General features: G+C 45.9%; 3 protein-coding genes and 1 long non-coding RNA gene across 5 annotated transcripts; 2 read left to right on the forward strand and 2 right to left on the reverse strand.

Moving 5' to 3' along the window:
• The first annotated feature begins 3,854 nt into the window (after window positions 1-3,854).
• morn4 (MORN repeat containing 4) lies at window positions 3,855-37,015 on the forward strand. 2 transcript variants are annotated; one of them, XM_071409216.1, is made up of 5 exons: window positions 3,855-4,027; window positions 5,048-5,160; window positions 16,601-16,708; window positions 16,780-16,889; window positions 17,022-23,429. In XM_071409216.1, the coding sequence occupies exons 2-5, from the start codon at window positions 5,060-5,062 to the stop codon at window positions 17,168-17,170; spliced, it is 468 nt and encodes a 155-aa protein (XP_071265317.1). In that variant the 5' UTR covers window positions 3,855-4,027; window positions 5,048-5,059; the 3' UTR covers window positions 17,171-23,429. The 2 variants fall into 2 exon arrangements, 1 of the variants encoding a protein (XP_071265317.1); XR_011676048.1 differs by lacking the exons at window positions 3,855-4,027; window positions 5,048-5,160 and adding an exon at window positions 33,565-37,015 and having other exon boundaries at window positions 16,135-16,708; window positions 17,022-17,284.
• Window positions 25,976-37,345, reverse strand: LOC139580295 (ankyrin repeat domain-containing protein 2-like). Its single transcript, XM_071408837.1, has 9 exons — window positions 37,231-37,345; window positions 34,021-34,028; window positions 33,560-33,700; window positions 33,288-33,393; window positions 32,746-32,846; window positions 32,355-32,453; window positions 30,977-31,075; window positions 29,187-29,285; window positions 25,976-29,069 (listed from the first exon to the last, which is right to left on the reverse strand). Exons 1-9 carry the CDS (start codon window positions 37,343-37,345, stop codon window positions 28,953-28,955), a joined length of 885 nt encoding a protein of 294 aa, XP_071264938.1. The 3' UTR covers window positions 25,976-28,952.
• A 483-nt stretch (window positions 37,346-37,828) lies between these two features.
• On the reverse strand, window positions 37,829-43,974 carry LOC139580480 (uncharacterized). The gene is made up of 3 exons (XR_011676049.1): window positions 43,904-43,974; window positions 43,689-43,752; window positions 37,829-38,266 (listed from the first exon to the last, which is right to left on the reverse strand). It is a non-coding gene; the product is annotated as an uncharacterized lncRNA (long non-coding RNA).
• Window positions 43,975-48,331: 4,357 nt separating this feature from the next.
• Window positions 48,332-62,781, forward strand: st3gal7 (ST3 beta-galactoside alpha-2,3-sialyltransferase 7). The gene is made up of 8 exons (XM_071409217.1): window positions 48,332-48,457; window positions 49,036-49,163; window positions 49,369-49,489; window positions 54,578-54,936; window positions 55,261-55,447; window positions 58,821-58,961; window positions 62,112-62,261; window positions 62,446-62,781. The coding sequence occupies exons 2-8, from the start codon at window positions 49,042-49,044 to the stop codon at window positions 62,530-62,532; spliced, it is 1,167 nt and encodes a 388-aa protein (XP_071265318.1). The 5' UTR covers window positions 48,332-48,457; window positions 49,036-49,041; the 3' UTR covers window positions 62,533-62,781.
• Window positions 62,782-144,179: the final 81,398 nt, after the last annotated feature.

Genomic DNA, 144,179 nt, shown 5'->3' on the forward strand with positions numbered 1-144,179 from the left:
TGGTGATGTGGACACCAAGGAACTTGAAGCTCTCAACCTGCTCCACTGCAGCCCCATCGATGAGAATAGGGGCGAGCTCAGTACTCTTTTTCCTGTCGTCCACAAATATCTCCAATGTCCAAAAGTACATTTGAATGAAACTAGTGGCAGTGTTTTTACAACTAATGCCGGTTTGCCTGAGGCTGATGCCGTGCAGGTGTTTGTACACATGCATATACACACACTCTCATTCAAATAAACACATACAAGAACACACACATACATGTAATAGTGCCAGACATGCACACAAACATATACAGTAGGTATTGCTGTTATGATTTCAGTTGTCCTTGATGTCCTTTGTTTAAAATGTATTATTTTTTAATATGTTTTTTTGCGTTGTTGTTTGCTGTTTTCTTCTGTCTTTTCCTTTTTTTCTCTTTAGTTAATTCTCTTGGTTGTTGGTGCATTGGGGGGTTCTTGGGGATTTTTATTATTTTTCTTCCGGGGGGGGGTGGGGGGTCTGTGGGAGGGGTCTCGAATGGTTGAGGGACAGCTATTGGGGAACTGTGGGTGGGATCTTGGAGGGTTCGGGTTTCACAAGATTGTGATCACCAAAAAGGAAACTATGACATATTTTATATCACTATCATGCACACGCACCCTCACACATAAGGACGGCTCTGTTGCGGAAAGACTGATACATGTTTGATAGTGTCTTGATGCTGTATTGTTTGTCCTTCATGTTGTAACATTTTAATGTTACCCCTTCCTTGTGTTTTTTGTAATAAATAATAATTATTTAAAAAATGAAAAAACATCTCCAAAGTCTTGATCATGTTGAGGGGGAGGTTGTTGTCCTGGCACCACACGGCCAGGTCTCTGACCTCCTCCCTATAGGCTGTCTCGTCGTTGAGGGGGAGGTTGTTGTCCTGGCACCACACGGCCAGGTCTCTGACCTCCTCCCTATAGGCTGTCTCGTCGTTGAGGGGGAGGTTGTTGTCCTGGCACCACACGGCCAGGTCTCTGACCTCCTCCCTATAGGCTGTCTCGTCGTTGAGGGGGAGGTTGTTGTCCTGGCACCACACGGCCAGGTCTCTGACCTCCTCCCTATAGGCTGTCTCGTCGTTGAGGGGGAGGTTGTTGTCCTGGCACCACACGGCCAGGTCTCTGACCTCCTCCCTATAGGCTGTCTCGTCGTTGTCGGTGATCAGGCCTATCACTGTTGTGTCATCTGCAAACTTAACGATGGTGTTGGAGTCGTGCCCGGCTGTGCAGTCATGAGTAAACAGGGAGTACAGCAGGGGACTCGACCCCTGTGTTGAGGATCAGAGTGACGGATGTGTTGTTACCTACTCTTACCACCTGGGGGGGGACTGTCAGGAATTCCAGGATCCAGTTGCAGAGGGTGGTGTTTAGTCCCAGGGTCCTTAGCTTATTGATGAGCTTTGAGGGCACTATGGTGTTGAACGCTGAGCTGAAGTCAATGAATAGCATTCTCACATAGGTGTTCCTTTTGTCCAGGTGGGAAAGGGCAGTGTGGAGTGCAATAGAGATTGTGTCATCTGTGGATCTGTTGGGGTGGTATGCAAATTGGTTTCTGTGATAATGGTGTTGATGTGAGCCAATACCAGCCTTTTAAAGCACTTCATGGCTACAGACGTGAGTGCTACGGGTCGGTAGTCATTTAAGCAGGTTACCTTTTAATGTTCTTGGGCACAGGCACTATGGTGGTCTGCTTAAAACATGTTGGTATTACAGACTAGGACAGGGAGAGGTTGAAAATGTCAGTGAAGACACTTGCCAGTTGGTCAGCGCATGCTCGCAGTACACGTCCTGGTTGACCGTCTGGCCCTGCGGGCCTTGTGAATGTTGACCTGTTTAAAGGTCTTACTCACATCAGCTGTGGAGAGCGTGATCACACAGTCTTCCGTAACAGCTGGTGCTCTCATGCATGTTTCAGTGTTATTTGCCTCGAAGCGAGCATAGAAGTAGTTTAGCTCATCTAGTAGGCTCGTGTCACTGGGCAGCTCTCGGCTGTGCTTCCCTTTGTAGTCTGTAATGGTTTGCAAGCCCTGCCACATCCGACGAGTGTCAGAGCCGGTGTAGTATGAATGATCTTAGTCCTGTATTGATGCTCTGCCTGTTTGATGGTTCGTCGGAGGGCATAGTGGGATTTCTTGTAGTCTTCCGGGTTAGAGTCCAGCTCCTTGAAAGCTCTAAACTAGCTCAGTGCAGATGTTGCCTGTAATCCATGGCTTCTGGTTTGGGTATGTACGTACGGTCACTGTGGGGACGACGTCATCGATGCACTTATTGATAAAGCCAATGACTGATGGGGTGTACTCCTCAATGCCATCGGAGGAATCCTGTAACATATTCCAGTTTGTGCTTTCAAAACAGTCCTATAGTTTAGCATCTGCTTCATCTGACCACTTTTTTATTGACCGAGTCACTGGTGCTTCCTGCCTTAATTTTTTCTTGTAAGCAGGAATCAGGAGGATAGAATTATGGTCAGATTTTCCAAATGGAGGGCGAGGGAGAGCTTTGTATGCATCTCTGTGTGTGGAGTTAAGGTGGTCCAGAGTTTTTTCCCCTTTGGTTGCACATGCTGATATAAATTTGGTAAAACGGATTTAAGTTTCCCTGCATTAAAGTCCCCGGCCACTAGGAGCGCTGCCTCTTGCACGTTTGTACGTTTGCTAGCAGAATAGAAGGTGGGGTTTATTCGAATGCCTATGAATTCTCAGAAGACAGCCCGCCCTCTGGCCCCATTTTCTCCACCTCCTCATCACACAAATCACAGGGATCTGGGCCTGTCCCCGAGAAAGCAGTATATCATTCGCGTCAGGCTCGTCAGACTCGTTAAATGAAAAATAGGATTCTGGCTGTTACGGCTGTCGTCGGAATGAGACCAAGCGTGGTAGGTGAGCATGAGCGTCGTAGGCGTACATTTTCTTTAATATAAATGTTCCATCAAAAACAATAAACAACTCAACGAACGTAAAGCTAGGAGTGCAAACACATGCAACAAACAAGACAAGATCCCACAGCAGAAGGTGGGAAAAAGGGCTGCCTAAGTATGATCCCCAATCAGAGACAACGATAGACAGCTGCCTCTGATTGGGAACCATACTCGGCCAACAAAGAACATAGATTTCCCACCCTAGTCACACCCTGACCTACCAAATAGAGAATTTAAAGGATCTCTAAGGTCAGGGCGTGACACTGGCAGTCCATGGTGAGTAATCGCAGTCCTGATGTCCAAAAGTTATTTTTGGTCATAAGAGACGGTAGCGGCAACATTATGTACAAAATAATTTAAAAAAACAAGTTGCAAACAACGCAAATAAACAAACAAAAAAACAATCGGTTTGGGACACGTAAAACGGCAGCCTTCTACTCCGGAACACGTGTTAATTGAAATGCATTCCAGGTGACTACCTTATGCTTGGTTGAGAGATTGCCAAGAGTGTGCAAAGCTGTCATCAAGGCTAAGGGTGGCTATTTGAAAAATCTCAAATATATATAGATTTTGATTTGTTTAACACCTTTTTGGTTACTACATGGTTCCATATGTGTTATTTCATAGTTTTGATGTCTTCACTATTATTCTACAATGTAGAAAATAGTAAAAATAAAGAAAAACCCTTGAATGAGTGGGTGTTCTTAAACTTTTGACCTGTAGTGTATATATTTTTGCCAACCCCTCGCGCCCCCCCGCTGACACATCACCCCCCCCCCCCCCCCTCTCTGCCCCCCACCCCAGGGGGCGTGCCCCAGAGTCTGGGAACCACTGCTGTATCACATCAAACCAATCAGAACAGGGTTTAAATGAGCGGCAGCCTAAGCCCTGCAATGAAACAGCACGGCTATGTGAGCGCGTAGTGATGCCATACGGTCCGCGTCAGGAACACTGAAGCTTATAGCGGCAGGTTTATAATGTCCACTAGTCGATATGTGCTTCTGCTCTCTAATCGTCAAATCAACTCGCTAATGTCGTAAAGGTGGATTCCAATGCTCCAGAGACAGAGAAGGTAGCGCACAGGTAAGCCGTTTGGTTATTTGATTGTAGACTATGTACACTGTCATTAGAATGCAGTTCAGGATTTGTCCAAATTAGCTCAGTTACTGTAGCTACAGTAGCTACTGTAATATACAGACATGATAGACGATACGCCGGCGAAATAATAATAATAATAATGTTGACAACATGTATGAAGGCAGACGTGTGATCACCTAGGATTACTCAGTAATTACTCAGTAATCCTAGGTGTTTTACAGGTGAGAATATAGCTGCATTGGGAGAGCGGTGTCACTGTAGACTAATTTACATATAGACGAGCCATTGAATAATTTATTACTCATCCAGTGTCAACGGGTTCATACTTGAATTACATCATTGGCAGCATTTGTCTCACGTGCCAATGGCAATGTGGCAGTGAATAGCCTACCTTATCAAGTTCTCTGACTGATTAGGTTATATTCCTGCTGCAAATTGATTAAGAAATTATTGAAAATTAAGGGAAGCTTTGCCAATCCTCTTTCTCACACATATTCCCCTTTTCCTTTGTCTGTGTGTGTAAAAACCCATCCAGAGTCCAGTAGAGGCCCATGCTTTAGATTCTTGTGATGCAATGTCAATAGGCTAGCTAGCCCACCTCAAGTGTGCACACTTCACTTGATAGTACAGTCTCTGGAAAGCTATTTATCTTTTGTCTTTCCTGCTGTGCCTTTGGACTTCAGCACCTGTCCTCTGCCCCCACGCCTACCTCGTCCCTTCTCTCTCTCTCCCCATCCTTGTCTTCTGCCCATCCTCTCCTCTCCCTCGACCTCAGCCTATCTGTTTGTCTCACATCTCTCCATTCGTCTTTCCCCAGCCTCCTTTGTCCATCCTTCAATCTCTCCCCATCCCTTAATCTCACTGTCCCTCCCTCCCTCCCCTCCTCTCACCATCCCTCTCCCCAGCCCTCTCTCCCCTTGACTTTAACATACTGTACCTCTGAGGTCACACTAATGTCAGGGTTACGTTAAGAATGCGTGTGTGTGTGTGTGTGTGCGTGTGCAGAGCGGAGGAGCCATGACACTGACGAGAGGGTCGTTCACCTACACCACGGGGGAGGAGTACCACGGGGAGTGGAAAGAAGGCAAGACATCTCCTCTATTAACCTTCTTTATCAAGTTCACTTCATTTGACATCGTTATACTGTACAGTAGGCAAATATAGTGGCTGATCAATATGGCGCCAACGCATCAGTGCATCATGCTTTATACTGGTATGTAGGCCTTCATGTATATATGAGAGTCTGGTGATTCTCTAATCCTCATTGTGTTCTAATATTACGACGAAGCCTTCACACTGAAGTCCAGAGGTTACTCAATTCATAGGCTCAATAATCTGAGAAGCCTTCACACTGAAGTCCAGAGGTTACTCAATTCATAGGCTCAATAATCTGAGAAGCCTTCACACTGAAGTCCAGAGGTTACTCAATTCATAGGCTCAATAATCTGAGCGTAATATCTTCAGGGGGTAGCAGCAGCCAGATAATTCATCCACAGAGCTGTCGGATATAACATCCTTACAGCCTCATTACCAGCAGCTAGCCTATCTAGGCAGTCCCCTGGAGTCTCTGACTCCATAAGATGTTAGCTAACAGTCTCCCGTGGCTCTGTTTCTCTGTGTCTTAACTAACAGTCTCCCGTGTCTGTTTCTCAATGTGTCTTAACTGTACGTATTTATTTAGTTAGTCAGTAGTTGGTGCTGTCAGTAATTAGGGGTAATCTGGGCAGGATATATACCAGTGAGAGGATGGGGGTTGGGGGAATACTGTGAATTTAACAACCCTTTGTCGTCCTCCTGTCCTTTGTTCTTTCTGTAAGGCACCAGACTAGGTTTTTAAACATAGAAACATATGTGACAAACATGTCTCCCCATTTCTAAAAGTGTTTGATCTTATTATTCTGACAACACACACAGTCGTAGTCTATTAAGCCAAATCCTAACTAACCTTTAACCCATGACGTCAAGGCTGACCTCACGTAGCTTTTTTTAAAACCTTTATTTAACTAGTCAGTTAAGAACAAATTCTTATTTTCAATGACAGCCTAGGAACAGTGGGTTAACTGCCTTGTTCAGGGGCAGAGCAACAGATTTTTACCTTGTCAGCTTGGGGATTCAATCTTGCAACCTTCCGGTTACTAGTCCAGCACTCTAACCACTAGGTTACCTGCCGCCCCGTCAGGAATAGACCTTCGACTGCTTTTGGAAACGCACTAGAAAGCTCAGACTCAACCCCTGTTGAGGAGACAAAGTTCAAGCAGCAGAACAGCCAAACACATCTGCCAGGAGGAACTATAATATTCATGAGAATATTTCAAAACTTGAGATCGTTAACATACTCTTTGTTTAAAATGTCAGCTCCCTCAAACACAGCCATGTTATGAACAGTTCCCACGGTTTTAATGAGCATAGAAGTCCAATCAAAGGTCAAAGAAGGTCAAGAGAGCAGGATTGCAGTTTATATACCGTAACGTTTACTGTAAAATGTAGAATAAATATCCTAAACTTTCTTGTATCCGACCTGTTGATGATTGGCTAAGTACACATTCTTAGGGTTATATGCCAAGTAAAATAAAATAAAAAATGGAGAGAACAGCCACATACATATTGTATTGGATCATACAGGCAGCAGACACACATTAATTGTTGTGTGTGTGGTGTAGCTCATTCACAGACAGATTCTGAAGTAGGAATCCCTGTTAGAAACTTGCTGGATTAGATCACTTTAAGGAGGCAATAGGCAGATGGTATCCTAATATACTCAACCTGCTGGATTAGATCACTTTAAGGAGGCAATAGGGAGATGGTATCCTAATATACTCAACCTGCTGGATTAGATCACTTTAAGGAGGCTGTAGGCAGATGGTATCCTAATATACTCAACCTGCTGGATTAGATCACTTTAAGGAGGCAATAGGCAGATGGTATCCTAATATACTCAACCTGCTGGATTAGACCACTTTAAGGAGGCTGTAGGCAGATGGTATCCTAATATACTCAACCTGCTGGATTAGACCACTTTAAGGAGGCTGTAGGCAGATGGTATCCTAATATACTAAACCTGCTGGATTAGACCACTTTAAGGAGGCTGTAGGCAGATGGTATCCTAATATACTCAACCTGCTGGATTAGACCACTTTAAGGAGGCTGTAGGCAGATGGTATCCTAATATACTCAACCTGCTGGATTAGACCACTTTAAGGAGGCAATAGGCAGATGGTATCCTAATATACTCAACCTGCTGGATTAGATCACTTTAAGGAGGCAATAGGCAGATGGTATCCTAATATACTAAACCTGCTGGATTAGACCACTTTAAGGAGGCAATAGGCAGATGGTATCCTAATATACTCAACCTGCTGGATTAGATCACTTTAAGGAGGCAATAGGCAGATGGTATCCTAATATACTCAACCTGCTGGATTAGATCACTTTAAGGAGGCAATAGGCAGATGGTATCCTAATATACTAAACCTGCTGGATTAGACCACTTTAAGGAGGCTGTAGGCAGATGGTATCCTAATATACTCAACCTGCTGGATTAGACCACTTTAAGGAGGCTGTAGGCAGATGGTATCCTAATATACTCAACCTGCTGGATTAGACCACTTTAAGGAGGCAATAGGCAGATGGTATCCTAATATACTCAACCTGCTGGATTAGACCACTTTAAGGAGGCTGTAGGCAGATGGTATCCTAATATACTAAACCTGCTGGATTAGACCACTTTAAGGAGGCAATAGGCAGATGGTATCCTAATATACTAAACATGCTGGATTAGACCACTTTAAGGACCTGTAGGCAGATGGTATCCTAATATACTCAACCTGCTGGATTAGACCACTTTAAGGAGGCTGTAGGCAGATGGTATCCTAATATACTCAACCTGCTGGATTAGACCACTTTAAGGAGGCAATAGGCAGATGGTATCCTAATATACTCAACCTGCTGGATTAGATCACTTTAAGGAGGCAATAGGCAGATGGTATCCTAATATACTAAACCTGCTGGATTAGACCACTTTAAGGAGGCAATAGGCAGATGGTATCCTAATATACTCAACCTGCTGGATTAGATCACTTTAAGGAGGCAATAGGCAGATGGTATCCTAATATACTCAACCTGCTGGATTAGATCACTTTAAGGAGGCAATAGGCAGATGGTATCCTAATATACTAAACCTGCTGGATTAGACCACTTTAAGGAGGCTGTAGGCAGATGGTATCCTAATATACTCAACCTGCTGGATTAGACCACTTTAAGGAGGCTGTAGGCAGATGGTATCCTAATATACTCAACCTGCTGGATTAGACCACTTTAAGGAGGCAATAGGCAGATGGTATCCTAATATACTCAACCTGCTGGATTAGACCACTTTAAGGAGGCTGTAGGCAGATGGTATCCTAATATACTAAACCTGCTGGATTAGACCACTTTAAGGAGGCAATAGGCAGATGGTATCCTAATATACTAAACATGCTGGATTAGACCACTTTAAGGACCTGTAGGCAGATGGTATCCTAATATACTCAACCTGCTGGATTAGACCACTTTAATGACCTGTAGGCAGATGGTATCCTAATATACTCAACCTGCTGGATTAGACCACTTTAAGGAGGCAATAGGCAGATGGTATCCTAATTTACTCAACCTGCTGGATTATACCACTTTAATGACCTGTAGGCAGATGGTATCCTAATATACTCAACCTGCTGGATTAGACCACTTTAAGGAGGCAATAGGCAGATGGTATCCTAATTTACTCAACCTGCTGGATTAGACCACTTTAAGGAGGCTGTAGGCAGATGGTATCCTAATATACTCAACCTGCTGGATTAGACCACTTTAAGGAGGCAATAGGCAGATGGTATCCTAATATACTAAACCTGCTGGATTAGACCACTTTAAGGACCTGTAGGCAGATGGTATTCTAATATACTAAACCTGCTGGATTAGACCACTTTAAGGACCTGTAGGCAGATGGTATCCTAATATACTAAACCTGCTGGATTAGACCACTTTAAGGAGGCAATAGGCAGATGGTATCCTAATATACTCAACCTGCTGGATTAGACCACTTTAAGGAGGCTGTAGGCAGATGGTATCCTAATATACTAAACCTGCTGGATTAGACCACTTTAAGGAGGCTGTAGGCAGATGGTATCCTAATATACTCAACCTGCTGGATTAGACCACTTTAAGGAGGCAATAGGCAGATGGTATCCTAATAAACTCAACCTGCTGGATTAGACCACTTTAAGGAGGCAATAGGCAGATGGTATCCTAATATACTCAACCTGCTGGATTAGACCACTTTAAGGAGGCTGTAGGCAGATGGTATCCTAATATACTCAACCTGCTGGATTAGACCACTTTAAGGAGGCTGTAGGCAGATGGTATCCTAATATACTAAACCTGCTGGATTAGACCACTTTAAGGAGGCTGTAGGCAGATGGTATCCTAATATACTCAACCTGCTGGATTAGACCACTTTAAGGAGGCTGTAGGCAGATGGTATCCTAATATACTCAACCTGCTGGATTAGACCACTTTAAGGAGGCAATAGGCAGATGGTATCCTAATATACTCAACCTGCTGGATTAGATCATTTTAAGGAGGCAATAGGCAGATGGTATCCTAATATACTAAACCTGCTGGATTAGACCACTTTAAGGAGGCAATAGGCAGATGGTATCCTAATATACTCAACCTGCTGGATTAGATCACTTTAAGGAGGCAATAGGCAGATGGTATCCTAATATACTCAACCTGCTGGATTAGATCACTTTAAGGAGGCAATAGGCAGATGGTATCCTAATATACTAAACCTGCTGGATTAGACCACTTTAAGGAGGCTGTAGGCAGATGGTATCCTAATATACTCAACCTGCTGGATTAGACCACTTTAAGGAGGCTGTAGGCAGATGGTATCCTAATATACTCAACCTGCTGGATTAGACCACTTTAAGGAGGCAATAGGCAGATGGTATCCTAATATACTCAACCTGCTGGATTAGACCACTTTAAGGAGGCTGTAGGCAGATGGTATCCTAATATACTAAACCTGCTGGATTAGACCACTTTAAGGAGGCAATAGGCAGATGGTATCCTAATATACTAAACATGCTGGATTAGACCACTTTAAGGACCTGTAGGCAGATGGTATCCTAATATACTCAACCTGCTGGATTAGACCACTTTAAGGAGGCTGTAGGCAGATGGTATCCTAATATACTCAACCTGCTGGATTAGACCACTTTAAGGAGGCAATAGGCAGATGGTATCCTAATATACTCAACCTGCTGGATTAGATCACTTTAAGGAGGCAATAGGCAGATGGTATCCTAATATACTAAACCTGCTGGATTAGACCACTTTAAGGAGGCAATAGGCAGATGGTATCCTAATATACTCAACCTGCTGGATTAGATCACTTTAAGGAGGCAATAGGCAGATGGTATCCTAATATACTCAACCTGCTGGATTAGATCACTTTAAGGAGGCAATAGGCAGATGGTATCCTAATATACTAAACCTGCTGGATTAGACCACTTTAAGGAGGCTGTAGGCAGATGGTATCCTAATATACTCAACCTGCTGGATTAGACCACTTTAAGGAGGCTGTAGGCAGATGGTATCCTAATATACTCAACCTGCTGGATTAGACCACTTTAAGGAGGCAATAGGCAGATGGTATCCTAATATACTCAACCTGCTGGATTAGACCACTTTAAGGAGGCTGTAGGCAGATGGTATCCTAATATACTAAACCTGCTGGATTAGACCACTTTAAGGAGGCAATAGGCAGATGGTATCCTAATATACTAAACATGCTGGATTAGACCACTTTAAGGACCTGTAGGCAGATGGTATCCTAATATACTCAACCTGCTGGATTAGACCACTTTAATGACCTGTAGGCAGATGGTATCCTAATATACTCAACCTGCTGGATTAGACCACTTTAAGGAGGCAATAGGCAGATGGTATCCTAATTTACTCAACCTGCTGGATTAGACCACTTTAATGACCTGTAGGCAGATGGTATCCTAATATACTCAACCTGCTGGTTTAGACCACTTTAAGGAGGCAATAGGCAGATGGTATCCTAATTTACTCAACCTGCTGGATTAGACCACTTTAAGGAGGCTGTAGGCAGATGGTATCCTAATATACTCAACCTGCTGGATTAGACCACTTTAAGGAGGCAATAGGCAGATGGTATCCTAATATACTAAACCTGCTGGATTAGACCACTTTAAGGACCTGTAGGCAGATGGTATTCTAATATACTAAACCTGCTGGATTAGACCACTTTAAGGACCTGTAGGCAGATGGTATCCTAATATACTAAACCTGCTGGATTAGACCACTTTAAGGAGGCAATAGGCAGATGGTATCCTAATATACTCAACCTGCTGGATTAGACCACTTTAAGGAGGCTGTAGGCAGATGGTATCCTAATATACTAAACCTGCTGGATTAGACCACTTTAAGGAGGCTGTAGGCAGATGGTATCCTAATATACTCAACCTGCTGGATTAGACCACTTTAAGGAGGCAATAGGCAGATGGTATCCTAATAAACTCAACCTGCTGGATTAGACCACTTTAAGGAGGCAATAGGCAGATGGTATCCTAATATACTAAACCTGCTGGATTAGACCACTTTAAGGAGGCTGTAGGCAGATGGTATCCTAATATACTCAACCTGCTGGATTAGACCACTTTAAGGAGACTGAAGGCAGAAGGTATCCTAATATACTCAACCTGCTGGATTAGACCACTTTAAGGAGGCAATAGACAGATGGTATCCTAATATACTAAACCTGCTGGATTAGATCACTTTAAGGAGACTGAAGGCAGATGGTATCCTAATATACTCAACCTGCTGGATTAGACCACTTTAAGGAGGCAATAGGGAGATGGTATCCTAATATACTAAACCTGCTGGATTAGACCACTTTAAGGAGGCTGTAGGCAGATGGTATCCTAATATACTCAACCTGCTGGATTAGACCACTTTAAGGAGGCAATAGGCAGATGGTATCCTAATATACTCAACCTGCTGGATTAGATCACTTTAAGGAGGCAATAGGCAGATGGTATCCTAATATACTAAACCTGCTGGATTAGACCACTTTAAGGAGGCAATAGGCAGATGGTATCCTAATATACTCAACCTGCTGGATTAGATCACTTTAAGGAGGCAATAGGCAGATGGTATCCTAATATACTCAACCTGCTGGATTAGATCACTTTAAGGAGGCAATAGGCAGATGGTATCCTAATATACTAAACCTGCTGGATTAGACCACTTTAAGGAGGCTGTAGGCAGATGGTATCCTAATATACTCAACCTGCTGGATTAGACCACTTTAAGGAGGCTGTAGGCAGATGGTATCCTAATATACTAAACCTGCTGGATTAGACCACTTTAAGGAGGCTGTAGGCAGATGGTATCCTAATATACTCAACCTGCTGGATTAGACCACTTTAAGGAGGCAATAGGCAGATGGTATCCTAATATACTCAACCTGCTGGATTAGACCACTTTAAGGAGGCTGTAGGCAGATGGTATCCTAATATACTAAACCTGCTGGATTAGACCACTTTAAGGAGGCAATAGGCAGATGGTATCCTAATATACTAAACATGCTGGATTAGACCACTTTAAGGACCTGTAGGCAGATGGTATCCTAATATACTCAACCTGCTGGATTAGACCACTTTAAGGAGGCAATAGGCAGATGGTATCCTAATATACTCAACCTGCTGGATTAGACCACTTTAAGGAGGCTGTAGGCAGATGGTATCCTAATATACTCAACCTGCTGGATTAGACCACTTTAATGACCTGTAGGCAGATGGTATCCTAATATACTCAACCTGCTGGATTAGACCACTTTAAGGAGGCAATAGGCAGATGGTATCCTAATTTACTCAACCTGCTGGATTAGACCACTTTAAGGAGGCTGTAGGCAGATGGTATCCTAATATACTCAACCTGCTGGATTAGACCACTTTAAGGAGGCAATAGGCAGATGGTATCCTAATATACTCAACCTGCTGGATTAGACCACTTTAAGGACCTGTAGGCAGATGGTATTCTAATATACTAAACCTGCTGGATTAGACCACTTTAAGGACCTGTAGGCAGATGGTATCCTAATATACTAAACCTGCTGGATTAGACCACTTTAAGGAGGCAATAGGCAGATGGTATCCTAATATACTCAACCTGCTGGATTAGACCACTTTAAGGAGGCTGTAGGCAGATGGTATCCTAATATACTAAACCTGCTGGATTAGACCACTTTAAGGAGGCTGTAGGCAGATGGTATCCTAATATACTCAACCTGCTGGATTAGACCACTTTAAGGAGGCAATAGGCAGATGGTATCCTAATATACTCAACCTGCTGGATTAGACCACTTTTTAAGGAGGCTGTAGGCAGATGGTATCCTAATATACTCAACCTGCTGGATTAGATCACTTTAAGGAGACTGAAGGCAGATGGTATCCTAATATACTCAACCTGCTGGATTAGATCACTTTAAGGAGACTGAAGGCAGATGGTATCCTAATATACTCAACCTGCTGGATTAGACCACTTTTTAAGGAGGCTGTAGGCAGATGGTATCCTAATATACTCAACCTGCTGGATTAGACCACTTTAAGGAGGCTGTAGGCAGATGGTATCCTAATATACTCAACCTGCTGGATTAGATCACTTTAAGGAGACTGAAGGCAGATGGTATCCTAATATACTCAACCTGCTGGATTAGATCACTTTAAGGAGGCTGTAGGCAGATGGTATCCTAATATACTCAACCTGCTGGATTAGACCACTTTAAGGAGGCAATAGACAGATGGTATCCTAATATACTCAACCTGCTGGATTAGACCACTTTAAGGAGGCAATAGGGAGATGGTATCCTAATATACTCAACCTGCTGGATTAGACCACTTTAAGGAGGCAATAGGCAGATGGTATCCTAATATACTCAACCTGCTGGATTAGACCACTTTAAGGAGGCAATAGGCAGATGGTATCCTAATATACTCAACCTGCTGGATTAGATCACTTTAAGGAGGCAATAGGCAGATGGTATCCTAATATACTAAACCTGCTGGATTAGACCACTTTAAGGAGGCAATAGGCAGATGGTATCCTAATATACTCAACCTGCTGGATTAGATCACTTTAAGGAGGCAATAGGCAGATGGTATCCTAATATACTCAACCTGCTGGATTAGACCACTTTAAGGAGGCTGTAGGCAGATGGTATCCTAATATACTCAACCTGCTGGATTAGACCACTTTAAGGAGGCTGTAGGCAGATGGTATCCTAATATACTCAACCTGCTGGATTAGACCACTTTAAGGAGGCAATAGGCAGATGGTATCCTAATATACTCAACCTGCTGGATTAGACCACTTTAAGGAGGCTGTAGGCAGATGGTATCCTAATATACTAAACCTGCTGGATTAGACCACTTTAAGGAGGCAATAGGCAGATGGTATCCTAATATACTAAACATGCTGGATTAGACCACTTTAAGGACCTGTAGGCAGATGGTATCCTAATATACTCAACCTGCTGGATTAGACCACTTTAAGGAGGCAATAGGCAGATGGTATCCTAATATACTCAACCTGCTGGATTAGACCACTTTAATGACCTGTAGGCAGATGGTATCCTAATATACTCAACCTGCTGGATTAGACCACTTTAAGGAGGCAATAGGCAGATGGTATCCTAATTTACTCAACCTGCTGGATTAGACCACTTTAAGGAGGCTGTAGGCAGATGGTATCCTAATATACTCAACCTGCTGGATTAGACCACTTTAATGACCTGTAGGCAGATGGTATCCTAATATACTAAACCTGCTGGATTAGACCACTTTAAGGACCTGTAGGCAGATGGTATCCTAATATACTAAACCTGCTGGATTAGACCACTTTAAGGAGGCAATAGGCAGATGGTATCCTAATATACTCAACCTGCTGGATTAGACCACTTTAAGGAGGCTGTAGGCAGATGGTATCCTAATATACTAAACCTGCTGGATTAGACCACTTTAAGGAGGCAATAGGCAGATGGTATCCTAATATACTCAACCTGCTGGATTAGACCACTTTTTAAGGAGGCTGTAGGCAGATGGTATCCTAATATACTCAACCTGCTGGATTAGATCACTTTAAGGAGACTGAAGGCAGATGGTATCCTAATATACTCAACCTGCTGGATTAGATCACTTTAAGGAGACTGAAGGCAGATGGTATCCTAATATACTCAACCTGCTGGATTAGACCACTTTTTAAGGAGGCTGTAGGCAGATGGTATCCTAATATACTCAACCTGCTGGATTAGATCACTTTAAGGAGACTGAAGGCAGATGGTATCCTAATATACTCAACCTGCTGGATTAGATCACTTTAAGGAGGCTGTAGGCAGATGGTATCCTAATATACTCAACCTGCTGGATTAGACCACTTTAAGGAGGCAATAGACAGATGGTATCCTAATATACTCAACCTGCTGGATTAGACCACTTTAAGGAGGCAATAGGGAGATGGTATCCTAATATACTCAACCTGCTGGATTAGACCACTTTAAGGAGGCAATAGGCAGATGGTATCCTAATATACTCAACCTGCTGGATTAGATCACTTTAAGGAGGCTGTAGGGAGATGGTATCCTATTATACTCAACCTGCTGGATTAGACCACTTTAAGGAGGCAATAGGCAGATGGTATCCTAATATACTCAACCTGCTGGATTAGATCACTTTAAGGAGGCTGTAGGCAGATGGTATCCTAATATACTCAACCTGCTGGATTAGATCACTTTAAGGAGGCTGTAGGCAGATGGTATCCTAATATACTCAACCTGCTGGATTAGACCACTTTAAGGAGGCAATAGGGAGATAGTATCCTAATATTCTAAACCTGCTGCATTAGACCACTTTAAGGAGGCTGTAGGCAGATGGTATCCTAATATACTCAACCTGCTGGATTATATCACTTTAAGGAGGCTGTAGGGAGATGGTATCCTATTATACTCAACCTGCTGGATTAGACCACTTTAAGGAGGCAATAGGCAGATGGTATCCTAATATACTCAACCTGCTGGATTAGACCACTTTAAGGACCTGTAGGCAGATGGTATCCTAATATACTCAACCTGCTGGATTAGACCACTTTAAGGACCTGTAGGCAGATGGTATCCTAATATACTCAACCTGCTGGATTAGATCACTTTAAGGAGGCAATAGGCAGATGGTATCCTAATATACTAAACCTCCAGTTGATAGAGGGAAGGAAGATTACAGTTCAAAATGGTGTGTATTCAGGACTCGTACCAAGAAGCACAGATTATTAAACGATCGTAGCCTATTACAAGAGCATTGGGCCATGCAGTAGGTTTCATTATTTGATGATAAGGAAGAAATGCTGCATTTCTAAATGAATGTAACAGCTCAGATTGTTGTATTTTTTGTTTCTGTGTTTAATAACTTAAATGTTGTTTCCTGTGCCCCCCCCCGGTCGGAGACATGGAATGGGCCAGCTGAAGTTCTCAGATGGAACGTGCTACGCGGGACAGTTTGAGAATGGACTGTTCCAAGGCTCGGGGGTGCTCCTCTTCCCAGACGGATCCAGGTGTGTGTCTGTGTGTGTGTGTGTGCTTGTACATCTTCTTTATTTCATGATTTGTTCTTCTTCATCCCGAGGTATGAGGGTCAGTTTACCCAGGGGAAGTTCCAGGGAGCCGGGGTCTTCAGTCGCTTTGATGGGATGAAGTTTGAAGGAGAGTTCAAGAGTGGTCGTGTGGAGGGATATGGTACGTTCATCAAACCACAAGGCTCTAATAGGAGAAACAGTTGCAAAACAAACACAACACCGACCCAATCTTGCTGTTCTTATTTTTTGTGTTTCAATCAGCAGCTCATCCTCCATCTTGTCTGTTGTCCAGGGTTACTGACGTTTCCAGATGGGAACCATGGTGTGCCGCGTAACGAGGGCCTGTTTGAGAACCACAAGCTGCAGAAGAGGGAGAAGTGCCAAGGGGTGGTACTGCAGGCACAGGGAGCCGCCTCCACCGCCCGCAGTCTGGCTCTATGACCCTGCAGACACCCGAGACCCCACCAGGACACTATGAGGAGTGGCTAGCTGTTCAGCAACTGGACTCATCTTAGATCCAAAATGGTGGAACAATGGGTCTCAACCATGGCCAGGGTACAACGTCCTCATACAGGCACTCAGGGATGGACAACAGGGTTATGCACCAGGGTTGTGGTCAATTGTTAATTGAGTTGCGAATTGGTCTTTAAATTATTGAATTTGAATTAGCCACACCCCACAGAAAGAAGAATTGAATTTGAATTAAAGGAAGTATCATTTAATTCAATGTATTTTATTTAAATTCAATTGTCAAATTTTTCTACATATCACTTGGCCTATGCACAATGTACAGTTACTAATACTATGTATAACATACTGTAGGTTAAACCTAACATTACCTCTGAGTTATAATCAAGTTAATATTTTAAATGCGGTTTTCTTTGTAGTAATAAGTTGCATATGCTTTTGGTAAATTATATGTCAAAGGATTGAAACTTTCATGTCTAAGTTACATTTCTTTGAATTGGTTTGAATTAAATGTCTACTTCCTTCAATTCAAAGTCTGCTTCCCGTGGGGTGTGGGCAATTGAAATAGAATTTGGCATTTCATGGGTTGAATTAAATTCAGAATTGACCCCAACCCTGTCATGCTCTCGCTGTCTCTGTCTCTCTCTCTGCCCTGCCTTTCTGTGTCCTCCTGCTACACCAGTGCTGTTCTGCCTTCAAATTTTATTTGTCACATGCGCCGACTACAAAAAGTGTAGACCTTACCGTGAAATGCTTACTTACAAGCCCTTAACTAACAATGCAGTTCAATAAATAGTTAAGAAAATATTTACTAAATAAACTAAAGTAACTCAAGAAAATGTCATAACAAGGCTATATACAAGTGGTGCCGGTACCGATTCAATGTGCGACGGTACAGGTAAGGCGAGGTAATTTGTACAAGTAGGTAAGGGTAAACTGACTCTGCATAGATAATAAACAGTGAGTAGCAGTATGTAAGGGTAACTGACTCTGCATAGATAATAAACAGTGAGTAGCAGTAGGTAAGGGTAAACTGACTCTGCATAGATAATAAACAGTGAGTAGCAGCAGTGTAAAAACTGTAAATAGTCTGGGTGACCATTTGATTAATTGTACAGCAGTATTATGGCTAGGGGGTAGAAGCTGTTAAGGCGCCTTCTGGTCCTAGACTTGACGCTCCGGGTACCGCATGCTGTGCGGTAGCAGAGAGAACAGTTAGACTTGGGTGACTGGACTCTTTGACCTTTTTGGGGGGGCTCTTCCTCTGACACCGCCTAGTATATAGGTCCTGGATGTCAGGAAGCTTGGCCCTAGTGATGTACTGGGCCGTACGCACTACCCTCTGTAGCGCTTTACGGTCAGATGCTGAGCAGTTGCCATACCAGGCGGTGATGCAACCGGTCAGGATGCTATTGATGGGGCAGTTGTAGAACTCCTTGAGGATCTGGGGACCCATGCCAAATCCAAGTCTCCTGAGAGGGAAAAAGTGTTGTCGTGCCCTCTTAACTGTCTTGGTGTGTTTGGACCATAATTGTTTGTTGGTGATGTGGACACCAAGGAACTTCAAACTCTCGACCCACTCCACCCCGTCGATGTTAATGGGGGCCTGTTCGGCCCTCATTTTCCTATAGTCCAGGATCATCTCCTTTGTCTTGCTCACATTGAGGGAGAGGTTGATGTCCTGGCACCACACTGCCAGGTCTCTGACCTCCTCCCTATAGGCTGTCTCATCATTGTCGGTGATCAGGCCTACCACTGTTGTGTTATCAGAAAACTTAAGGATGGCGTTGGAGTCGTGCTTGGTCAGGCAGTCATGGGTGAACAGGGAGTTCAGGAGGGGACTAAGTATGCACCCCTGAGGGGCCCCATTGTTGAGGATCAGCGTGGCAGATGTGTTGTTGCCTACCCTTACCACCTGGGGGCGTCCCATTAGGAAGTCCAGGATGCAGTTGCAGAGGGACATGTTTAGTCCCAGGGTCCTTAGCTTAGTGATGAGCTTTGTGGGCATCATGGTGTTGAACACAGCTGTAATCAATTAACAGCATTCTCACATACTGTAGGTGTTCCTTTTGTCCTGGTGGGAATGGGCAGTGTGGAGTGCGATTGAGATTGCGTCATCTGTTGGGGCGGTATGTGAATTGGAGTGGGTCTAGGGTTTCCGGCATGATGGTGTTGATGTGACCCATGACCAGCCATTCAAAGTACTTCATGGCTACTGATGTGAGTGCTACGGGGCGGTAATCGTTTAGTCAGGTTACCTTCGTTTTCTTGGGCACAAGGACTTTGGTGGTCTGCTTAAAACATTTAGTTATTACAGACTTGGTCAGGGAGAGATTGAAAATGTCAGTGAAGACACTTGCCAGTTGGTTCGCACATGCTTTGAGTACACGTCCTGGTAATCCATCTGGCCCGCGGCTTTGTGAATGTTGACCAGTTTTTAAAGTTCTTGCTCACATCGGCTAAGGAGAGCGTGATCACAGTCTTCCAGAACAGCTGGTGCTCTCATGCATGGTTCGCTGTTGCTTGCCTCGACGCGAGCATAAAATACATTTAGCTTGTCTGGTAGGCTTGTGTCACTGGGCAGCTTGCAGCTGGGTTTCCCTTTTGTAGTCCGTAATATCTTTTGAGCCCTGCCACATCCGACGAGCGTCAGAGCCGGTGTAGTACGATTCAGTCCTAGTCCTGTATTTACGCTTTGCCTGTTTGATGGTTCGTCTGAGGGTATAGCGGGATTTCTTCTAAGCGTCCGGATTAGTGTCCCGCTCCTTGAAAGCAGCAGCTCTAGCCTTTTAGCTCGGTGTGGATGCTGCCTGTAATCCATGGCTTCTGGTTGGGAAATGTACGTGCGGTCACTATGTGGACGTCATCGATGCATTTATTGATGAAGCTGGTGACTGAGGTGGTATACTCCTCAATGCCTCACATTGGTGCCCACACCAGGTTTATGGCTCTATACCACACACCATTTTTGTGTTTTTCTGTACACCGTTATGGCTCTTCTGTACATAGCAGAAGTCTATCACCTCAACAAGCGACGTAAAGGGAAACTGGGATGCCTTTCATTGTGTGGAACTGTGGTTGTGTGAATTCACCCAGAACTTACCTTGGATGGACATAGGGCAAACTGAATGCCTGTCTGCGCTGCTAGGAGGGGCTACTGACTCTACACAGCCTTGGGATTGGTCTCTATGTCTGTCAGTCAGGACTGTAGCAAATTTCAGCAACAAAAATTGTCACCATAAGCCTACAGTGTCTGAAATGTAAACGACTAGAACTACAACAAGGACAATGTTTCTGCAATGAAACACACAACACAGTCACAGCATCTCACTTTAGAACAGGAAAACACTGCTTGCTGGCAATCTGAATTCCATACTCCATCTGACGCCTGTTCAGGTCAGGAGGGTGCTTACTGAACATGATGATAGAATAACGACAGGTATGATTGTTATTCAAGTAGAATGAAAAGTATGCAGTTAAATGAGCTGTTACTTGTACTTTAATCTATGTCTTAATGCATGTGTGGGAACCTGTCAGGCCACAATGTTCTCTTTTGTCTTGAAATATCTTTATGTCAGGGCTGTTTAATATCGGTCCTGGAGGGCCGAAACACATACAAATGTTTTTCTTCTACCTGGTAGTTAATTGCACTCACCTGGTGTCCCAGGTCTGAATGAGTCCCTTTATAAGAAGGAGAGGATGAAAACCAGACGTGTTTCGGCCTGGACCGACATTGAACAGCGCTGCTTCATGATAACACTGGCAGGCTGCTTCTCAGGTTAGCACTCGCCCCCCAGTCTTGGTCTTGAATCGGTCTCACTTTAGGTCTCGAACAAAACATTGCCCGCAGATGTATTGTTTTGAAAACGTGGAAGTGTCCCAAAACATGATTCATTTATTATTCACTAAATAGTGGTTCTCACCTACAACATTAAGCTCGATTTTCATAATGGAATTGCACTATTTAAAGAATCAAGCATTTCATTTTTCAGCTATTGATCAAATAGGCATCACTCTGGTGAACTAGTCCTATACTGAGACGTATCTACAATATGTGAATAATGACCTATTGATATGTTTGTATTGTAGGTAAAACACACATTTCACATTTGCCTTAACAGGGTGTGTTGGAATAATTGTCTAAATAAGGGAACTGTTCATTTGAGGAGGATCAAAATGAACTTCTTCCTCCCCTCTGCCATCCTCTTCTTCCTTTCCCTCCTCTCCTATCTCCACCTCTTCTACCCTCATCCGTTCTCTCGTCCTCCCTCTGTAACCCCTCCCATCCTCTTCCTTAATTCCTCCTCCTCTTCCTCTCCTACCTCTCCATTTGTTCTGAGGGTGTATCCAGAAGCATGACATCCTAATGAGGCGAACACACACACACATACTATCCTCTGAGGCACATGCTGTGGTGCTGACGGGATTCAACTCAAATGACTCCAGTAGTTTTCCACTCTAACAGCCTCTCCAAGGATGTCATTTGTAAGGAGAGAGTAGGTTCAACACTATGATTTTGACAGGCATGAGTCCTTAGTTGCTACATCATTGATTATTGAAGAATATAACTTGTAAATTACTCATGTGCTTAGTTTAACTTGCATAACCATCAGAACCCAATATACACTTGTTTTAGTCTGTTTAACCTCTACAGGATCAGTGTACCCCCGTGGGACGGTTGAGCTAACGTAGGCTAATGTGATTAGCATTAAGTAACAAGAACTTGTCAGTTCTTGTAAGTAACAAGAACATTTCCCAGGACATAGACATATCTGATATTGTCAGAAAGCTTACATTCTTGTTAATCAAACTGCACTGTCCAATTTACAGTAGCTATTACAGTGAAAGAATACCATGCTATTGTTTGAGGAGAGTGCACAGTTATGAACTGTAAAAATGTAACTGAAATGAACTGTAAAAATGTATTAATTCATAAAAATGTATTAATAAACCAGTTAGGCACATTTGGGCAGTCTTGATACAACATTTTGAACAGAAATGCAATGGTTCATTGGATCAGTCTAAAACTGTGCTCATAAACTGCTGCCATCTAGTGGCCAAAATCGAAATTGTGCCTGGGATGGAATAATACATTATGGCCTTTCTCTTCCATTTCAAAGATGATGGTACAATTTTTTTATTTTTTTTATTTGAATGATCTTTTACCAGATCTAATGTGTTATTCTCCTCCATTCATTTCACCTTTCCACAAACATCAAAGTGTTTGCTTTCAAATGGTATCAAGAATATGCATATCCTTGCTTCAGGTCCTGAGCTACAGGCAGTTAGATTTGGGTATGTCATTTTAGGCGAAAATTTAAAAAAAGGGGCGGATCCTTAAGAGGTTCGTACATTTAAACAAACACTGTATAGTCTCAAAACATGGCTAAAATTATACATTTGATGTTCAGTCCTTGAATCCATAGCTCTGTCTTTGAATTTGAGAGTGGTTACATTTCTCCAGACCCTCCCTTAGCTTTGTAGCGAAACGGGTGGGGAGTATGCTTTGTTATTGCTCCAATGAAAGATTCTAGCTTTAACGGAACGAATAGAGGGAAATGGTCAAAGTGAACTCTTGTATACTTCTAAAAACCAACATATAACAAATGCAACATTTCTGTCACATATCCTTCCCTTTGTCAAGACATGAGGGAAGGATATGGTTGATCTGATAGCTGGCTGTTTATTCTCTATGGTGTGAATAGCATTACATGTGTGTCTTACAGTATATCTCTGTTAGGGGACAAGTGACACTTTATAGGCTAGGGACACTTTATTAACCATTAATTACACACCTATGTTACTTGTCATTATTAGTCATAGGACGGTTGGTATCTGTATTCTGTGGGGTTGAATTGTATTCTACTAGAATTGATCATGGCTATAGTGTGATGAAACCCGAATGAATCCATTGTACATTAACAGTTTACTATGAATGAGTAAATATATGGTTTTGTCGGTGGATAACTAGAGCCTTTACTAAAGACAATGGAATGATTAGATACACAGAGGCTTTGGGAAGCAGACGTGTCTGTAATGAGACCATTATTATCAAGATATACTCCGTTATTCCCCAGAGGGTAGAATGACATGGAGATCAATGCTATATGGTAAAGACTTATCCCAAAGGGATTCATGCTAATAACAAAGACAAAGAGATTGACAGGAGACGTCTTACTGCTGACATTCTGGCTGCTAATTTGACAATAAAAAGTACCTTCTAATAAATCTGTACCTTTGTTGAGATCTCTTTGTTCGATAGGCAACACAGACTAGAGAAAATAGTTATGTTAAAAATAATCATTTAATAAATTTTACATTTTGATTTGATAGAAAGATTGTTTCTTACAACGATAAAGGTTTATCCACATATCTATTCTTCCAAATCAAAATAAAGGAGAGTTCTCTTTCACTGGGTATCCTGAATATTTCCCTGTAGAGAGACAAAGAGCTGCCTATACCACAAAGTGAATGTCAACAGAAATAAATACAAATTCTGCCAATAATGTGAATTCTGCTGTCGTTGGAACCCATTTGATCCTGCAGTTTGCTGTCTTTAACACGGTCCTCTCAAAGCTAAGGGGATGAACAGATGTGGGCGCAATTTTCCGCCACATACAGAACTAACGCTCTTTTGAGTAATTTTTGGGGTCCCCCAAAAAATCTGATTGTCAAAAGGTTGTGAGGTGGGGGCCCCAACCCAAGAGCTGCTGCTGTTGAGAAGCTCAAACACTGTAAATGATCCACCCACAAGCCACCATAATAAGACCAGACTGATTTAGACAGATAGAAATACGATGTATTGTCTGCAAAGGTTTGTCTCTTGCAGATAATTTTGCAAAGAAAATCTTTGGAAATTTGTACCACAACTGAGATTTTCTAACAGAGAAGTCCTTGAATAAATGAAGTCAATCGATGCGAGGCATTTGGAACATCATGTACGTATAAGTCTGCCATGTCTGGTACGTCGGACTCATTTTAGCTTGTGTTATACATGCAGAGCCTAGTATGGAGGCCTACAGGCAGATATGTTTTGTTTGTATGGCATTTTAGGTGCATTAGTTAAACCTTCATATATATCTCCCTGTTGTTGTGTCTTTAAAGCATACCCTTCATTAGGGTTTCCGTCCTATATTATCTCTCCAGACATCCTCATTCATGGTGAGACAGTAATGAGTCAGCCTTGGTTGTCATGACATTCATCTGAAGTTTCTGAATGGATTCTTTTCACTACACCAGGCAGTAAGATACTTAAGTATTTGAGAGTGTCAATGGGACTCTATGGCAACAAGAAATAAATCAAAATGGAAGATAAACGGCTCATATATTTTGCCCACTGTGGTGTACTTGAGGTTTCCTGTCAGATAGTCTATAAAAATAACCATAAACAAAATAATCATACTCATCATGACAAACAACATTTTTCACAACAGAGAATTCTACAGGTTCTGTAGACTAAAGAGATTGACATAAACCCGGTGGCAGTTGAAGACAGCCCTGTTGTTATAACCGTTTAATAGTAAGCTAACAGGTCTGTCTTGTGGACTGCTGCAGGTTGGATCTCCTTTCCTTCCCCTCCCCCTCTTCATACTACTCTACTCCAGGACTGTATCTCAATAGTCAATATTGGTCTCCTCTCCTTCATTTCAATAGTCTATAGTGGTCTCCTCTCCTTGTCTCCTCTCCTGCATCTCAATAGTTTATAGTGGCCTCCTCTCCTCATCTCCTCTCCTTCATTTCAATAGTCTATAGTGGTTTCCTCTCCTCATCTCCTCTCCTTCATTTTAATAGTCTATAGTGGTCTCCTCTCCTCATCTCCTCTCCTTCATTTCAATAGTCTATAGTGGTCTCCTCTCCTCATCTCCTCTCCTTCATTTCAATAGTCTATAGTGGTCTCCTCTCCTCATCTCCTCTCCTTCATTTTAATAGTCTATAGTGGTCTCCTCTCCTCATCTCCTCTCCTTCATTTCAATAGTCTATAGTGGTCTCCTCTCCTCATCTCCTCTCCTTCATTTCAATAGTCTATAGTGGTCTCCTCTCCTCATCTCCTCTCCTTCATTTCAATAGTCTATAGTGGTCTCCTCTCCTCATCTCCTCTCCTTCATTTCAATAGTCTATAGTGGTCTCCTCTCCTCATCTCCTCTCCTTCATTTCAATAGTCTATAGTGGTCTCCTCGTCTCCTCTCCAATTTCACTAACACTGTAAATACAGTGTAGAAGAGAGCAATATGGTGGAGACCTAATTGGAAATAGTTTTGATCTGTGCCAGTGCTGTTCTTTCATGTCAGAGCAGATGTGCAGAGCAGATGTGGTTCAGGAGAATAGAAGACGACATATAAGACTGTTGATAGTATCAAGTATCATAGTTTTAGTGTGCGTTTTGTAAAGTTGATGTTTACTAATTGAGAACTATACAGGTCGAAAAATCCCTGTAAGCGGTATCATTACATGCAAGACTAAGGGAAAATCTATCTCATCACCTGTTCATGTGAGAAAGCCTACGTAGGACAAACAAAAATACAATTAAAACAGAGCATAGTTGGACACCGCAGCTCAATCAGGTGTGAGAACATTGACTATCCAGTAGCAGCTCACTTTGTTGAAGCTAACCATCCAATCTCCTCCCTCAAATACACAGGCATTGAGCATGTTGCTCTACCAAGGAGAGGAGGTAACATTACTATGACAAAGGGAGGCTTACTGGATATCCTACTGAAATCTGCTGTTTATTTTATTTGGAATAAGCTTAATGTGTGGATGTCAGCAGTACACTACATGGCAAATTATATACAGAAATATGCAGTTGATTATAGGTTTTCTAAGCTAATATAAATAACATTGGCATACACATACATTATCTGTTATTTAAAACCAACACGCTTGGATGCACTTTTTCTGTACATAATCCATACACAACATACTGTCACTATGGCAACAATGTCCCCCGATGGCTCAGAAGTCAAAGTTTAACCAGTTTAATTTCTTTTTTATTTCTTTTTTTTACCTTTATTTAACTTGGCAGGAACATATTCTGTAAAGTGAGGATTACTACTAATATTAATAGCTTTATCTTTCAGGTGCTTTTCAGACATTGCACTCAAATCAATACCGTTGTAGTGATTTAGGGAGAACCTATGGAGTGGGGCTTGAACCAGCAACCCTACAGTTATCCAGACCTCTTGGCAAAGGTACAGTGAACTCACATTCACAGGGCTTATACTATTGTTACTACTGCTTTAAGTCCTTCCACTATTCAGAGATACACGTCAATGTAACCAAACCAACAGACATTCTGACAGGTCTATCCTATCCCTGAGCTAGAGATCGTTTTCCCTCAGCCAGGACTGTACCTATGATGACAACAGGAAAATATTTCCACTGGACCCACGGAAGTATGTCCACACATTTGTAACCCAATCCTGGGGTTTAACTAAGGAAAAACAGCCCCCCCAACCATCCCATCCACCCCTGGGGTACCACAGAGACAATAGAGCCAGTGTTAACTAAACATTGTCTGTGACTCTAGCCTCTGTAAAATTAACCGTTTTTCAGTGACCTTTAAACGTGGAACAACTGCTGCTGACAGTTGATGTTTTAATTACTGTAATAATGGAGGATAAACCAGACACAGTTTCAAATGAAAACCCAGTGCTGATATAAAGCTATGATGATGCAATCAACACATGGGCCTACTGCATGGGTAGCATTTTACATCTGCTCAGAAAATACTGCTCAGAAAGACTTTTAACAACAAGAACAAAAATGCACTTTGACATACATTTGTACATCATTTGTTGATTTAATATCCCCATGGATGGTGTAATGTTGGAGAGCAAAGCCAGCAGTGAATGTACTGTGAATCTTGGATTCTCATATGGATTATCTGCAATTTACATTGACTCTATGGTGACTAGCCTATATGGCAAGATAGTGTCCCCACTAGGCACAGACTTCAATTCAACGTCGATTCTAATGCAAGAACACAGCTTTTCAGGGGTTTTAAAGCTCTTCAGAAGAGAATCGCCAATGAGCTGCTTTTTTAAAGTCCTGTCACCAGCACCACACTGCTCAGCTGAAAGGAGTTTTCTAAAAATGTATTTTCAGCAAAAGCAGATGACATGAAAGCAGCAGTCTCATCCTCGCTGGTATAACGGCACACACACCTAATCTCTGACCTTCAGCCTGTTGTGTCCTAGAAAGACACACTGCAGATAACACATGAATCAAATACCATGTACATAAGGGGCATGAGTATACAGGAAATATATAACAAATACAGGAAAAGTGCTTGGTTTATGTTCCTGAGAGCCATGCAGACACACACTAGGAGAGTAGAGAATATATTATCAGGCCACTACTGTAACGGTACGATCCTGTTATATCAAATATACCCAGAAAACAAGATGATGAGAGTTTGCCATGACTGTAGGTCTGCGTTGAAATGACTTGATCAAATATGCGGTAGCCCACTGGGCACAAACATCACTTCATCGTCTAGTTTTGATTTACATTTGAGAGATACACTCGTAGAAAAAAGGCTTACAAAAGGGTTCTTCGGCTGTCCCCATTGGAGAACCCTTTTTGGTTCCAGATTGAACTCTTTTGGGTTCCATATACAGCCCTCTGTGGAAAGGGTTCTACCTGGAACCAAATAGGGTATGTGGACAGCCAAAGAACCATTTTAGGTTCTAGATAGCACTATTTTTTCTAAGAGGACTCAAAAGCCTGCACACACTGTGCCTGTCCAGGATAGGAGTTGAAGTTAAGCCCTGTGCACCCAGTCAGGGGCTGAAATGGTGGTGTCTGGTTAGGTAGGTAACAGTGGGATGTGGAGGTTTAGGGCTGAAGGCTGATTTGGTGGTCTGGTTAGGTAGGTAACAGTGGGGTGTGGAGGTTTAGGGCTGAAGGCTGATTTGGTGGTCTGGTTAGGTAGGTAACAGTGGGATGTGGAGGTTTAGGGCTGAAGGCTGATTTGGTGGTCTGGTTAGGTAGGTAACAATAGGATGTGGAGGTTTAGGGCTGAAGGCTGATTTGGTGGTCTGGTTAGGTAGGTAACAGTGAGGTGTGGAGGTTTAGGGCTGAAGGCTGATTTGGTGGTCTGGTTAGGTAGGTAACAGTGGGATGTGGAGGTTTAGGGCTGAAGGCTGATTTGGTGGTCTGGTTAGGTAGGTAACAATAGGATGTGGAGGTTTAGGGCTGAAGGCTGATTTGGTGGTCTGGTTAGGTAGGTAACAGTGGGATGTGGAGGTTTAGGGCTGAAGGCTGATTTGGTGGTCTGGTTAGGTAGGTAACAGTGGGGTGTGGAGGTTTAGGGCTGAAGGCTGATTTGGTGGTCTCTGGTTAGGTAGGTAACAGTGGGATGTGGAGGTTTAGGGCTGAAGGCTGATTTGGTGGTCTCTGGTTAGGTAGGTAACAGTGGGGTGTGGAGGTTTAGGGCTGAAGGCTGATTTGGTGGTCTGGTTAGGTAGGTAACAGTGGGGTGTGGAGGTTTAGGGCTGAAGGCTGATTTGGTGGTCTGGTTAGGTAGGTAACAGTGGGATGTGGAGGTTTAGGGCTGAAGGCTGATTTGGTGGTCTGGTTAGGTAGGTAACAATAGGATGTGGAGGTTTAGGGCTGAAGGCTGATTTGGTGGTCTGGTTAGGTAGGTAACAGTGGGGTGTGGAGGTTTAGGGCTGAAGGCTGATTTGGTGGTCTGGTTAGGTAGGTAACAGTGGGATGTGGAGGTTTAGGGCTGAAGGCTGATTTGGTGGTCTGGTTAGGTAGGTAACAGTGGGGGTACCAGACCCACCTCCCTCAGCTGGTCCAGTTTCTCCAGAGTCTCCTTGGTGTCAAACTGCCACTCCTTCACCTGCTCCACTGCTGTAAATCCCTCCTGAAACACACAGACGCCTGATTGTACAAACAGTTACACACGGAAGCAAAAAGACACATTTGAATAGAAAATGTCTATGCCAACCTCAAGTTTTATTTGAGAAGATGTGATACTCACATGGTTTTTGAGCCTGGTATCAGCCCCTCCAACAATGAGCAGCTTGAGTATCTTATATCTGCCCAGACGCACAGCATCATGCAGAGGAGTGTCCCCCTCCTGGAATACACAATTACAATACTACACTATGAAGACAACCAAGATAATGATGACAACCAAGATAATGATGACAACGAGGACAACCAAGATAAGGATGACAACGAGGACAACCAAGATAACGAGGACAACCAAGATAATGATGACAACGAGGACAACCAAGATAATGATGACAACGAGGACAACCAAGATAACGAGGACAACCAAGATAATGATGACAACAGGGACAACCAAGATAATGATGACAACGAGGACAACCAAGAGGATGTTTGTTTATTGTATTTCAAGAGGAAATGAATGATAAAAGTATTTTTAAGCACCAATACCACACAAAATTGGTAGAAAGAGGGGGAATGGAAGCGCTACTAAGGTACACAATAGTACATTTTGGTAGACAGAAGGTGCTCTTTGGTAAAAGGGGTAAATTGGTCATCAAAAAGAAAGGAGGACCAAGGCACTCTTCATATAATTAATTAAAATGCCTGTATTTGTATGGCATGTTCAATAGAAACAAAGTTTTAAAAAATAAGACTCGTTTCGGCTGCATGGCCTTCGTCAGGGAGTACAAAGAAATAATACAATGTCCTCTTTTGAACAGCTTTTCCAATTAGCCCTAATTAGAAGAGGGCGTGGTTACAAAATTGATTGGACACACCTAGTAAGCAATACTATACACATTAAAAAGTGAAATATGTAGCGATGTTATCATAAAAATACAACTCCAAGCTAGAAGTATCAGAACACTAAAAGGTAGTTCTAACCTTAAATGTGACTGGGAGAAGTGTCAAGAATAAGAAAGCAATATATTCCATAGTACACTAGAACACAGCAAAACATGAACAACAACAGTTTAAACATAGAGGACAACCAAGACAACGAGGACAACCAAGATAATGATGACAACAAAGACAACCAAGATAATGATGACAACAAAGACAACCAAGATAATGATGACAACAAAGACAACCAAGATGAGGATGACAACAAAGACAACCAAGATAATGATGACAACAAAGACAACCAAGATAATGATGACAACCTAGATAATGATGACAACAAAGACAACCAGGATAATGATGACAACAAAGACAACCAAGATAATGATGACAACAAAGACAACCAAGATAATGATGACAACCAAGATAATGATGACAACGAGGACAACCAAGATGATGATGACAACCAAGATAATGATGACAACAAAGACAACCAGGATAATGATGACAATGAGGACAACCAAGATAATGATGACAACCAAGATAATGATGACAACGAGGACAACCAAGATGATGATGACAACCAAGATAATGATGACAACGAGGACAACCAAGATGATGATGACAACCAAGATAATGATGACAACGAGGACAACCAAGATGATGATGACAACCAAGATAATGATGACAACGAGGACAACCAAGATGATGATGACAACCTAGATAATGATGACAACGAGGACAACCAAGATGATGATGACAACGAGGACAACCAAGATGATGATGACAACCAAGATAATGATGACAACGAGGACAACAAAGATGATGAGCCACATTGTTACAATGATGATGTTTGTTCATTGTATTTCAAGAGGAAAGGAATGATAAAAGTATTTTTAAGCACCAATACCACACAAAACTGGCTTACAAAATCATATTAGACCAGGTATGATGCAGTGAGAAAGCATGACGTCCTACCCTGTCTCTGGGGTTGATTTTGGCTCCACTGTTCAGCAGGTGTCCCACTACGTCAGAATGGCCTGTCCTGGTGGCCACGTGGAGAGGGCTGGCCATCAGCTAGGGATGAGAGAGAGAGAGTTACAGCCAACATGGGCGTATTTCTCCTCATTTCCTCCTCTTCACCGGGATTGATGGGAAATACATTGTGAAAGATGCTGCAGATAACAATTCCTTGTAGCTGAAATCTTCCCAATTCTACATATCAAATGACAAAGAAACATGTATATTCTTAATATATCTTAACCCCACTGAGGACAACCCTGGACTGGTGAAATGATAAGGCCGTGGGTAGATGGCCATTCTGATAGCTGGCTAACTCCATAATGAATGAAATGTCAGTAGCTATAGTCGCACAAAAGCATCATGACACACACACACACGTCTCACCTTGTCCCTGATGTTGAGGTCTGCTCCATGTTTCATCATGACACACACACACACCTACGTCTCACCTTGTCTCTGATGTTGAGGTCAGCTCCATGTTTCATCATGACACACACACACACCCACGTCTCACCTTGTCCCTGATGTTGAGGTCTGCTCCATGTTTCATCATGACACACACACACACCTACGTCTCACCTTGTCCCTGATGTTGAGGTCTGCTCCATGTTTCATCATGACACACACACACACCTACGTCTCACCTTGTCCCTGATGTTGAGGTCTGCTCCATGCTTCATCATGACACACACACACACCCACGTCTCACCTTGTCCCTGATGTTGAGGTCTGCTCCATGTTTCATCATGACACACACACACACACGTCTCACCTTGTCCCTGATGTTGAGGTCTGCTCCATGTTTCATCATGACACACACACACACACCCACGTCTCACCTTGTCCCTGATGTTGAGGTCTGCTCCATGTTTCATCGTGACACACACCCATGTCTCACCTTGTCCCTGATGTTGAGGTCTGCTCCATGTTTCATCATGACACACACACACACCCACGTCTCACCTTGTCCCTGATGTTGAGGTCTGCTCCATGTTTCATCATGACACACACACACACCTACGTCTCACCTTGTCCCTGATGTTGAGGTCGCTCCATGTTTCATCATGACACACACACACACCTACGTCTCACCTTGTCCCTGATGTTGAGGTCTGCTCCATGTTTCATCGTGACACACACCCATGTCTCACCTTGTCCCTGATGTTGAGGTCTGCTCCATGTTTCATCGTGACACACACCCATGTCTCACCTTGTCCCTGATGTTGAGGTCTGCTCCATGTTTCATCATGACACACACACACCCACGTCTCACCTTGTCCCTGATGTTGAGGTCGCTCCATGTTTCATCATGACACACACACACACGTCTCACCTTGTCCCTGATGTTGAGGTCTGCTCCATGTTTCTGGAGGACCTTGATCACAGCTAGGCTTCCTCCTCTACAGGCCCAGTGAACAGCTCTGGACTCCAGCTGGAACACACACACGGCCACCTTCACTGTACAATGTCTGACGCTTAACAGCTGACTGGTCACCAGCTTTCCATTCCACAGCCCTAACCTTATCAATTACCCAATTATCAGCACAATACCTGAGGTTATATAGAGGTTACATACTGTATATGTGATTAAAAAAAGTTGTCCATTTGTTCTCTAGTATTGGAGTTAAAAACACAATTATGTCAACTGTGTCATTTCATAGCTTTTATCACGGCAACGGACATTGACTATAGAACATACTGTGTTAATGGCAAGAGTCTCTCACCCGGTCTTTAGAATTGATGTTAGCTCCTTTCTCTAGAAGCTTCTGGATGACGATAGAGTGTCCCTCGATGGAGGCAAAGTGCAGTGCTGTCCTCCTTAACTGGAAAAATATTTAGTTATGTAAGATGTTGAACTGTTAAAATGATATCTGTTTAAGGTAAAAGGTACAATTGAGGTTTTTTTTTATATTTTGTGCTACTGCTACAGTAGGGCAAGGCCATTGCAGATTGCTAGGCCACAATCATTTCAATTTACCTCTTGGACAATACAGTTGAACTTTTAACTATTGAGGCCAGATCTTTCAACAAGTAAATACATATATTTTGTGAAGTGAAGTCACATGCCTGGATTTTAACCTTTGTTTTAAGCCTTTTCCAGAAATGGAAATTAGACCAAAAATTTAAGGAATTGTCTGAGGATGGTGCTAGACTTTCTGACATTAAAAAAAAAGTAATTGTTCAGTGAAAAAGCTTAATAAAGGTTAAAATCCAGATCATGTGACATGATAAGTTGACCATATACCATACAGACTAGTACTTTCCTCATCACTGAAATTGGGGTCTCCTCCATCTTCCAGATATTTCTCCACCACTTTGAGTTGACCCTGAGTCGCTGCCTTCATGAAGTCAAATGTGTCTACAGGTCCTAACTGACAAACACAGAGAACGTGTTGGTGTTACTCTCTGGGACTTAGCAAATGATCCAGAATTAGCAAATCCTGGTCCCACTCTTCAAAATGACAAACAGAGTATATTCTGCATTGTTCCGGTCATCAAAAATAAATATTGCTAAATATGATATAAATGTTGCCTCACCACAGGTATGTCCACGGCCACCTTGGATGAGGACCCTGACTTCTTCAACTTCCTCCTCTGGCAGATCTCCTTGATGCTCTCTGGTCCTCCCTGATCAACTATCTTCCCCTCTGAAAATGAATTCCTCTCTCTCTCCTCTGGCTAGGGGAGACAAGATGGTGGTCAGAAGATTAGATTCTACTCTCATACAGACTGACTCAGAATTGGTACTCCCCCTCTTTCTCTCTCTCTCTACCTTGACATAATAACAACAATAAAGAATACGACTGCCAAAACACGACACGAGATAGATCACATTCATCGTGTAAGTATATGTAATATTGTCTTAACTATTAAAAGTATTACTATTCGCTCATTCTTCATACACCAGCCCTAGAGTCTGGTATGAGTGACTGGCCTCCCTTCCTTTGTTCTGTGTCTAGTGTAAACCAACAGCTGTTTGAACAGTAGCTAGCCTCCACCTGATTTACTACAGGGGATAGAAGGGGAGAGGGTGTGAGAGGGTCAGGTCAGTGCCTGTAAAAGCAGAGATGCCAGGGGCACATGTTGAAGTGGCTAATGGCCAGATACATTCATAGCATGGTAACCTCATAGCCTGGTTGTGATCGTAAATGAGAACATGTTCTCAACAAAATATCTGGTAATAGAACAATGTTGTTGGCAGTAACCAACCTTGGGGAAATATAAACAGCCTCTTAAGATAGAAGTGAATAGGTTGTGTGTTCTTCATAAAATACAGGTGAATACAATCAAATATTGTCTCAATAACAAGCCTGGTAAAAGAGACCTAAGTAGAATATATTGACAGTAAACTATTGCTGGATTTAGAATGTAGGATTCACAGACTGTAATGTAACTGAGGGTGAATACATAACCAAATGTATCAGAAGTTTACTTATTTTCCCTTTTACTTTACCTGGATGCGTTCAACATTGTGATTGGTGGGTTCACAGCCTGGTTCTTCCTGTTCAGGTGTGTCCCACTTTATACGTCCCAGCTTCACCGCTCGCGCTCTGCAACGCTGGTTAATAACATAGAAATAATATTCAAATCATAACTCTATCTAAAGTGAAATGAAAAACACACCTTAATGTACTTTACAATGAACAGAAATGCAAAAATAGAAAGACAAGCAAAACATTATTTTCCATTTGTAGAAAACCGGCGTAAACCTTCTGTGCCTGCAGTAAGAGTACTTATGTTTACAGTTTTTTTAATCGCTTTGGTACTATTTTCACAAGTATGTGATGAATTTTAAAGACTGTTAGTACAAAACTCCAAATTGGCAACACTCGTAAAGCAGCCATTTTACAATCAAAAACTTTCATTACGCATTTATTTTGTTTGCAGACATCTTTCACCACACAACCATTGATCCAAAATCTAAGTTTACTGTGAAATATAATGAGTACATTGATTTAATCACCAAAACACAACATAATTATATCTTCTCAATTTAGTTATTTAACAACCAGTTAATCCAATAGCAAAAAATTGCCCTTTGAATGTAGTTAGCTACAGTACTGTAAAGTGCAATACATTACACTGTGTTTTGCATTAGGCAATACACTTGCACTACCTATTAAAATTGACTAAACATCACATTTCCATCATTTCTATCCCACGTGTGATCAAAGGTGTGATCATTGGAGACATCTTTCATCATGTAATCAAATGAAATAAATGAAGGAAACAATGTTTAGCAGCACTAGTTTGCATCAAGCCTGTTTTGAGCATTTCGCCCATAGAAAGAATTAACAGTAAATATGTTAATTGTTCATGCACTTGGGGAAAAACCTTTTGGCATGGCGAATCCAAGCGTGACATAGGTCTGGACTGATGTCATTGCGGGCCTCATCCATGGCCTGAAGGAGGGTAGTGTGCTCATGGAGATGGAAATCATACACCTTCCACCTGCATTGTAATCGTGTATTGTATTGTACAGTATTGTATTGTACTTATGTATTGCAGCGGTCCTGTACGTGGCTCAGTTCATAAGAGCAGCGCACTAGCAACACCAGAGTTGTGGGTTTGATTCCCACTGGCGTCACATACCAAAATGATTAGAGTTACTTTGGATAAAATAATCTGCTATGTAAATGGCATATATTACTGTATTACAGTGCTGTATTAGCCTGTATTAAAGTACTGTATTGGCCAATGATATTTTAGTAAAGCAGTATGAAATGTCCTGATCAAAAAGACCCCAGAAACATGTTTACTGTGTAGAGGATGGATTTCTTTCTTGTTTTGGAATTTCTGTATTATTTTCGTATTGGTATTGTATTTATTTCTGTATTAGTTAAATTTATAAAATTATAATAATTAAAATATATATAATACTTTTTATGTGTCTATTTTTCAGACATACATTTTAATGATTTAGTTCTCTAAATCTGTAGTAGACAATCCCGTTTAACATTTGTAGGTTTACCAAAAGGTTAAGTGATTATCGATTAAGAGCAGTTGGATTAAGTAATGGTAAAACGCATTTTAGCAAATGAGAAAATAATCATATCAAAAGTAATGTGAGCATTGCATTATGAAAGGCAATTACTTTATATTAACATGTATTGCAATGTGAAACATGTATTTCTAGATGAAACGTGAAACATGTATTTCTAGATAAAACACTGATTAAGTTCTGTGAAAAAAGTGACTTATGATTTTGTGTGTTGTACTTTGTCAATTGAAAATGTGCTTAAAGTTTTGGAACAACTGCCTGTTTGATGATCTGTTTTGCATTTTGTACTAAGAGTTGTGAAAATGTACCACATACTTGCACTAAATATTGCACTAAAGCGATGAACAAAACTGTAACATGAGATTAGTGGTAAATATAATGTATAACTAACAAGCTAATTGCCCTCTAGTGCTGAACTGCTGGTGTAAGAAGTAGAAATGAAGTTATTCATTAAAATCTGTGAATCCCAAGTCTGTCTGCTTGTAGAGGAAGGTGAGATTGAACTCTGCCTTCTCCCTGGAGGCAGTATCAAACAATCTGTTGGCATGGATCATAGAGGAATCTACAAGAATACTTGTCCATGCAATATCATGTATTTTTGCATGGACTATTCAAATGAATCATTGCAAACTGAAATGATGATATTAGAACGGTACAAACATGAACAAATATAGACAACAATCCTGAAGTAAAATCCTTGCAGACACCATGACATACAAATATCTATGAAAGTCTATGAAACAAAATAAATGTCTAATCGAGGACATTACTTTATTTATAATTCAGTAATTACTTGATTTCATGTATTAGTTGTGAAGATGTAGCAATGTACTATAGATAGCCTACTGTAGGTCAGAGGTCAGGCTGTTAAGTTAATAAGCTGTAAACTATTTCAGAAGCAGCAAAGGGTCTCGTGGTTATAGATTCCTCAGATAACTATAGGTCACACCAGGGGGAGAACTGCCCCCTCTCATTGAAGCCATGAAGTTCATGGCCGACCAGAAAAGTGCAGGCTGTTGTTTTCAGAAAGCAGGATCCCCTTATGTACTGAATCTTCGTGGTCAATATTTGTGTGAATAAAATTCAAATCAGAAGACAGTCACGGTATCAATAATTGCTTCTATTACACCAAATGTACAGTATGTCCTTGAACGAATTATAAACAAATCTCACAAAGAACAAGTTAAAAGGATACATTTGTTGCTACCGGCAGCCTGCAGTCCGCGGTCGGACTTAAACTTGAGATACTCAATGAGAGTGGGCAGTCGTTCTCCCCACTTCCTGAAGTGGACGCCATTCTCCCCACTTCCAAGAGACGCCATCTTAGCAAGCTAAAACCGACTTCCTGAGCTTTAAATGCACCATTGAGTCTTCACATAGGAATTAATGGTGTGACGTCATTGATCGCTTTGTCCATTCTTAAACAGTCAATGGGTCACACATAGTCACACAGTCACAGCAAAGGCTCAGGTCACTCAGCCTCACACACAGTTCACACCAGCTAATGCAAGTGCATATATGTGCGGGTGTGTGTACACATGTTTGTGTCTATGTTAATATGTACAGCAGGATACGTCATTGTTTTAAAATCCCAGATATTTTCATGTGTTTTATATAATTTCCACACTATGAGGTTGGAATAATACTGTGAAATTATGAAAATGATGATAAAGCCCTTTTAGTGTAAGAGCTGTTTGAAAAGATCTCCTGAAATGTCAGCCTGTTTTGGTGGGGTGGAGTTTTGGCTTTCCATGGTAACATCACCATGCTGTATATTAGTTAATAGACCAATTAGAAAGAGAGTTCCAAACCTCTCTGCCAATAACAGATCGTTTCCAGTTTTCCCCTCCTTAATCAGTCCTAGCATAATTCTTGCTTGAGAAATTAGCTTCGAAGCTATTTTTGTTTATTTTTGACCATTTTAATTGAAAACAAACTGTTACCCAGAAATGATTTGATATTGAGATAAAAAAGGCTGCATTGGACCTTTAGATACTCATCTGTGGCTAAATATGATGCCATTATTTCAGCTCTCAGGCAACTTTCTCAATGTAAAACATTTGTCTATTATGTCATGATTCGGATTCAGCCTTGATGCTCCCACCCATCTTCATTAGAGCCTTGGTTAGGAAAAGGTGTGAGGCACAGAAAGTATACAGCCTCGCAGGTAAGTGTCCCACTCGCCATATCAATAGAGTGCTCCCTTTCATTTGTTTTCCTGGATAGTCACCCGTTGAAGTGTCCTGGGGGAAGGATTTTTAATACACCATTGTTGTTTATGATAACACAATGACATGTTACCTATTTACTACTAGTGTTATGCTGATGAATGAGGACCCAAAAGCGACGTAATAGTAACAGAGTCTTTATTCCAGTATTAAACAAATAATGATTCTCCTGGATATAATCAATGGTAATCCAAAACAGGAAACTGAAATCCTCTCGTCAATAGAGAGGAACGCCTGGAGACGCGACCACAGACTGCAGGTCGCTTCGGGAAGGCACTGGCCGTAGCTGACATAGACACCTGCTCACACGCAGCATCTGAAGAAGGCAAAGAACACGACAGGGCGAAACAAGGACACAGGAACAGCAAACATCAAACAAGAATCCGACAAGGACAGGAGCGGAAAACAGAGGAAGAAATAGGGACACTAATCAGAGGGCAAAACAGGGGACAGGTGTGAAAGAGTAAATGAGGTCGTAGGGAGAATGAGAAACAGCTGGGAGCAGGAACGGAACGATAGAGAGAGAGAAAGAGAAAGAACCTAATAAGACCAGCAGAGGGAAGCACAGGGACAAGACATGATCAAAGACAAAACATGACAGTACCCCCCCACTCACCGAGCGCCTCCTGGCGCACTCGAGGAGGAACCCTGGCGGCAACGAAGGAAATCATCAATCAACGAACGGTCCAGCACGTCCCGAGATGGAACCCAACTCCTCTCCTCAGGACCGTAACCCTCCCAATCCACTAAGTACTGGTGACCACGTCCCCGAGAACGCATGTCCATGATCTTCCGTACCTTGTAAATAGGAGCGCCCTCGACAAGGACGGGGGGGGGGGAGGGAAGACGAACGGGGGCGCGAAGAAAAGGCTTGACACAGGAGACATGGAAGACAGGGTGGACGCGACGAAGATGTTGCGGAAGAAGCAGTCGCACAGCGACAGGATTGACGACCTGAGAGACACGGAACGGACCAATGAACCGCGGAGTCAACTTGCGAGAAGCTGTCGTAAGGGGAAGGTTACGAGTGGAAAGCCACACTCTCTGACCGCGACAATACCTAGGACTCTTAATCCTACGTTTATTGGCGGCTCTCACAGTCTGCGCCCTGTAACGGCAAAGTGCAGACCTGACCCTCCTCCAGGTGCGCTCACAACGTTGGACAAAAGCCTGAGCGGAGGGAACGCTGGACTCGGCGAGCTGGGACGAAAACAGAGGAGGCTGGTAGCCAAGACTACTCTGAAACGGGGACAGCCCGGTAGCAGACGAAGGAAGCGAGTTGTGAGCGTACTCAGCCCAGGGGAGCTGTTCTGCCCAAGACGCAGGGTTTCGAAACGAAAGGCTGCGTAAAATGCGACCAATCGACTGATTGGCCCTTTCTGCTTGACCGTTAGACTGGGGATGAAACCCGGAAGAGAGACTGACGGAAGCACCAATCAAACGACAGAACTCCCTCCAAAACTGTGACGTGAATTGCGGACCTCTGTCTGAAACGGCGTCTAACGGGAGGCCATGAATTCTGAACACATTCTCAATGATGATTTGTGCCGTCTCCTTAGCGGAAGGAAGCTTAGCGAGGGGAATGAAATGTGCCGCCTTAGAGAACCTATCGATAACCGTAAGAATCACAGTCTTCCCCGCAGACGAAGGCAGACCGGTAATAAAGTCTAAGGCGATGTGAGACCATGGTCGAGAAGGAATGGGAAGCGGTCTGAGACGACCGGCAGGAGGAGAGTTACCTGACTTAGTCTGCGCGCAGTCCGAACAAGCAGCCACGAAACGACGCGTGTCCCGCTCCTGAGTAGGCCACCAAAACCGCTGGCGAATAGAAGCAAGCGTACCCCGAACGCCGGGGTGGCCAGCTAACTTGGCAGAGTGAGCCCACTGAAGAACAGCCAGACGAGTAGAGACAGGAACGAACAGAAGGTTACTAGGACAAGCGCGCGGCGACGCAGTGTGAGTGAGTGCTTGCTTTACCTGTCTCTCAATTCCCCAGACAGTCAACCCGACAACACGCCCTTCAGGGAGAATCCCCTCGGGGTCGGTAGAAGCCACAGAAGAACTAAAGAGACGGGATAAGGCATCAGGCTTGGTGTTCTTATTTCCCGGACGATAGGAAATCACGAACTCGAAACGAGCGAAAAACAACGCCCAACGAGCTTGACGTGCATTAAGTCGTTTGGCCGAACGGATGTACTCAAGGTTCTTATGGTCAGTCCAAACGACAAAAGGGACGGTCGCCCCCTCCAACCACTGTCGCCATTCGCCTATGGCTAAGCGGATGGCGAGCAGTTCGCGGTTACCCACATCATAGTTGCGTTCCGATGGCGACAGGCGATGAGAAAAGTAAGCGCAAGGATGGACCTTATCGTCAGACTGGAAGCGCTGAGACAGAATGGCTCCCACGCCCACCTCTGAAGCGTCAACCTCGACAATGAATTGTTTAGTGACGTCAGGAGTAACAAGGATAGGGGCGGATGTAAAACGCTTCTTGAGGAGATCAAAAGCTCCCTGGGCGGAACCGGACCACTTAAAGCAAGTCTTGACAGAAGTCAGAGCTGTGAGAGGGGCAGCCACTTGACCGAAATTACGAATGAAACGCCGATAGAAATTAGCGAAACCGAGAAAGCGCTGCAACTCGACACGTGACTTAGGGACGGGCCAATCGCTGACAGCCTGGACCTTAGCGGGATCCATCTGAATGCCTTCAGCGGAAATAACAGAACCGAGAAAAGTGACAGAGGAGACATGAAAGGCGCACTTCTCAGCCTTCACGTAGAGACAATTCTCTAAAAGGCGCTGGAGTACACGTCGAACGTGCTGAACATGAATCTCGAGTGACGGTGAAAAAATCAGGATATCGTCAAGGTAAACGAAAACAAAAATGTTCAGCATGTCTCTCAGTACATCATTAACTAATGCCTGAAAGACAGCTGGAGCATTAGCGAGACCGAACGGCAGAACCCGGTATTCAAAATGCCCTAACGGAGTGTTAAACGCCGTTTTCCACTCGTCCCCCTCTCTGATGCGTACGAGATGGTAAGCGTTACGAAGGTCCAACTTAGTAAAGCACCTGGCTCCCTGCAAAATCTCGAAGGCTGACGACATAAGGGGAAGCGGATAACGATTCTTAACCGTTATGTCATTCAGCCCTCGATAATCCACGCAGGGGCGCAGAGTACCGTCCTTCTTCTTAACAAAGAAAAATCCCGCTCCGGCGGGAGAGGAAGAAGGCACCACGGTACCGGCGTCGAGAGAAACAGACAGATAATCCTCGAGAGCCTTACGTTCGGGAGCCGACAGAGAGTATAGTCTACCCCGAGGGGGAGTGGTCCCCGGAAGGAGATCAATACAACAATCATACGACCGGTGAGGAGGAAGGGAGCTGGCTCTGGACCGACTGAAGACCGTGCGCAGATCATGATATTCCTCCGGCACTCCTGTCAAATCACCAGGTTCCTCCTGAGTAGAGGGGACAGAAGACACAGGAGGGATAGCAGACATCAAACACTTCACATGACAAGAAACGTTCCAAGATAGGATAGAATTACTAGACCAATTAATAGAAGGATTATGACATACTAGCCAGGGATGACCCAAAACAACAGGTGTAAAAGGTGAACGAAAAATCAAAAAGGAAATGGTCTCACTGTGGTTACCAGATACTGTGAGGGTTAAAGGTAGTGTCTCACATCTGATACTGGGGAGAAGACTGCCATCTAAGGCGAACATGGGCGTGGGCTTCCCTAACTGTCTGAGAGGAATGTCATGTTTCCGAGCCCATGCTTCGTCCATAAAACAACCCTCAGCCCCTGAGTCTATCAAGGCACTGCAGGAAGCAGCCGAACCGGTCCAGCGTAGATGGACCGACAAGGTAGTACAGGATCTTGATGGAGAGACCTGAGTAGTAGCGCTCACCAGTAGCCCTCCGCTTACTGATGAGCTCTGGCTTTTACTGGACATGACATGACAAAATGTCCAGCAGAACCGCAATAGAGGCAAAGGCGGTTGGTGATTCTCCGTTCCCTCTCCTTAGTCGAGATGCGAATACCTCCCAGCTGCATGGGCTCAGTCTCTGAGCCGGTGGGAGGAGATGGTTGAGATGCGGAGAGGGGAAGCACCGTTAACGCGAGCTCTCTTCCACGAGCTCGATGACGAAGATCTATCCGTCGTTCTATGCGGATGGCGAGTGCAATCAAAGAGTCCACGCTGGAAGGAACCTCCCGGGAGAGAATCTCATCCTTAACCTCAGCGTGAAGTCCCTCCAGAAAACGAGCGAGCAACGCCGGCTCGTTCCAGTCACTGGAGGCAGCAAGAGTGCGAAACTCTATAGAGTAATCCGTTATGGATCGATCACCTTGACATAGGGAAGCCAGGGCCCTGGAAGCCTCCTTCCCAAAAACTGAACGATCAAAAACCCGTATCATCTCCTCTTTAAAGTTCTGATAATCGTTAGAACACTCAGCCCTTGCCTCCCAGATAGCTGTGCCCCACTCCCGAGCCCGACCAGTAAGGAGTGATATGACGTAAGCGATCCGAGCTCTCTCTCTTGAGTACGTGTTGGGCTGGAGAGAGAACACAATATCACACTGGGTGAGAAAGGAGCGACACTCAGTGGGCTGCCCAGAGTAACATGGTGGGTTATTAACCCTAGGTTCCGGAGACTCGGAAGACCAGGAAGTAGCTGGTGGCACGAGACGAAGACTCTGAAACTGTCCAGAGAGATCGGAGACCTGAGCGGCCAGGGTCTCAACGGCATGACGAGCAGCAAACAATTCCTGCTCGTGTCTGCCGAGCATTGCTCCCTGGAACTCGACGGCAGTGTTGAGAGAATCCATAGTCGCTGGGTCCATCTTGGTCGGATTCTTCTGTTATGCTGATGAATGAGGACCCAAAAGCGACGTAATAGTAACAGAGTCTTTATTCCAGTATTAAACAAATAATGATTCTCCTGGATATAATCAATGGTAATCCAAAACAGGAAACTGAAATCCTCTCGTCAATAGAGAGGAACGCCTGGAGACGCGACCACAGACTGCAGGTCGCTTCGGGAAGGCACTGGCCGTAGCTGACATAGACACCTGCTCACACGCAGCATCTGAAGAAGGCAAAGAACACGACAGGGCGAAACAAGGACACAGGAACAGCAAACATCAAACAAGAATCCGACAAGGACAGGAGCGGAAAACAGAGGAAGAAATAGGGACACTAATCAGAGGGCAAAACAGGGGACAGGTGTGAAAGAGTAAATGAGGTCGTAGGGAGAATGAGAAACAGCTGGGAGCAGGAACGGAACGATAGAGAGAGAGAAAGAGAAAGAACCTAATAAGACCAGCAGAGGGAAGCACAGGGACAAGACATGATCAAAGACAAAACATGACAACTAGAATGCATCTTGAATTTAAAACTTGCTAAATAAGTGATCATTTCCCCCTACCTCAGACTTCTTGAGGTCCAGTTCTGCTGTCACATTGGTAGCCCACTGCACATCCTCCTCCATACTGAGGTGTCCGTTCAGGGTTGAAATGGAAACAAAACGACAGAAAAACAACCTGTGGTTGAAACAACTTCACAATTCTCACTTCCAATTTACATCTAACAGTTCTAACAGCTGAATAGCAAACAGGTTGTCTGTCTAAAGGTCAGTATAACCTGCTCAGGGGACCGGTTGGTTACCAGCTGGGATGTGGCAGTCCGGATGGTCTTATACTTCCTGATTGGAATGCCAGGCTCACCAGGGGCATTGTGAAACCCTAGTAGACCTGGAGCGTGTGTGACCCCCCCCCGACCCCTTACACACACACACACACGCACACACACACACTCTAGAGTCATGAGCACAGGGTGCATTCGTTCCACGAGCTCTTAGTTTTACCCTGCCCCTATGCCAGCCCTGTTAGCTGTCGTTTTACAAGGCCTCCAGACTCCAGGCCTGTAAACACACAGTTTTGGATGATTACGTTATTTATAAGTGCGTCAAGTGATACCTTGTAAATATCGGCAAGGCTCATACCGTGAAGCATACCGTCCTTTGTGGATACAGTTTGACACAAATATCAGTAGGTTTATCAGTCTGTTACAAAAGCCTTTGTATGTTACAAATGTTGTCCACAGTTCCCCGACCCCCCCCCCCCCCCCCCCACACAGCACACCACCCTTTCACATGCACACTTTTGAAAAGCAGCAGATAGCAAAGGTCAGGCTAACATACTGAGCAGCCCACCACCAGAGCATGCTACTTATCTGACATGTAATAAATGTGTCATCCAGTAGGATGAGTCATGGTGATTGATATAAATCTCAGGTTAAGAGGACATTAGAGAGCAGTAAATACAAATAGTTATTACTTGGGCTGTGTGTGTGACATCACCAGAACACATGGGCCGAGAGCAGTGCACAGAACAAGCCTCAATATGAGCATGCCTTCGTGCTCAGACGGATCAATGTAAAAAGGCATACACAAAAGTTATTACATTTGTTTAGATGGCCCCATATTTCTGTACATACACTACCGTTCAAAAGTTTGGGGTCACTTAGAAATGTCCTTGTTTTTGAAAGAAAAGCACAGCGCAAACTGGCTCTAACCAGAATAGAAAGAGGAGTGGGAGGCCCCTCTAGTTTGAGAAACAAACTAGAGGGGCCTCACTAGGCCTCACTAGTCCTCAAAGAAAAAGCCATATCTCAGACTGGCCAATAAAAAGAAAAGATTAAGATGGGCGAAAGAACACAGACACTGGACAGAGGAACTCTGCCTAGAAGGCCAGCATCCCGGAGTCACCTCTTCACTGTTGACGTTGAGACTGGTGTTTTGCGGGCACTATTTAATGAAGCTAGATACACAACTAGTCTAAAGAAGGCCAGTTTTATTGCTTCTTTATTTAGAACAACAGCTGTGCTAACATAATTGCAAAAGGGTTTTCTAATGATCAATTAGCCTTTTAAAACTATAAACTTGGATTAGCTGTAATGCACGTCGTCGGGAGAAGGAGAAGAGGACCAAGGTGCAGCGTGGTAAGTGTTCATACTATTTAATTAAAATATGAAACACTAGACAAAACAACAACGAGGAAAAAACAAAACAGTTCTGAAAGGTGAAACAAACACCCACAACCAAAATGGGGAAAACAGGCTACCTAAGTATGATTCTCAATCAGAGACAACGATCGACAGCTGCCTCTGATTGAGAACCATACCAGGCCAAACACAGAACTATAACATAGAAAAAAGAACATAGACTACCCACCCCAACTCACGCCCGGACCAACCTAACACAAAGACATAAAAAAGGAACTAAGGTCAGAACGTGACAGTATCCCCCCCCAAAGGTGCAGACTCCGGCCGCAAAACCTGAACCTATAGAGGAGGGTCTGGGTGGGATTAAGTGGCGCCTTTGGATCGGCGACCCTCGCCGCCGACCTCGGACTGGGGACCCTTGCAGCGGGCCCCAAATAGATGGGAGACTCCGGCAGCGCCGGACAGGCGGGAGACTCCGGCAGCACCGTAGTGAAGGGCGACTCCGGCAGCGCCGTAGTGAAGGGCGACTCCGGCAGCGCCGTAGTGAAAGGCGACTCCGGCAGCGCCGTAGTGAAGGGCGACTCCGGCAGCGCCGTAGTGAAGGGCGACTCCGGCAGCTCCTGACTGACGGGCGACTCCGGCAGCTCCTGACTGACGGGCGGCTCTGGCAGCTCTTGACTGACAGGCGGCTCTGGCAGCTCCTGACTGACGGGCGGCTCTGGCAGCTCCTGACTGACAGGCGGCTCTGGCAGCTCAGGACAGATGGGCGGCTCTGGCAGCTCCTGACAGACGGGCGGCTCTGGCAGCTCCTGACTGACGGGCGGCTCTGGCAGCTCCTGACTGACAGGCGGCTCTGGCAGCTCCTGACTGACAGGCGGCTCTGGCAGCTCAGGACCGGAGGGCGACGCTGGAGGCTCCGGACTAGAGGGCGACGCTGGAGGCTCCGGACTAGAGGGCGACGCTGGAGGCTCCGGACTAGAGGGCGACGCTGGAGGCTCCGGACTAGAGGGCGACGCTGGAGGCTCCGGCCTAGCTTCCTTCGTTGGAGCGATCGTGCCATAACTCCTCACTGGAGGCTTCGTGCCATGGATCCTCACTGGAGGCTTCGTGCCATGGATCATCACAGGAGGCTTCATGCCATGGATCATCACAGGAGGCTTCGTGCCATGGATCATCACTGGAGGCTTCTTGCCATGGATCATCACTGGAGGCTTCGTGCCATGGATCATCACAGGAGGCTTCGTACCATGGAGCATCACTGGAGGCTTCGTTCCCTGGATCATCACTGGAGGCTTCGTGCCATGGATCATCACTGGAGGCTTCTTGACATGGATCACCACTGGAGGCTTCGTGCCATGGATTATCACTGGAGGCTTTGTGCCATGGATTATCACTGGAGTGGAGAGACACACAGGCCTGGCTCTGGGAGAAGGCACAGGACTCACCAGGCTGGGGAGACATGCAGGAGGGTTAGTGCTTAGCACAGGCACAGAACTCACCAGGCTGGGGAGACATGCAGGAGGCATTGTCCTTGGCTGAGGCACCGGATGCACTGGACCGTGGAGGCGCACTGGCGGTCTCGAGCGCAGAGCTAGCACCACTCGTCCTGGCTGGATCCCCCCTGTAGCCCGGCAAGTGCGGGGAGTTGGAGCAGGCCGCACTGGGCTGTGCTGGCGAACTGGAGACACTGTGCGTAGGGCTGGTGCAGTATACCCCGGGCCGAGGAGACGCACTGGAGACCAGATGCGCTGAGCCGGCATCACCCCTCCTGGCTCAATGCCCACTCTAGCCCGGCCGATTTGAGGAGCTGCGATGTAGCGCACCGGGCTATGTGTGCGCACTGGGGACACCTTGCGCTTCTCCGCATAACACGGTGCCTGCCCAGTCACTCTCTCGCCACGGTAAGCTGGCTCAGGTCTCCTACCGGAGTCCGCCAATCTACCCGTGTGCCCCCCCCCCCCCCAAAAAAAATTCTGGGGCTGCCTCTCGTGCCCGTTACCTCGCGCCAATTCCTCGTAGTGGCGCCGCTCCGCTCTAGCTGCCTCCAGCTCCTCTTTCGGATGGTGATACTCCCCTGGCTGTGCCCAGGATCCTTTGCCGTCCAAAATTTCCTCCCATGTCCAGGAGTCCATGTTCCCACGCTGCTTGGTCCTTTGTTGGTGGGTGTTTCTGTAACGCACGTCGTCGGGAGAAGGAGAAGAGGACCAAGGTGCAGCGTGGTAAGTATTCATACTATTTAATTAAAATATGAAACACTAGATAAAACAACAACGAGGAGAAAACGAAACAGTTCTGAAAGGTGAAACAAACACTAAACAGGAAACAAACACCCACAACCAAAATGGGGAAATCAGGCTACCTAAGTATGATTCTCAATCAGAGACAACGATCGACAGCTGCCTCTGATTGAGAACCATACCAGGCCAAACACAGAAATATAACAACATAGAAAAAAGAACATAGACTACCCACCCCAACTCACGCCCTGACCAACCTAACACAAAGACATAAAAAAGGAACTAAGGTCAGAACGTGACATTTGCTGATGGTTGCTGATAATGGGTCTCTGTACGCCTATGAAGATATTTCATAAAAAATCTGCCGTTTCCAGCTACAATAGTCATTTACAACATTAACAATGTCTACACTGTATTTCTGATCAATTTGATGTTATTTTAACAGACCAAAAATGTGCTTTTCTTTAAAAAACAAGGACATTTCTAAGTGACCCCAAACTTTTGAACGGTAGTGTACTTTAGCATACACACACACACACACACACACACAGGTGCACATCCTCAATTTTCCAACGACACGCACACACACACTGGCTGTTGTTCCTGTGAGCCTGACCGTCTTACTGTGTAACAGTAGGTGAATTATTAATTTTCAGTTAGGAAGGAGGAGGCAGAGTTCACTGGTGCATAAACAGCATTACACGCTCTCTGACACAGATGTAGAATCAGCTCACCCTCACCTTAATCTTCACGTTTATCACAAGTAGTACAAACGCAAAACTGACCTTAGATCAGCGGTTAGGGACATCTTCAGTTTAGTGTGGCAGCCATTTTATCTAAATTATAGCAATTTGCCTTCTTGTTCGTCACCAGAGCATGGAGGACAGAAGACGAACACCACAGACGACTGCTGTCTACAGACTTTCTCTAACATCTCTGAGCCCCTAGTCTTTAGGTAGGTATTTTTGTTGTATTTTTATTATATAAAATATTTTGAATTGTTCTATTCAACCTTCATTTAGCCAAGTTTGTCACTGAGATATGTCTTCATTAAGTTTACTAGTGGCTGTGTGGAGTTAGCTAGCAACAGCAACGTTCAGTCAGTATTGTCAATGTCTTGGTGTGGATAGTTTTAATGGATTTCAGGACAAGCACAGAAAAGTAGGATCTCATCCTTAGCCTTTCCTGGTGTGACACTAACCCTATAATAATTTGAAGGGTGTTTATTTTTGCCCTGTAATGTAAATAAATTTATTGCATAGCCCAACTCTCACTGAGACACCCGCCGGGAATGTGGTCACAGCCAGAATCCCCGAGGTCCAGCACCCCTGGAGAAGTTGGGGACAAGGGCACAGCAACAACTTTTTTCACAATGTCAGCTCCAGGACTCGAACCAAAAACCTTGCGGTCACTGGCCCAACGCTTTAATCTCAAAGCTACCTGCCACCCCTGCTGCATGGCCACAATCTGGCTGAACCCTAACCCTAGCCACAACCCCAATCCTGATCCTACCTTTCCCTGGTCTGACCCCAGGTCAGCATGGTGACTCTGAAACACCATAGTGTGGAGGAACCAGATGACTACAGCTCTCCTGATGCTGACTTCACTGAGATAACACCTGCTACAGTTACACCTGACACCAGGGAGATGCTACTCAGCAGGTATGGCTCTGTGTGTGTGTGTGTGTGTGTGTGTGTGTGTGTGTGTGTGTGTGTGTGTGTGTGTGTGTGTGTGTGTGTGTGTGTGTGTGTGTGTGTGTGTGTGTGTGTGTGTGTGTGTGTGTGTGTGTGTGTGTGTGTGTGTGTGTGTGTGTGTGTGTGTGTGTGTGTGTGTGTGTGTGATTCACGTATATCCATTTTATTCCAGGACTAACAACCTAGCCTTGAGTCTAGTGCTGCTGGTGGGATGCTACTCTGCTATCCTGGTCCCTGCTCTTATAACTTCAGACCCTCTGTTAGGGGCTAACGACAACCAACACACTGACATGGTACTGAACACACACAAAAGCACATGAATACATACAGTTGAGTCGGACATTTACATACACCTTAGCCAAATTCATTTTAACTCCGTTTTTCACAATTCCTGACATTTAATCCTAGTAAAAATTCCCTGTTTTAGGTCAGTTAGGATCACCACTTTATTTTAAGAATTTGAAATGTCAGAATTATAGTAGAGAGAGTCATTTATTTCAGCTTTTATTTCTTTCATTGCATTACCAGTGGGTCAGTAGTGTACATACACTCAATTAGTATTTGGTAGCATTGCCATTAAATTGATTAACGTGGGTCAAATGTTTGGGTAGCCTTCCACAAGCTTCAGACAATAAGTTGGGTGAATTTTGGTCCATTCCTCCTGACAGAGCTGGTGTAACTGAGTCAGGTTTGTAGGCCTCCTTGCTCACACACGCTTTTTCAGTTCTACCCACACATTTTCTATAGGATTGAGGTCAGGACTTTGTGATGGCCACTCCAATACCTTGACTTTGTTGTCTTTAAGCCATTTTGCCACAACTTTGGAAGTATGCTTGGTGTCATTGTCCATTTGGAAGATCCATTTGCGACCAAGCTTTAACTTCCTGACTGATGTCTTGAGATGTTGCTACAATATATCCACATAATTTTCCTGCCTCATGATGCCATTTATTTTGTGAAGTGCACCAGTCCCTCCTGTAGCGAAGCACCACCACCACATGACGCTGCCACCCCCGTGCTTCACGGTTGGGATGGTGTTTTCGGCTTGCATGCCTCCCCCTTTTTCCTCCAAACATAACGATGGCCATTATGGTCAAACAGTTCTATTTTTGTTTCATCAGACCAGAGGACATTTCTCCAAAAAGTACGATCTTTGTCCCCATGTGCAGTTGCAAACCGTAGTCTGTTTTTTATCTGACGGTTTTGGAGCAGTGGCTTCTTCCTTGCTGAGCGGCCTTTCAGGTTATGTCGATATAGGACTAATTTTACTGTGGATATAGATACTTTTGTACCTGTTTCCTCCAGCATCTTCACAAGGTCCTTTGCTGTTGTTCTGGGATTGATTTGCACTTTTTGCACCAAAGTACGCTCATCTCTAGGAGACAGAACGCGTCTCCTTCCTGAGCGGTATGACGTCTGCATGTTTCCATGCTGTTTATACTTGTGTACTATTGTTTGTACAGTTGAACGTGGCACCTTCAGGCGTTTGGAAATTGTTCCCAAGGATGAACCAGACTTGTGGAGGTCTACAATTGTTTTTCTGAGGTCTTGGCTGATATCTTTTGATTTTCCCATGATGTCAAAGAGGCACTGAGTTTGAAGGTAGGCCTTGAAATACATCCACAGGTACACCTCCAATTGACTCAAATTATGTCAATTAGCCTATCAGAAGCTTCTAATGCCATAACATAATTTTCTGGAATTTTCTAAGCTGTTTAAGGCACAGTCAACTTCGTGTATGTAAACTTCTGACTCACTGGAATTGTGATACAGTGAATTAAAAGTTAAATAATCTGACTTTAAACAATTGTTGCAAAAATTACTTGTGTCATGCACAAAGTAGATGTCCTAGCCGACTTGCCAAAACTATAGTTTGTTTACAAGAAATTTGTGGAGTGTTTGAAAAACGAGTTTTAATGACTGCAACCTAAGTGTATGTAAACTTCCGACTTCAACTATATATTTGGGTGCGTGTTGGGTGTATTAAACTGCTTTCTTGTGATGAACTGATTTCTCTTACTCTAGTCTGTGCTGTAGGACTTATTAAACTCCCCTTCCCTCTCCTCTCCCCTCCAGGTCTTACTAAACTCCAAGTCCCTCTCCTCTCTCCTCCAGGTCATATTATACTCCCCGTCCCTCTCCTCTCTCCTCCAGGTCATACTATACTCCCCGTCCCTCTCCTCTCTCCTCCAGGTCATACTAAACTCCCCGTCCCTCTCCCCTCTCCCCTCTCCCCAGGTCATACTAAACTCCCCGTTCCTCTCCCCTCTCCTCCAGGTCATACTAAACTCCCCGTCTCTCTCCCCTCTCCCCTCTCCCCACTCCTCCAGGTCATACTAAACTCCCCGTTCCTCTCCCCTCTCCTCTCTCCTCTCTCCTCCAGGTCTTACTAAACTCCCCGTCCCTCTCCCCTCTCTCACCTCTCCTCTCTCCTCCAGGTCATACTAAACTCCCCGTCCCTCTCCCCTCTCCCCTCTCCCCAGGTCATACTAAACTCCCCGTCCCTCTCCCCTCTCCTCTCTCCTCCAGGTCATACTAAACTCCCCGTCTCTCTCCCCTCTCCCCTCTCCCCACTCCTCCAGGTCATACTAAACTCCCCGTCCCTCTCCCCTCTCCCCTCTCCTCTCTCCCTTCTCCCCAGGTCATACTAAACTCCCCGTCCCTCTCCCCTCTCCCTTCTCCCTTCTCCTCTCTCCTCCAGGTCATACTAAACTCCCCGTCCCTCTCCCCTCTCCCCTCTCCCCAGGTCATACTAAACTCCCCGTCCCTCTCCCCTCTCCTCTCTCCTCCAGGTCATACTAAACTCCCCGTCTCTCTCCCCTCTCCCCTCTCCTCTCTCCTCTCTCCTCCAGGTCTTACTAAACTCCCCGTCCCTCTCCTCTCTCCTCTCTCCTCTCTCCCCTCTCCTCTCTCCTCTCTCCTCCAGGTCTTACTAAACTCCCCGTCTCTCTCCCCTCTCCCCTCTCCCCTCTCCTCTCTCCCCTCTCCTCTCTCCTCCAGGTCATACTATACTCCCCGTCCCTCTCCCCTCTCCCCTCTCCTCTCTCCTCTCTCCTCCAGGTCATACTATACTCCCCGTCCCTCTCCCCTCTCCCCTCTCCTCTCTCCTCTCTCCTCCAGGTCTTACTAAACTCCCCGTCCCTCTCCTCTCTCCTCTCTCCTCTCTCCCCTCTCCTCTCTCCTCCAGGTCTTACTAAACTCCCCGTCTCTCTCCCCTCTCCTCTCTCCTCTCTCCTCCAGGTCTTACTAAACTCCCCGTCCCTCTCCTCTCTCCTCTCTCCTCTCTCCTCTCTCCCCTCTCCTCTCTCCTCTCTCCTCTCTCCTCTCTCCTCCAGGTCTTACTAAACTCCCCGTCCCTCTCCTCTCTCCTCTCTCCTCTCTCCCCTCTCCCCTCTCCTCTCTCCTCCAGGTCTTACTAAACTCCCCGTCCCTCTCCTCTCTCCTCTCTCCTCTCTCCCCTCTCCTCTCTCCTCTCTCCTCCAGGTCTTACTAAACTCCCCGTCTCTCTCCCCTCTCCCCTCTCCTCTCTCCTCCAGGTCTTACTAAACTCCCCGTCCCTCTCCCCTCTCCTCTCTCCTCTCTCCTCTCTCCCCTCTCCTCTCTCCTCTCTCCTCCAGGTCATACTAAACTCCCCGTCCCTCTCCTCTCTCCTCTCTCCTCTCTCCCCTCTCCCCTCTCCTCTCTCCTCCAGGTCTTACTAAACTCCCCGTCCCTCTCCCCTCTCCCCTCTCCCCTCTCCTCTCTCCTCCAGGTCTTACTAAACTCCCCGTCTCTCTCCCCTCTCCCCTCTCCTCTCTCCTCCAGGTCTTACTAAACTCCCCGTCCCTCTCCCCCCTCTCCCCTCTCCTCTCTCCTCCAGGTCTTACTAAACTCCCCGTCCCTCTCCCCTCTCTCACCTCTCCTCTCTCCTCCAGGTCTTACTAAACTCCCCGTCTCTCTCCCCTCTCCCCTCTCCCCTCTCCTCTCTCCTCCAGGTCTTACTAAACTCCCCGTCCCTCTCCCCTCTCCCCTCTCCCCTCTCCTCTCTCCTCCAGGTCTTACTAAACTCCCCGTCCCTCTCCCCTCTCCCCTCTCCCCTCTCCCCTCTCCTCTCTCCTCCAGGTCTTACTAAACTCCCCGTCTCCCTCCCCTCTCCCCTCTCCCCTCTCCTCTCTCCTCCAGGTCTTACTAAACTCCCCGTCCCTCTCCCCTCTCTCCCCTCTCCTCTCTCCTCCAGGTCTTACTAAACTCCCCGTCTCTCTCCCCTCTCCCCTCTCCTCTCTCCTCCAGGTCTTACTAAACTCCCCGTCTCTCTCCTCTCTCCCCTCTCACCTCTCCTCTCTCCTCCAGGTCTTACTAAACTCCCCGTCCCTCTCCTCTCTCCTCTCTCCTCTCTCCCCTCTCCTCTCTCCTCTCTCCTCCAGGTCTTACTAAACTCCCCGTCCCTCTCCCCTCTCCTCTCTCCTCTCTCCCCTCTCCTCTCTCCTCTCTCCTCCAGGTCTTACTAAACTCCCCGTCTCTCTCCCCTCTCCCCTCTCCTCTCTCCTCCAGGTCATACTATACTCCCCGTCCCTCTCCCCTCTCCCCTCTCCTCTCTCCTCTCTCCTCCAGGTCATACTATACTCCCCGTCCCTCTCCCCTCTCCCCTCTCCTCTCTCCTCTCTCCTCCAGGTCATACTAAACTCCCCGTCCCTCTCCTCTCTCCTCTCTCCTCCAGGTCATACTATACTCCCCGTCCCTCTCCCCTCTCCCCTCTCCTCTCTCCTCTCTCCTCCAGGTCATACTAAACTCCCCGTCCCTCTCCCCTCTCCCCTCTCCCCTCTCCTCTCTCCTCTCTCCTCCAGGTCATACTATACTCCCCGTCCCTCTCCCCTCTCCCCTCTCCTCTCTCCTCTCTCCTCCAGGTCATACTAAACTCCCCGTCTCTCTCCCCTCTCCCCTCTCCTCTCTCCTCCAGGTCTTACTAAACTCCCCGTCCCTCTCCCCTCTCCCCTCTCCTCTCTCCTCTGTCCTCCAGGTCATACTAAACTCCCCGTCCCTCTCCCCTCTCCCCTCTCCTCTCTCCTCTCTCCTCCAGGTCTTACTAAACTCCCCGTCTCTCTCCCCTCTCCCCTCTCCCCTCTCCTCCAGGTCTTACTAAACTCCCCGTCTCTCTCCCCTCTCCCCTCTCCTCTCTCCTCCAGGTCTTACTATACTCCCCGTCCCTCTCCCCTCTCCCCTCTCCTCTCTCCTCTCTCCTCCAGGTCATACTAAACTCCCCGTCCCTCTCCCCTCTCCCCTCTCCTCTCTCCTCTCTCCTCCAGGTCTTACTAAACTCCCCGTCTCTCTCCCCTCTCCCCTCTCCTCTCTCCTCCAGGTCTTACTAAACTCCCCGTCCCTCTCCTCTCTCCTCTCTCCTCCAGGTCTTACTAAACCGCTCTGCCTCCCTGCTTGTGCAGCCCTGCCATCCAGGCTGGTGTGTGTCTCGTCTCCTGTCCTTGGACTCCTCCTCAGACCTCCAGGACACCCCTGTGTTCCTCCAGTCGGGGATTGCAGCAGACAGGCGTATTCCCTGGGACTTGGCCCCTCCCCTGGGCCTCCAGGGCTGTGACGAGAGCGTGGCTCGGGCCCTGGCCTCTCTAACTCATCCAGGCCTGCCCCCATCCCTGGAGGGGAGAGGTAGGGGTGGGGGCTGTAGGAGGTGTGTGGTGGTGGGCAGTGGAGGGGTGCTACATGGCAGCCACCTGGGATCCCATATTGACCAGTATGATGTCATCATCAGGTGAATGACCAATCAAACATACAATCAATGTAATTGTAAAAGAATTACATATTTTTAAATCAGATAATATTTTCCATGACCCCCTACTGTACCACCTAAGTGATAGTCTGTTTCTGATATTATAACCAATCTCGTTTTTAGTTTTCCAGACTGCTAAAATAAATACATCAAAGCAACCAAACTAACCTCTACCACTCCTGGTCACTAAGGGGATATACTGGATTAGATTTGTATTGTCTGAAGCTGTGTTTTCCTCCTTCTCCTCTCTCGCCTCCTTCCCCTCCTCTTTCTCCTTCCCCTTCACACTCTTCTCTGTCCTCTCAGGATGAACAACGCCCCAGTGTCAGGTTTTGAGAGGGACGCAGGCTCCAGGACCACTGTCCGTCTGATGTACCCAGAGGGAGCTCCCCTTTCCCCCAACGAGTACAGACACACCTCCCTGGTTACCCTGGTGGTCTACAAGTGCCTGGACCTGGACTGGCTCACGTCTGTCATCACCAAACAGCCTCTGGTGGGAATGTGTTTACTACCTGTTTGTCTGTTTGTTTCCCTGTCAGAGACACAGTGGCTTGAGGAATTTTAGTGCAGATTTGCAGACAGAAAATTACTTCTAAAGTAGCTTTTATACGTTCTGCTGTCCATGGACAGGGTTGGGTAGGTTACTTTCCGTTACAGTTACTACTTACCTGTCCAAGATTTTATCAGTAACAAAACTTTTGGATTACCCTAACATAATCTGCACTTTCAGTTACTGCATTTGGTATGCTATCATAGTGGTCTCTGACTTGTTGTCAGACTCACTCAGGTGGAATAAACTAAAAGGTCAACTGCACTTCCTGATTTGGCCTTGTTTTCATCAATGGTCATTAGGAAATGCTAGCGGCCATGAGCGTAGGCAAACGAGAGTTGTGTTGGGGGTGTGGTTTGATGTGGCTGTTTCATGGGTGTGTCTTTGCCATTCAATCAAAACCTACAAGGACAGTAGCCAGCCAGTTTGAGTTTAAACATTATTGAAAGAAAGCCAACAACATGCATCAAAACATGTCAGGTTTGCTTGATTATGAGCTAGCTAGCTTACGTTAGCTAGCAGGTATCAAACCTGTCTTCAGGTGCAATGTTAGATATGCAAATCTTCCTCTCCCGTTATATGTTAAGGAGAGGCTATGTATTTAGCTAGTTACTTCACAGTATTATAGCCTAGTATCATAGTGGCATTAGCCTATCAAAGAATGACATGTAGCTAGCTAGCCCTTGATCATGACTCTCAGTTCCATTACATTACACTTAAGAGTCATTGGACGAAGGCGTTTTCTGTACGGGGGAGTTTTGTTAAGAGCCCCGATGCTCAATCTGAACATTGCTTGCGGTACGGTTTTAGAAGCATAAGGTCGTTATATTTCATAGAATTTTCAAAAAACAAAAGGTTAAATTGATACACGGATTGATAGGGTTAGGGTTAGTGTTCCCACATGGCCAGATCTCCATGTTACAGCGTTTGTTTACGAAAGACAAGAGGCGACCATTGTGCAAATTAGCTATCTAGTATGCTCCGCACAGCTATGTAAGTGTAACTTGGGAAGTGTAGCAGAAGTGTAGTTTGGTCAGATGGAGGCTCCATAGCTGGATGGATCTTTGCAATACTGCTACAATAAGTGTATTTATTTTACTTGAAGGATTCTTTCTCGCTGATAAAAGGCAAGGGCCATAATGTTTCGAAAGCTGTATCTCAAGCAATGATTATTGATGTTTCAAAACGTTAAAACAGCGTCGGGACTGTAGTTCACATGAGGCAGTCGTAGGCGAAGCTAATGGCTGAGAACTACAGGGAGAAGGCAGAATGGCGCCTAACGTTTTCGAGAGCTATAACTAGCTAGCTATAAACAAAATGTAGCTCCTTACCAACAGCACACCAGTCTCAGGTTTGATGGTTGACAGCCCAAGTAGAACATAGTCAGATTTAATCCATATCCTGGCCATCTGCCTAAGATTGTTGAACAACTTTATGGAAGCCCATTTTCACTGGATATTTGGATAGAGTGGATAAGGGCAAGTACTAACCACTGTCTAGGGAAGACTTTCCAGTGGGCGAGTTCGTTGCCCTGGGTGTGCGGGGTTTGTTCATTTTCAATCATTCCATTTGTCCTCTAAGGAGAGATCTGCACCCGCCTCTGCTGAGTCCCCAACAACTGGGTGTTCCGGTTTTCAGGGGAAATGGAAAGAGAGCCTGTGACACAACTTCCCCTTTCGGACGTTAACAAGGCGACACTCCATCTTAACTCCTCCTCTACATTTACTGGATTGGTTGAACAGTGAAAAATATTATTTTCTTCTTGTCAAGACCAGTATGTAGGGGATCTAGTTTCAGACCAGTATGTAGGGGATCTAGTTTCAGACCAGTATGTAGAGGATCTAGTTTCAGACCAGTATGTAGGGGATCTAGTTTCAGGCCAGTATGTAGGGGATCTAGTTTCAGGCCAGTATGTAGGGGATCTAGTTTCAGACCAGTATGTAGGGGATCTAGTTTCAGACCAGTATGTAGGGGATCTAGTTTCAGGCCAGTATGTAGGGGATCTAGTTTCAGACCAGTATGTAGGGGATCTAGTTTCAGACCAGTATGTAGGGGATCTAGTTTCAGGCCAGTATGTAGGGGATCTAGTTTCAGACCAGTATGTAGGGGATCTAGTTTCAGACCAGTATGTAGGGGATCTAGTTTCAGGCCAGTATGTAGGGGATCTAGTTTCAGACCAGTATGTAGGGGATCTAGTTTCAGACCAGTATGTAGGGGATCTAGTTTCAGGCCAGTATGTAGGGGATCTAGTTTCAGACCAGTATGTAGGGGATCTAGTTTCAGACCAGTATGTAGGGGATCTAGTTTCAGACCAGTATGTAGGGGATCTAGTTTCAGGCCAGTATGTAGGGGATCTAGTTTCAGACCAGTATGTAGGGGATCTAGTTTCAGGCATTTCTTTATTTTGCGCCAACTAGGTTACCACCAGGGCCATGCAAAGCAAAGTTGCCCAGTCTTTTCCCAGAAAACACGGTGCCACCACGTGCTAATAGGCAAGAAGGGGGTATGAATTGTTGACATATGTAAGGGGTGCGTTCTGGCGGCAGAGAAGTCAGACGCAGGAGAGCAAAAACTGTGTTTCCAACGGTGCAGTTTAATAATAAAAACCCACCGGAAAACAGAACAATCAATAAATGGGTACACAACCCGACGCACACCAGACATAACGTGCACAAGCACTTACAATAAACAATACCGGACAAGGACATGGGGGGAACAGAGGGTTAAATACACAACATGTAATTGATGGAATTGAAACCAGGTGTGTGGGAAGATAAGACAAAACAAATGGAAAATTAAAGGTGGATCGGCGATGGCTAGAAGACCGGTGACGTCGACCGCCGAACGTCGCCTGAACAAGGAGAGGGACCGACTTCGGAGGAAGTCGTGACAACATAATTGTAAACTAACCTTCATTTACTCGTTGTGACACATTCAGACTCTAAACTCCGTTTTAGACGAGACTGACTTTATGACCAAAATGATCCTATTTGCACTTTGAATTTAATTTTCGTAAACAGTCTTTCTGAATTTAAAAAGTAATCCAAGTAATTCCAAGAAGTAATAACCTCGTCTTTCAAAAGTATCTGTAATCAGATTACAATACAATTACAATTTTACAATTGTAATACAATTACAAATAAAATTACAAAAATTACAATTTTTGCTTGTAAACGTAAATGAATACAGTTAGTTTTTTTCTAATCAGATTACATGTAACTGATTACATGCAATCAATTACTCCCCAATCCTGTTTATGTTTGTGTTCTAGAGCTGTTTCTGAATTGGTTCTGCTTCCTGTGGTTGTGTTGTCTAGAGCTGGTGGTCCAAGCTGTGGTTCTGGAGAGACGTAGTGGAGAACATTCCTCTGAAGCCGGAGAACATCCAGATACTCAACCCAGAGATCATGCACAAGACAGGCCTAGCACTGCAAAGATACACACAGCAACAGAGGAAGGTTGGTACTACTGATACACACAGCAACAGAGGAAGGTTACTACTACTGATACACACAGCAACAGAGGAAGGTTACTACTACTGATACACACAGCAACAGAGGAAGGTTAGTACTGATACACACAGTACCAGAGGACGGTTACTACTACTGATACACACAGCAACAGAGGAAGGTTACTACTACTGATACACACAGCAACAGAGGAAGGTTAGTACTGATACACACAGTACCAGAGGAAGGTTAGTACTACTTATACACACAGTAACAGAGGAAGGTTAGTAATACTGATACACACAGTAACAGAGGGAGGTTAGTACTACTGATACACACAGCAACAGAGGAAGGTTAGTACTGATACACACAGCAACAGAGGAAGGTTACTACTACTGATACACACAGCAACAGAGGAAGGTTAGTACTGATACACACAGCAACAGAGGAAGGTTAGTACTGATACACACAGCAACAGAGGAAGGTTACTACTACTGATACACACAGCAACAGAGGAAGGTTAGTACTGATACACACAGCAACAGAGGAAGGTTACTACTACTGATACACACAGCAACAGAGGAAGGTTAGTACTGATACACACAGCAACAGAGGAAGGTTAGTACTGATACACACAGCAACAGAGGAAGGTTACTACTACTGATACACACAGCAACAGAGGAAGGTTAGTACTGATACACACAGCAACAGAGGAAGGTTAGTACTGATACACACAGCAACAGAGGAAGGTTAGTACTGATACACACAGCAACATAGGAAGGTTAGTACTGATACACACAGCAACAGAGGAAGGTTAGTACTGATACACACAGCAACAGAGGAAGGTTAGTACTGATACACACAGCAACAGAGGAAGGTTAGTACTGATACACACAGCAACATAGGAAGGTTAGTACTGATACACACAGCAACAGAGGAAGGTTAGTACTGATACACACAGCAACAGAGGAAGGTTAGTACTGATACACACAGCAACAGAGGACGGTTACTACTACTGATACACACAGCAACAGAGGAAGGTTAGTACTGATACACACAGCAACAGAGGAAGGTTAGTACTGATACACACAGCAACAGAGGAAGGTTACTACTACTGATACACACAGCAACAGAGGAAGGTTAGTACTGATACACACAGTACCAGAGGGAGGTTAGTACTACTGATACACACAGCAACAGAGGAAGGTTAGTACTGATACACACAGCAACAGAGGACGGTTACTACTACTGATACACACAGCAACAGAGGAAGGTTACTACTACTGATACACACAGTACCAGAGGAAGGTTAGTACTGATACACACAGCAACAGAGGAAGGTTAGTACTGATACACACAGTACCAGAGGACGGTTACTACTACTGATACACACAGCAACAGAGGAAGGTTAGTACTGATACACACAGCAACAGAGGAAGGTTAGTACTGATACACACAGCAACAGAGGAAGGTTATTACTACTGATACACACAGTAACAGAGGAAGGTTAGTACTACTGATACACACAGTAACAGAGGAAGGTTACTACTACTGATACACACAGCAACAGAGGAAGGTTAGTACTGTTACACACAGTAACAGAGGAAGGTTAGTACTGATACACACAGTACCAGAGGACGGTTACTACTACTGATACACACAGCAACAGAGGAAGGTTAGTACTGATACACACAGCAACAGAGGAAGGTTAGTACTGATACACACAGTACCAGAGGAAGGTTAGTACTGATACACACAGCAACAGAGGAAGGTTAGTACTGATACACACAGTACCAGAGGACGGTTACTACTACTGATACACACAGCAACAGAGGAAGGTTAGTACTGATACACACAGCAACAGAGGAAGGTTAGTACTGATACACACAGTACCAGAGGACGGTTACTACTACTGATACACACAGCAACAGAGGAAGGTTAGTACTGATACACACAGCAACAGAGGAAGGTTAGTACTGATACACACAGCAACAGAGGAAGGTTATTACTACTGATACACACAGTAACAGAGGAAGGTTAGTACTACTGATACACACAGCAACAGAGGAAGGTTAGTACTGATACACACAGCAACAGAGGAAGGTTACTACTGATACACACAGCAACAGAGGAAGGTTACTACTGATACACACAGCAACAGAGGAAGGTTACTACTACTGATACACACAGCAACAGAGGAAGGTTAGTACTGATACACACAGCAACAGAGGAAGGTTACTACTACTGATACACACAGCAACAGAGGAAGGTTACTACTACTGATACACACAGAAACAGAGGAAGGTTACTACTACTGATACACACAGCAACAGAGGAAGGTTACTACTACTGATACACACAGAAACAGAGGAAGGTTAGTACTACTGATACACACAGCAACAGAGGAAGGTTACTACTACTGATACACACAGCAACAGAGGAAGGTTAGTACTGATACATGCAGCAACATAATAATTTTAAAGGACATACAGGTAACTGCCAAAATATCTGAAACACCTGAGTAAATGAGGGAAACAAAGTATTTTGAAAGCAGGTGCTTCCACACAGGTGTGGTCCCTGAGTTAAATAAGCAATTAGCATCCCATCATGCTTAGGGTCTAAAAACGCTGTGCAGACCATTGTTTTTTCCATTATTTTGGCTACCGTGGCTATGCCCCTATAAGATGACAATTAATGGTTTGAGGAGCATGAAAACGATGTAAACCACATGACAAGGCCATCTCAGTCACCAGATCTCAACCCAATTGAACACTTATGGGAGATTCTGCAGCGGCACCATAGACAGTGTTGTCCACCACCATCAACAAAACACCAAATGATGGAATTTCTGTGTCGCATCCCTCCAATAGAGTTCCAGACACTTGTAGAATGTATGCCAAGGTGCATTGAAGCTGTTATGGCTTGTGGTGGCCCAACACCCTACTTTTAAACTATGTTGGTGTTTCCTTTATTTTGGCAGTTTCCTGTACATGTACAGTATAAATGCATACCCAGTGGATGAATGTTTCAATAATTGAATGGCTCTCTCCATGTGGTTTGCTTTAACATTTGGGTCGAAGTGTTTCTTCTTAGATTGATGTAGTCTGAACACGAGTTAGCCTTAATAAACACTTAATTACCATCCTGTCTTCTCTCTAGTTGGTTCCTACGTTAGGTGCCAGTGCGGTGGTGATGGCCCTACAGCTGTGTGATGAGGTGAGCCTGGCAGGGTTTGGTTATGACCTGCAGCATCCCGGTGCCAGACTACACTACTATGAGAGTCTATGTATGGACGCCATCAAGGCCCAGGTACACTACAGTATATAAGAGCAGTGGAGAGAGAATGACAAACACTGATTGTTTGCTGTTCCCATAAAAATATGTGTTAGCTTCTGCTACTAGTAAGGTCCAGGTCAGAGAAGCACTTTTGAATTATATATTTTTCTAATTAAAGTCTCTTAAGTATCTTCCTGTATTGATTGTCTTTGTCCAGGTGGTACATGATGTGAGCGCTGAGAAACTCTTCCTCAGAGACCTAGTGGCTGCAGGTGTCTTGACTGACCTCACAGGGGCGCTGTGACAGAGAGACAGTACCAGGGATGGACACAGTTCTAGCAGTTGTGGTTGGAGGTTTCCACCTTGCCGGCACGGGGATTCAAACCAGTGACCTTTCTTAACAACCCCTGGTTCCTTCTCCTACCATGATGATTCAACCAATCAATGCTTAGTTGAAAAATGTACTATTATTATTTACTATATTATGCACTATAAAAATGTATGTTACCCATTGCTGTAAATCGCTTTGGATTAAAGTGTCTGCTAAATGTCATATGTCATTATTATATATTAAATGTCCAAAGCAGCCGTTTATATATCAATATCAAATCATTTCTGGGTAACAGTTAAGGACCTTACTGTAATAGATTTAAATAAAAATGGGCAAAACAAATATTTCTCAAGCTAGAATTTAGCTAGGACTATCTGGGAGTGGTCTGAGTGGGGAGGGATAACTGAAAACTAGCTGTTATTGGCAGAGGTTTGGAACTCTCTTTGTTAATTGGTCTATTAACTAATTTACTGCATGGTGACGCCACCATGGAAAGCAGAAACACCCTCCCATACAAACCTGCTCATTAGAAGGTCATGTGTAGATTGTGTTTTCAACCAGCAACTATCAGGAAATAACACTGAACTCATTTTTAGACTTTTACAGTTAGATTAATCAGCAATATGATACAAAACCCTGGGAAAACAGAATTTTGACTGCACTGGGCCTGTAAGAACAAAAGATTGACCACCTCTGCACTACTTACCACAACCTGCCCCAACCTCAACACGTTGTAGTACAGTACCTCCCACAACCTGCCCCTACCTCAGCACGTTGTAGTATAGTACCTTCCACAACCTGCCCCTACCTCAACACATTGTAGTACCTCCCACAACCTGCCCCTACCTCAACACATTGTAGTACAGTACCTCCCACAACCTGCCCCTACCTCAACACATTGTAGTACAGTACCTCCCACAACCTGCCCCAACCTCAACACATTGTAGTACAGTACCTCCCACAACCTGCCCCTACCTCAACACATTGTAGTACAGTACCTTCCACAACCTGCCCCAACCTCAACACATTGTAGTACAGTACCTCCCACAACCTGCCCCTACCTCAACACATTGTAGTACAGTACCTCCCACAACCTGCCCCTACCTCAACACATTGTAGTACAGTACCTCCCACAACCTGCCCCAAACTCAGCACATTGTAGTACCTCCCACAACCTGCCCCTACCTCAACACATTGTAGTACAGTACCTCCCACAACCTGCCCCTACCTCAACACATTGTAGTACAGTACTTTCCACAACCTGCCCCTACCTCAACACATTGTAGTACAGTACCTCCCACAACCTGCCCCTACCTCAACACATTGTAGTACAGTACTTTCCACAACCTGCCCCTACCTCAACACATTGTAGTACAGTACCTCCCACAACCTGCCCCAACCTCAACACATTGTAGTACAGTACCTCCCACAACCTGCCCCTACCTCAACACATTGTAGTACAGTACCTTCCACAACCTGCCCCAACCTCAACACATTGTAGTACAGTACCTCCCACAACCTGCCCCTACCTCAACACATTGTAGTACAGTACCTCCCACAACCTGCCCCTACCTCAACACATTGTAGTACAGTACCTCCCACAACCTGCCCCAAACTCAGCACATTGTAGTACCTCCCACAACCTGCCCCTACCTCAACACATTGTAGTACAGTACCTCCCACAACCTGCCCCTACCTCAACACATTGTAGTACAGTACTTTCCACAACCTGCCCCTACCTCAGCACATTGTAGTACAGTACCTCCCACAACCTGCCCCTACCTCAAAACATTGTAGTACAGTACTTTCCACAACCTGCCCCTACCTCAACACATTGTAGTACAGTACCTCCCACAACCTGCCCCTACCTCAACACATTGTAGTACAGTACCTCCCACAACCAACCCCTACCTCAACACATTGTAGTACAATACTTTCCACAACCTGCCCCTACCTCAACACGTTGTAGTACCTCCCACAACCTGCCCCTACCTCAACACATTGTAGTACCTTCCACAACCTGCCCCTACCTCAACACATTGTAGTACAGTACTTTCCACAACCTGCCCCTACATCAACACATTGTAGTACAGTACCTCCCACAACCTGCCCCTACCTCAATACATTGTAGTACAGTACCTCCCACAACCTGCCCCTACCTCAACACATTGTAGTACAGTACTTTCCACAACCTGCCCCTACCTCAACACATTGTAGTACCTCCCACAACCTGCCCCTACCTCAACACATTGTAGTACAGTACCTCCCACAACCTGCCCCTACCTCAACACATTGTAGTACCTTCCACAACCTGCCCCTACCTCAACACATTGTAGTACAGTACCCCCCACAACCTGCCCCTACCTCAACACGTTGTAGTACCTTCCACAACCTGCCCCTACCTCAACACATTGTAGTACAGTACCTCCCACAACCTGCCCCTACCTCAACACATTGTAGTACCTCCCACAACCTGCCCCTACCTCAACACGTTGTAGTACAGTACCTCCCACAACCTGCCCCAACCTCAACACATTGTAGTACCTCCCACAACCTGCCCCTACCTCAACACATTGTAGTACAGTACCTCCCACAACCTGCCCCTACCTCAACACATTGTAGTACAGTACCTCCCACAACCTGCCCCAACCTCAACACATTGTAGTACAGTACCTCCCACAACCTGCCCCTACCTCAACACATTGTAGTACAGTACCTTCCACAACCTGCCCCAACCTCAACACATTGTAGTACAGTACCTCCCACAACCTGCCCCTACCTCAACACATTGTAGTACAGTACCTCCCACAACCTGCCCCTACCTCAACACATTGTAGTACAGTACCTCCCACAACCTGCCCCAAACTCAGCACATTGTAGTACCTCCCACAACCTGCCCCTACCTCAACACATTGTAGTACAGTACCTCCCACAACCTGCCCCTACCTCAACACATTGTAGTACAGTACTTTCCACAACCTGCCCCTACCTCAGCACATTGTAGTACAGTACCTCCCACAACCTGCCCCTACCTCAAAACATTGTAGTACAGTACTTTCCACAACCTGCCCCTACCTCAACACATTGTAGTACAGTACCTCCCACAACCTGCCCCTACCTCAACACATTGTAGTACAGTACCTCCCACAACCAACCCCTACCTCAACACATTGTAGTACAATACTTTCCACAACCTGCCCCTACCTCAACACGTTGTAGTACCTCCCACAACCTGCCCCTACCTCAACACATTGTAGTACCTTCCACAACCTGCCCCTACCTCAACACATTGTAGTACAGTACTTTCCACAACCTGCCCCTACATCAACACATTGTAGTACAGTACCTCCCACAACCTGCCCCTACCTCAATACATTGTAGTACAGTACCTCCCACAACCTGCCCCTACCTCAACACATTGTAGTACAGTACTTTCCACAACCTGCCCCTACCTCAACACATTGTAGTACCTCCCACAACCTGCCCCTACCTCAACACGTTGTAGTACCTTCCACAACCTGCCCCTACCTCAACACATTGTAGTACAGTACCTCCCACAACCTGCCCCTACCTCAACACATTGTAGTACCTTCCACAACCTGCCCCTACCTCAACACATTGTAGTACAGTACCCCCCACAACCTGCCCCTACCTCAACACGTTGTAGTACCTTCCACAACCTGCCCCTACCTCAACACATTGTAGTACAGTACCTCCCACAACCTGCCCCTACCTCAACACATTGTAGTACCTTCCACAACCTGCCCCTACCTCAACACATTGTAGTACAGTACCCCCCACAACCTGCCCCTACCTCAACACGTTGTAGTACCTTCCACAACCTGCCCCTACCTCAACACATTGTAGTACAGTACCTCCCACAACCTGCCCCTACCTCAACACATTGTAGTACAGTACCTCCCACAACCTGCCCCTACCTCAACACGTTGTAGTACCTTCCACAACCTGCCCCTACCTCAACACATTGTAGTACCTCCCACAACCTGCCCCTACCTCAACACATTGTAGTACCTCCCACAACCTGCCCCTACCTCAACACATTGTAGTACCTCCCACAACCTGCCCCTACCTCAACACATTGTAGTACCTCCCACAACCTGCCCCTACCTCAGCACATTGTAGTACAGTACCTCCCACAACCTGCCCCTACCTCAGCACGTTGTAGTATAGCACCTTCCACAACCTGCCCCTACCTCAACACATTGTAGTACCTCCCACAACCTGCCCCTACCTCAACACATTGTAGTACAGTACCTCCCACAACCTGCCCCTACCTCAACACATTGTAGTACAGTACCTCCCACAACCTGCCCCTACCTCAACACGTTGTAGTACCTTCCACAACCTGCCCCTACCTCAACACATTGTAGTACAGTACCTCCCACAACCTGCCCCTACCTCAACACGTTGTAGTACCTTCCACAACCTGCCCCTACCTCAACATATTGTAGTACAGTACCTTCCACAACCTGCCCCTACCTCAGCACATTGTAGTACAGTACCTCCCACAACCTGCCCCTACCTCAGCACATTGTAGTACAGTACCTCCCACATCCTGCCCCTACCTCAACACGTTGTAGTACCTCCCACAACCTGCCCCTACCTCAACACGTTGTAGTACAGTACCTCCCACAACCTCCCCCTACCTCAACAGATTGTAGTACCTTCCACAACCTGCCCCTACCTCAACACATTGTAGTACAGTACCTTCCACAACCTGCCCCTACCTCAACACGTTGTAGTACCTCCCACAACCTGCCCCTACCTCAGCACATTGTAGTACAGTACCTCCCACAACCTGCCCCTACCTCAGCACATTGGAGTACAGTACCTCCCACAACCTGCCCCTACCTCAACACGGTGTAGTACCTCCCACAACCTGCCCCTACCTCAACACGTTGTAGTACCTCCCACAACCTGCCCCTATCTCAACACGTTGTAGTACAGTACCTCCCACAACCTGCCCCTACCTCAACACATTGTAGTAGAGTACCTTCCACAACCTGCCCCTACCTCAACACATTGTAGTACAGTACCTCCCACAACCTGCCCCTACCTCAACACATTGTAGTACAGTACCTCCCACAACCTGCCCCAACCTCAACACATTGTAGTACCTTCCACAACCTGCCCCTACCTCAACACGTTGTAGTACCTCCCACAACCTGCCCCTACCTCAACACATTGTAGTACCTTCCACAACCTGCCCCTACCTCAACACATTGTAGTACCTTCCACAACCTGCCCCTACCTCAACACGTTGTAGTACCTCCCACAACCTGCCCCTACCTCAACACATTGTAGTACCTTCCACAACCTGCCCCTACTTCAACACATTGTAGTACCTTCCACAACCTGCCCCTACCTCAACACATTGTAGTACAGTACTTTCCACAACCTGCCCCTACCTCAACACATTGTAGTACCTCCCACAACCTGCCCCTACCTCAACACATTGTAGTACCTTCCACAACCTGCCCCTACCTCAGCACATTGTAGTACCTTCCACAACCTGCCCCTACCTCAACACATTGTAGTACCTTCCACAACCTGCCCCTACCTCAACACGTTGTAGTACCTCCCACAACCTGCCCCTACCTCAACACATTGTAGTACCTTCCACAACCTGCCCCTACCTCAACACGTTGTAGTACCTCCCACAACCTGCCCCTACCTCAACACGTTGTAGTACCTCCCACAACCTGCCCCTACCTCAACACGTTGTAGTACCTCCCACAACCTGCCCCTACCTCAACACATTGTAGTACCTCCCACAACCTGCCCCTACCTCAACACATTGTAGTACCTTCCACAACCTGCCCCTACCTCAACACATTGTAGTACCTCCCACAACCTGCCCCTACCTCAACACATTGTAGTACCTCCCACAACCTGCCCCAACCTCAACACATTGTAGTACCTCCCACAACCTGCCCCTACCTCAGCACGTTGTAGTATAGCACCTTCCACAACCTGCCCCTACCTCAACACATTGTAGTACCTCCCACAACCTGCCCCTACCTCAACACATTGTAGTACAGTACCTCCCACAACCTGCCCCTACCTCAACACATTGTAGTACAGTACCTCCCACAACCTGCCCCTACCTCAACACGTTGTAGTACCTTCCACAACCTGCCCCTACCTCAACACATTGTAGTACAGTACCTCCCACAACCTGCCCCTACCTCAACACGTTGTAGTACCTTCCACAACCTGCCCCTACCTCAACACATTGTAGTACAGTACCTTCCACAACCTGCCCCTACCTCAGCACATTGTAGTACAGTACCTCCCACAACCTGCCCCTACCTCAGCACATTGTAGTACAGTACCTCCCACATCCTGCCCCTACCTCAACACGTTGTAGTACCTCCCACAACCTGCCCCTACCTCAACACGTTGTAGTACAGTACCTCCCACAACCTCCCCCTACCTCAACAGATTGTAGTACCTTCCACAACCTGCCCCTACCTCAACACATTGTAGTACAGTACCTTCCACAACCTGCCCCTACCTCAACACGTTGTAGTACCTCCCACAACCTGCCCCTACCTCAGCACATTGTAGTACAGTACCTCCCACAACCTGCCCCTACCTCAGCACATTGTAGTACAGTACCTCCCACAACCTGCCCCTACCTCAACACGTTGTAGTACCTCCCACAACCTGCCCCTACCTCAACACGTTGTAGTACCTCCCACAACCTGCCCCTATCTCAACACGTTGTAGTACAGTACCTCCCACAACCTGCCCCTACCTCAGTACATTGTAGTACCTTCCACAACCTGCCCCTACCTCAACACATTGTAGTAGAGTACCTTCCACAACCTGCCCCTACCTCAACACATTGTAGTACAGTACCTCCCACAACCTGCCCCTACCTCAACACATTGTAGTACAGTACCTCCCACAACCTGCCCCAACCTCAACACATTGTAGTACCTTCCACAACCTGCCCCTACCTCAACACGTTGTAGTACCTCCCACAACCTGCCCCTACCTCAACACATTGTAGTACCTTCCACAACCTGCCCCTACCTCAACACATTGTAGTACCTTCCACAACCTGCCCCTACCTCAACACGTTGTAGTACCTCCCACAACCTGCCCCTACCTCAACACATTGTAGTACCTTCCACAACCTGCCCCTACTTCAACACATTGTAGTACCTTCCACAACCTGCCCCTACCTCAACACATTGTAGTACAGTACTTTCCACAACCTGCCCCTACCTCAACACATTGTAGTACCTCCCACAACCTGCCCCTACCTCAACACATTGTAGTACCTTCCACAACCTGCCCCTACCTCAGCACATTGTAGTACCTTCCACAACCTGCCCCTACCTCAACACATTGTAGTACCTTCCACAACCTGCCCCTACCTCAACACGTTGTAGTACCTCCCACAACCTGCCCCTACCTCAACACATTGTAGTACCTTCCACAACCTGCCCCTACCTCAACACGTTGTAGTACCTCCCACAACCTGCCCCTACCTCAACACGTTGTAGTACCTCCCACAACCTGCCCCTACCTCAACACGTTGTAGTACCTCCCACAACCTGCCCCTACCTCAACACATTGTAGTACCTCCCACAACCTGCCCCTACCTCAACACATTGTAGTACCTTCCACAACCTGCCCCTACCTCAACACATTGTAGTACCTCCCACAACCTGCCCCTACCTCAACACATTGTAGTACCTCCCACAACCTGCCCCAACCTCAACACATTGTAGTACCTCCCACAACCTGCCCCTACCTCAACACATTGTAGTACAGTACCTCCCACAACCTTCCCCTATCTCAACACATTGTAGTACAGTACCTTCCACAACCTGCCCCAACCTCAACACATTGTAGTACAGTACCTTCCACAACCTGCCCCTACCTCAACACATTGTAGTACAGTACCTTCCACAACCTGCCCCAACCTCAACACATTGTAGTACAGTACCTTCCACAACCTGCCCCAACCTACACATACATGCTGACCTTTTCCTCCTCCTCTACACAATTTACATTTAACCTGCCTACATATTACAAGGTTATGTACTCTACAGTGCCTATGATTTTTCTGCATTACAAAGTGGGATTGAAATGTATTTAATTTTGTGTTTTTTTTTTGTCACTGATCTACTGAAAAGTTAAAAGAAATTCCACAAATGTTATCAATTAATAGAAAATAACTTACTAATATGTCTTGGTTATATAACTGTTCACCCCCTTTGTTATGGCAAGCCTAAATAAGTTGAGTAGTAAAAATTCCCGGGGTAATTTCATGTTTTCATATGTTTCTGAGGTATTCGCTACTCTGACTGCTAGAACGGCAATAGCTCAGATACACATGAAAACATGAAATGACCCTGGGAATCAATTGAACATCGCTCAGAGACGCACAAAAATGAAATAACATTCAAAATGGGTGAACCTTTGCATTAACACTTTACTTGATACCAAGTGACAAGAACATAGTGGCCTCCATCATTCTTAAATGGAAGAAGTTTGAAACCACCAAGACTCCAGAACTGAGCAATAGGGGAAGAAAGGCCTTGGTCAGGGAGGTGACCAAGAACCCGATGATCACTCTGACAGAGCTCTAGAGTCCCTTTGTGGAGATGGGAGAACTTTCCAGAAGGACAACCATCTCTGCAGCACTCTACCACTAGGGCCTTTATGGTAGAGTGGCCAGCCACTCCTCAGTAAAAGGCACATGACAGCCCGCTTGGAGTTTACCAAAAGGCACCTTAAGGACTCAGACTCAGACCAGACTCAGACCGCCTCCCAATGTAAGCACACTTCCTGTTGAACGTGGAACGAGGAAGAGCTCGGTTTTGTTTGTTTGAAAAGTTTGTTGTTTGAAAGTGTGTTGGAAAATTCATGGTAGCTAGCTAGCTTCTTTGTTTGGATCCTGTGATGCAGTTGGCATCGGTTGCTGGGACTGCTTGTCTCTTTCCAGTGATCCTGCCGACCAAGGACGGGTCTGAGGAGCTATTTGGCGTCGCAGCTAGCCTAGCATAACCTACGTTGCTAGCTACCATGACAAAGACCAAAGCTGGCAGGAGTACCGTTGAGGACAATGATGTCTCACTATCACACGTGAAGGATCTTTTACATGAACAAAAGAGACCTACATGCATTTCTTACAACAACAAGAAAATAGCTTCAAGTGTTTTGTACAAGTACTGGTGGATTCTACTAATAAAATGATAGACAACCTGACCAGAGAGGTCCAGGACCTGAAGAACAGAATGCAGTTCCCCCAGGGTCAGAACGATGAGTTTAAACAGGAGAACGGCAAGATGACAGCAATCTGTAAGTAATTGAGAGAGGACGTCAGTTCTGTGTGTGAATCCATGATAACAATGACACATAAATCAGGGACAATCAAGGCGGAACAACATGGTTGTAGACGGAATTGCAGAATCTCCACATGAGACCTGGACGGAGTCTGAGGACAAAGTGAGGGAATTTATCTCAGAGAAATTGAAGATGGACCACAGGAAGATTGAAGTGGAGCGCTCCCACAGGACTGGAAAACCCACCACCGGCCCAGGTGACAGGCCCAGGTGACAGGCCCAGGTGACAGGCCCAGGTGACAGGCCCAGGTGACAGGCCCAGGCTGATAGTGAATAAGTTCCTGAGGTTCAAGGACAAGGTAGCTGTTCTGGAAAGAGCCAAGAACTTGAGAGGAACGTATATCTTCCTCAATGAGGACTATCCTGAAGCTGTGTGCCAGAAGAGGAAGGAACTGATCCCAGCCATGAAAGCTGCCAGAGCGCATGGGGACATTGCTTACATCCACTATGACAGGCTCATTGTCCACCCTCCCTCCCAGAAGCCTGGAAGGGATGAGAGAGCCAAGCCTATGGGTTCATAGCTTCAACCCCGCAGCACACACACACCAATTGATTAATGGACTGCTGAATGTATATTTTTTTCTCTTGCTTTGTTTGCTCTTTTCAGTATTATGTCTCTCTGATAAGCCTCCCAGGAAAGGGCTGAAAATATCCCATATGAATATTTGTAGCCTTAGAAATAAGGTTAATGAAATCAATAACTTGCTAACATCAGATAACGTTCATATATTAGCCATTTCTGAGACTCACTTAGATAATTAATTTGATGATACAGCAGTAGCAATACAAAGATTTAACATATATAGAAGAATCAGAAATGCTTATGAGGGAGGTGTTGCTGTATATATTCAGAGCCGTATCCCTGTAATGCTTAGAGAAGCTCTTATGTCAAGTGTTATTGAAGTGTTGTGGTTGCAGGTTCACCTGACACATCTAAAGTATTTTATTTTGGGGTGTTGCTATAGGCCACCAAGTGCTAACAGTCAGTATGTAAATAATATGTGTGAAATGCTTGATAGTGTATGTGATGTAAACAGAGGTCTACTTTCTTGGGGACCTGAATATTGACTGGTTTTCATCAAGCTGTCCGCTCAAGAGGAAGCTTCTTGCTGTAACCAGTGCCTGTAATCTGGTTCAGGTTATTAATCAACCTACCAGGATGTTTACAAACACTACAGGAACAAGATCATCCACATCTATCGATCACATTTTTTACTAATGCTGCAGAACTTTGCCTGGCTGCAGTGATCACAATATAGTGGCTATATCCAGTTCCAACAGCAGGGCCTAAAATAGTGTATAAGAGATCATACATAAGATTTTGCTGTGACTCTTACGTGGATGATGTTAGAAATATTTGTTTGATGTGATTAACGAGGAGCATCCAGACGCTGCACTTGATGAATTTATGAAATTGCTTCTTCCAATTATTGATAAACGTGCACCTGTTAAAACCTCTTGAGAATACAGGGGGTGCTATTTTCGCATTAGCATAATTTGCTCTACAGATTAAACTGCCTCTTATTCAATTATTGCTCTTACTATATGCATATAAATAATACCATTGGAAAGAAAACAATCCCTAGTTTCTAAAACCGTTTCAATTTTGTCTCTGAGTGATACAGAAGTCATTTCACAGCACTTTCCATGACCAAGAACATAAAATCAAGATGTGTTATGCTGGCTTCAAAGCTCTGCCTATATATGGTCGTGCCCCCTATGACCAGAAACACACTTCATTCGCCTTCCTCTGGTTGTCAAGAGGACGTCAGAGGAGAAATTCTTTGTTTATCTGGGACTGACGTGAAATAGGACCCATTTCTTTGGCGTGACCGACAACTTCCGGTTTACTGAATCGCTCGAATTTGAGCTGCGATTGTGTACTGTTTTACTGTACCGGATCAGGGTTGGTGACTCTTGAGAAGTTTAAGAAACTGACTGTTAGAACTGTTAAGGTTCCATGGATTGATGAGGAATTGAACAATTCTATAGTTGAAAAAAAATTATATATTTTTATTTTATTTCTTATATTGTGTTATTGACTGTACGTTTGTTTATGTGTAACTCTGTGTTGTTGTTTTTGTCGCACTGCTTTGCTTTATCTTGGCCAGGTCGCAGTTGTAAATGGGAATTTGTTCTCAACTGGCCTACCTGGTTAAATAAAGGTGAATAAATAAAAAAAATGGGGCAAAAGGAGTGGCTAATAAGTCTGGCTGCACATCTGACTGGCTTACTTACTGCAAATTGAGAAATTATGTGACTAAACTCAACAAAAAGAAGAAACTTTAAGAAGCCAAGATCAATGATATAAAGAATGATGGAAAAAAACTTGATAACTTTAAATAGAATTATGGGCAGAAAGACAAATTCAACTCCATCTTTCATTGAATCAGATGGCTTATTCATCACAAAACCATTTGATGTTGCCAATTATTTGAAAGATTATTTAATTGGCAAAGTGGGTAAACCTAGGCAGGAAATGCCAACAATGAACAGTGAGCAATTGTATTTATGCATAAAAAAAACAAATAATGAAAGAAAAGCATTGCAAGTTTGAATTTTGTAAAGTTAGTGTGGGAGAGGTGGAAACATGATTGTCATCGATCAATAATGAAAAACCTCCTGGCATTGACAACTTAGATTGACAACTTAGATGGAAAGCTACTGAGGATGGTAGCGGACTCTATAGCCACTCCTATCTGTCATATCTTTAATCTGAGCCCAGATGAAAGTCTTTGTCCTCAGGCCTGGAGGGAAGCCAAAGTAATTCCCCTACCCAAGAGTGGTAAAGCAGTCTTTACTGGTTCTAACAGCAGACCGTTAAGCTTGCTGCCAGCTCTTAGCAAACTGTTGGAAAAAATTGTGTTTGACCAAATACAATGCTATTTCTCTATAAACAAATTAACAACAGACTTTCAGCCTGCTTATAGAGAAGGGAACTCAAAATGTACTGCACTGACACAAATGACTGATGATTGGTTGAAAGAAATCGATAATAATAAGATTGTGGGCTCTGTACTGTTGTATTTCAGTGCAGCCTTTTCATATTATTGACCATAACCTGTTGTTGGGCATTCTATGTCTTGGTTCTATATGTTTTATTTCTATGTGTTTGGCCGGGTGTGGTTCTCAATCAGAGGCAGCTGTCTATCGTTGTCTCTGATTGAGAACCATACTTAGGCTGCCCTTTTCCCTCTTTCTGTGTGGGATCTTGTTCTTTGTTTGTGTGCCGCTAGGTTGCACGACGTAGTTGTGCGGTTGTCGTATTCTTTATTGTTTTGTTGTGTCGTAGTTTCACTTCGTGATTAAAATTATGTGGAACTCAACGAACGCTGCGCCTTGGTCTCATTCTTCCCAGGACGATCGTTAAAGAAGATCCCACCACAAAAAGACCAAGCAGTGTTTCTTGGAGGAGTGGACATGGGAGGAAATCCTGGACGGCAAGGGACCCTGGGCACAGGCAGGAGAATATTGGGGGAGGCACACGGGGAGATTGGCCGAGTCAGGTTATAAACCTGAGCCAACTCCCCGTGCTTACCGTGGGGAGAGAGTGAATAGTCAGGCACCAGGTTATGCGGCTCTGCGCCGTGTGTCTCCAGTGCGCTCTCATAGCCCGGTGCGCTCTCTGCAAGCTCCCCGCAGTTGCCGTGCTAGAGTTGGCATCGAGCCAGGAGGGATGGTGCCGGCTCAGCGCATCTGGCCTCCAGTGCGTCTCCTCGGCCCGGGTTATACTGCACCAGCCCTACGCACGGTGTCCCCGGTTCGCCAGCACAGCCCAGTGCGGCCTGTTCCAGCTCCCCGCACTTGCCAGGCTACAGGGGGAATCCAGCCAGGACGAGTTGTGCTAGCTCTGCGCTCGAGACCGCCAGTGCGCCTCCATGGCCCATTGTATCCGGTGCCTCGGCCAAGGAAGAGGCCTCCTGCATGTCTCCCCAGCCTGGTGAGTTCTGTGCCTGTGCTAAGCCCTAACCCTCCTGCATGTTTCCCCAGCCTGGTGAGTCCTGTGCCTTCTCCCAGAGCCAGGCCTCCTGTGTGTCTCTCCACTCCGGTGATGATCCATGGCAAGAAGCCTCCAGTGATGATCCATGGCACGAAGCCTCCAGTGATGATCCATGGCACGAAGCCTCCAGTGATGATCCATGGCATGAAGCCTCCAGTGATGATCCATGGCACGAAGCCTCCAGTGATGATCCATGGCACGAAGCCTCCAGTGATGATACATGGCAAGAAGCCTCCAGTGATGATCCATGGCATGAAGCCTCCAGTGATGATCCATGGCACGAAGCCTCCAGTGATGATCCATGGCACATCCACAGGCTCGGGGTTAGGGACGGGCAGAGTGGTCAGGCGGGCGGGTACAGGGTCAGGACAGGCAAGGGTCAAAAACCAGGAGGACGAGAAAAAAAAAGGCTGGGAAAAGACAGGAGCTGACAGGACAAACGCAGGTAAGCTTGACAAACATGACGAACTTGCAACAGACAAATAGTAAACACAGGTATAAGTATACAAGGGATAATAGGGAAGATGGGCGACACCTGGAGAGGGGTGGAGACAAGCAGAAAGACAGGTGAAATAGATCAGGGCATGACAGGTTCTGAACATCTCTAAACCTTAAGTGCTAGACCTCAGCTGAATCTGATAATGAATGGTGTTGTTGTTGAACAAGTTGATATGACTAAATTACTTGCCGTTATTTTAGATTGTAAACTATCATGGTCAAAACATATAGATTCAATGGTTGTAAAGATGGGGAGAGGTCTAGGCGTAATAACGAGATGCTTTGCTCTTTGACACCATACTCCAAAAAGCAAGTTCTGCAGGCTCTAGTTTGGTCTAATCTTGATTATTGTCCAGTCGTGTGGTCCGGTGTTGCAAGGAAAGACCTAGTTAAGCTGCAGCTGGCCCAGAACAGAGCGGCACATTTTGCTCTTAATTGTAATCAGAGGGCTGATATAAAAACCATGCATGCCAGTCTCTCTTGGTTAAGAGTCGAGGAGAGACTGACTGCATTACTTCTTTTTACACAAAACATGAATGTGTTGAAAAACCCAAATTGTTTGCATTGTCAACTTACACACAGTTCTGACACTCACACTTATCCCACCAGACATGCCACCAGGGTTCTTTTCACATTCCACAAATCCAGAACAAATTCAAGAAAGCGTACAGTATTATATAGAACTTCCATCTCAAAGCAACACCTCGCGGCACAACGCCTCTCCACTAGTTGACCTAGATAGTTTGTGTGTATGCATTGATATGTAGGCTACATGTGCTTAGATTTTTTTTTTATGTAGTTCTGTCCTTGAACAGTTCTTGTCTATTGATGTTCTGTATTATGTCATTATGTCATTCTGTATTATGTTTGATGTTTTGTGTGGACCCCAGGAAGAGTAGCTGCTGCTTTTGCAACAGCTAATGGGGATCCTAATAAAATACCAAATACCACGAGAAACAAGATTCTCTGGTCTGATGAAACCAAGATTGAACTGTTTGGCCTGAATGCCAAGTGTCACATCTGGAGGAAACCTGGCACCATCCCTACGGTGAAGCATGGTGGTGGCAGCATCATGCTGTGTGGATGTTTTTCAATGGCAGGGACTGGGAGACTAGTCAGGATTGAGGGAAAGATGAACGGAGCAGAGAGATCCTTGATGAAAACCTGCTCCAGAGCGCTTAGGACCTTAGACTGGGGCGAAGATTCACCTTCCAACAGGACAATGACCCTAAGCACACAGCCAAGACAATAGAGTGGCTTCGGAACAAGTCTCTGAATGTCCTTGAGTGGCCCAGCCAGAGGCCGGATTTGAACCCGATCGAACATCTCTGGAAAGACCTGAAAATAGTTGTGCAGCAACTCTTCCCATCCAACCTGACAGAGCTTGAAAGGATCTGCAGAGAAGAATGGGGAAAACTCCACAAATACAAGCTTGTAGCGTCATACCCAATAAGACTCAAGGCTGTAATCGCTGCCAAAGGTGCTTCAACAAAGTACTGATTAAAGGGTCTGAATACTTATGTAAATGTGATATGTCAGTGTTTTATTTCGTTTCCAAAAACCTGTTTTTGCTTTGTCATTATGGGGTATTGTGTTTAGATTGATAAGAAAAAAACAATTTAATACATTTTAGAATAAGTCTGTAACCTAACTAAATGTTGAAAAAGTCAAGGGGTCTGAATACTTTCCGAGGGAACTGTATCTGTTTGGGATTCTTGCGGTCAATTTGCAGTCCACAATTGATCTGTAAATATATTCCGGCCCCCTGACCATCCGCTCCAGAAAGTTGATGATAACTGTCCTAAATGGAGTCCCCCCCCCCGGTGGCTATTACTGTAGTAGCGCATCAGCTTCCTGTGGAGGGGGACTCACACACCCACAGGCTTGTATTAACGCCAGAACTACAAGAAAATTCATGAGACACACACACCACTTCCTCCTCACCTGTAGTAGTCCCAGACTAGCATTAAGATGGGGGCGCAGTCATCAGGCAGGATCCACAGGTCCTTCACTTCCAGCCCTGATTGGTCAGGGGTCAAAGGTCAGACAAACACAATGACATTCCAGAACATTCCAATGGGAAAATCATGCTTAGTGTATCCAACAGAGTAGAGGAAATTTATCATTTCATTTTTTAACTGAATTAAGTAGCAGAAGAATTAGTCTCCATCTCTCAGTGACAGTGGAATACCTACATTTTAATTACCATATGCATTGAAAGAGCCTACTTTAGTTTATTATAATCCCGAACTAGCGGCTAACTCTCAGACAACGCTCTAGACCCAGTGTAGATGGTACAGTCTAACCTTGCCCTTAATGAAATTAACGAGTGTCCCCTTTCCTAGCTCAGAAGTGGTGTGGTCCATGATGTTGAGAGAGGGAGCGATCATCTGACGTATATGAAATAGATCAGGCCTGGGAACTCTAAGGTATATCATATCCGCTGGGTTAAGGTCAATACACCTCACAACATTCAGATTCAGAACCACAACACTACAGTAACTCTTCTGGGTATGTAACGTCAGCTGGGTTAAATACACTCAACAACTATCTCATAGTTAAATACACTCAACTATGTCATAGTTAAGAACACTTAACTATTGTCATACATATCTGTCCAATGTGGTCTGAACTACTGTACCAGCATTTGCTTTTAACTGATTTTAGCTGACTTTAACTAGCTGCATGAGGACATTCTACCACTGCAGAAAAGATATACACAGTAGAAATGACATATAAAGATGACACCATACATTAGCAACTGTGTGCAACACACAAGGACACACCATACCCCATGGAGAGTTGTCAGCTTCTATCACTCTCAACATGCTGTGGAAACAGGGAAACACTGAAACCACTTGAGATTTACACTGAGGATACAAAGCATTAAGGACACCTGCTCTTACCATGACATTGATTGACCAGGTGAATCCAGGTGAAAGCTATGATCCCTTATTGATGTCACTTGTTAAATCCACTTCAATCAGTGTCGAAGGATTTTTCAGCCTTGATACAATTGAGACATGGATTGTGTATGTGTGCCGTTCAGAGGGTGAATGGGCAAGACACACTACTTCAGTGACTTTTTTTTTTTTTTTTTTTTATTTCACCCTTATTTAACCAGGTAGGCTAGTTGAGAACAAGTTCCCATTTACAACTGCGACCTGGCCAAGATAAAGCAAAGCAGTGCGACACAAACAACAACACAGAGTTACACATGGAATAAACAAACATACAGTCAATAATACAATAGAGAATGTCTATATACAGTGCGTGCAAATGAAGTAGGATAAGGGGGGTGAGGCAATAAGTAGGCCATGGCAAAATTATTACAGTATGGCAAATTAAACACTGTGGTGATAGATGTGCAGAAGATGAGTGTGCAAGTAGTGGTACTGGGGTGCAAAGGAGCAAAATAAATAAAATAAATAACAATATGGTGATGAGGTAGTTGGATGGGCTATTTACAGATGGGCTATGTACAGGTGCAGTGATCTGTGAGCTGCTCTGACAGCTGGTGTTTAAAGCTAGTGAGGGAGATATGAGTGTCCAGCATCAGTGATTTTTGCAGTTCATTCCAGTCATTGGCAGCAGAGAACTGTAAAGAGAGGCGGCCGAAGGAGGAATTGGCTTTGGGGGTGACCAGTTTAATATACCTGCTGGACGCGTGCTACGGGTGGGTGCTGCTATGGTGACCAGTGAGCTGAGATAAGGCGGGGCTTTACCTAGCAACGACTTATAGATGACCTGGAGCCAGTGGGTTTGGTAACGGATATGAAGCGAGGGCCAGCCAACGAGAGCATACAGGTCGCAGTGGTGGGTAGTATATGGGGCTTTGGTGACAAAACGGATGGCACTGTAATAGACTGCATCCAGTTTCCTGAGTAGAGTGTTGGAGGCTATTTTATAGATGACATCACCGAAGTCGAGGATAGGTAGGATGGTCAGTTTTACGAGGGTATGTTTGGCAGCATGAGTGAAGGATGCTTTGTTACGAAATAGGAAGCTGATTCTAGATTTAACTTTGGATTGGATATGCTTATGGAGATGTTTATGGATGCTGTGGAGGGTGCCGGGCAGTTGACCGGGGTAGGGGTAGCCAGGTGGAAAGCATGGCCAGCCGTAGGTAAATGCTTATTGAATTTCTCAATTATAGTGGATTTATCGGTGGTGACAGTGTTTCCTAGACTCAGAGCAGTGGGCAGCTGGGAGGAGGTGCTCTTATTCTCCATGGACTTTACAGTGTCCCAGAACTTTTTGGAGTTAGAACTACAGGATGCAAATTTCTGTTTGAGATAGCTAGCCTTAGCTTTCCTAACTGCCTGTGTATATTTGTTCCTAACTTCCCTGAAAAGTTGCATATCACGGGGGCTAATCGATGCTAATGCAGAACGCCACAGGATGTTTTTGTGCTGGTCAAGGGCAGACAGGTCTGGAGTGAACCAAGGACTATATCTATTTCTAGTTCTAAATTTTTTGAATGGGGCATGCTTATTTAAGATGGTGAGGAAGGCACTTTTAAAGAATAGCCAGGCATCCTCTACTGACGGGATGAGGTCACTGTCCTTCCAGGATACCCCGGCCAGGTCGATTAGAAAGGCCTGCTCGCAGAAGTGTTTTAGGGAGCGTTTGACAGTGATGAGGGGTGGTCGTTTGGTCGCAGACCCATTACGGATGCAGGCAATGAGGCAGTGATTGCTGAGATCTAGATTGAAAACAGCAGAGGTTTATTTGGAGCTCAAGTTGGTTAGGATGATATCTATGAGGTTGCCCTTGTTTACAGATTTGGGGTTGTACCTGGTGGGTTCATTGATAATTTGTGTGAGATCGAGGGCATCAAGCTTAGATTGTAGAATGGCCGGGGTGCTAAGCATGTCCCAGTTTAGGTCACCTAGCAGCACGAGCTCTGAAGATAGATGGGGGGCAATCAATTCACATATGGTGTCCAGGGCACAGCTGGGGGCAGAGGGTGGTCTATAGCAAGCGGAAACGGTGAGAGACTTGTTTCTGGAAAGGTGGATTTTTAAATGTTGAAGCTCGAATTGTTTGGGTACAGACCTGGATAGTAGGACAGAACTCTGCAGGCTATCCCTGCAGTAGATTGCAACCCCGCCCCCTTTGGCAGTTCTATCTTGTCGGAAAATGTTGTAGTTCGGAATGGAAATTTCTGGATTTTTGGTGTTCTTCATGAGCCAGGATTCAGACACGGCTAGGACATCCAGGTTGGCATGCCTAGGTTTACATCCACTGTATTCACATCCTACCATACCCTTGTCTGTACATTATGCCTTGAATCTATTATTCCGCGCCCAGAAATCTGCTTATTTTACTCTCTGTTCCGAATGCACTAGACAACCAGCTCTGATAGCCTTTAGCTGTACCTTTATCCTACTCCTCCTCTGTTCCTCTGGTGATGTAGAGGTTAACCCAGGCCCTGCAGGTCCTAGCTCCACTCCCATTCCCCAGGCGCTCTCGTTTGTTGACTTCTGTACCAGTAAAAGCCTTGGTTTCATGCATGTTAACATTAGAAGCCTTCTCCCTAAGTTTGTTTTATTCACTGATTTAGCACACTCCGCCAACCCGGATGTCCTACCCGTGTCTGAATCCTGGCTTAGGAAAGCCACCAAAAATCCAGATATTTCCATTCCTAACTATAACATTTTCCGACAAGATAGAACTGCCAAAGGGGGCGGAGTTGCAATCTACTGCAGAGATAGCCTGCAGAGTTCTGTCATACTATCAAGGTCTGTGCCCAAATAATTCGAGCTTCTACTTTTAAAAATCCACCTTTTCAGAAACAAGTCTCTCACCATTGCCGCTTGTTATAGACCCCCTTCAGCCCCCAGCTGTGCCCTGGACACCATATGTGAATTGATTGCCCCCCATCTATCTTCAGAGTTCGTACTGTTAGGTGACCTAAACTGTTAACACGCCGTCCGTCCTACAATCTAAGCTTGATGCCCTCAATCTCACACAAATTATCAAGGAACCTACCAGGTACCACCCTAAATCCGGAACCATGGGCACCCTCTTAGATTTCATTCTGACCAACTTGCCCTCTAAATACACCTCTGCTGTCTTCAACCAGGATCTCAGCGATCATTGCCTCATTGCCTGCGTACGTAATGGGTCTGCGCTCAAACGACCACCCCTCATCACTGTCAAATTCTCCCTAAAACACTTCTGCGAGCAGGCCTTTCTAATCGTCCTGGCCCGTGTATCCTGGAAGGATATTGACCTCATCCCGTCAGTAGAGGATGCCTGGTTGATCTTTAAAAGTGCTTTCCTCTCCATCTTAAATAAGCATGCCCCATTCACAAAATGTAGAACTAAGAACAGATATAGCCCTTGGTGCACCCCAGACAAGCACAAAAACATCCTGTGGCATTCTGCGTTAGCATCGAATAGCCCACCCGTAATGCAACTTTTCAGGTAAGTCAGGAACCAAATACTCAGTCAGTTAGGAAAGCTAAGGCTTGCTTTTTCAAACAGAAATTTGCATCCTGTAGCACTAATTCCAAAACGTTTTGGGACACTGTAAAGTCCATGGAGAATAAGAGCACCACCTCCCAGCTGCCCACTGCACTGAGGATAGGAAACATTGTTACCACCGATAAATCTAAGATAATCGATCATTTCAATAAGTATTTTTCTAGGGCTGGCCATGCTTTCCACCTGTTTACCCCTACCCCGGCCAACATCTCAGCACCCGCTGCAGCAACTTGCCCAACTTCCTCGTAAAACTGACTATCCTTCCGATCCTTGACTTCGGCGATGTCATTTATAAAATAGCCTCCAACACTCTACTCAGCAAATTGGATGTAGTCTATCACAGTGCCATCCGTTTTATCACCAAAGCCCCATATACTACCCACCACTGCGACCTGTATGCTCTCGTTGGCTGGCCCTCAATACATATTCGGCGCCAAACCCACTGGCTCCAGGTCATCTATAAGTCAGCTCACTGGTCACGATAACCACACCCACCCGTAGCACGCGCTCCAGCAGGTATATTTCAATGGTCACCCCCAAAGCCAACACTTACTTAGACCGCCTTTCCTTCCAGTTCTCCGCTGCCAATGACTGGAACAAATTGCAAAAATCACTGAAGCCTTATATCTCCCTCTCTAACTTTAAGCATCAGCTGTCAGAGCAGCTTACCGATCACTGTACCTGTACACAGCCAATCTGTAAATAGTACACCCAACTACCTCATCCTCATATTATTACTTATCCTCTTGCTCTTTTGTACCTCAGTATCTCTACTTGCACATCATCATCTGCACATCTATCACTCCAGTGTTAACGCTGAATTGTAATTATTTCACCTCCATGGCATATTTATTGCCTTACCTCCCTAGTCTTCTACATTTGCACACACTGTATATAGATTTTTGTATTGTGTTTATGTGTAACTCTGTGTTGTTGTTTTTGTCGCACTGCTTTGCTTTATCTTGGCAAGGTCACAGATGTAAATGAGAACTTGTTCTCAACTGGCCGACCTGGTTAAATAAAGGTGAAATAAAATAAAGAAAACTAAATTAGGCCTAGTTCTTTTTTCTATTGTGTGACAGTGCAAAGAAAAATAAATAATGGGCTGGTGCCACCAACTGAAAAATGTTTGTCTGGAGCCCCGTATAGGGAGATGGGGCTAGGGGTCTCATATCTACTGTAGAACATAGGGAGCAGGGGCTATAGGCCTCATACCTACTGTAGAACACAGGGAGCAGGGGCTAGGGGTCTCATATCTACTGTAGAACATAGGGAGCAGGGGCTAGGGGTCTCATATCTACTGTAGAACATAGGGAGCAGGGGCTAGAGGCCTCATATCTACTGTAGAACATAGGGAGCAGGGGCTAGAGGCCTCATATCTACTGTAGAACATAGGGAGCAGGGGCTATAGGCCTCATATCTACTGTAGAACATAGGGAGCAGGGGCTAGAGGTCTCATATCTACTGTAGAACATAGGGAGCAGGGGCTAGGGGTCTCATATCTACTGTAGAACATAGGGAGCAGGGGCTAGAGGCCTCATATCTACTGTAGAACATAGGGAGCAGGGGCTATAGGCCTCATATCTACTGTAGAACATAGGGAGCAGGGGCTAGAGGCCTCATATCTACTGTAGAACATAGGGAGCAGGGGCTAGAGGCCTCATATCTACTGTAGAACATAGGGAGAAGGGGCTAGGGGTCTCATATCTACTGTAGAACATAGGGAGCAGGGGCTAGAGGCCTCATATCTACTGTAGAACATAGGGAGCAGGGGCTAGGGGTCTCATATCTTCTGTAGAACATAGGGAGCAGGGGCTAGAGGCCTCATATCTACTGTAGAACATAGGGAGCAGGGGCTAGAGGCCTCATATCTACTGTAGAACATAGGGAGCAGGGGCTAGAGGCCTCATATCTACTGTAGAACATAGGGAGCAGGGGCTAGGGGTCTCATATCTACTGTAGAACATAGGGAGCAGGGGCTAGAGGCCTCATATCTACTGTAGAACATAGGGAGTAGGGGCTAGAGGCCTCATATCTACTGTAGAACATAGGGAGCAGGGGCTAGGGGTCTCATATCTACTGTAGAACATAGGGAGCAGGGGCTAGAGGCCTCATATCTACTGTAGAACATAGGGAGCAGGGGCTATAGGCCTCATATCTACTGTAGAACAAAGGGAGCAGGGGCTAGAGCCCTCATATCTACTGTAGAACATAGGGAGCAGGGGCTATAGGCCTCATATCTACTGTAGAACATAGGGAGCAGGGGCTAGAGGCCTCATATCTACTGTAGAACATAGGGAGCAGGGGCTATAGGCCTCATATCTACTGTAGAACATAGGGAGCAGGGGCTATAGGCCTCATATCTACTGTAGAACATAGGGAGCAGGGGCTATAGGCCTCATATCTACTGTAGAACATAGGGAGCAGGGGCTAGGGGTCTCATATCTACTGTAGAACATAGGGAGCAGGGGCTAGGGGTCTCATATCTACTGTAGAACATAGGGAGCAGGGGCTAGAGGTCTCATACCTACTGTAGAACATAGGGAGCAGGGGCTAGAGGCCTCATATCTACTGTAGAACATAGGGAGCAGGGGCTAGGGGTCTCATATCTACTGTAGAACATAGGGAGCAGGGGCTAGGGGTCTCATATCTACTGTAGAACATAGGGAGCAGGGGCCAGAGGCCTCATATCTACTGTAGAACATAGGGAGCAGGGGCTAGGGGTCTCATATCTACTGTAGAACATAGGGAGCAGGGGCTATAGGTCTCATATCTACTGTAGAACATAGGGAGCAGGGGCTAGGGGTCTCATACCTACTGTAGAACATAGGGAGCAGTTCGAACTTCTAATTTTAAAAATTAATCTCTCCAGAAATAAGTCTCTCACTGTTGCCGCCTGCTACCGACCCCCCTCAGCTCCCAGCTGTGCCCTGGACACCATCTGTGAATTGATCGCTCCCCATCTAGCTTCAGAGTTTGTTCTGTTAGGTGACCTAAACTGGGATATGCTTAACACCCCGGCAGTCCTACAATCCAAGCTTGATGCCCTCAATCTCACACAAATCATCAAGGAACCCACCAGGTACAACCCTAAATCCGTAAACATGGGCACCCTAATAGACATTATCCTGACCAACCTGCCCTCCAAATACACCTCTGCTGTCTTCAATCAAGATCTCAGCGATCACTGCCTCATTGCCTGTATCCGCCACGGGTCCGCGGTCAAACGACCACCCCTCATCACTGTCAAACGCTCCCTAAAACACTTCTGCGAGCAGGCCTTTCTAATCGACCTGGCCCGGGTACCCTGGAAGGATATTGACCTCATCCCGTCAGTTGAGGATGCCTGGTCATTCTTTAAATGTTACTTCCTCACCATATTAGACAAGCACGCTCCGTTCAAAAAATGCAGAACCAAGAACAGATATAGCCCTTGGTTCACTCCAGACCTGACTGCCCTCGACCAGCACAAAAACATCCTGTGGCGAACTGCAATAGCATCGAAGAGCCCCCGCGATATGCAACTGTTCAGGGAAGTCAGGAACCAATACACGCAGTCAGTCAGGAAAGCAAAGGCCAGCTTTTTCAAGCAGAAATTTGCATCCTGTAGCTCTAACTCCAAAAAGTTCTGGGATACTGTAAAGTCCATGGAGAACAAGAGCACCTCCTCCCAGCTGCCCACTGCACTGAGGCTAGGTAACACGGTCACCACCGATAAATCCGTGATAATCGAAGACTTCAACAAGCATTTCTCAATGGCTGGCCATGCCTTCCTCCTGGCGACTCCAACCTTGGCCAACAGCCCCGCCCCCCCCGCTGCTACTCGCCCAAGCCTCCCCAGCTTCTCCTTTACCCAAATCCAGATAGCAGATGTTCTGAAAGAGCTGGAAAACCTGGACCCATACAAATCAGCTGGGCTTGACAATCTGGACCCCCTATTTCTGAAACTGTCCGCCGCCATTGTCGCACCCCCTATCACCAGCCTGTTCAACCTCTCCTTCGTATCATCTGAGATCCCCAAGGATTGGAAAGCTGCCGCGGTCATCCCCCTCTTCAAAGGGGGAGACACCCTGGACCCAAACTGTTACAGACCTATATCCATCCTGCCCTGCCTATCTAAGGTCTTCGAAAGCCAAGTCAACAAACAGATCACTGACCATCTCGAATCCCACCGTACCTTCTCCGCTGTGCAATCCGGTTTCCGAGCTGGTCATGGGTGCACCTCAGCCACGCTCAAGGTACTAAACGATATCATAACCGCCATCGATAAAAGACATTACTGTGCAGCCGTCTTCATCGACCTGGCCAAGGCTTTCGACTCTGTCAATCACCATATTCTTATCGGCAGACTCAGTAGCCTCGGTTTTTCTAATGACTGCCTTGCCTGGTTCACCAACTACTTTGCAGACAGAGTTCAGTGTGTCAAATCGGAGGGCATGTTGTCCGGTCCTCTGGCAGTCTCTATGGGGGTACCACAGGGTTCAATTCTCGGGCCGACTCTTTTCTCTGTATACATCAATGATGTTGCTCTTGCTGCGGGCGATTCCCTGATCCACCTCTACGCAGACGACACCATTCTATATACTTCCGGCCCTTCCTTGGACACTGTGCTATCTAACCTCCAAACGAGCTTCAATGCCATACAACACTGCTTCCGTGGCCTCCAACTGCTCTTAAACGCTAGTAAAACCAAATGCATGCTTTTCAACCGTTCGCTGCCTGCACCCGCACGCCCGACTAGCATCACCACCCTGGACGGTTCCGACCTAGAATATGTGGACATCTATAAGTACCTAGGTGTCTGGCTAGACTGCAAACTCTCCTTCCAGACTCATATCAAACATCTCCAATCCAAAATCAAATCAAGAATCGGCTTTCTATTCCGCAACAAAGCCTCCTTCACTCACGCCGCCAAACTTACCCTAGTAAAACTGACTATCCTACCGATCCTCGACTTCGGCGATGTCATCTACAAAATAGCTTCCAATACTCTACTCAGCAAACTGGATGCAGTTTATCACAGTGCCATTCGTTTTGTTACTAAAGCACCTTATACGACCCACCACTGCGACCTGTATGCCCTAGTCGGCTGGCCCTCGCTACATGTTCGTCGTCAGACCCACTGGCTCCAGGTCATCTACAAGGCTATGCTAGGTAAAGTGCCGCCTTATCTCAGTTCACTGGTCACGATGGCTACACCCACCCGCAGCACGCGCTCCAGCAGGTGTATCTCACTGATCATCCCTAAAGCCAAAACCTCATTTGGACGCCTTTCCTTCCAGTTCTCTGCTGCCTGCGACTGGAACGAATTGCAAAAATCTCTGAAGTTGGAGACTTTTATCTCCCTCAACAACTTTAAAAATCTGCTATCCGAGCAGCTAACCGATCGCTGCAGCTGTACATAGTCCATCTGTAAACTACCCACCCAATTTACCTACCTCACCCCCCATACTGCTTTTATTTATTTACTTTTCTGCTCTTTTGCACACCAGTATCTCTTCTTGCACATGATCATCTGATGATTTATCACTCCAGTGTTAATCTGCTAAATTGTAATTATTCGATGTATTGCCTACCTCATGCCTTTTGCACACATTGTATATAGATTCTCTTTTTTTCTACCATGTTATTGACTTGTTTATTGTTTACTCCATGTGTAACTCTGTGTTGTCTGTTCACACTGCTATGCTTTATCTTGGCCAGGTCGCAGTTGCAAATGAGAACTTGTTCTCAACTAGCCTACCTGGTTAAATAAAGGTGAAATAAAAATAAATAAAAAATAAAAAAAGGGGCTAGAGGTCTCATATCTACTGTAGAACATAGGGAGCAGGGGCTAGAGGCCTCATATCTACTGTAGAACATAGGGAGCAGGGGCTAGAGGCCTCATATCTACTGTAGAACATAGGGAGCAGGGGCTAGAGGCCTCATATCTACTGTAGAACATAGGGAGCAGGGGCTAGAGGCCTCATATCTACTGTAGAACATAAGGAGCAGGGGCTAGGGGTCTCATATCTACTGTAGAACATAGGGAGCAGGGGCTAGAGGCCTCATATCTACTGTAGAACATAAGGAGCAGGGGCTAGGGGTCTCATATCTACTGTAGAACATAGGGAACAGGGGCTAGAGGCCTCATATCTACTGTAGAACATAGGGAGCAGGGGCTAGAGGCCTCATATCTACTGTAGAACATAAGGAGCAGGGGCTAGGGGTCTCATATCTACTGTAGAACATAGGGAACAGGGGCTAGGGGTCTCATATCTACTGTAGAACATAGGGAACAGGGGCTAGGGGTCTCATATATACTGTAGAACATAGGGAGCAGGGGCTAGAGGTCTCATATCTACTGTAGAACATAAGGAGCAGGGGCTAGAGGTCTCATATCTACTGTAGAACATAGGGAGCAGGGGCTAGAGGCCTCATATCTACTGTAGAACATAGGGAGCAGGGGCTAGATGCCTCATATCCACTGTAGAACATAGGGAGCAGGGGCTAGAGGCCTCATATCTACTGTAGAACATAGGGAGCAGGGGCTAGAGGCCTCATATCTACTGTAGAACATAGGGAGCAGGGGCTATAGGCCTCATATCTACTGTAGAACATAGGGAGCAGGGGATAGAGGCCTCATATCTACTGTAGAACATAGGGAGCAGGGGCTAGAGGCCTCATATCTACTGTAGAACATAGGGAGCAGGGGCTATAGGCCTCATATCTACTGTAGAACATAGGGAGCAGGGGCTATAGGCCTCATATCTACTGTAGAACATAGGGAGCAGGGGCTAGGGGTCTCATATCTACTGTAGAACATAGGGAGCAGGGGCTAGAGGTCTCATATCTACTGTAGAACATAGGGAGCAGGGGCTAGGGGTCTCATATCTACTGTAGAACATAGGGAGCAGGGGCTATAGGCCTCATATCTACTGTAGAACATAGGGAGTAGGGGCTAGAGGCCTCATATCTACTGTAGAACATAGGGAGCAGGGGCTAGGGGTATCATATCTACTGTAGAACATAGGGAGCAGGGGCTAGAGGCCTCATATCTACTGTAGAACATAGGGAGCAGGGGCTAGTCGTCTCATATCTACTGTAGAACATAGGGAGCAGGGGCTAGAGGTCTCATATCTACTGTAGAACATAGGGAGCAGGGGCTAGGGGTCTCATATCTACTGTAGAACATAGGGAGCAGGGGCTATAGGCCTCATATCTACTGTAGAACATAGGGAGCAGGGGCTAGAGGCCTCATATCTACTGTAGAACATAGGGAGCAGGGGCTAGGGGTATCATATCTACTGTAGAACATAGGGAGCAGGGGCTAGAGGCCTCATATCTACTGTAGAACATAGGGAGCAGGGGCTAGTCGTCTCATATCTACTGTAGAACATAGGGAGCAGGGGCTAGAGGCCTCATATCTACTGTAGAACATAAGGAGCAGGGGCTAGGGGTCTCATATCTACTGTAGAACATAGGGAGCAGGGGCTAGAGGCCTCATATCTACTGTAGAACATAGGGAGCAGGGGCTAGAGGTCTCATACCTACTGTAGAACATAGGGAGCAGGGGCTAGGGGTCTCATACCTACTGTAGAACATAGGGAGCAGGGGCTATAGGCCTCATATCTACTGTAGAACATAGGGAGCAGGGGCTAGGGGTCTCATACCTACTGTAGAACATAGGGAGCAGGGGCTATAGGCCTCATATCTACTGTAGAACATAGGGAGCAGGGGCTAGAGGTCTCATACCTACTGTAGAACATAGGGAGCAGGGGCTAGAGGCCTCATATCTACTGTAGAACATAAGGAGCAGGGGCTAGAGGTCTCATACCTACTGTAGAACATAGGGAGCAGGGGCTAGGGGTCTCATACCTACTGTAGAACATAGGGAGCAGGGGCTATAGGCCTCATATCTACTGTAGAACATAAGGAGCAGGGGCTATAGGCCTCATATCTACTGTAGAACATAAGGAGCAGGGGCTAGAGGCCTCATATCTACTGTAGAACATAAGGAGCAGGGGCTAGAGGTCTCATACCTACTGTAGAACATAGGGAGCAGGGGCTAGGGGTCTCATACCTACTGTAGAACATAGGGAGCAGGGGCTATAGGCCTCATATCTACTGTAGAACATAGGGAGCAGGGGCTAGGGGTCTCATACCTACTGTAGAACATAGGGAGCAGGGGCTATAGGCCTCATATCTACTGTAGAACATAGGGAGCAGGGGCTACAGGCCTCATATCTACTGTAGAACATAGGGAGCAGGGGCTAGGGGTATCATATCTACTGTAGAACATAGGGAGCAGGGGCTAGAGGCCTCATATCTACTGTAGAACATAGGGAGCAGGGGCTAGTCGTCTCATATCTACTGTAGAACATAGGGAGCAGGGGCTAGGGGTCTCATACCTACTGTAGAACATAGGGAGCAGGGGCTATAGGCCTCATATCTACTGTAGAACATAGGGAGCAGGGGCTAGGGGTCTCATACCTACTGTAGAACATAGGGAGCAGGGGCTAGAGGCCTCATATCTACTGTAGAACATAGGGAGCAGGGGCTAGAGGCCTCATATCTACTGTAGAACATAGGGAGCAGGGGCTAGAGGCCTCATACCTACTGTAGAACATAGGGAGCAGGGGCTAGAGGCCTCATACCTACTGTAGAACATAGGGAGCAGGGGCTAGGGGTCTCATATCTACTGTAGAACATAGGGAGCAGGGGCTAGGGGTCTCATATCTACTGTAGAACATAGGGAGCAGGGGCTAGAGGCCTCATATCTACTGTAGAACATAGGGAGCAGGGGCTAGAGGCCTCATACCTACTGTAGAACATAGGGAGCAGGGGCTAGAGGCCTCATATCTACTGTAGAACATAGGGAGCAGGGGCTAGGGGTCTCATATCTACTGTAGAACATAGGGAGCAGGGGCTATAGGCCTCATATCTACTGTAGAACATAGGGAGCAGGGGCTAGAGGCCTCATATCTGCTGTAGAACATAGGGAGCAGGGGCTAGAGGCCTCATATCTACTGTAGAACATAAGGAGCAGGGGCTAGGGGTCTCATATCTACTGTAGAACATAGGGAGCAGGGGCTAGAGGCCTCATATCTACTGTAGAACATAAGGAGCAGGGGCTAGGGGTCTCATATCTACTGTAGAACATAGGGAGCAGGGGCTAGAGGCCTCATATCTACTGTAGAACATAAGGAGCAGGGGCTAGGGGTCTCATATCTACTGTAGAACATAGGGAGCAGGGGCTAGAGGCCTCATATCTACTGTAGAACATAGGGAGCAGGGGCTAGAGGCCTCATATCTACTGTAGAACATAAGGAGCAGGGGCTAGGGGTCTCATATCTACTGTAGAACATAAGGAGCAGGGGCTAGGGGTCTCATATCTACTGTAGAACATAGGGAACAGGGGCTAGGGGTCTCATATCTACTGTAGAACATAGGGAGCAGGGGCTAGAGGCCTCATATCTACTGTAGAACATAGGGAGCAGGGGCTAGAGGTCTCATATCTACTGTAGAACATAAGGAGCAGGGGCTAGAGGTCTCATATCTACTGTAGAACATAGGGAGCAGGGGCTAGAGGCCTCATATCTACTGTAGAACATAGGGAGCAGGGGCTAGAGGCCTCATATCCACTGTAGAACATAGGGAGCAGGGGCTAGAGGCCTCATATCTACTGTAGAACATAGGGAGCAGGGGCTAGAGGCCTCATATCTACTGTAGAACATAGGGAGCAGGGGCTATAGGCCTCATATCTACTGTAGAACATAGGGAGCAGGGGATAGAGGCCTCATATCTACTGTAGAACATAGGGAGCAGGGGCTAGAGGCCTCATATCTACTGTAGAACATAGGGAGCAGGGGCTATAGGCCTCATATCTACTGTAGAACATAGGGAGCAGGGGCTATAGGCCTCATATCTACTGTAGAACATAGGGAGCAGGGGCTAGAGGTCTCATATCTACTGTAGAACATAGGGAGCAGGGGCTAGAGGCCTCATATCTACTGTAGAACATAGGGAGCAGGGGCTAGGGGTCTCATATCTACTGTAGAACATAGGGAGCAGGGGCTAGAGGTCTCATATCTACTGTAGAACATAGGGAGCAGGGGCTAGGGGTCTCATATCTACTGTAGAACATAGGGAGCAGGGGCTATAGGCCTCATATCTACTGTAGAACATAGGGAGCAGGGGCTAGAGGCCTCATATCTACTGTAGAACATAGGGAGCAGGGGCTAGGGGTATCATATCTACTGTAGAACATAGGGAGCAGGGGCTAGAGGCCTCATATCTACTGTAGAACATAGGGAGCAGGGGCTAGGGGTCTCATATCTACTGTAGAACATAGGGAGCAGGGGCTAGAGGCCTCATATCTACTGTAGAACATAGGGAGCAGGGGCTAGGTGTCTCATATCTACTGTAGAACATAGGGAGCAGGGGCTAGAGGCCTCATATCTACTGTAGAACATAGGCAGCAGGGGCTAGGTGTCTCGTATCTACTGTAGAACATAGGGAGCAGGGGCTAGAGGCCTCATATCTACTGTAGAACATAGGGAGCAGGGGCTAGGGGTCTCATATCTACTGTAGAACATAGGGAGCAGGGGCTAGAGGTCTCATACCTACTGTAGAACATAGGGAGCAGGGGCTAGAGGCCTCATATCTACTGTAGAACATAGGGAGCAGGGGCTAGAGGCCTCATATCTACTGTAGAACATAGGGAGCAGGGGCTAGGTGTCTCATATCTACTGTAGAACATAGGGAGCAGGGGCTAGAGGCCTCATATCTACTGTAGAACATAGGGAGCAGGGGCTAGGGGTCTCATATCTACTGTAGAACATAGGGAGCAGGGGCTAGAGGTCTCATATCTACTGTAGAACATAGGGAGCAGGGGCTAGAGGCCTCATATCTACTGTAGAACATAGGGAGCAGGGGCTAGGGGTCTCATATCTACTGTAGAACATAGGGAGCAGGGGCTAGAGGTCTCATATCTACTGTAGAACATAGGGAGCAGGGGCTAGGGGTCTCATATCTACTGTAGAACATAGGGAGCAGGGGCTATAGGCCTCATATCTACTGTAGAACATAGGGAGCAGGGGCTAGAGGCCTCATATCTACTGTAGAACATAGGGAGCAGGGGCTAGGGGTATCATATCTACTGTAGAACATAGGGAGCAGGGGCTAGAGGCCTCATATCTACTGTAGAACATAGGGAGCAGGGGCTAGGGGTCTCATATCTACTGTAGAACATAGGGAGCAGGGGCTAGAGGCCTCATATCTACTGTAGAACATAGGGAGCAGGGGCTAGGTGTCTCATATCTACTGTAGAACATAGGGAGCAGGGGCTAGAGGCCTCATATCTACTGTAGAACATAGGGAGCAGGGGCTAGGTGTCTCGTATCTACTGTAGAACATAGGGAGCAGGGGCTATAGGCCTCATATCTACTGTAGAACATAGGGAGCAGGGGCTAGGGGTCTCATATCTACTGTAGAACATAGGGAGCAGGGGCTAGAGGTCTCATACCTACTGTAGAACATAGGGAGCAGGGGCTAGAGGCCTCATATCTACTGTAGAACATAGGGAGCAGGGGCTAGAGGCCTCATATCTACTGTAGAACATAGGGAGCAGGGGCTAGGTGTCTCATATCTACTGTAGAACATAGGGAGCAGGGGCTAGAGGCCTCATATCTACTGTAGAACATAGGGAGCAGGGGCTAGGGGTCTCATATCTACTGTAGAACATAGGGAGCAGGGGCTAGAGGTCTCATACCTACTGTAGAACATAGGGAGCAGGGGCTAGAGGCCTCATACCTACTGTAGAACATAGGGAGCAGGGGCTAGAGGCCTCATATCTACTGTAGAACATAGGGAGCAGGGGCTAGAGGCCTCATATCTACTGTAGAACATAGGGAGCAGGGGCTATAGGCCTCATATCTACTGTAGAACATATGGAGCAGGGGCTAGAGGTCTCATATCTACTGTAGAACGTAGGGAGCAGGGGCTAGGGGTCTCATATCTACTGTAGAACATAGGGAGCAGGGGCTAGAGGCCTCATATCTACTGTAGAACATAGGGAGCAGGGGCTATAGGCCTCATATCTACTGTAGAACATAGGGAGTAGGGGCTAGAGGCCTCATATCTACTGTAGAACATAGGGAGCAGGGGCTAGAGGCCTCATATCTACTGTAGAACATAGGGAGCAGGGGCTAGGGGCCTCATATCTACTGTAGAACATAGGGAGCAGGGGCTATAGGCCTCATATCTACTGTAGAACATAGGGAGCAGGGGCTAGGGGTCTCATATCTACTGTAGAACATAGGGGGCAGGGGCTAGAGGCCTCATATCTACTGTAGAACATAGGGAGTAGGGGCTAGAGGCCTCATATCTACTGTAGAACATAGGGAGCAGGGGCTAGGGGTCTCATATCTACTGTAGAACATAGGGAGCAGGGGCTAGAGGCCTCATATCTACTGTAGAACATAGGGAACAGGGGCTATAGGCCTCATATCTACTGTAGAACATAGGGAGCAGGGGCTAGTGGCCTCATATCTACTGTAGAACATAGGGAGCAGGGGCTATAGGCCTCATATCTACTGTAGAACATAGGGAGCAGGGGCTAGGGGTCTCATATCTACTGTAGAACATAGGGAGCAGGGGCTAGGGGTCTCATATCTACTGTAGAACATAGGGAGCAGGGGCTAGGGGTCTCATATCTACTGTAGAACATAGGGTGCAGGGGCTATAGGCCTCATACCTACTGTAGAACATAGGGAGCAGGGGCTAGAGGTCTCATATCTACTGTAGAACATAGGGAGCAGGGGCTAGAGGCCTCATATCTACTGTAGAACATAGGGAGCAGGGGCTAGAGGTCTCATATCTACTGTAGAACATAGGGAGCAGGGGCTAGAGGCCTCATATCTACTGTAGAACATAGGGAGCAGGGGCTAGAGGCCTCATATCTACTGTAGAACATAGGGAGCAGGGGCTAGAGGCCTCATATCTACTGTAGAACATAGGGAGCAGGGGCTATAGGCCTCATATCTACTGTAGAACATAGGGAGCAGGGGCTAGAGGCCTCATATCTACTGTAGAACATAGGGAGCAGGGGCTAGAGGCCTCATATCTACTGTAGAACATAGGGAGCAGGGGCTAGAGGCCTCATATCTACTGTAGAACATAGGGAGCAGGGGCTATAGGCCTCATATCTACTGTAGAACATAGGGAGCAGGGGCTAGAGGCCTCATATCTACTGTAGAACATAGGGAGCAGGGGCTAGAGGCCTCATATCTACTGTAGAACATAGGGAGCAGGGGCTATAGGCCTCATATCTACTGTAGAATATAGGGAGCAGGGGCTAGAGGTCTCATATCCACTGTAGAACATAGGGAGCAGGGGCTAGAGGCCTCATATCTACTGTAGAACATAGGGAGCAGGGGCTAGAGGCCTCATATCTACTGTAGAACATAGGGAGCAGGGGCTAGAGGCCTCATATCTACTGTAGAACATAGGGAGCAGGGGCTAGAGGCCTCATATCTACTGTAGAACATAGGGAGCAGGGGCTAGGGGTCTCATATCTACTGTAGAACATAGGGAGCAGGGGCTAGGGGTCTCATATATACTGTAGAACATAGGGAGCAGGGGCTAGAGGCCTCATATCTACTGTAGAACATAGGGAGCAGGGGCTAGGGGTCTCATATCTACTGTAGAACATAGGGAGCAGGGGCTAGAGGCCTCATATCTACTGTAGAACATAGGGAGCAGGGGCTAGGGGCCTCATATCTACTGTAGAACATAGGGAGCAGGGGCTATAGGCCTCATATCTACTGTAGAACATAGGGAGCAGGGGCTAGGGGTCTCATATCTACTGTAGAACATAGGGGGCAGGGGCTAGAGGCCTCATATCTACTGTAGAACATAGGGAGTAGGGGCTAGAGGCCTCATATCTACTGTAGAACATAGGGAGCAGGGGCTAGGGGTCTCATATCTACTGTAGAACATAGGGAGCAGGGGCTAGAGGCCTCATATCTACTGTAGAACATAGGGAGCAGGGGCTAGGGGCCTCATATATACTGTAGAACATAGGGAGCAGGGGCTATAGGCCTCATATCTACTGTAGAACATAGGGAGCAGGGGCTAGGGGTCTCATATCTACTGTAGAACATAGGGGGCAGGGGCTAGAGGCCTCATATCTACTGTAGAACATAGGGAGTAGGGGCTAGAGGCCTCATATCTACTGTAGAACATAGGGAGCAGGGGCTAGGGGTCTCATATCTACTGTAGAACATAGGGAGCAGGGGCTAGAGGCCTCATATCTACTGTAGAACATAGGGAACAGGGGCTATAGGCCTCATATCTACTGTAGAACATAGGGAGCAGGGGCTAGTGGCCTCATATCTACTGTAGAACATAGGGAGCAGGGGCTATAGGCCTCATATCTACTGTAGAACATAGGGAGCAGGGGCTAGGGGTCTCATATCTACTGTAGAACATAGGGAGCAGGGGCTAGGGGTCTCATATCTACTGTAGAACATAGGGAGCAGGGGCTAGGGGTCTCATATCTACTGTAGAACATAGGGTGCAGGGGCTATAGGCCTCATACCTACTGTAGAACATAGGGAGCAGGGGCTAGAGGTCTCATATCTACTGTAGAACATAGGGAGCAGGGGCTAGAGGCCTCATATCTACTGTAGAACATAGGGAGCAGGGGCTAGAGGTCTCATATCTACTGTAGAACATAGGGAGCAGGGGCTAGAGGCCTCATATCTACTGTAGAACATAGGGAGCAGGGGCTAGAGGCCTCATATCTACTGTAGAACATAGGGAGCAGGGGCTAGAGGCCTCATATCTACTGTAGAACATAGGGAGCAGGGGCTATAGGCCTCATATCTACTGTAGAACATAGGGAGCAGGGGCTAGAGGCCTCATATCTACTGTAGAACATAGGGAGCAGGGGCTAGAGGCCTCATATCTACTGTAGAACATAGGGAGCAGGGGCTAGAGGCCTCATATCTACTGTAGAACATAGGGAGCAGGGGCTATAGGCCTCATATCTACTGTAGAACATAGGGAGCAGGGGCTAGAGGCCTCATATCTACTGTAGAACATAGGGAGCAGGGGCTAGAGGCCTCATATCTACTGTAGAACATAGGGAGCAGGGGCTATAGGCCTCATATCTACTGTAGAATATAGGGAGCAGGGGCTAGAGGTCTCATATCCACTGTAGAACATAGGGAGCTGGGGCTAGAGGCCTCATATCTACTGTAGAACATAGGGAGCAGGGGCTAGAGGCCTCATATCTACTGTAGAACATAGGGAGCAGGGGCTAGAGGCCTCATATCTACTGTAGAACATAGGGAGCAGGGGCTAGAGGCCTCATATCTACTGTAGAACATAGGGAGCAGGGGCTAGGGGTCTCATATCTACTGTAGAACATAGGGAGCAGGGGCTAGGGGTCTCATATATACTGTAGAACATAGGGAGCAGGGGCTAGAGGCCTCATATCTACTGTAGAACATAGGGAGCAGGGGCTAGGGGTCTCATATCTACTGTAGAACATAGGGAGCAGGGGCTAGGGGTCTCATATCTACTGTAAAACATAGGGAGCAGGGGCTAGGGGTCTCATACCTACTGTAGAACATAGGGAGCAGGGGTTAGAGGCCTCATATCTACTGTAGAACATAGGGAGCAGGGGCTAGAGGCCTCATATCTACTTTAGAACATAGGGAGCAGGGGCTAGAGGCCTCATACCTACTGTAGAACATAGGGAGCAGGGGCTAGAGGCCTCATATCTAATGTAGAACATAGGGAGCAGGGGCTAGAGGCCTCATACCTACTGTAGAACATAGGGTGCAGGGGCTAGAGGCCTCATACCTACTGTAGAACATAGGGAGCAGGGGCTAGGGGTCTCATACCTACTGTAGAACATAGGGAGCAGGGGCTAGAGGCCTCATACCTACTGTAGAACATAGGGAGCAGGGGCTAGGGGTCTCATATCTACTGTAGAACATAGGGAGCAGGGGCTAGGGGTCTCATATCTACTGTAGAACATAGGGAGCAGGGGCTAGAGGCCTCATATCTAATGTAGAACATAGGGAGCAGGGGCTAGAGGCCTCATACCTACTGTAGAACATAGGGTGCAGGGGCTAGAGGCCTCATATCTACTGTAGAACATAGGGAGCAGGGGCTAGGGGTCTCATATCTACTGTAGAACATAGGGAGCAGGGGCTAGAGGTCTCATATCTACTGTAGAACATAAGGAGCAGGGGCTAGAGGCCTCATATCTGCTGTAGAACATAGGGAGCAGGGGCTAGGGGCTAGGGGTCTCATATCTACTGTAGAACATAGGGAGCAGGGGCTAGGGGTCTCATATCTACTGTAGAACATAGGGAGCAGGGGCTAGGGGTCTCATATCTACTGTAGAACATAGGGAGCAGGGGCTAGAGGCCTAATATATCTACTGTAGAACATAGGGAGCAGGGGCTAGGGGTCTCATATCTACTGTAGAACATAGGGAGCAGGGGCTAGGGGTCTCATATCTACTGTAGAACATAGGGAGCAGGGGCTAGAGGCCTCATACCTACTGTAGAACATAGGGAGCAGGGGCTAGAGGTCTCATATCTACTGTAGAACATAGGGAGCAGGGGCTAGAGGCCTCATATCTACTGTAGAACATAGGGAGCAGGGGCTAGAGGCCTCATGTCTACTGTAGAACATAGGGAGCAGGGGCTAGAGGCCTCATATCTACTGTAGAACATAGGGAGCAGGGGCTAGGGGTTAGGGGTCTCATATCTACTGTAGAACATAGGGGGCAGGGGCTAGGGGCCTCATATCTACTGTAGAACATAGGGAGCAGGGGCTAGAGGCCTAATATCTACTGTAGAACATAGGGAGCAGGGGCTAGAGGCCTCATACCTACTGTAGAACATAGGGAGCAGGGGCTATAGGCCTCATATCTACTGTAGAACATAGGGAGCAGGGGCTATAGGCCTCATATCTACTGTAGAACATAGGGAGCAGGGGCAAGAGGCCTCATATCTACTGTAGAACATAGGGAGCAGGGGCTAGAGGCCTCATATCTACTGTAGAACATAGGGAGCAGGGGCTATAGGCCTCATATCTACTGTAGAACATAGGGAGCAGGGGCTAGAGGTCTCATATCTACTGTAGAACATAGGGAGCAGGGGCTAGAGGCCTCATACCTACTGTAGAACATAGGGAGCAGGGGCTATAGGCCTCATATCTACTGTAGAACATAGGGAGCAGGGGCTAGGGGTCTCATATCTACTGTAGAACATAGGGAGCAGGGGCTAGAGGCCTCATATCTACTGTAGAACATAGGGAGCAGGGGCTAGGGGTCTCATATCTACTGTAGAACATAGGGAGCAGGGGCTAGAGGCCTCATATCTACTGTAGAACATAGGGAGCAGGGGCTAGAGGTCTCATATCTACTGTAGAACATAGGGAGCAGGGGCTAGAGGCCTCATATCTACTGTAGAACATAGGGAGCAGGGGCTAGAGGCCTCATATCTACTGTAGAACATAGGGAGCAGGGGCTAGAGGCCTCATATCTACTGTAGAACATAGGGAGCAGGGGCTAGAGGCCTCATATCTACTGTAGAACATAGGGAGCAGGGGCTAGAGGCCTCATATCTACTGTAGAACATAGGGAGCAGGGGCTATAGGCCTCATATCTACTGTAGAACATAGGGAGCAGGGGCTAGAGGCCTCATATGTACTGTAGAACATAGGGAGCAGGGGCTAGAGGCCTCATATCTACTGTAGAACATAGGGAGCAGGGGCTATAGGCCTCATATCTACTGTAGAACATAGGGAGCAGGGGCTAGGGGTCTCATATCCACTGTAGAACATAGGGAGCAGGGGCTAGAGGTCTCATATCTACTGTAGAACATAGGGAGCAGGGGCTATAGGCCTCATATCTTCTGTAGAACATAGGGAGCAGGGGCTAGAGGCCTCATATCTACTGTAGAACATAGGGAGCAGGGGCTAGAGGCCTCATATCTACTGTAGAACATAGGGAGCAGGGGCTAGAGGCCTCATATCTACTGTAGAACATAGGGAGCAGGGGCTATAGGCCTCATATCTACTGTAGAACATAGGGAGCAGGGGCTATAGGCCTCATATGTACTGTAGAACATAGGGAGCAGGGGCTAGAGGTCTCATATCTACTGTAGAACATAGGGAGCAGGAGCTATAGGCCTCATATCTACTGTAGAACATAGGGAGCAGGGGCTAGAGGCCTCATATCTACTGTAAAACATAGGGAGCAGGGGCTAGAGGCCTCATATCTACTGTAGAACATAGGGAGCAGGGGCTAGAGGTCTCATATCTACTGTAGAACATAGGGAGCAGGGGCTATAGGCCTCATATCTACTGTAGAACATAGGGAGCAGGGGCTAGAGGTCTCATATCTACTGTAGAACATAGGGAGCAGGGGCTAGAGGTCTCATATCTACTGTAGAACATAGGGAGCAGGGGCTAGAGGTCTCATATCTACTGTAGAACATAGGGAGCAGGGGCTAGAGGTCTCATATCTACTGTAGAACATAGGGAGCAGGGGCTATAGGCCTCATATCTACTGTAGAACATAGGGAGCAGGGGCTAGAGGTCTCATATCTACTGTAGAACATAGGGAGCAGGGGCTAGAGGTCTCATATCTACTGTAGAACATAGGGAGCAGGGGCTATAGGCCTCATATCTACTGTAGAACATAGGGAGCAGGGGCTAGAGGCCTCATATCTACTGTAGAACATAGGGAGCAGGGGCTAGAGGCCTCATATCTACTGTAGAACATAGGGAGCAGGGGCTAGAGGCCTCATATCTACTGTAGAACATAGGGAGCAGGGGCTATAGGCCTCATATCTACTGTAGAACATAGGGAGCAGGGGCTAGAGGCCTCATATCTACTGTAGAACATAGGGAGCAGGGGCTAGAGGCCTCATACCTACTGTAGAACATAGGGAGCAGGGGCTAGGGGTCTCATATATACTGTAGAACATAGGGAGCAGGGGCTAGAGGCCTCATATCTACTGTAGAACATAGGGAGCAGGGGCTAGGGGTCTCATACCTACTGTAGAACATAGGGAGCAGGGGCTAGAGGCCTCATATCTACTTTAGAACATAGGGAGCAGGGGCTAGAGGCCTCATACCTACTGTAGAACATAGGGAGCAGGGGCTAGAGGCCTCATACCTACTGTAGAACATAGGGAGCAGGGGCTAGGGGTCTCATATCTACTGTAGAACATAGGGAGCAGGGGCTAGAGGCCTCATATCTACTGTAGAACATAGGGAGCAGGGGCTAGGGGTCTCATATCTACTGTAGAACATAGGGAGCAGGGGCTAGAGGCCTCATATCTAATGTAGAACATAGGGAGCAGGGGCTAGGGGCCTCATATCTACTGTAGAACATAGGGAGCAGGGGCTAGAGGCCTAATATCTAATGTAGAACATAGGGAGCAGGGGCTAGGGGCCTCATATCTACTGTAGAACATAGGGAGCAGGGGCTAGGGGTCTCATATCTACTGTAGAACATAGGGAGCAGGGGCTAGAGGCCTCATATCTAATGTAGAACATAGGGAGCAGGGGCTAGGGGTGTCATATCTACTGTAGAACATAGGGAGCAGGGGCTAGAGGCCTCATACCTACTGTAGAACATAGGGAGCAGGGGCTAGAGGTCTCATATCTACTGTAGAACATAGGGAGCAGGGGCTATAGGCCTCATATCTACTGTAGAACATAGGGAGCAGGGGCTAGAGGCCTCATCTCTACTGTAGAACATAGGGAGCAGGGGCTAGAAGCCTCATATCTACTGTAGAACATAGGGAGCAGGGGCTAGAGGCCTCATATCTACTGTAGAACATAGGGAGCAGGGGCTAGAGGCCTCATATCTACTGTAGAACATAGGGAGCAGGGGCTACAGGCCTCATATCTACTGTAGAACATAGGGAGCAGGGGCTAGGGGTCTCATATCTACTGTAGAACATAGGGAGCAGGGGCTACAGGCCTCATATCTACTGTAGAACATAGGGAGCAGGGGCTACAGGCCTCATATCTACTGTAGAACATAGGGAGCAGGGGCTAGAGGTCTCATATCTACTGTAGAACATAGGGAGCAGGGGCTATAGGCCTCATATCTACTGTAGAACATAGGGAGCAGGGGCTATAGGCCTCATATCTACTGTAGAACATAGGGAGCAGGGGCTAGGGGTCTCATATCTACTGTAGAACATAGGGAGCAGGGGCTAGGGGTCTCATATCTACTGTAGAACATAGGGAGCAGGGGCTAGAGGCCTCTTATCTACTGTAGAACATAGGGAGCAGGGGCTAGGGGTCTCATATCTACTGTAGAACATAGGGAGCAGGGGCTAGAGGCCTCATATCTACTGTAGAACATAGGGAGCAGGGGCTAGGGGTCTCATATCTACTGTAGAACATAGGGAGCAGGGGCTAGAGGCCTCATATCTACTGTAGAACATAAGGAGCAGGGGCTAGGGGTCTCATATCTACTGTAGAACATAGGGAGCAGGGGCTAGAGGCCTCATATCTACTGTAGAACATAGGGAGCAGGGGCTAGAGGCCTCATATCTACTGTAGAACATAAGGAGCAGGGGCTAGGGGTCTCATATCTACTGTAGAACATAGGGAACAGGGGCTAGGGGTCTCATATCTACTGTAGAACATAGGGAGCAGGGGCTAGGGGTCTCATATATACTGTAGAACATAGGGAGCAGGGGCTAGAGGTCTCATACCTACTGTAGAACATAGGGAGCAGGGGCTAGGGGTCTCATATCTACTGTAGAACATAGGGAGCAGGGGCTAGAGGCCTCATATCTACTGTAGAACATAGGGAGCAGGGGCTAGAGGTCTCATACCTACTGTAGAACATAGGGAGCAGGGGCTAGAGGCCTCATATCTACTGTAGAACATAGGGAGCAGGGGCTATAGGCCTCATATCTACTGTAGAACATAGGGAGCAGGGGCTAGGGGTTAGGGGTCTCATATCTACTGTAGAACATAGGGGGCAGGGGCTAGGGGTCTCATATCTACTGTAGAACATAGGGAGCAGGGGCTAGAGGCCTCATATCTACTGTAGAACATAGGGAGCAGGGGCTAGAGGCCTCATATCTACTGTAGAACATAGGGAGCAGGGGCTAGGGGTTAGGGGTCTCATATCTACTGTAGAACATAGGGGGCAGGGGCTAGGGGCCTCATATCTACTGTAGAACATAGGGAGCAGGGGCTAGAGGCCTAATATCTACTGTAGAACATAGGGAGCAGGGGCTAGAGGCCTCATACCTACTGTAGAACATAGGGAGCAGGGGCTATAGGCCTCATATCTACTGTAGAACATAGGGAGCAGGGGCTATAGGCCTCATATCTACTGTAGAACATAGGGAGCAGGGGCAAGAGGCCTCATATCTACTGTAGAACATAGGGAGCAGGGGCTAGAGGCCTCATATCTACTGTAGAACATAGGGAGCAGGGGCTATAGGCCTCATATCTACTGTAGAACATAGGGAGCAGGGGCTAGAGGTCTCATATCTACTGTAGAACATAGGGAGCAGGGGCTAGAGGCCTCATACCTACTGTAGAACATAGGGAGCAGGGGCTATAGGCCTCATATCTACTGTAGAACATAGGGAGCAGGGGCTAGGGGTCTCATATCTACTGTAGAACATAGGGAGCAGGGGCTAGAGGCCTCATATCTACTGTAGAACATAGGGAGCAGGGGCTAGGGGTCTCATATCTACTGTAGAACATAGGGAGCAGGGGCTAGAGGCCTCATATCTACTGTAGAACATAGGGAGCAGGGGCTAGAGGCCTCATATCTACTGTAGAACATAGGGAGCAGGGGCTAGAGGCCTCATATCTACTGTAGAACATAGGGAGCAGGGGCTAGAGGCCTCATATCTACTGTAGAACATAGGGAGCAGGGGCTAGAGGCCTCATATCTACTGTAGAACATAGGGAGCAGGGGCTAGAGGCCTCATATCTACTGTAGAACATAGGGAGCAGGGGCTATAGGCCTCATATCTACTGTAGAACATAGGGAGCAGGGGCTAGAGGCCTCATATGTACTGTAGAACATAGGGAGCAGGGGCTAGAGGCCTCATATCTACTGTAGAACATAGGGAGCAGGGGCTATAGGCCTCATATCTACTGTAGAACATAGGGAGCAGGGGCTAGGGGTCTCATATCCACTGTAGAACATAGGGAGCAGGGGCTAGAGGTCTCATATCTACTGTAGAACATAGGGAGCAGGGGCTATAGGCCTCATATCTTCTGTAGAACATAGGGAGCAGGGGCTAGAGGCCTCATATCTACTGTAGAACATAGGGAGCAGGGGCTAGAGGCCTCATATCTACTGTAGAACATAGGGAGCAGGGGCTAGAGGCCTCATATCTACTGTAGAACATAGGGAGCAGGGGCTAGAGGTCTCATATCTACTGTAGAACATAGGGAGCAGGAGCTATAGGCCTCATATCTACTGTAGAACATAGGGAGCAGGGGCTAGAGGCCTCATATCTACTGTAAAACATAGGGAGCAGGGGCTAGAGGCCTCATATCTACTGTAGAACATAGGGAGCAGGGGCTAGAGGTCTCATATCTACTGTAGAACATAGGGAGCAGGGGCTATAGGCCTCATATCTACTGTAGAACATAGGGAGCAGGGGCTAGAGGTCTCATATCTACTGTAGAACATAGGGAGCAGGGGCTAGAGGTCTCATATCTACTGTAGAACATAGGGAGCAGGGGCTAGAGGTCTCATATCTACTGTAGAACATAGGGAGCAGGGGCTAGAGGTCTCATATCTACTGTAGAACATAGGGAGCAGGGGCTATAGGCCTCATATCTACTGTAGAACATAGGGAGCAGGGGCTAGAGGTCTCATATCTACTGTAGAACATAGGGAGCAGGGGCTAGAGGTCTCATATCTACTGTAGAACATAGGGAGCAGGGGCTATAGGCCTCATATCTACTGTAGAACATAGGGAGCAGGGGCTAGAGGCCTCATATCTACTGTAGAACATAGGGAGCAGGGGCTAGAGGCCTCATATCTACTGTAGAACATAGGGAGCAGGGGCTAGAGGCCTCATATCTACTGTAGAACATAGGGAGCAGGGGCTATAGGCCTCATATCTACTGTAGAACATAGGGAGCAGGGGCTAGAGGCCTCATATCTACTGTAGAACATAGGGAGCAGGGGCTAGAGGCCTCATACCTACTGTAGAACATAGGGAGCAGGGGCTAGGGGTCTCATATATACTGTAGAACATAGGGAGCAGGGGCTAGAGGCCTCATATCTACTGTAGAACATAGGGAGCAGGGGCTAGGGGTCTCATACCTACTGTAGAACATAGGGAGCAGGGGCTAGAGGCCTCATATCTACTTTAGAACATAGGGAGCAGGGGCTAGAGGCCTCATACCTACTGTAGAACATAGGGAGCAGGGGCTAGAGGCCTCATACCTACTGTAGAACATAGGGAGCAGGGGCTAGGGGTCTCATATCTACTGTAGAACATAGGGAGCAGGGGCTAGAGGCCTCATATCTACTGTAGAACATAGGGAGCAGGGGCTAGGGGTCTCATATCTACTGTAGAACATAGGGAGCAGGGGCTAGAGGCCTCATATCTAATGTAGAACATAGGGAGCAGGGGCTAGGGGCCTCATATCTACTGTAGAACATAGGGAGCAGGGGCTAGAGGCCTAATATCTAATGTAGAACATAGGGAGCAGGGGCTAGGGGCCTCATATCTACTGTAGAACATAGGGAGCAGGGGCTAGGGGTCTCATATCTACTGTAGAACATAGGGAGCAGGGGCTAGAGGCCTCATATCTAATGTAGAACATAGGGAGCAGGGGCTAGGGGTGTCATATCTACTGTAGAACATAGGGAGCAGGGGCTAGAGGCCTCATACCTACTGTAGAACATAGGGAGCAGGGGCTAGAGGTCTCATATCTACTGTAGAACATAGGGAGCAGGGGCTATAGGCCTCATATCTACTGTAGAACATAGGGAGCAGGGGCTAGAGGCCTCATCTCTACTGTAGAACATAGGGAGCAGGGGCTAGAAGCCTCATATCTACTGTAGAACATAGGGAGCAGGGGCTAGAGGCCTCATATCTACTGTAGAACATAGGGAGCAGGGGCTAGAGGCCTCATATCTACTGTAGAACATAGGGAGCAGGGGCTACAGGCCTCATATCTACTGTAGAACATAGGGAGCAGGGGCTAGGGGTCTCATATCTACTGTAGAACATAGGGAGCAGGGGCTACAGGCCTCATATCTACTGTAGAACATAGGGAGCAGGGGCTACAGGCCTCATATCTACTGTAGAACATAGGGAGCAGGGGCTAGAGGTCTCATATCTACTGTAGAACATAGGGAGCAGGGGCTATAGGCCTCATATCTACTGTAGAACATAGGGAGCAGGGGCTATAGGCCTCATATCTACTGTAGAACATAGGGAGCAGGGGCTAGGGGTCTCATATCTACTGTAGAACATAGGGAGCAGGGGCTAGGGGTCTCATATCTACTGTAGAACATAGGGAGCAGGGGCTAGAGGCCTCTTATCTACTGTAGAACATAGGGAGCAGGGGCTAGGGGTCTCATATCTACTGTAGAACATAGGGAGCAGGGGCTAGAGGCCTCATATCTACTGTAGAACATAGGGAGCAGGGGCTAGGGGTCTCATATCTACTGTAGAACATAGGGAGCAGGGGCTAGAGGCCTCATATCTACTGTAGAACATAAGGAGCAGGGGCTAGGGGTCTCATATCTACTGTAGAACATAGGGAGCAGGGGCTAGAGGCCTCATATCTACTGTAGAACATAGGGAGCAGGGGCTAGAGGCCTCATATCTACTGTAGAACATAAGGAGCAGGGGCTAGGGGTCTCATATCTACTGTAGAACATAGGGAACAGGGGCTAGGGGTCTCATATCTACTGTAGAACATAGGGAGCAGGGGCTAGGGGTCTCATATATACTGTAGAACATAGGGAGCAGGGGCTAGAGGTCTCATACCTACTGTAGAACATAGGGAGCAGGGGCTAGGGGTCTCATATCTACTGTAGAACATAGGGAGCAGGGGCTAGAGGCCTCATATCTACTGTAGAACATAGGGAGCAGGGGCTAGAGGTCTCATACCTACTGTAGAACATAGGGAGCAGGGGCTAGAGGCCTCATATCTACTGTAGAACATAGGGAGCAGGGGCTATAGGCCTCATATCTACTGTAGAACATAGGGAGCAGGGGCTAGAGGCCTCATATCTACTGTAGAACATAGGGAGCAGGGGCTAGGGGTCTCATATCTACTGTAGAACATAGGGAGCAGGGGCTATAGGCCTCATATCTACTGTAGAACATAGGGAGCAGGGGCTAGAGGTCTCATACCTACTGTAGAACATAGGGAGCAGGGGCTAGGGGTCTCATATCTACTGTAGAACATAGGGAGCAGGGGCTAGGGGTCTCATATCTACTGTAGAACATAGGGAGCAGGGGCTAGAGGTCTCATACCTACTGTAGAACATAGGGAGCAGGGGCTAGAGGCCTCATATCTACTGTAGAACATAGGGAGCAGGGGCTAGAGGTCTCATACCTACTGTAGAACATAGGGAGCAGGGGCTAGAGGCCTCATATCTACTGTAGAACATAGGGAGCAGGGGCTAGAGGTCTCATACCTACTGTAGAACATAGGGAGCAGGGGCTAGAGGACTCATATCTACTGTAGAACATAGGGAGCAGGGGCTAGAGGCCTCATATCTACTGTAGAACATAGGGAGCAGGGGCTAGAGGCCTCATATCTACTGTAGAACATAGGGAGCAGGGGCTAGAGGTCTCATATCTACTGTAGAACATAGGGAGCAGGGGCTAGAGGTCTCATATCTACTGTAGAACATAGGGAGCAGGGGCTAGAGGCCTCATATCTACTGTAGAACATAGGGAGCAGGGGCTACAGGCCTCATATCTACTGTAGAACATAGGGAGCAGGGGCTAGAGGCCTCATATCTACTGTAGAACATAGGGAGCAGGGGCTAGAGGCCTCATATCTACTGTAGAACATAGGGAGCAGGGGCTAGGGGTCTCATATCTACTGTAGAACATAGGGAGCAGGGGCTATAGGCCTCATATCTACTGTAGAACATAGGGAGCAGGGGCTAGAGGTCTCATATCTACTGTAGAACATAGGGAGCAGGGGCTAGGGGTCTCATATCTACTGTAGAACATAGGGAGCAGGGGCTAGAGGCCTCATATCTACTGTAGAACATAGGGAGCAGGGGCTATAGGCCTCATATCTAATGTAGAACATAGGGAGCAGGGGCTAGGGGTCTCATATCTACTGTAGAACATAGGGAGCAGGGGCTAGAGGCCTCATATCTACTGTAGAACATAGGGAGCAGGGGCTATAGGCCTCATATCTACTGTAGAACATAGGGAGCAGGGGCTAGAGGCCTCATATCTGCTGTAGAACATAGGGAGCAGGGGCTAGAGGCCTCATATCTACTGTAGAACATAGGGAGCAGGGGCTATAGGCCTCATATCTACTGCAGAACATAGGGAGCAGGGGCTAGGGGTCTCATATCTACTGTAGAACATAGGGAGCAGGGGCTAGAGGCCTCATATCTAATGTAGAACATAGGGAGCAGGGGCTAGGGGCCTCATATCTACTGTAGAACATAGGGAGCAGGGGCTAGAGGCCTAATATCTAATGTAGAACATAGGGAGCAGGGGCTAGGGGCCTCATATCTACTGTAGAACATAGGGAGCAGGGGCTAGGGGTCTCATATCTACTGTAGAACATAGGGAGCAGGGGCTAGAGGCCTCATATCTAATGTAGAACATAGGGAGCAGGGGCTAGGGGTCTCATATCTACTGTAGAACATAGGGAGCAGGGGCTAGAGGCCTCATACCTACTGTAGAACATAGGGAGCAGGGGCTAGAGGTCTCATATCTACTGTAGAACATAGGGAGCAGGGGCTATAGGCCTCATATCTACTGTAGAACATAGGGAGCAGGGGCTAGAGGCCTCATCTCTACTGTAGAACATAGGGAGCAGGGGCTAGAGGCCTCATATCTACTGTAGAACATAGGGAGCAGGGGCTAGAGGCCTCATATCTACTGTAGAACATAGGGAGCAGGGGCTAGAGGCCTCATATCTACTGTAGAACATAGGGAGCAGGGGCTACAGGCCTCATATCTACTGTAGAACATAGGGAGCAGGGGCTAGGGGTCTCATATCTACTGTAGAACATAGGGAGCAGGGGCTACAGGCCTCATATCTACTGTAGAACATAGGGAGCAGGGGCTACAGGCCTCATATCTACTGTAGAACATAGGGAGCAGGGGCTAGAGGTCTCATATCTACTGTAGAACATAGGGAGCAGGGGCTATAGGCCTCATATCTACTGTAGAACATAGGGAGCAGGGGCTATAGGCCTCATATCTACTGTAGAACATAGGGAGCAGGGGCTAGGGGTCTCATATCTACTGTAGAACATAGGGAGCAGGGGCTAGGGGTCTCATATCTACTGTAGAACATAGGGAGCAGGGGCTAGAGGCCTCATATCTACTGTAGAACATAGGGAGCAGGGGCTAGGGGTCTCATATCTACTGTAGAACATAGGGAGCAGGGGCTAGAGGCCTCATATCTACTGTAGAACATAGGGAGCAGGGGCTAGGGGTCTCATATCTACTGTAGAACATAGGGAGCAGGGGCTAGAGGCCTCATATCTACTGTAGAACATAAGGAGCAGGGGCTAGGGGTCTCATATCTACTGTAGAACATAGGGAGCAGGGGCTAGAGGCCTCATATCTACTGTAGAACATAGGGAGCAGGGGCTAGAGGCCTCATATCTACTGTAGAACATAAGGAGCAGGGGCTAGGGGTCTCATATCTACTGTAGAACATAGGGAACAGGGGCTAGGGGTCTCATATCTACTGTAGAACATAGGGAGCAGGGGCTAGGGGTCTCATATATACTGTAGAACATAGGGAGCAGGGGCTAGAGGTCTCATACCTACTGTAGAACATAGGGAGCAGGGGCTAGGGGTCTCATATCTACTGTAGAACATAGGGAGCAGGGGCTAGAGGTCTCATACCTACTGTAGAACATAGGGAGCAGGGGCTAGGGGTCTCATATCTACTGTAGAACATAGGGAGCAGGGGCTAGAGGCCTCATATCTACTGTAGAACATAGGGAGCAGGGGCTAGAGGTCTCATACCTACTGTAGAACATAGGGAGCAGGGGCTAGAGGCCTCATATCTACTGTAGAACATAGGGAGCAGGGGCTATAGGCCTCATATCTACTGTAGAACATAGGGAGCAGGGGCTAGAGGCCTCATATCTACTGTAGAACATAGGGAGCAGGGGCTAGGGGTCTCATATCTACTGTAGAACATAGGGAGCAGGGGCTATAGGCCTCATATCTACTGTAGAACATAGGGAGCAGGGGCTAGAGGTCTCATACCTACTGTAGAACATAGGGAGCAGGGGCTAGGGGTCTCATATCTACTGTAGAACATAGGGAGCAGGGGCTAGGGGTCTCATATCTACTGTAGAACATAGGGAGCAGGGGCTAGAGGTCTCATACCTACTGTAGAACATAGGGAGCAGGGGCTAGAGGCCTCATATCTACTGTAGAACATAGGGATCAGGGGCTAGAGGTCTCATACCTACTGTAGAACATAGGGAGCAGGGGCTAGAGGCCTCATATCTACTGTAGAACATAGGGAGCAGGGGCTAGATGTCTCATACCTACTGTAGAACATAGGGAGCAGGGGCTAGAGGCCTCATATCTACTGTAGAACATAGGGAGCAGGGGCTAGAGGTCTCATATCTACTGTAGAACATAGGGAGCAGGGGCTAGAGGTCTCATATCTACTGTAGAACATAGGGAGCAGGGGCTAGAGGCCTCATATCTACTGTAGAACATAGGGAGCAGGGGCTACAGGCCTCATATCTACTGTAGAACATAGGGAGCAGGGGCTAGAGGCCTCATATCTACTGTAGAACATAGGGAGCAGGGGCTAGAGGCCTCATATCTACTGTAGAACATAGGGAGCAGGGGCTAGGGGTCTCATACCTACTGTAGAACATAGGGAGCAGGGGCTATAGGCCTCATATCTACTGTAGAACATAGGGAGCAGGGGCTAGAGGTCTCATATCTACTGTAGAACATAGGGAGCAGGGGCTAGGGGTCTCATATCTACTGTAGAACATAGGGAGCAGGGGCTAGAGGCCTCATATCTACTGTAGAACATAGGGAGCAGGGGCTAGAGGCCTCATATCTACTGTAGAACATAGGGAGCAGGGGCTAGGGGTCTCATATCTACTGTAGAACATAGGGAGCAGGGGCTAGAGGCCTCATATCTACTGTAGAACATAGGGAGCAGGGGCTATAGGCCTCATATCTACTGTAGAACATAGGGAGCAGGGGCTAGAGGCCTCATATCTGCTGTAGAACATAGGGAGCAGGGGCTAGAGGCCTCATATCTACTGTAGAACATAGGGAGCAGGGGCTATAGGCCTCATATCTACTGTAGAACATAGGGAGCAGGGGCTAGGGGTCTCATATCTACTGTAGAACATAGGGAGCAGGGGCTAGAGGCCTCATATCTAATGTAGAACATAGGGAGCAGGGGCTAGGGGCCTCATATCTACTGTAGAACATAGGGAGCAGGGGCTAGAGGCCTAATATCTAATGTAGAACATAGGGAGCAGGGGCTAGGGGCCTCATATCTACTGTAGAACATAGGGAGCAGGGGCTAGGGGTCTCATATCTACTGTAGAACATAGGGAGCAGGGGCTAGAGGCCTCATATCTAATGTAGAACATAGGGAGCAGGGGCTAGGGGTCTCATATCTACTGTAGAACATAGGGAGCAGGGGCTAGAGGCCTCATACCTACTGTAGAACATAGGGAGCAGGGGCTAGAGGTCTCATATCTACTGTAGAACATAGGGAGCAGGGGCTATAGGCCTCATATCTACTGTAGAACATAGGGAGCAGGGGCTAGAGGCCTCATCTCTACTGTAGAACATAGGGAGCAGGGGCTAGAGGCCTCATATCTACTGTAGAACATAGGGAGCAGGGGCTAGAGGCCTCATATCTACTGTAGAACATAGGGAGCAGGGGCTAGAGGCCTCATATCTACTGTAGAACATAGGGAGCAGGGGCTACAGGCCTCATATCTACTGTAGAACATAGGGAGCAGGGGCTAGGGGTCTCATATCTACTGTAGAACATAGGGAGCAGGGGCTACAGGCCTCATATCTACTGTAGAACATAGGGAGCAGGGGCTACAGGCCTCATATCTACTGTAGAACATAGGGAGCAGGGGCTAGAGGTCTCATATCTACTGTAGAACATAGGGAGCAGGGGCTATAGGCCTCATATCTACTGTAGAACATAGGGAGCAGGGGCTATAGGCCTCATATCTACTGTAGAACATAGGGAGCAGGGGCTAGGGGTCTCATATCTACTGTAGAACATAGGGAGCAGGGGCTAGGGGTCTCATATCTACTGTAGAACATAGGGAGCAGGGGCTAGAGGCCTCATATCTACTGTAGAACATAGGGAGCAGGGGCTAGGGGTCTCATATCTACTGTAGAACATAGGGAGCAGGGGCTAGAGGCCTCATATCTACTGTAGAACATAGGGAGCAGGGGCTAGGGGTCTCATATCTACTGTAGAACATAGGGAGCAGGGGCTAGAGGCCTCATATCTACTGTAGAACATAAGGAGCAGGGGCTAGGGGTCTCATATCTACTGTAGAACATAGGGAGCAGGGGCTAGAGGCATCATATCTACTGTAGAACATAGGGAGCAGGGGCTAGAGGCCTCATATCTACTGTAGAACATAAGGAGCAGGGGCTAGGGGTCTCATATCTACTGTAGAACATAGGGAACAGGGGCTAGGGGTCTCATATCTACTGTAGAACATAGGGAGCAGGGGCTAGGGGTCTCATATATACTGTAGAACATAGGGAGCAGGGGCTAGAGGTCTCATACCTACTGTAGAACATAGGGAGCAGGGGCTAGGGGTCTCATATCTACTGTAGAACATAGGGAGCAGGGGCTAGGGGTCTCATATCTACTGTAGAACATAGGGAGAAGGGGCTAGAGGCCTCATATCTACTGTAGAACATAGGGAGCAGGGGCTAGAGGTCTCATACCTACTGTAGAACATAGGGAGCAGGGGCTAGAGGCCTCATATCTACTGTAGAACATAGGGAGCAGGGGCTATAGGCCTCATATCTACTGTAGAACATAGGGAGCAGGGGCTAGAGGCCTCATATCTACTGTAGAACATAGGGAGCAGGGGCTAGGGGTCTCATATCTACTGTAGAACATAGGGAGCAGGGGCTATAGGCCTCATATCTACTGTAGAACATAGGGAGCAGGGGCTAGAGGTCTCATACCTACTGTAGAACATAGGGAGCAGGGGCTAGGGGTCTCATATCTACTGTAGAACATAGGGAGCAGGGGCTAGGGGTCTCATATCTACTGTAGAACATAGGGAGCAGGGGCTAGAGGTCTCATACCTACTGTAGAACATAGGGAGCAGGGGCTAGAGGCCTCATATCTACTGTAGAACATAGGGAGCAGGGGCTAGAGGTCTCATACCTACTGTAGAACATAGGGAGCAGGGGCTAGAGGCCTCATATCTACTGTAGAACATAGGGAGCAGGGGCTAGAGGTCTCATACCTACTGTAGAACATAGGGAGCAGGGGCTAGAGGCCTCATATCTACTGTAGAACATAGGGAGCAGGGGCTAGAGGCCTCATATCTACTGTAGAACATAGGGAGCAGGGGCTAGAGGCCTCATATCTACTGTAGAACATAGGGAGCAGGGGCTAGAGGTCTCATATCTACTGTAGAACATAGGGAGCAGGGGCTAGAGGTCTCATATCTACTGTAGAACATAGGGAGCAGGGGCTAGAGGCCTCATATCTACTGTAGAACATAGGGAGCAGGGGCTACAGGCCTCATATCTACTGTAGAACATAGGGAGCAGGGGCTAGAGGCCTCATATCTACTGTAGAACATAGGGAGCAGGGGCTAGAGGCCTCATATCTACTGTAGAACATAGGGAGCAGGGGCTAGGGGTCTCATATCTACTGTAGAACATAGGGAGCAGGGGCTATAGGCCTCATATCTACTGTAGAACATAGGGAGCAGGGGCTAGAGGTCTCATATCTACTGTAGAACATAGGGAGCAGGGGCTAGGGGTCTCATATCTACTGTAGAACATAGGGAGCAGGGGCTAGAGGCCTCATATCTACTGTAGAACATAGGGAGCAGGGGCTATAGGCCTCATATCTACTGTAGAACATAGGGAGCAGGGGCTAGGGGTCTCATATCTACTGTAGAACATAGGGAGCAGGGGCTAGAGGCCTCATATCTACTGTAGAACATAGGGAGCAGGGGCTATAGGCCTCATATCTACTGTAGAACATAGGGAGCAGGGGCTAGAGGCCTCATATCTGCTGTAGAACATAGGGAGCAGGGGCTAGAGGCCTCATATCTACTGTAGAACATAGGGAGCAGGGGCTATAGGCCTCATATCTACTGTAGAACATAGGGAGCAGGGGCTAGAGGCCTCATATCTACTGTAGAACATAGGGAGCAGGGGCTAGAGGCCTCATATCTACTGTAGAACATAGGGAGCAGGGGCTAGAGGCCTCATATCTACTGTAGAACATAGGGAGCAGGGGCTAGAGGCCTCAAATCTACTGTAGAACATAGGGAGCAGGGGCTAGAGGCCTCATATCTACTGTAGAACATAGGGAGCAGGGGCTAGAGGCCTCATATCTACTGTAGAACATAGGGAGCAGGGGCTAGAGGCCTCATATCTACTGTAGAACATAGGGAGCAGGGGCTAGAGGCCTCATATCTACTGTAGAACATAGGGAGCAGGGGCTAGAGGCCTCATATCATACATTAACATAAAACACTGGTGTGGGGGCAAGTCCAGATGGAAAAACACCATTAGTTGGCAGTAGACAAGACACTCATACTGCTGAAGCCAGGTCCTCCTCTGGTGAACGCCTGACCCTTCAACTCTGTCCACACACTCTGTAGATGGGATGACTGAGGGTGAGGAGACAGACAGATGTGTTAGAAATACTTTATAAATACTTTATCAATGTTTTGAATATTTTAAACCGGGCACTCTGAGGATATATTTAAAAAAATTAAATGACATGAAGCTTCCCTATACAGCTAGGACTGTATTCTCTACACACACCTGTATGAACTTCTCCAGTTTGTTGCAGAGGTCCTGCATGGGGGTCTGGCCTCGGGCAGCTGAGCCCACCAGACCTTCACTCAGATGCTTCTCTAACTTAGCAAACGCCTCCAGGAACACATAGACTAATGGCCAGTTTACTGTTAGAGAGAGGAGAGGAGAGGAGAGAGACATTCTCATAGTGACACATCACTGCCCTCTTCTGGCTTGATCTAAAAAAAACATCCCATGTTGTTTATTTAACTAGGCAAGACAGTTAAGAACAAATTCTTATTTACAATGAGGGCCTATTGCGGCCATACCCAGACAACGCTTGGCCAATTGTGCTCCGTCCTATGGGACTCCCAATCACAGCCTGGATTCGACCAGGGACTGTAGTGACACCTCTTGTACTGAGATGCAGTGCCTTAGATTGCTGCACCACTCGGGAGCCCACACCTCTTTCTAACCCATGTAGCAGAGTGATTCCAGGCCAGAGTGGCAGACATTAAATAGAGTGAGGCATCATGGGATAGCAGCCCTTATTCAGCGTGACCTATAGGAAGAAAGCGAGATACCTAGTCAGTTGTCCAACTGAATATATTTAACTGAAATGTTCTTCCACATTTAACCCTGAATCAGAGAGGTGAAGGGGGCTGCCATAATCGACATCCACGTCTTCGGCACCCAGGGAACAGTAGGTTAACTGCCTTGCTCAGGGGCAGAACCTGAGTCAGCTCGGGGATTCGATCTAGCAACCTTCCGGTTATTGGCCCAACGCTCTAATCACTAGGCTACCTACTGCCCTCTCTTAGAGGTTGGGAGGTCAGGGGGAGGAGCTTCCAGGGTTCAGACTCTGTCCTCTGCCATCTGAAGACAGAATGGCATTTATATGCATTTCATCTCATGAGAAGTTCTACAGAATCTAAAGAACATGCAGATCCTTTAGCTTTGAGCAGGTGCTGAAGATCCAAATAAATGCTAATCAAAATGTGTTTTACCTCCAAGGACTGTCTAACTTAAATTCAATTTATGAGAAAGTCTGAAGTACATGCATTTGTCAAATTAGGTTCGAGCCCTTTTTGGTGCAGCAATAATGTGTTGTTACTTTGTCCTAGTGAGCTGGAGCTCACCTGAATGTCTGGACCCACAAACTAGAACACAGGAGCACCGCTCCTCTCATGACCTCTCCCCTCATACCTGCCTGCAGAGAGCGAGCGAGAGCAGAGGGTTAGTGAGTTGAAACAATGGCAGTGCAAGTATAACATATCACTACTGAGCCACATGGGCAAACATAGCAAGGCTCATCATAGACATCGATGACAGAGCATGACACAGACTGCTACTATACCTGTACTAACAAAGTCTCTGTCGCTCCCTGAGTCCCTATTAGTAAGGGAAGGCTCTGGAGTTTAGAAACGTTAGAGGCTGAGACGTTCTCCACATCCTAAACGTACACTACGTTGCTATTTAAGTTCCGAAGCATTCAGACAGAGTAGAATAATCTTCTTCTTTCACTCAGTGTTCCTACCGTGGGAGCTGTATCCTACAGTTGTTTGAGGTTAATATAGTAATGTGCAGTTTACCTGGAGTAGAAAGCTAGTAGTTTTGCTAGCCTTCTACTCCTAGAAAAAACTGCACATTAATATATTAACACCAAACTACTAGCCTTCTACTCCTAGAAAAAACTGCACATTAATATATTAACACCAAACTACTAGCCTTCTACTCCAGGTAAACTACACATTACTATATTAACACCAAACTACTAGCCTTCTACTCCAGGTAAACTACACATTACTATATTAACACCAAACTACTAGCCTCCTACTCCAGGTACACTACACATTAATATATTAACACCAAACTACTAGCCTTCTGCTCCAGGTAAACTACACATTAATATATTAACACCAAACTACTAGCCTTCTACTCCATGTAAACTACACATTAATATATTAAAACCAAACTTCTAGCCTCCTACTCCAGGTAAAGTACACATTACTATATTAACATCAGACTACTAGCCTCCTACTCCAGGTAAACTACACATTAATTTATTAACACCAAACTTCTAGCCTCCTACTCCAGGTAAACTACACATTACTATATTAACACCAAACTACTAGCCTTCTACTCCAGGTAAACTACACATTACTATATTAACACCAAACTACTAGCCTTCTACTCCAGGTAAAGTACACAATACTATATTAACACCAACTACTAGCCTTCTACTCCAGGTAAACTACACATTACTATATTAACACCAAACTACTAGCCTTCTACTCCAGGTAAACTACACATTACTATATTAACACCAAACTACTAGCCTCCTACTCCAGGTACACTACACATTAATATATTAACACCAAACTACTAGCCTTCTGCTCCAGGTTAAGTACACATTACTATATTAACATCAAACTACTAGCCTCCTACTCCAGGTAAACTACACATTAATATATTAACACCAGACTACTAGCCTTCTACTCCAGGTAAAGTACACATTACTATATTAACACCAAACTACTAGCCTTCTACTCCATGTAAACTACACATTAATATATTAAAACCAAACTTCTAGCCTCCTACTCCAGGTAAAGTACACATTACTATATTAACATCAGACTACTAGCCTCCTACTCCAGGTAAACTACACATTAATTTATTAACACCAAACTTCTAGCCTCCTACTCCAGGTAAACTACACATTACTATATTAACACCAAACTACTAGCCTTCTACTCCAGGTAAACTACACATTAATATATTAACACCAAACTTCTAGCCTCCTACTACAGGTAAACTACACATTACTATATTAACACCAGACTACTAGCCTTCTACTCCATGTAAAGTACACATTAATATATTAACACCAAACTACTAGCCTTCTGCTCCAGGTAAAGTACACATTACTATATTAACACCAAACTTCTAGCCTTCTACTCCAGGTAAAGTACACATTACTATATTAACACCAAACTACTAGCCTTCTACTCCAGGTAAACTACACATTACTATATTAACACCAAACTACTAGCCTTCTACTCCAGGTAAACTACACATTACTATATTAACACCAAACTACTAGCCTCCTACTCCAGGTACACTACACATTAATATATTAACACCAAACTACTAGCCTTCTGCTCCAGGTTAAGTACACATTACTATATTAACATCAAACTACTAGCCTCCTACTCCAGGTAAACTACACATTAATATATTAACACCAGACTACTAGCCTTCTACTCCAGGTAAAGTACACATTACTATATTAACACCAAACTACTAGCCTTCTACTCCATGTAAACTACACATTAATATATTAAAACCAAACTTCTAGCCTCCTACTCCAGGTAAAGTACACATTACTATATTAACATCAGACTACTAGCCTCCTACTCCAGGTAAACTACACATTAATTTATTAACACCAAACTTCTAGCCTCCTACTCCAGGTAAACTACACATTACTATATTAACACCAAACTACTAGCCTTCTACTCCAGGTAAAGTACACATTACTATATTAACACTAAACTACTAGCCTTCTACTCCAGGTAAACTACACATTACTATATTAACACCAGACTACTAGCCTTCTACTCCAGGTAAAGTACACATTACTATATTAACACTAAACTACTAGCCTTCTACTCCAGGTAAAGTACACATTACATTTACATTTACATTTACATTTAAGTCATTTAGCAGACGCTCTTATCCAGAGCGACTTACAAATTGGTGCATTCACCTTATGATATCCAGTGGAACAACCACTTTACAATAGTGCATCTAACTCTTTTAAGGGGGGGGGTTAGAAGGATTACTTTATCCTATCCTAGGTATTCCTTAAAGAGGTGGGGTTTCAGGTGTCTCCGGAAGGTGGTGATTGACTCCGCTGACCTGGCGTCGTGAGGGAGTTTGTTCCACCATTGGGGTGCCAGAGCAGCGAACAGTTTTGACTGGGCTGAGCGGGAACTGTACTTCCTCAGAGGTAGGGAGGCGAGCAGGCCAGAGGTGGATGAACGCAGTGCCCTTGTTTGGGTGTAGGAACTGATCAGAGCCTGAAGGTACGGAGGTGCCGTTCCCCTCACAGCTCCGTAGGCAAGCACCATGGTCTTGTAGCGGATGCGAGCTTCAACTGGAAGCCAGTGGAGAGAGCGGAGGAGCGGGGTGACGTGAGAGAACTTGGGAAGGTTGAACACCATACGGGCTGCGGCGTTCTGGATGAGTTGTAGGGGTTTAATGGCACAGGCAGGGAGCCCAGCCAACAGCGAGTTGCAGTAATCCAGACGGGAGATGACAAGTGCCTGGATTAGGACCTGCGCCGCTTCCTGTGTGAGGCAGGGTCGTACTCTGCGAATGTTGTAGAGCATGAACCTACAGGAACGGGTCACCGCCTTGATGTTAGTTGAGAACGACAGGGTGTTGTCCAGGATCACGCCAAGGTTCTTAGCACTCTGGGAGGAGGACACAATGGAGTTGTCAACCGTGATGGCGAGATCATGGAACGGGCAGTCCTTCCCCGGGAGGAAGAGCAGCTCCGTCTTGCCGAGGTTCAGCTTGAGGTGGTGATCCGTCATCCACACTGATATGTCTGCCAGACATGCAGAGATGAGATTCGCCACCTGGTTATCAGAAGGGGGAAAGGAGAAGATTAATTGTGTGTCGTCTGCATAGCAATGATAGGAGAGACCATGTGAGGATATGACAGAGCCAAGTGACTTGGTGTATAGCGAGAATAGGAGAGGGCCTAGAACAGAGCCCTGGGGGACACCAGTGGTGAGAGCACGTGGTGCGGAGACAGATTCTCGCCACGCCACCTGGTAGGAGCGACCTGTCAGGTAGGACGCAATCCAAGCGTGGGCCGCGCCGGAGATGCCCAACTCGGAGAGGGTGGAGAGGAGGATCTGATGGTTCACAGTATCAAAGGCAGCCGATAGGTCTAGAAGGATGAGAGCAGAGGAGAGAGAGTTAGCTTTAGCAGTGCGGAGCGCCTCCGTGACACAGAGAAGAGCAGTCTCAGTTGAATGACTAGTCTTGAAACCTGACTGATTTGGATCAAGAAGGTCATTCTGAGAGAGATAGCAGGAGAGCTGGCCAAGGACGGCACGTTCAAGAGTTTTGGAGAGAAAAGAAAGAAGGGATACTGGTCTGTAGTTGTTGACATCGGAGGGATCGAGTGTAGGTTTTTTCAGAAGGGGTGCAACTCTCGCTCTCTTGAAGATGGAAGGGACGTAGCCAGCGGTCAAGGATGAGTTGATGAGCGAGGTGAGGTAAGGGAGAAGGTCTCCGGAAATGGTCTGGAGAAGAGAGGAGGGGATAGGGTCAAGCGGGCAGGTTGTTGGGCGGCCGGCCGTCACAAGACGCGAGATTTCATCTGGAGAGAGGGGAGAAAGAGGTCAAAGCACAGGGTAGGGAAGTGTGATCAGAACCAGCGGTGTCGTTTGACTTAGCAAACGAGGATCGGATGTCGTCGACCTTCTTTTCAAAATGGTTGACGAAGTCATCCGCAGAGAGGGAGGAGGGGGGGGAGGGGGAAGAGGATTCAGGAGGGAGGAGAAGGTGGCAAAGAGCTTCCTAGGGTTAGAGGCAGATGCTTGGAATTTAGAGTGGTAGAAAGTGGCTTTAGCAGCAGAGACAGAAGAGGAGAATGTAGAGAGGAGGGAGTGAAAGGATGCCAGGTCCGCAGGGAGGCAAGTTTTCCTCCATTTCCGCTCGGCTGCCCGGAGCCCTGTTCTGTGAGCTCGCAATGAGTCGTCGAGCCACGGAGCAGGAGGGGAGGACCGAGCCGGCCTGGAGGATAGGGGACATAGAGAGTCAAAGGATGCAGAAAGGGAGGATAGGAGGGTTGAGGAGGCAGAATCAGGAGATATGTTGGAGAAGGTTTGAGCAGAGGGAAGAGATGATAGGATGGAAGAGGAGAGAGTAGCGGGGGAGAGAGAGCGAAGGTTGGGACGGAGCGATACCATCCGAGTAGGGGCAGTGTGGGAAGTGTTGGATGAGAGCGAGAGGGAAAAGGATACAAGGTAGTGGTCGGAGACTTGGAGGGGAGTTGCAATGAGATTGGAGTGGAAGAACAGCATCTAGTAAAGATGAGGTCAAGCGTATTGCCTGCCTTGTGAGTAGGGGGGGAAGGTGAGAGGGTGAGGTCAAAAGAGGAGAGGAGTGGAAAGAAGGAGGCAGAGAGGAATGAGTCAAAGGTAGACGTGGGGAGGTTAAAGTCACCCAGAACTGTGAGAGGTGAGCCATCCTCAGGAAAGGAACTTATCAAGGCGTCAAGCTCATTGATGAACTCTCCAAGGGAACCTGGAGGGCGATAAATGATAAGGATGTTAAGCTTGAAAGGGCTGGTAACTGTGACAGCATGGAATTCAAAGGAGGCGATAGACAGATGGGTCAGGGGAGAAAGAGAGAATGTCCACTTGGGAGAGATGAGGATCCCAGTGCCACCACCCCGCTGACCAGAAGCTCTCGGGGTGTGCGAGAACACGTGGGCAGACGAGGAGAGAGCAGCAGGAGTAGCAGTGTTATCTGTGGTAATCCATGTTTCCGTCAGTGCCAAGAAGTCGAGGGACTGGAGGGAAGCATAGGCTGAGATGAACTCTGCCTTGTTGGCTGCAGATCGGCAGTTCCAGAGGCTGCCGGAGACCTGGAACTCCACGTGGGTCGTGCGCGCTGGGACCACCAGGTTAGAGTGGCAGCGGCCACGCGGTGTGAAGCGTTTGTATGGTCTGTGCAGAGAGGAGAGAAGAGGGATAGACAGACACATAGTTGACAGGCTACAGAAGAGGCTACGCTAATGCAAAGGAGATTGGAATGACAAGTGGACTACACGTCTCGAATGTTCAGAAAGTTAAGCTTACGTTGCAAAAAAATCTTATTGACTAAAATGATACAGTACTGCTGGCTGGTGAAGTAGGCTAGCTAGCAGTGGCTGCGTTGTTGACTTTGTTTGAAAGTGTAGCTGGCTAGGTAACCTCGATAACTGGCTAGGTAACCTCGATAACCTCGATAATTACTCTAAACTACACAATTATCTTGGATACAAAGACAGCAAAGACAACTATGTAGCTAGCTAACACTACACTAATCAGGTCGTTCCGTTGTAATGTAATAGTTTCTACAGTGCTGCTATTCGGTAGAAGTTGGCTAGCTGGCTAGCTAGCAGTGTTGACTAGGTAGGAGAACGGCGGCGCGGCGGACGAAAATAGCTGGCTAGCTAACCTCGATAATTACTCTAAACTACACAATTATCTTAGATACAAAGACAGCAAAGACAACTATGTAGCTAGCTAACACTACACTAATCAAGTCGTTCCGTTGTAATGTAATAGTTTCTACAGTGCTGCTATTCGGTAGAAGTTGGCTAGCTGGCTAGCTAGCAGTGTTGACTACGTTAGAAGGACGAAAATAGCTGGCTAGCTAACCTCGATAATTACTCTAAACTACACAATTATCTTTGATACAAAGACGGCTATGTAGCTAGCTAAGAAAAAATTGCTAAGATAAAACAAATCAAACCGTTGTACTGTAATGAAATGAAATGAAATGTAATACTACCTGTGGAGCGAAGCGAAATGCGATTACTCGCTCCAACCCGGAAGTGCATTACTATATTAACACCAGACTACTAGCCTTCTACTCCAGGTAAACTACACATTACTATATTAACACCAAACTTCTAGCCTTCTACTCCAGGTAAAGTACACATTACTATATTAACACCAAACTACTAGCCTTCTACTCCAGGTAAAGTACACATTACTATATTAACAACAGACTACTAGCCTACTACTCCAGGTAAAGTACACATTACTATATTAACATCAGACTACTAGTCTTCTACTCCAGGTAAAGTACACATTTATATAGTAACACCAACTACTAGCCTTCTACTCCAGGTAAAGTACACATTACTATATTAACACCAAACTACTAGTCTTCTACTCCAGGTAAAGTACAGTATACAGTATAAAGCAGATTATGAACTGGGTTTTTAGAGCCCTGAATGCTGCTTGTCTGAAAACCATGCTTTATCAGACCGCATACCATGGCCATGACAAATCATATATTTTTACTCTTCTAATTATGTTGGTAACCAGTTTATAGTTGCAATAAGGCACCTCATGGGTTTGTGGTATATTTTTTACGATATCACAATTACTTAAATAAATACTGTAGGACATCACTACACATATATATGTATCTGATGAAGCATAAAATAACAATAAAGTAAAATAACAAAATCACTACACATTGAGTTTCAAAAGTTAAAGTACCTAAAATGAAATAAATAGAAATGTGTTGACATAGTTTGCCAGACGCTGAAGGCTAATCCTTTCATTAGGGTAGTAATTAAGGTGAGTTAAATGTGTTGACATAGTTTGCCAGACGCTGAAGGGTAATCCTTTCATTAGGGTAGTAATTAAGGTGAGTTAAATGTGTTGACATAGTTTGCCAGACGCTGAAGGCTAATCCTTTCATTAGGGTAGTAATTAAGGCGAGTTAAATGTGTTGACATAGTTTGCCAGACGCTGAAGGCTAATCCTTTCATTAGGGTAGTAATTAAGGTGAGTTAAATGTGTTGACATAGTTTGCCAGACGCTGAAGGCAAATCCTTTCATTAGGGTAGTAATTAAGGCGAGTTAAATGTGTTGACATAGTTTGCCAGACGCTGAAGGCTAATCCTTTCATTAGGGTAGTAATTAAGGTGAGTTAAATGTGTTGACATAGTTTGCCAGACGCTGAAGGCTAATCCTTTCATTAGGGTAGTAATTAAGGTGAGTTAAATGTGTTGACATAGTTTGCCAGACGCTGAAGGCTAATCCTTTCATTAGGGTAGTAATTAAGGTGAGTTAAATGTGTTGACATAGTTTGCCAGATGCTGAAGGCTAATCCTTTCATTAGGGTAGTAATTAAGGTGAGTTAAATGTGTTGACATAGTTTGCCAGACGCTGAAGGCTAATCCTTTCATTAGGGTAGTAATTAAGGTGAGTTAAATGTGTTGACATAGTTTGCCAGACGCTGAAGGCTAATCCTTTCATTAGGGTAGTAATTAAGGTGAGTTAAATGTGTTGACATAGTTTGCCAGACGCTGAAGGCTAATCCTTTCATTAGGGTAGTAATTAAGGTGAGTTAAATGTGTTGACATAGTTTGCCAGACGCTGAAGGGTAATCCTTTCATTAGGGTAGTAATTAAGGTGAGTTAAATGTGTTGACATAGTTTGCCAGACGCTGAAGGCTAATCCTTTCATTAGGGTAGTAATTAAGGTGAGTTAAATGTGTTGACATAGTTTGCCAGACGCTGAAGGGTAATCCTTTCATTAGGGTAGTAATTAAGGTGAGTTAAATGTGTTGACATAGTTTGCCAGACGCTGAAGGGTAATCCTTTCATTAGGGTAGTAATTAAGGTGAGTTAAATGTGTTGACATAGTTTGCCAGACGCTGAAGGCTAATCCTTTCATTAGGGTAGTAATTAAGGTGAGTTAAATGTGTTGACATAGTTTGCCAGACGCTGAAGGGTAATCCTTTCATTAGGGTAGTAATTAAGGTGAGTTAAATGTGTTGACATAGTTTGCCAGACGCTGAAGGGTAATCCTTTCATTAGGGTAGTAATTAAGGTGAGTTAAATGTGTTGACATAGTTTGCCAGACGCTGAAGGGTAATCCTTTCATTAGGGTAGTAATTAAGGTGAGTTAAATGTGTTGACATAGTTTGCCAGACGCTGAAGGGTAATCCTTTCATTAGGGTAGTAATTAAGGTGAGTTAAATGTGTTGACATAGTTTGCCAGACGCTGAAGGCTAATCCTTTCATTAGGGTAGTAATTAAGGCGAGTTAAATGTGTTGACATAGTTTGCCAGACGCTGAAGGGTAATCCTTTCATTAGGGTAGTAATTAAGGTGAGTTAAATGTGTTGACATAGTTTGCCAGACGCTGAAGGCTAATCCTTTCATTAGGGTAGTAATTAAGGTGAGTTAAATGTGTTGACATAGTTTGCCAGACGCTGAAGGGTAATCCTTTCATTAGGGTAGTAATTAAGGTGAGTTAAATGTGTTGACATAGTTTGCCAGACGCTGAAGGGTAATCCTTTCATTAGGGTAGTAATTAAGGTGAGTTAAATGTGTTGACATAGTTTGCCAGACGCTGAAGGGTAATCCTTTCATTAGGGTAGTAATTAAGGTGAGTTAAATGTGTTGACATAGTTTGCCAGACGCTGAAGGGTAATCCTTTCATTAGGGTAGTAATTAAGGTGAGTTAAATGTGTTGACATAGTTTGCCAGACGCTGAAGGGTAATCCTTTCATTAGGGTAGTAATTAAGGCGAGTTAAATGTGTTGACATAGTTTGCCAGACGCTGAAGGGTAATCCTTTCATTAGGGTAGTAATTAAGGTGAGTTAAATGTGTTGACATAGTTTGCCAGACGCTGAAGGGTAATCCTTTCATTAGGGTAGTAATTAAGGTGAGTTAAATGTGTTGACATAGTTTGCCAGACGCTGAAGGGTAATCCTTTCATTAGGGTAGTAATTAAGGTGATTTAAATGTGTTGACATAGTTTGCCAGACGCTGAAGGGTAATCCTTTCATTAGGGTAGTAATTAAGGTGAGTTAAATGTGTTGACATAGTTTGCCAGACGCTGAAGGCTAATCCTTTCATTAGGGTAGTAATTAAGGCGAGTTAAATGTGTTGACATAGTTTGCCAGACGCTGAAGGGTAATCCTTTCATTAGGGTAGTAATTAAGGTGAGTTAAATGTGTTGACATAGTTTGCCAGACGCTGAAGGCTAATCCTTTCATTAGGGTAGTAATTAAGGTGAGTTAAATGTGTTGACATAGTTTGCCAGACGCTGAAGGGTAATCCTTTCATTAGGGTAGTAATTAAGGTGAGTTAAATGTGTTGACATAGTTTGCCAGACGCTGAAGGGTAATCCTTTCATTAGGGTAGTAATTAAGGTGAGTTAAATGTGTTGACATAGTTTGCCAGACGCTGAAGGGTAATCCTTTCATTAGGGTAGTAATTAAGGTGAGTTAAATGTGTTGACATAGTTTGCCAGACGCTGAAGGGTAATCCTTTCATTAGGGTAGTAATTAAGGTGAGTTAAATGTGTTGACATAGTTTGCCAGACGCTGAAGGGTAATCCTTTCATTAGGGTAGTAATTAAGGCGAGTTAAATGTGTTGACATAGTTTGCCAGACGCTGAAGGGTAATCCTTTCATTAGGGTAGTAATTAAGGTGAGTTAAATGTGTTGACATAGTTTGCCAGACGCTGAAGGGTAATCCTTTCATTAGGGTAGTAATTAAGGCGAGTTAAATGTGTTGACATAGTTTGCCAGACGCTGAAGGGTAATCCTTTCATTAGGGTAGTAATTAAGGCGAGTTAAATGTGTTGACATAGTTTGCCAGACGCTGAAGGGTAATCCTTTCATTAGGGTAGTAATTAAGGTGAGTTAAATGTGTTGACATAGTTTGCCAGACGCTGAAGGCTAATCCTTTCATTAGGGTAGTAATTAAGGTGAGTTAAATGTGTTGACATAGTTTGCCAGACGCTGAAGGGTAATCCTTTCATTAGGGTAGTAATTAAGGTGAGTTAAATGTGTTGACATAGTTTGCCAGACGCTGAAGGGTAATCCTTTCATTAGGGTAGTAATTAAGGTGAGTTAAATGTGTTGACATAGTTTGCCAGACGCTGAAGGGTAATCCTTTCATTAGGGTAGTAATTAAGGTGAGTTAAATGTGTTGACATAGTTTGCCAGACGCTGAAGGGTAATCCTTTCATTAGGGTAGTAATTAAGGCGAGTTAAATGTGTTGACATAGTTTGCCAGACGCTGAAGGGTAATCCTTTCATTAGGGTAGTAATTAAGGCGAGTTAAATGTGTTGACATAGTTTGCCAGACGCTGAAGGGTAATCCTTTCATTAGGGTAGTAATTAAGGCGAGTTAAATGTGTTGACATAGTTTGCCAGACGCTGAAGGGTAATCCTTTCATTAGGGTAGTAATTAAGGTGAGTTAAATGTGTTGACATAGTTTGCCAGACGCTGAAGGGTAATCCTTTCATTAGGGTAGTAATTAAGGCGAGTTAAATGTGTTGACATAGTTTGCCAGACGCTGAAGGGTAATCCTTTCATTAGGGTAGTAATTAAGGTGAGTTAAATGTGTTGACATAGTTTGCCAGACGCTGAAGGCTAATCCTTTCATTAGGGTAGTAATTAAGGTGAGTTAAATGTGTTGACATAGTTTGCCAGACGCTGAAGGGTAATCCTTTCATTAGGGTAGTAATTAAGGCGAGTTAAATGTGTTGACATAGTTTGCCAGACGCTGAAGGGTAATCCTTTCATTAGGGTAGTAATTAAGGTGAGTTAAATGTGTTGACATAGTTTGCCAGACGCTGAAGGCTAATCCTTTCATTAGGGTAGTAATTAAGGTGAGTTAAATGTGTTGACATAGTTTGCCAGACGCTGAAGGGTAATCCTTTCATTAGGGTAGTAATTAAGGCGAGTTAAATGTGTTGACATAGTTTGCCAGACGCTGAAGGGTAATCCTTTCATTAGGGTAGTAATTAAGGCGAGTTAAATGTGTTGACATAGTTTGCCAGACGCTGAAGGCTAATCCTTTCATTAGGGTAGTAATTAAGGTGAGTTAAATGTGTTGACATAGTTTGCCAGACGCTGAAGGGTAATCCTTTCATTAGGGTAGTAATTAAGGCGAGTTAAATGTGTTGACATAGTTTGCCAGACGCTGAAGGGTAATCCTTTCATTAGGGTAGTAATTAAGGTGAGTTAAATGTGTTGACATAGTTTGCCAGACGCTGAAGGCTAATCCTTTCATTAGGGTAGTAATTAAGGTGAGTTAAATGTGTTGACATAGTTTGCCAGACGCTGAAGGGTAATCCTTTCATTAGGGTAGTAATTAAGGCGAGTTAAATGTGTTGACATAGTTTGCCAGACGCTGAAGGGTAATCCTTTCATTAGGGTAGTAATTAAGGTGAGTTAAATGTGTTGACATAGTTTGCCAGATGCTGAAGGCTAATCCTTTCATTAGGGTAGTAATTAAGGTGAGTTAAATGTGTTGACATAGTTTGCCAGACGCTGAAGGCTAATCCTTTCATTAGGGTAGTAATTAAGGTGAGTTAAATGTGTTGACATAGTTTGCCAGACGCTGAAGGCTAATCCTTTCATTAGGGTAGTAATTAAGGTGAGTTAAATGTGTTGACATAGTTTGCCAGACGCTGAAGGCTAATCCTTTCATTAGGGTAGTAATTAAGGTGAGTTAAAGTCATGTGCTGAAGACGAGGCTGAAAAGATTCTGACAGTTTTACAATGATCTGGTATTCCTGGAATACATTATGCTGTGTGTGTGTGTGTGTGTGTGTGTGTGTGTGTGTGTGTGTGTGTGTGTGTGTGTGTGTGTGTGTGTGTGTGTGTGTGTGTGTGTGTGTGTGTGTGTGTGTGTGTGTGTGTGTGTGTGTGTGTGTGTGTGTGTGTGTGTGTGTGTGTGTGTGTGTGTGTGTGTGTCTCTCTGTGTGTGTGTGTGTGTGTGTGTGTCTCTCTGTGTGTGTGTGTGTGTGTGTGTGTGTGTGTCTCTCTGTGTGTGTGTGTGTGTGTGTGTGTGTGTGTGTGTGTGTGTGTGTGTGTGTGTGTGTGTCTCTCTGTGTGTGTGTGTGTGTGTGTGTGTGTGTTTCTTTGTGTGTGTGTGTGTGTGTGTGTGTGTGTGTGTGTGTGTGTGTGTGTGTGTGTGTGTGGAGAGATTCCATGTGTCATTAATTTACTTCCTTGTGCAAGTATTAGGCCTACGGTACTATATCACATGAGATGCAGCCTAGCCAACGGTACTATATCACATGAGATGCAGCCTAGCCAACGGTACTATATCACATGAGATGCAGCCTAGCCAACGGTACTATATCACATGAGATGCAGCCTAGCCAACGGTACTATATCACATGAGATGCAGCCTAGCCAACGGTACTATATCACATGAGATGCAGCCTAGCCAACGGTACTATATCACATGAGATGCAGCCTAGCCAACGGTACTATATCACATGAGATGCAGCCTAGCCAACGGTACTATATCACATGAGATGCAGCCTAGCCAACGGTACTATATCACATGAGATGCAGCCTAGCCAACGGTACTATATCACATGAGATGCAGCCTAGCCAACACATGGAGCAGAATCATTCGTTTCATTGTCAAGGGACAATGAAAGGATGTTCAGAGTTATACAAATGTAACCTTGATTATGCAACTATCCTTGAGCAAAGTCAAAAGAAACACACACGCAAATTAAGGCTGTGTGGAATATCAGAATGTTCCTTGTTTCTTAGAACAAATCTGTGGAGACATTCTATAATAATCAGAGTTTGGAATCTGGCACACCATTCATATCTCTGGGTCTACCAACCAGAGAGAAGGAAAGCATTTAGGTATTCTAGCTGCATTTTAACATCAATATTTATGCTTTATTCGCCTTGCTTTGGTCACACTGTCCACGCTAGCCAGGGCTTCCAACGTTGTTAGTGCACAGCCTAATCTGTACCATCAATTTCCAGCGGCTGGACATTCATGGAAGTCTTATTTAAACTGACAACTGTTTAGACAGAGTAAACACCGCAAAGTCCTGCATGTTGGCTTGCAGAAGAAAGACAGCCTCGCATGTTTCAAAACGGATCACAGAGTATAAACAGAGTTAGCCAGGGTTTGGTTACAGCTACCTCTGCTAAAGAGCCTCTGTCACGCAAAATTATTCTGTACTCTGGCGCAGTGGTTATGATCACAACGTACTGGTTTAGAAGAAGTTGAGATTTCCAAACAGAGTTTCCCACAATGGCCCGATAAGAGCGGGTCAGATGGATCATCTCTGGATAGTGGAAACACAATCAGCTATAGGTTGAGTGTTTCACTTCAGCACAATGCAGGTCATCTGACTCTGTGAAATCCTCTGTTTCCTTATTTTATCCAATGATTTCAGCCATGAGACATACAAGTTATAGTACTTTGAAAAGTCCTGTTCTCGGCAGAAAGTGTCTGTGTCAGTTCATCTGTGTATGTAAGGGAGTTGTAATCAAATGAACTGTGGCATCCCTCTGATGTTGGTTTTCTGACAAATGCCAGTCCAGTTTACACTTTGAACATGTGTCCTGAGATCAGTGTACCTTGGCTATTTTTCTTGTGTTTGCATGTATGTGTCTCTCTCACACACACACACACACACACACACACACACACACACACACACACACACACACACACACACACACACACACACATGTGGTTCACTTAATTTCGAACAAATAAAGGGCCCTAAAGGTAAATTAAGTGCTTTTATCATATAAGGGCTGATTGTTGAGATATCTGTTGTGTGCTTCATAGAGAGAGAGAGAGAGTGGACTCTTTTCTCTGAACAGGACTGCTAGTTAAATCCAGGTGTGAATGAGTCTGTGTCACGTTCCTGACCTATTTATGTTAGTTTTTGTGTGTTAGTTGGTCAGGACGTGAGGTTGGGTGGGCATTCTATGTTATCTGTTTCTATGTTGGTTTTGGTTTGCCTGGTATGGCTCTTGATTAGAGGCAGGTGGTTTGCGTTTGCCTCTAATTAAGAGTCATATTTAGGTAGGGCATTCTCACTGTTTGTTTGTGGGTGATTGTCTCCTATGTCTGTATGTATGTTCGTACCACATGGGACTGTAGCGTTTGTTTGTTTCGTTTCGATGTCGTCCGTTTCCTGTACGTAAGTTTATGTTTAGTTATGTAAGTTTATGTTCAGGTTGCGTCAACGTCGTTTTCTTATTTTGTAGTTTGGAAAGTGTTTGTTTCGTTTCGTGTGCCATCGTAATTTATAATAAAGATGGCTTATTTCCCAAAGCCTGCGTTTTGGTCTGAGGATCCTTCTCTCCTCACCTCATCCGAGGATGAGGAGAGCGACAGCCGTTACAGAATCACCCACCAACACGCTAAGACCAAGCGGCAAGGGAAAACGAAACGGAGTAAGGGACAGGAGAGAAAGGAGCAATGGACATGGGACGATGTTTTGGATGGAAAGGGTTGCTACACTTGGGAGGAGATCCTGGCTGGGAGGGATCGCCTCCCATGGGAACAGGTGGAGGCATTGAGGAGAGCAGAGGCTACCTGGGAGAGGAACCGGAGCTATGAGGGAACGCGTCTGGCACGGAAGCCGAAAAAGCCCGTAAGTAATTCCCAAAAATTTCTTGGGGGGGGGCTAGGAGATAGTGGGCCAAGGGCAGGTAGGAGACCTGCGCCCACTTCCCAGGCTTACCGTGGAGAGCGGGAGTACGGGCAGGCGCCGTGTTACGCAGTAGAGCGCACGGTGTCTCCTGTACGAGTGCATAGCCCGGTGCGGGTTATTCCACCTCCCCGCACTGGGAGGGCTAGATTGGGTATTGAGCCAGGTGTCATGAGGCCGGCTCAACGCGTCTGGTCTCCAGTGCGTCTCCTCGGGCCGGCATACATGGCACCGGCCTTACGCATGGTTTCTCCGGTTCGCCTACATAGGCCGGTGCGGGTTATTCCACCTCCCCGCACTGGTCGGGCAACCGGGAGCATTCAACCAGGTAAGGTTGGGCAAGCTCAATGCTCAAGAGTGCCAGTACGCCTCCACGGTCCGGTATTTCCGGCACCACCTCCCCGCCCCAGCCTAGTACCTACAGTGTCTACACTACGCACTAGGCTACCAGTGCGTATCCTGAGCCCTGTTCCTCCTCCACGCACTCTCCCTGTAGTGCGTGTATCTAGCCCGGTGCCTCCAGTTCCGGGTCCACGCACTAAGCTACCTGTGCGTCTCCAGAGCCCTGAACCCACTGTATCTTCTCCCCCTACTAATCCTGATGTGCTTGTCCTCAGCCCGGCGTCACCAGTGCCGGTACCACGCATCAGGGATAGAGTAGGCTTTGAGAATACAGTGTGCCCTGTCCCTGCTCCCCGCACTAGTAGGGAGGTGCTTATCATTAGCACGGTGCCTCCAGTTCCGGAACCACGCACCAGGTCTACAGTGCGCCTTATCCGGCCAGAGCCATCCGTCTCCCCAGCGCCGTCTGAGCCATCCGTCTCCCGAGCGCCATCTGAGCCATCCGTCTCCCCAGCGCCGTCTGAGCCATCCGTCTACCCAGCGCCATCTGAGCCATCCGTCTCCCCAGCGCCATCTGAGCCATCCGTCTCCCCAGCGCCGTCTGAGCCATCCGTCTGCAATGAGCCTGCAAAGCCGCCCGTCTGCCATGAGCCTGCAAAGCCGCCCGTCTGCCATGAGCCTACAGAGCCGTCCGCCAGACAGGAGCCGCTAGAGCCGTCCGCCAGACAGGAGCCGCTAGAGCCGCCCGTCAGACAGGATCTGCCAGAGCCGCCAACCAGACAGGATCTGCCAGAGCCGCCAATCAGACAGGATCTGCCAGAGCCGCCAACCAGACAGGATCTGCCAGAGCCGCCAACCAGACAGGATCTGCCAGAGCCGCCAGCCAGACAGGATCTGCCAGAGCCGCCAGCCAGACATGAGCAGCCAGAGCCGTCAGCGAGCCATGAGCAGCCAGAGCCGTCAGAGAGCCATGAGCAGCCAGAGCCGTCAGAGAGCCATGAGCAGCCAGAGCCGTCAGAGAGCCATGAGCAGCCAGAGCCGTTAGAGAGCCATGAGCAGCCAGAGCCGTCAGCCTGCCATGAGCGTCGAGAGCCGTCAGCCTGCCATGAGCGTCGAGAGCCGTCAGCCTGCCATGAGCGTCGAGAGCCGTCAGCCAGCCATGAGCGTCGAGATTCGTCAGTCAGCCATGAGCTGACCTTCAGCCTGAAAAGGCTAGATACCCAGAACTGCCCATCAGTCCAGAGCTGTCTCTCTGTCCGGAGCTGCCTTTCAGTCCGGAGTTGCCCCTCTATCCTGATCTCCCTCTCTATCTTTATCTACTTCTATATTCTTATCTATCCCTCTGTCTTGATTTATCTCTCTGTCCCGGTGTTGTCCTTATTAGATATGTTGTTAAGGGGATTTTGTGGGGGTCAAAAGAGGGTGGACATTCTTGGAGGGAGGAAGTTAGGATGGATTATGGTGGGGTGGGAACCGCGCCCGGAGCCTGAGCCACCACCGTGGTTAGATGCCCACCCAGACCCTCCCCTAGACTTTGTGCTGGTGCGTCCGGAGTTCGCACCTTGTGGGGGGGGTACTGTCACGTTCCTGACCTATTTATGTTAGTTTTTGTGTGTTAGTTGGTCAGGACGTGAGGTTGGGTGGGCATTCTATGTTATCTGTTTCTATGTTGGTTTTGGTTTGCCTGGTATGGCTCTTGATTAGAGGCAGGTGGTTTGCGTTTGCCTCTAATTAAGAGTCATATTTAGGTAGGGCATTCTCACTGTTTGTTTGTGGGTGATTGTCTCCTATGTCTGTATGTATGTTCGTACCACATGGGACTGTAGCGTTTGTTTGTTTCGTTTCGATGTCGTCCGTTTCCTGTACGTAAGTTTATGTTTAGTTATGTAAGTTTATGTTCAGGTTGCGTCAACGTCGTTTTCTTATTTTGTAGTTTGGAAAGTGTTTGTTTTGTTTCGTGTGCCATCGTAATTTATAATAAAGATGGCTTATTTCCCAAAGCCTGCGTTTTGGTCTGAGGATCCTTCTCTCCTCACCTCATCCGAGGATGAGGAGAGCGACAGCCGTTACAGTCTGCTATTCAACCAGGTTGGCCAGTTTAAGATGAACCATATGTGGGATGGAAGCTGGATTCTTCAGGCTAATTTCTGAACAGGTCTGTGATAAATAAATAAAAGCAAAAGTATATTTCAAAGCAAATCAAATCAAAGTGTATTTGTCACGTGCGCCGAATACAACAGCTATAGGTAGACCTTACAGTGAAATGCTTACTTTCAGGCTCTAACCAATAGTGCAAAAAAGGTATTAGGTGAACAATAGGTAAGTAAAGAAATAAAACAACAGTAAAAAGACAGTGAAAAACAGTAGCGAGGCTATATACAGTAGCGAGGCTATAAAAGTAGCGAGGCTACATACAGACACCGGTTAGTCAGGCTGATTGAGGTAGTATGTACATGTAGATATGGTTAAAGTGACTATGCATATATGATGAACAGAGAGTAGCAGTAGTGTAAAGAGGGGTTGGCGGGTGGTGGGTGGCGGGACACAATGCAGATAGCCCAGTTAGCCAATGTGTGGGAGCACTGGTAGGTCGGGCCAATTGAGGTAGTATGTACATGAATGTATAGTTAAAGTGACTATGCATATTCGATTAACAGAGAGTAGCAGCAGCGTAAAAGAGGGGTTGGGGGGGGGGGGGGAGGCACAATGCAATGCAAATAGTCTGGGTAGCCATTTGATTAGATGTTCAGGAGACTTATGGCTTAGGTGTAAAAACTGTTGAGAAGCCTTTTTGTCCTAGACTTGGCACTCCGGTACCGCTTGCCATGCGGTAGTAGAGAGAACAGTCTATGACTGAGGTGGTTGGGGTCTTTGACAATTTTTAGGGCCTTCCTCTGACACCGCCTGGTGTAGAGGTCCTGGATGGCAGGCAGCTTAGCCCCAGTGATGTACTGGGCCATACGCACTACCCTCTGTAGTGCTTTGCGTTCGGAGGCCGAGCAATTGCCGTACCAGGCAGTGATGCAACCAGTCAGCTGTAGAACCTTTTGAGGATTTCAGGACCCAAATCTGAATGAATTGAATCTGCATTTCCTGAATGAGGATCACAATTCTGTGCATGCCGCAGTTCAGTGATCAGGTTCATGACTCTTGAAGGACTGCCAACACAATATCATATCTTAAAATGTTCAATGAAAAAGGACAGTACATTGTTCAACTATCACATGAATGCCACATGCTGTTGTACTGAAACCCAACTCTGACAATCTTGACTTGGTGGAAATCCAGTCACCTAGAAGAAAATATATACATTTTTTTCACAGCAGCGTAAACTCACAACATTACTGTGTCTGGTTTATGGTCCACTGCTAGCCCACCACAGCCCATACTAACTTTCTCGTCTCCTGTCCTCCTCTATTCTCCTCCTCCTCCCCTCACAGCCAAATAGTACACCTGATTGCATTACAGTTTTTTCCAACTGCTTACACACGTTTTCAAAACTGTCTTTTTTCAAAACTCTACACACAATTCCTAAAACTGCACACACAAAATGCAAAATGCCTCACATCTCCTTCAAAATGTAACACTGCATTCAGTGTCTTTTTTCAAAACTCTACACACAATTCCTAAAACTGCACACACAAAATGCAAAATGCCTCACATCTCCTTCAAAATGTAACACTGCATTCAAAATGCCATAAACACATGTCAGAATGAAGCATTTGCATCAAATGGCAAACACTGCTTTCATAATAGTACATTTTTGGATATACCATGTAAATCTAAATCTAAAGCTCTTTGGTCTTTCATAGGCTTATATCTACATTTCAATACAATGTTCTACAGTGAAAGTAATCTGCTGAGAGGGGTAACTAGTACACTGTAAACACCAATGCAATGTAGAAACAGAAAATATTTATTAGGCCAAACATTACTGTTGTATACAGTAGCATACAACAAAACCATAAACATATGTAAACCAAAAGTATATTCTTTAGAATACAGTAAAGAACACAATTGTGTGTGTGGGGTCCCGGGGGGGCAGTCCAGGAATTGGTAGGGGGGGGGGGGGTGCAGTCACCAGTGCTAAGCTACGCTTCATCTCTTCTCCGGCCTGGGTCTGGCCACAATACTTCGTCCACATCACAAGATAAGTTTTCTCTTGCCAAACATCGAGGGAAGTATCTCCTAGCATGGCGTATCCAACCTTGGACAGAGGCAACCTCTATGTCCCCACATGCGTCCTCCATTGCCTGGAGAAGCGGCATGCGGGCATAGGGTTGGCGATCATACACTTTCCAGCGCCAGGCTGAGAAGAATTCCTCTATGGGATTTAGAAAAGGTGAATATGGGGGTAGGTACAAAACTACAAATTGTGGATGGGTGGCAAACCAGTTTTGGACCAGAACAGCCCGGTGAAAACTAACATTGTCCCATAAAACCACAAATCTAGCAGGCTCCTGATCTGGATCAGGGACAAGCATTGTGTAAATTGCATCCAGAAAAGTGAGCATATGGCCGGTGTTGTACGGACCCAGTGTGGCATTGTGATGGAGGACCCCGTTTTGAGTGATGGCAGCACACATAGTTATATTACCCTCACGCTGTCCAGGGACATTGGTAACTGCCCTCGGTCCTATTACATTTCTTACGCGGCGCCTGGTTTTGGTGAGGTTGAAGCCAACCTCATCCACATAAATAAATTAATGGCGAATTACATGGGCATCCAGCTCCAATACTCTCTGTAACAGACAAAAGGATATACAGATGAGTAAATATGGTTTGTCTGAAGTACTGGAAGTAGTGTTGCATACATACCTCTACAAAGTCATGTCGCATATTCTTGACCCTGTCAGAGTTTCTCTCAGATGGCACCTTGTAAAGTTGTTTCATCGTCACTCGGTGCCGTTGGAGGATGCGTTGTATGGTCGACAGGCTTACAGCATTGATGTTGTTAAATATGGTGTCATTATTCAAGATATGCTCTCTTATCTCTCGAATCCTAATTGCATTGTTGGCCAAAACCATATTTATAATTGCAGTCTCTTGTACATCTGTAAACAAGCGTCCTCGTCCTCCATGATGTCTTTGCCGTTCCACTCTGTACAGAATTCAAACACAGTATGTGTTCAGCATAGGAACTGTAAACAATGTACAAAAAAATGTAGTACAGCATGATAACCAACCTCATTCATTCAATGCAGTGCAGTAAATGGATGGCTTAGAGTTACAAATGTTTGTGCAATACTATGCAGTCATACGTATTTTACAGTACATTACTGTACTACTAAAATAGCCATTAGATAGTTGCATACCTGTTCTCATTTCTGAAGGTTTGAATTATGGACTCTCAGTCCAGCCTCTCTCATGGTCAAACCGTGGTTGATCACATGATCAACAAGTGTTGCCCTAATCTCATCAGAGATGGCTCTCCTTCCTTCTCTTCTTTGCCCTCGTCCTCTTCTTCCTCTCCCTCCTACACCTCTTGCTCTCTGTCCATTGTTGGCATCCATTGTTCAAAACAGGTCATCTGACCTTTGACCTATTTATAGGCCTATACTACAGTAAAGCAGTGATTGGTTAGTGATCAGTTAAGCTATTAGTGTTTGCACATGTGAGGAGTGTGTGTGTGACCTGGTGAATAAGTGTAGCATTTTGATTGGTTGTGTTTGGAAAAGGAAAGCAAGTCACTTCCTGTTAGATTTTTGTGTTTTAGGTAGAGAATTGTGTGTAGTGTTTTGAAAAAAGGGTTTTATGCAATTGACAACTGAGTCAAAGGCTGAGAAATAGCTTATGGTTTTGGATATTTGGTGTGTAGTTTTGCACTTTGAGTGAGAGGTTTCAAAAATCGTGTGACATGAAAAGATTTTGTGTGTAAGCATTTGGAAAAAAGTGTAATAAAGGGCTTGGTAATTAGCTAGTTGTATCAGGTGTGCTGGTACAAGACTGGAACAAAAAACGTGCAAAGACCAAAGTAGCAAAACACAAACCTAACCTGGTTCTGAAGCATTGGGGACTGACCCAGCCTGGCAGGGCCGAGCCAAGCCTGGCAAATGTTTCCCATCAACCACTGGCTCTCCACCTCTCTCTGACAGGACAGGGCCCTCCTTCCCCACAACAAAGCCCGATTCCAGCTGCCTCTACATCTGCTGGAATGTGTGTGTGTGTGTGTGTGTGTGTGTGTGTGTGTGGGTGTGTGTGTGTGTGTGTGTGTGTGTGTGTGTGTGTGTGTGTGTGTGTGTGTGTGTGTGTGTGTGTGTGTGTGTGTGTGTGTGTGTGTGTGTGTGTGTGTGTGTGTGTGTGTGTGTGTGTGTGACCCCTGGCTCTCTTCGTGAGCTCTCTCTTTGTGCGTGTGCGTGTGTCAGTGCATTCTGATTGCTTCCTACTGTCACTGTGAGTACTCTCTCTGCTTTAATTCTAACTCGTATAGATCCTTTCATCCTCTCTCTTTTGCCTCAGCAACATGTGTCCTGTGTGCTCCATCTTCCTCTCCTCTCCTCCCTTCTCTCCACAATCATTTACACTCCGTCTCCTTGCCGAGATCACGGAATATTGATTTATTTCATTCTATGGCATTGTATTTATTCAGTAGTACTATTAACACAGAAAAATCTGCTTTCACATAGTTTAAGCCATACAGTAGCAGTACGTGAGACAAGTACAGTTGTGAGCCAATACTATTCGTGTTAACGGCCCGATTCAATCAGATCAGCTTTATCTGACATCCACATAGCTGATCATGTGATGGTGTCGGAGGTGGAAGTGTGTTAGGGTTGTCAAATCCACAAGCACCTAAATCGGACATCACCATTCGCTGCCCTGAGTCGTAGTAAGAGAAATCCCATGCAGCCTTGTTAACAAGTTGGAACACTGGAACGTGAGATGTGATCTACACCTCCATTAGGCTGATAGATGTAATCTACTCCTCAATTAGGCTGATAGATGTAATCTACACCTCCATTAGGCTGATAGATGTAATCTACACCTCCATTAGGCTGATAGATGTAATCTACACCTCCATTAGGCTGATAGATGTAATCTACACCTCCATTAGGCTGATAGATGTAATCTATACCTCCATTAGGCTGATAGATGTAATCTACTCCTCCATTAGGATGATAGATGTAATCTACTCCTCCATTAGGCTGATAGATGTAATCTACACCTCCATTAGGCTGATAGATGTAATCTACTCCTCCATTAGGCTGATAGATGTAATCTACACCTCCATTAGGCTGATAGATGTAATCTACACCTCCATTAGGATGATAGATGTAATCTACACCTCCATTAGGCAGATAGATGTAATCTACACCTCCATTAGGCAGATAGATGTAATCTACACCTCCATTAGGATGACAGATGTAATCTACCCCTCCATTAGGCTGATAGATGTAATCTACTCCTCCATTAGGCTGATAGATGTAATCTACTCCTCCATTAGGCTGATAGATGTAATCTACTCCTCCATTAGGCTGATAGATGTAATCTACTCCTACATTAGGCTGACAGATGTAATCTACCCCTCCATTAGGCTGATAGATGTAATCTACTCCTCCATTAGGCTGATAGATGTAATCTACTCCTACATTAGGCTGATAGATGTAATCTACACCTCCATTAGGCTGATAGATGTAATCTACTCCTCCATTAGGATGATAGATGTAATATACTCCTCCATTAGGATGATAGATGTAATCTACACCTCGATTAGGATGACAGATGTAATATACTCCTCCATTAGGCTGATAGATGTAATCTACTCCTCCATTAGGATGATAGATGTAATCTACTCCTCCATTAGGCTGATAGATGATAGATGTAATCTACTCCTCCATTAGGCTGATAGATGTAATCTACACCTCCATTAGGATGACAGATGTAATCTACACCTCCATTAGGCTGATAGATGTAATCTACACCTCCATTAGGCTGATAGATGTAATCTACACCTCCATCAGGATGACAAATGTAATCTACACCTCCATTAGGCTGATAGATGTAATCTACACCTCCATTAGGCTGATAGATGTAATCTACACCTCCATTAGGATGACAGATGTAATCTACACCTCCATTAGAATGATAGATGTAATCTACACCTCCATTAGGCTGATAGATGTAATCTACACCTCCATTAGGATGATAGATGTAATCTACTCCTCCATTAGGCTGATAGATGTAATCTACTCCTCCATTAGGCTGATAGATGTAATCTACTCCTCCATTAGGCTGATAGATGTAATCTACACCTCCATTAGGCTGATAGATGTAATCTACACCTCCATTAGGATGACAGATGTAATCTACACCTCCATTAGAATGATAGATGTAATCTACACCTCCATTAGGCTGATAGATGTAATCTACTCCTCCATTAGGCTGATAGATGTAATCTACTCCTCCATTAGGCTGATAGATGTAATCTACTCCTCCATTAGGCTGATAGATGTAATCTACTCCTCCATTAGGATGATAGATGTAATCTACACCTCCATTAGGCTGATAGATGTAATCTACACCTCCATTAGGCTGATAGATGTAATCTACACCTCCATTAGGCTGATAGATGTAATCTACTCCTCCATTAGGCTGATAGATGTAATCTACTCCTCCATTAGGCTGATAGATGTAATCTACTCCTCCATTAGGCTGATAGATGTAATCTACTCCTCCATTAGGCTGATAGATGTAATCTACTCCTCCATTAGGCTGATAGATGTAATCTACACCTCCATTAGGCTGATAGATGTAATCTACTCATCCATTAGGCTGATAGATGTAATCTACTCATCCATTAGGCTGATAGATGTAATCTACTCCTCCATTAGGCTGATAGATGTAATCTACACCTCCATTAGGATGACAGACGTAATCTACACCTCCATTAGGCTGATAGATGTAATCTACACCTCCATTAGGCTGATAGATGTAATCTACACCTCCATTAGGATGATAGATGATAGATGTAATCTACACCTCCATTAGGCTGATAGATGTAATCTACTCCTCCATTAGGCTGATAGATGTAATCTACTCATCCATTAGGATGATAGATGTAATCTACTCCTCCATTAGGCTGATAGATGTAATCTACTCATCCATTAGGCTGATAGATGTAATCTACTCCTCCATTAGGATGATAGATGTAATCTACTCCTCCATTAGGCTGATAGATGTAATCTACACCTCCATTAGGCTGATAGATGTAATCTACACCTCCATTAGGCTGATAGATGTAATCTACTCCTCCATTAGGCTGATAGATGTAATCTACTCCTCCATTAGGCTGATAGATGTAATCTACTCCTCCATTAGGCTGATAGATGTAATCTACTCATCCATTAGGATGATAGATGTAATCTACTCCTCCATTAGGCTGATAGATGTAATATACTCCTCCATTAGGATGATAGATGATAGATGTAATATACTCCTCCATTAGGATGATAGATGTAATCTACACCTCCATTAGGATGATAGATGATAGATGTAATCTACACCTCCATTAGGATGATAGATGTAATCTACACCTCCATTAGGATGATAGATGTAATCTACTCCTCCATTAGGATGATAGATGATAGATGTAATATACTCCTCCATTAGGATGATAGATGTAATCTACTCCTCCATTAGGCTGATAGATGTAATCTACTCCTCCATTAGGCTGATAGATGTAATATACTCCTCCATTAGGATGATAGATGTAATCTACTCCTCCATTAGGCTGATAGATGTAATATACTCCTCCATTAGGATGATAGATGTAATCTACTCCTCCATTAGGTTGATAGATGTAATCTACTCCTCCATTAGGATGATAGATGTAATATACTCCTCCATTAGGATGATAGATGTAATCTACTCCTCCATTAGGCTGATAGATGTAATCTACTCCTCCATTAGGCTGATAGATGTAATCTACTCCTCCATTAGGATGATAGATGTAATCTACACCTTCCATTAGGCTGATACATGTAATCTACACCTCCATTAGGATGACAGATGTAATATACACCTCCATTAGGCTGATAGATGTAATCTACACCTCCATTAGGCTGATAGATGTAATCTACTCCTCCATTAGGCTGATAGATGTAATCTACTCCTCCATTAGGCTGATAGATGTAATCTACTCCTCCATTAGGCTGATAGATGTAATCTACTCCTCCATTAGGATGATAGATGTAATCTACACCTCCATTAGGCTGATAGATGTAATCTACACCTCCATTAGGCTGATAGATGTAATCTACACCTCCATTAGGCTGATAGATGTAATCTACTCCTCCATTAGGCTGATAGATGTAATCTACTCCTCCATTAGGCTGATAGATGTAATCTACTCCTCCATTAGGCTGATAGATGTAATCTACTCCTCCATTAGGCTGATAGATGTAATCTACTCCTCCATTAGGCTGATAGATGTAATCTACACCTCCATTAGGCTGATAGATGTAATCTACTCCTCCATTAGGCTGATCGATGTAATCTACACCTCCATTAGGCTGATAGATGTAATCTACACCTCCATTAGGCTGATAGATGTAATCTACTCATCCATTAGGCTGATAGATGTAATCTACTCCTCCATTAGGCTGATAGATGTAATCTACACCTCCATTAGGCTGATAGATGTAATCTACACCTCCATTAGGCTGATAGATGTAATCTACTCATCCATTAGGCTGATAGATGTAATCTACACCTCCATTAGGCTGATAGATGTAATCTACACCTCCATTAGGCTGATAGATGTAATCTACACCTCCATTAGGATGATAGATGATAGATGTAATCTACACCTCCATTAGGCTGATAGATGTAATCTACACCTCCGTTAGGATGATAGATATAATCTACACCTCCATTAGGATGATAGATGTAATCTACTCCTCCATTAGGCTGATAGATGTAATCTACACCTCCATTAGGCTGATAGATGTAATCTATTCCTCCATTAGGCTGATAGATGTAATCTACTCCTCCATTAGGCTGATCGATGTAATCTACACCTCCATTAGGCTGATAGATGTAATCTACACCTCCATTAGGCTGGTAGATGTAATCTACTCATCCATTAGGCTGATAGATGTAATCTACTCCTCCATTAGGCTGATAGATGTAATCTACACCTCCATTAGGCTGATAGATGTAATCTACACCTCCATTAGGATGATAGATGATAGATGTAATCTACACCTCCATTAGGCTGATAGATGTAATCTACACCTCCGTTAGGATGATAGATATAATCTACACCTCCATTAGGATGATAGATGTAATCTACTCCTCCATTAGGCTGATAGATGTAATCTACACCTCCATTAGGCTGATAGATGTAATCTATTCCTCCATTAGGCTGATAGATGTAATCTACTCCTCCATTAGGCTGATCGATGTAATCTACAC

Source organism: Salvelinus alpinus, chromosome 7, assembly GCF_045679555.1.
Source record: "Salvelinus alpinus chromosome 7, SLU_Salpinus.1, whole genome shotgun sequence".
NCBI classification, from domain to species: domain Eukaryota; kingdom Metazoa; phylum Chordata; class Actinopteri; order Salmoniformes; family Salmonidae; genus Salvelinus; species Salvelinus alpinus.

What these genes read in the sequence shown, in the direction of transcription:
- LOC139580295 (XM_071408837.1), bottom strand. Translation starts at nt 37,345, where the DNA reads ATGGCGTCTCTTGGAAGTGGGGAGAATGGCGTCCACTTCAGGAAGTGG. An exon ending in ACATCAATTCTAAAGACCGG is followed by an intron (nt 32,454 to 32,745) that starts GTGAGAGACTCT and finishes TGTGTGTTCCAG; the next exon opens with CTGGAGTCCAGAGCTGTTCA. An exon ending in AAATCAACCCCAGAGACAGG is followed by an intron (nt 29,286 to 30,976) that starts GTAGGACGTCAT and finishes TGTGTATTCCAG; the next exon opens with GAGGGGGACACTCCTCTGCA.
- morn4 (XM_071409216.1), top strand. Translation starts at nt 5,060, where the DNA reads ATGACACTGACGAGAGGGTCGTTCACCTACACCACGGGGGAGGAGTAC. An exon ending in CTCTTCCCAGACGGATCCAG is followed by an intron (nt 16,709 to 16,779) that starts GTGTGTGTCTGT and finishes CTTCATCCCGAG; the next exon opens with GTATGAGGGTCAGTTTACCC. An exon ending in TGGTCGTGTGGAGGGATATG is followed by an intron (nt 16,890 to 17,021) that starts GTACGTTCATCA and finishes TCTGTTGTCCAG; the next exon opens with GGTTACTGACGTTTCCAGAT.
- st3gal7 (XM_071409217.1), top strand. Translation starts at nt 49,042, where the DNA reads ATGGTGACTCTGAAACACCATAGTGTGGAGGAACCAGATGACTACAGC. An exon ending in AGGGAGATGCTACTCAGCAG is followed by an intron (nt 49,164 to 49,368) that starts GTATGGCTCTGT and finishes ATTTTATTCCAG; the next exon opens with GACTAACAACCTAGCCTTGA. An exon ending in CAGTATGATGTCATCATCAG is followed by an intron (nt 54,937 to 55,260) that starts GTGAATGACCAA and finishes CTGTCCTCTCAG; the next exon opens with GATGAACAACGCCCCAGTGT.